General features: G+C 43.7%; 1 protein-coding gene across 1 annotated transcript; it reads left to right on the plus strand.

Annotated features, from left to right (window-relative positions):
- Positions 1–42373: 42373 nt before the first annotated feature.
- Positions 42374–107202, plus strand: LOC310815269 (zinc finger protein GLI2-like). The gene is made up of 14 exons (XM_083685005.1): positions 42374–42477; positions 51648–51767; positions 71717–71822; positions 77880–78082; positions 80057–80230; positions 86681–86882; positions 87259–87448; positions 88242–88352; positions 89351–89491; positions 93981–94130; positions 94875–95039; positions 95847–96128; positions 103276–103609; positions 103893–107202. The coding sequence occupies exons 2-14, from the start codon at positions 51656–51658 to the stop codon at positions 106175–106177; spliced, it is 4455 nt and encodes a 1484-aa protein (XP_083541131.1). The 5' UTR covers positions 42374–42477; positions 51648–51655; the 3' UTR covers positions 106178–107202.
- Positions 107203–122501: the final 15299 nt, after the last annotated feature.

Raw genomic sequence — 122501 nt, forward strand, 5'->3', positions numbered from 1 at the left:
TCGTATGGTATCCTACGTAAAGCAATGTCCCCGAATTTATAAAGATACATTTTTACTAATCCCCCCTGCAGGCAACATCAATAAGCTGGAAGCAACAAATGGAATATTCCTTTGCTAAGAGGTAGATTGGGGGTGGGGGAGGGCATATAATCAAGACTTGCAACCTGAACGTTGCAGGTCGAGTCGGCTTTGTGGCAATTTTGACAAAAGTGCTTTTAGTGTTTTTGTTTTCCTAAATCTTGTTGCTAATGCTAATGTTTGCTCATACCTTAACCTGACAATGTACCATACCTAACTAACTAACTAACCCTAACCACTCAAAGATAATGCCTAACCCTAACCCTAAGCCTTAAATTACTTTACATCTTTACATATTCTGAAACATTATACACATAAACATTTTTCCCGATACTTTACGTACAATATCGTACAAATTATAATGACATCACGTTGTACTTTTAGTTTGGTTGAGATTACTTTTCTGATAAAAGTTAGTGTAGGAAATTAGTCAATAACCATTTACATTAGCCATATAAGAACGTTTCTGTGGGGCACCAATTATTAAGTCCCTCTTAGTTTGTAGTTGAAAGAATAAACTGATCTGTTATCTAAAATCAAGTCGTTAGAGAACAACGCTTACTTTCTCACAGAATCCTCTGAATGAGGGGCACAAGACCTAAAAGCAATAGACATATTTACATAATTTATGCATTTTCAAGGCTTTTAAAACTCCCTTTGCTATGCAAGTTAGTGACCTTACCAACCCTTCTTACAATGGGCCACACAAACATTATTAATTAGGTCTCAGGTCCCAGAGTCCCAGCCTTCCACTTACAGCACAGAGGAGACGAGATCCTTAAAACATGAGGCTTGGGAATGAGCATAGTGGACATACAGTATTCATCCATCATAGTCAAGGGTACTAGACTGGTCCATGCCATGGATTGTATCCATGGAGAGATGTGTTCTAGAAATGCTTAATGTCTGTGTTTGGGTCATTCATGCTTAAATGTGCCAGGTTGACTAGAACAGCTGTCAGTGTTCCTTTAGGTTACTAGAAGTGTTGTGGGTGAGGGACTGGTGGTGGCAGGTAAAACATGTTCACAGACTGGTGCAGAAGACTAGTGTGCCCTGGAAGATACAGCAAACACTGACTATACACCAAACCACTGCTCTTGACACCAACCAACTACTGTGGCCTGGTTCCCTTTCTCTAGCTAGCCATTCATCACAGTGACCACTCTTAAGTTCAAGGACAACTGGTCCCATGGAATATTCCCTTTTAAAGATCGATCGACCAAGACTCTCAAATGGAGAGGCACAAGACCTATAGATATTTGCACAATTGTAAACCAGTAGTCAATTGTCATGATGCTTTCAAGAGAGAAAACTAAATCGATCTAAACATAATGTCACAAGTCTCCTACCCTTGGAGAGAGTTTACCCCATCTATTTCAACACTGATTTTTTCATTTAGACTACACATCAGGGAATCTGAGTTCTCAAGGCAGCTTAGTGTGTAGCTGTATCTAAAGTTCAAAATAGGGTTACAATAGATTATTGTAACCCCACAGGATTTCAGTCTCCCAAACTCCTAAACTGAAAGACTATGCAAATCACTGTGTCTACAAATGTACATCTCCAGATGAAAGGAGATGTCTGCCTTTGGCAGAGACTTTTTGAACTCATATCATTCATTCCATTTAAATCCAAAAGTGGATTTTTACATTGGTGATCCGAACATTCTTCATTGTGTGACAGGTGAAATATTTCTCAAGGGAGAGGAACAGAGGAGTCAAAGGCAGCCTATCTTGTTTGAATCCTGTGGAGACAAAGGCTATTGAAAAGCTGACAAGCTTGTGCATGGAAGGCCCAGCGTGTTGAGCGGAGCAGTTGTATGTGATTGAAAAGGAGACAAACGAGAATAAAAGGATGTGTATTCCTGCACTACTGTAATCTGGGCTTTTAAAAGCCATCTCCAGTCAGGCTGTGTAGTTTCTCTCACAGGGAGACAGAGAGCATGGACAGGGAGTCTTTGAAACCACCTCATTTCAGCCATGGTGGCTGACCTCAAGTATCTGATAGCCTCCTTATACACAAAGCCCTTTATCACAGCGCTGAATAAAGAAAAGCTGCTCTAACTCTACAACTTGGCTTGTTTTTCTATAAAAACCTACACCCATTTACACTTCAATCCTTTTACACTTAAAGATAATAGTTTAATTTTCCTATTTGTTCTGGTAAATCAGCATTCTTGTCAAGTTACCATTTAATACTTGGCTTCAATAGTCCTCCATAAAAGCACAAATTATTTTAGTGATTTCCAAGCTGGTCCCCTGCAGTCCTTTTAGCGTAATCTGTATTAACATGCAGGTGCCACAGCTGACCAGCTTGACCTCAAACTAATTTAGTGACCATTAACGATCATATGAGCGAGGACTGTCATGACGGGCAAGATGAGGGGCAAGGAGGAGAGGGGTGAGGTAGATGATCTATGTCCGATATTAAAATATAATTTACATTTACATTTGTAAATATTGCATATAATAAAATTGCTTTTGTCAGGCTTCAGTGTCCAGTTGAATTCCTTTCCTTTTGCTTTGAGAGTTTATATAACTCATTCCTACTGGTCATAGGTATGCCAAACCTTCTCTCAGACTGATTCACTGTAAATCCTCCATATTTTGTCAAGTTCACAGAGCATGTTTTTATTTTTTTGTCACCAAATTTGTACAGTCAATTATCTTGACACTGTTGACTTTGGGATTTTTCCTGATCCCTTCAAGTTCTTTATAGTTTGTTCAGTGGTGAGGTCAAGAAGGTCACAACCCCAACATTCCAAACATGCAACCAACCATTTAATGGATACATAATTACCCTGGCACTAAGACGTTAGGCCTCAGCTTAACCCCTGGCCCAAAACCATTACAAACTGGACGTCCACCAACACCAGGCTCAAGTTCTACAGCCTCATACACAAACCCACTTCTGTGACTGGTCAAAGGAGCCAATGTTGGATTCAGTCTACCAGAAATGTAGGACTCTGGAGCTCTGAATATATACAGTATGAGGGCTCTACTTGCTGTGTTTAGGTCCAAGCTGACTCAGAGGAGGAATTATTTGTACTCTTGGCAGACAAAACACATGATGAAAGGAATACCACACTAAAGGGCTGCCAAACCATAGGCATGCTGACTATGAAGCAGACGACTCTCTCCCCACTTCCTCAGCAATTATCTCGATATTGGGATGATTTACAAAACATTAACAAAGTATTCTACACATTGTAATGGCTTTGAAGTTTGTGTCCCGACTGAACACTTATGCAAATACTTCTCTGGCTAGAGTGCAGAAGCATCTGTTGCTGTCATGGGCGGGAGCTGGGGAGAGCTGATCTACCACTTCTAAGCTCTCTCTCTTGAGCTCCTGGGCATTTCTGCATATGAGCAATATTGTTGACTGTCTCACTCAGACACATCAATGGACAGAAGGCCGTTTACTGTGCTCCTTCCCATGGGAACCTACTCACGCCTTATCTTCTGACTGATTACAATATCAATACATTTAGGCAGAAAGTTGTGTCAGGGTTACCATAGAAAATTAGCAGGCAGAATTGAAGTTCCATTATCGTCAGCGTTTTCAAATAAAAGTGTGGCATTAGCATGAACTTATCTTGCTACCGTTCTGAGAAGCAACAATATTCTATGCATGAGAAAAAGAAAAAGGTACAAAGACAAAACATTTTTGCAGGTGGCCAATTACAGTAATGTCTCCCAAGGCTACATACAGATACAGCTCATGTAGTCGGAACATAAACATAAAACATGAAATGTACGTACTCTCGTCTAAACCATTTAATATTCCATGTGACTTCCCACAAAAAGTAATCATGCTGTATACAATATGTGTTTGCTCAATTACAAATTTTAAAAATGTACAACGACAATGATGATGACCAATCTGAAGGGAAGTATAATTGACATGAATCTTTCAGATAATGCAGTGATTAGCAACAAGTTAAAGGTAAATGAAAAGTGTTTGTAGAAAAAGAGAATCTCCTAATTGACTATTTAGTCTGTTAGTATGAATCAATAAACCACAAACAAGAGTTCAAATGTAGAAAGAGAGAAACAATCCTAAGTGTTCTAAAACTATATTGAGCCTGCACATGATGGTGATTGCTTCACTTTAATGTGGGCAAAGAAACATGGAAGAAAGTTAAAATGGAAGCAATTAATCGATAGTGCATCTCTCTTATGGGCCCCTAAACCACTGATGATACATCTGGACATTTATCAGTGGGTCGTTGGACATTCATGCATGCACATAATTGTTGACCCCTGAAGCTACATAAAGACATGGGGTAATGCGAAGCTAGAAAACAACCAGTGGTCATTCATTGTCAATGGAAGATGGCGACTTGACGAGACTTTGGGCGATACGATGCTCTGCAACGTCGTTCTGGCTCACGTGACTAGACAAAATAGGATCCAGGTCTATTTTTTAAAAATCGCAGGCACGGTGCTAGGCAATAACCAATCAGAGGACAGAGAAAGGTACGCTTCCTAACGTTTCCTGAATGGTTTACATACATACTTTAGTTCCACTGCATACTTTGGTTCCTACTGTTTCGGTAGAAAGGTGGCAGAATACTAACTGGCTAAAGTTTACCATAGGATATGCCATCTAAGTTTACCATAGGATATGCCATCCTCTGATTGGTTATTACACAACATAAATGCAATCTATAATGATTGGGAATGAACACATCTCGAGGGCCTGTTCAAACTAAGCCTGTTTTAACATGGTCTTTATGGTGTAGACATGCAGCTGCATGCTACAAGTAGTGGAGTAGAAACGGCCACAAGTGATCTACCCATGTCAACCTCGGCAGAGTCTCAAGACAAAATCGCTGTATGTATGTACACAGCTTGAGACCAGGGTTCGATTCCCAGTCTCACCCTTTCTATGCTGTAACCCATCTCTGTGTTTATCCCTCTACATTTCCTGCTGTATAAAAAGTCTGTCAATAAAAACAAGAGCAAAAGGAGGTTAGAGATCCACGTTCCGTGTTAAAATATGTCAGACAACAGTTGTTGCACTCTTCTGTTGCACAGTTGTTGCACGACTCCCAGTGAGCAGCATGCACTAGCTCTTACACTGTTCAAAAGAAGGACCTGGCATGGGAGAAAGAGGGGAATCTTGGGAGTTGTAGGAATTTACTCAAATGGGCAATTTGGAACATCATTCAAAGCAAGATATCCTGACTCAGAGATTGTTTTAAAACAAATGTTTTTGTGAATGTGTCTCCTATTAACTAATGACAACAACAACTAATGACAATAAAAACAACAAATCCACTGGATTACAGGGTAAAATTCCGCTTTAAGAAAAGAAAAAGGTTAACTTGAATGCAACCTCTGTGTATGTTCCCGCCAAACAGGTCCCTAAACATTGAGTAGAGGCATCTATTATGAATCCCATCCCCATTACTGGGAAGGTCTATACAATGTGGCATAGCAAGGGTTAATCACCACTATAACACTAATTGGCAAGACTGCGCTTTTCCCACGACCTTCCTACACATTATTAGCTGTATTGTTCTGTCCACCCAGCATTATCATATACTCCAAACAAAAAGATAAACTGAGCGTGACTACAAACCATTGCACAGTAGACAAGATGCTCTATGCAGCTCACCCAAACCTTCATTGACATTGATAGTAGAAGAAATAACCAAAAAACAGCCTACACAGTGCTCACAAAAACCGTGAACTAAATTCGGATTTATCCTAGAAAAAAATGTAAACAAATATAAGGAAACATCAAATTTCAAATGCAATTCAGGATAATTCATATAAATTGTAATTTGTGAGGGCCCACCTAACCTGGGCATTGATTTAACTCTCCCATAGTTATCACAGACTGGGCAAACAGCTAACAAATATGTAGATTCAAATGCCTGATTCCTTGTCTAATATCATCATCTGACAGAGGACACTGGGAAAGTTCAGTAAGGGTTTGTGCAGGGACCTGGCGTGCAGACTTATATTAAGGGAAAGATACTGTAAACAAATATCAACAACAGCAGTCAATTAGACACACATATGTGTGTCTTGTTGTGGCACAACAACTTGATACAGGACGGACATGGGCCAACTGACCACCTGTTTTCTCTCTATGTCCACTGCATGGTCACCACTCCAAGTCTGCGGCTTAGCCAGCTCTTTATCCAACCAGCCCCTATCCAAAGTAAGTCAACAATTGAGTTAACAGAGCTTTCTAAGAGGCATCTCTCACTTTCTCTCTGGTTTAGAGAGGCAGAAAGAGAAGAAGAGTAGAATTGACAAAGCTTGAAAATGTGAACAAAAAAGCATCTGTGAGGAGCAATAAAACAAAGTGCGCATGCATGTCGTTCCTGCATGGCACACCCCCCTTAGCCACGGCAACTGAAAAGCATGCATAGCTAACGCCTGGGATTGTGTGGAGCCCTTTGTCTGGCATACAGGCTCTGCGAGAGACCTTGATTACAGAGTTTGGCATCATACCCAATCCATTTTTTGCAAATGGGCCGTTGTACATCACTGACATGCATAATACGAAATGTATTCTCAGGCCTCACCAGTTAAATTAATTTTAAACACTTTACCCTAGCAAAACAATGGCTACCGGCCATGCCTATTATCTGCCGATTTATTACAAAAAATTGGCAGGCCATGGCGGTGACAGTTTGGTGAGAGTGAGAAAGTGGGGGACTTGGCAGGGCCGGTCGGGCAGAGACAGAGCAGATGCCTTTAAAGCTCACTTCTTTCAACATCATCCTCTTGCTCTTTATGGTTTTGACAAAAGAAAGGCTTAGCACAAAACTATTTTTTATTCAAAATAATTTATCCTTGAACAGATTTGTATGATAAATCAAAAATGATGATCTAAGTGTGTATTTTTCCATGTATGTGCATGACAATAAGTGAACCATAGTCATTCTAGTTGTTGCATGTGATAAACGTTTCATCCATTGATATCTTTTGACCGAAGACATTCAGATAAGAACCCCATTTCTTTGTGAGAACAATATACTGACAGAATCCAAACCATATCTCCTAAGATTAAGCAATAATGTGATCTATTCCATGGCCAAATTACTGTACACTCTACATAGTGTAGACATACAGAGGGATGTAGTAGTGTAGTAAAGCTAGTGAGAATGGGAAGAGACTCTACTACTAAGTGCTGTTTTACTGAACCGTAGATTCAGACTCTCCTTGTGGCCATCACAGGGAGCAACAGAGCAAAGAGCTCTGCAAAAAGGCCGTCTGAGGACACTGACCACAAACAACCTCTAAGCACTTTAAGCTTAGTTGAGGATATCAGTAAGAATCATCCAGGAAATAACACCCAGACCTACAATCACACCCACACACACACCCACACACACGTGCGTGCACCAGCACACACGCACACACACACACACACACACACACACACACACACACACACACACACACACTGACAGACACGCACACAAGCGGACACACACACACAGCCACGCAGGCATGCACACATGCACATACTGTAGACACACACACACACACACACACACACACACACACACACACACACATACACACACACACACACACACACACACACACACAATAGCAATAAAGGGTTATCTGGAGGTTATCTGAATGAACTAGCACACTAAAGGGGCTATAGAATGCTGTGAGAGGGCATTGCATGACCAGAGCATATTCCTGGGAGCAGAATAATGCAGCCTGCTGATTGTGTGGGCTCTTTAGGTCATCCTTTTAATGCACTCCTTGCAGCACGGAGAACAGTTGCCCAACAAACACACGTCATTGGAGTGGCCCCCCGCTGTCTTCCCATCACCATCAGCAGTGAACCTGCTCACTCAAGCAGTAAACCCCCAATCTCATCCCTTTGACCCTTTATGGACAATAAACAGCATCTAATGACAGGCACATGCATTCACAGCACATTGGCCCGGGCTGAAATTCAAAAGTAGTGAAGTTTGTGCCAAATTACATGGCCGTAACATTTTTTGACAGCTTTGCCTTTTGGAGATTTCTGACACTGCTCTGTGGCACGCTCACACAAAAGGTCATGCGTAAGTCGCGCGGCCGCGTAGGGAAAACAAAATTGCTTCTCGGCGGACATGGCACCCTGCAGAGCGCAACATGTTGCCTCATCCTCAGCAGGCTTTAGCAAAATTATAACACATCCTCCCGAGCGGAGAGGAGCGCGGCGTGTTTACTGCTCTTCCTTTGCCACGCCATCTGTGCCCCCTTCGCCCCTTCGCCCAATTGTGCAAAAAAATGTCAATATCGTTTTGAATTCCTTTATGGCCTCCTTCCTCTCCCCTGAAAGAGATGCGGTGGAGTCGATTGTGGGGTGCAAACAGAGCGCTGAGCCCTGCACACTGACAGCAGTCCTTTATTAATGATGGGTCCCCCGCCCTGCTTTCAATAGGTGGGCTGTGACAACAATGGCTGTTGTCGGGGCGTTGGGAGGAATAGCAGGTTCTTTTGAAAAGGCTGACCTGCTGACAGGTGCTGGAGAAAAGACGGGTAGGGTGTCGGTGCCCCTGCGCCCTCACAGGTGTGGGGAATTAGCGGCTGAGAACACCTGTGGTGTCTTCTTCACGCTACTGATTCCACTGTATTGCTTTTCACAAGGACCTGCGCACGGAAACAGATCCAGATAGCAACACAGGCCAGTCTTTGACCACACACTGTTGACAGTCCGGTTATGTTATGCCTGTGACTCAATAAAGACAAATTCCATAAGGGTGGTTTGATTCTGATGGGTGCAAAATGCCAATGGGAAAGCTCGCAATGAACAGCAGATTCTGTGGAAAAAACAATGAAATGACAACCAGTGACGATGGAGGGGGATCCCATTGTGCCTTATGTCAGTTTATCAATGCAGAACTAACACCCTAACACAATCACACAGTCCATGAAGTGAAAGACGATGAGTAAATAATTGTTTTTTTGGTCTCTCTAAATCCTTTCAGTCACATACATATGTATCTTCTGACCTAGAAAACCACACAATGGCAACTTTTGCCTCTTAAGTCTGGGTTAGGACAATGACGGCATTCATGGCCCCCCAGTTTGAGTGGCAGGATGATGTCGTCATTGAACCCTGTTATTATCAACCTGGTGTGCTCCTTAATCACAACCCATTAAGGCCGGCCATACAACACACTCATTCTTCTCTCTGTGGTCCCATGGAGCCACAAGCAGCACACTGAGACTCCTGTCCTCCTCTGATCCCTGGTTTAGAGGCTAACACTAAGGTTGATCACATATGACAACTGGACGTACAACTGAACCGCATTACCATCATAGTGGAATACAAACATGGAAGCACAAGCTAATCATACTGTACTGTTACTGTACAGTCCCAGTCAGCAGAACCAGGACCATCAGGCCTACTGTAATATACCCTCCACATAAAGAGAGTAGGAATGCTGGAGGTGTCTCAGAGTAAATTGCAGAGAGAGTCTGCTGGGAATTTCCACAGACACAGGCAGGTTCCATGGAGCCAGGATTTCAGATTATCATAATTGGAGACAAAGGGAAAATGTTGGCAGGCTGGAATCAGTCCCAATGTGATATCATGGCCCCTGACTGCATGAACAATAGCCATCATGTTCTGTGTGTATACTGCTCTTTTCAGTTGTCAAGAGAACACATATGGAAATCCCAAAAGAAAGCATAGACCTGCCACAAATGTCCACCGAGAGTGTCCGCTTTGTTTCACGACTGTCAACTTCTCTCTTTTTCACACATCATCCTTTTTCTGAAATGAAATTATTTCCGGACATTGATGTACATGCGTAAGGCAGAACGGGAGGGATGAGAGGGGAGAGATTTTGACTTGCTTCTTGATACTTTACTCAACTGGAGGTTATGAACCAAACGATAGCACAAGGATGCAATAGCAAGGCAAAACATATCAGATTTTTTTTAGGGCAAGATCTCACAAACACATGTTCAAGCTGGGAGGAAACCAGGGGATTTGAGGAACCATCTGTTGGCCAAAGCTTTTGGGAAGCACACTAAGATGGACTTAGGATATTATTCTCTGCAGGTGGGAATAGCCGGGGTTTCATGGGTCCTTCTGTGGGGAGCAGTTGGGAGGAAAAGGGAGGTAAACGGACGGCTTAGGAAACCAAGGGCAGTAAAGATGCTTAATTGCTGAGCCTCTGTTTAATCTCATTTTCATTCATATCTAGGCATTAGGTGGAAAGAAGTCAATGAAAAACAAATCAGGGAATTGTATATCACAGCTCATGACTAGAACTGGGGAATCAATGTTTTAATTCAGCTTTCAACTTCTTTAATCTTTGTGTAAGATTAATGTCACCAGAGGTCAATATTTTTAGTTACATGAGAATTTGCTCCACAAATAAAATGCAGGATAATCCAAAATATGTCACATTGAATAATTTAATATCTGAAGACGCTCTCTCCAGGGGTTTAATATGGGGGACAGCATGGGACTGAGTTCCACCCCTTCAAGGTGGAAAACAGAAGACAGCGGGAAAATTGGTAATTTCCTGTTAGCAATGACCATGGGAAAGTCATAAGGGTCCATCACCCTAGAAATGCAAATTCAAGCTTTGATTCTGTCACAGTTGAACAAAACCAAGAGCACAAACTCTGAAACACTCACTTGACTACTGCTATTTCCTATGTACTTTGAGAGCTAAGGAGAGCTAATGCGCTTTACAGACTCACAGTGACCCAGAGATCATGTAGTAGTGAGAGCTGTTGGCCAATGAGATTTACTTACTCCTCAGACCCAGACGTCTTGTCTAGGCTTAGGGTAATTTACTCATTGCTTACTTATTTGTTTGTTCAGCTTGTGTAGCGGGCCTGAAGCTAAGGGCTTTCACTTAGAGCAGGAATACAGTTGCTCCTCCAGTACCTGGAACAGCCTTTACCTGGAGCTGAGTTTAGAATTCAACCTGCTCCTCAGCCTGCCGTGTCCTCATGGCTGCTCCGTGTGACAGCATCCAGTAACACATGGCACAGGGATCACTGGCAGATAAATTATCACTGTCATAGAAGAACCACCTGGTTCTCCCTTACAATATCTATGAACAATCTGTAGGGAAAGGCATGACAAAACGTTCCTAGAGAAAGGCATTAAACCTTCTACGCAAATACTGTATCCTTCTCAAAGAGGTTTACCCTAAAAATCGACTAACTCATAATGGAAAGAATCTGATTAATATCCATCTAATTGTTCATGATTATTAGAGTGTATTATCGAATATGTTAAGGAGAGTTCCTCGTTTATTCAGGGTACCAGTACAGTAGTCATAATTATCCAGCTCATACTGGTTCCTCGGGGGCAGTTCTGCCTCCTCCTCCTTCTCCTCCTCCTCCTCGTCCCTCATGGTAATAAGCGATTTAAGTTGAGGAAAACAAATCTTTGGGGAACAGATTGCTGCATGGTTGTTGACCTGTCAAAGCATACAGAAATGTGCCACAGGATTGAAATACTAAATCGGTATTAGAGGCTTTTGTGGGGCCTGCAGCGACTTGCCTGCACGCATGCCTTTATCTCACCAAAGAGAGGGGGGACGAGAGGGTGCTTTGAACCCCCTCAGCTCTTATCCCTCCTCTCATCAGCTCTATCAGAATAGTATGTCAATAGACCTCTATATTCAATACTACTTACATTCTAACATTCTGAATATTTGATCAAATGTGTCAATATATTAGAAACTATATATTTTGATTATCTAATGGTAGATATGACCTAATATACTGTATGAAGCATAAATAAAGCCATTTCATTGAGAAATCTATTTCAGAAGACACATAAACAGAAAAATCCTCTTTACGGGTCCAAAACACCATTATTTCCCCCCCCCCCTAATAAATGTACCCAATGATATAACTAAACACATTACCTTTTTACAAAACAACAAACATTAACACAAATGTGTGATCTCTTCAACTCACATTAACAATCTTACTAAGACCCTAGATCATGCCTGCACAATGTGTGGGAGCTAATATACTTACAGTGTGTTTGTTTGTTAATGTGTTTGTTTATCTAGATTATCTGTTCTTCTTAATTTAATGATTATATGTACTGTAGATCCTTTCCTCTCTTATTGTCTCTCATCTCAGAGGTACAGTAAGATAGTTCTGAGTTATGAGAGACTGTTTTGGGTAATAATCACAAGGCTGGTCTGTGAAGCAAGCACGTTAGAGCCGGCTGTGGAAAAAACACACTGAGGATTAATTAAATAGATGCGCCCCAACAGCGAATCAGTACAAAGACGCATCTTATCAGATTAATAGCTGCTACATTAAGCCATTAAAATCTTATCACATAGTAATCATCTATCAGGTCTTGGAATTCATTGATGTCCCATAAAGACAGCTAAATCCTGATTAGCAGTCTTTGGCTGCGGAAGATAAGGTGGAATTCTGGAGGACAGCTCAAACCAAGCAGTAAATGAGAATAACCGACTGATCTGCTCAGTTGTTTCCACTGCACATATCAGAATTAGGCATGTAATGGCTTTGGCTACTGTACGTAGCAGATCATTCATAGAATACATTCAAATGGACCAAGCCTTGAACACAATGGGATATATACTGTAACAGGCCTACTACAGTACGTAGAAAATCTGCTATTTCAAAATGATGGTTTATCTCTTTTAGGTTTTAAGAAATCTTCTGTTTGAGCGTGGACAAGGGCACAATAGACAATAAAGTGACATAGGTACAGAGGTGGATCATGGCATGTGAAAATGATTTGTGATTCAATAAGGTCACTAGAGAATGGGGGATGTGTCACAATACCAACCACTCCCAGTTCATTGTATTTTTGTTGAATCGAAATCTCAGTGATCCCATAAATCCTCTCAATTATTTTCCTACTGTAGAATTTAGACATTCTGGTCTTTTCGTACCCAAACTAAATAAATTCTCAAATCTGTGAAAATTAGGAATAGGTTTATAGTACATTCACAGTACATAGGAATAGGTTTACAAGCTACAGCTTAATCGGAGTCATTGGACCATCCAGATGTTCAGGCGGGTTCAGGATATTCTCTTCATAATTACACCTGCTGACAGCTCACAATGTAAATAGCACAAGGCATGCTCTCCAACATAACATACATCTATCAACTTCCGATAGAGGCCTTTGTCGCTGGTATGTGTTTCATCTGTAAATCAGTTGCATTCTAACAATGATGTAGTAGTAATATCTAACGATGGAGTAGTAATATCTCTCTGAAGTAAATGCTACCTCAGAGCCTTGAGCTCACAGAGCACTTTTGTCACTTGAGCATGCAGTTGTGGACAGCAGACACAGAAATACAGTTACATCACTAGGGGTGGAGGTGGGGACCAGAACACAAAACACACCTTACAGTCATAGCATCACTGATGTAGCATTGTGTTACCACCAGCAGGGCTTCTCTTTGATGTCAGATTGCTTTCACAGTCCAGAGAGCACATAACAAAAATACTCCACTGTACAGCTTTACACCATGTACAGTTCAACTGTAGAGAGCTTTGTTCACTTTGAAAGCCTCAGTGGAATACAATTGAACACTTTGTGATGGAATGATTGATACAAAGTAATTTAATCGTGTGGACTATCTGGTGCTTTTAACTCTATCTTAGGAGAGGTGGCTTTGGTGGAACAGTAAACAATAAAAGGCTCTGTAGATAGCCCAGAGGTTGATTTTCCCCTGTAACGACAGGATACCAGATCCCTGGCCTTACACTGTGTTTTGATGCCAGGACAATCTCGCTTCCCTCAAGCCATTTGTAAAGTTAGAAAAAGAAACAATCATAAAATGTAAACTTTGTCTAGGATGTTCCCTCACTACTTTATTCCATTCCATCAACAAAAAAAAAATGAATCCATGAAAAGAACATCTAATTTGCAGCAATGAAAGCAGACTAAAAATGTTGTTATCAATCAGGGAACCGAAATAATGTGTATGGGTTTACATTTGTTACCACAAAGTGGCCCACATCTTTAAACTTTAATAGCAGCATCTGAAGCCCCACTGATCACTATTAACCTGTTTCCTACTCCCCCTTACAATAGCCTTACTCTCATGTTCTCGTACTAAACCATGTCCTAACATGATCATAACCCAGTTCACTAAAAGCGGCATTCTCAAAGATTTGGTCTCTGTGACATTTAAAACAGTAACTTTCCCTCCTTCTTCTCTTACTCTTAATCCTTTACTCAAACTATTATCCTATGGGCCACCTCAGACAGGTTTTCCATATCAAGATATCTGATAGGAGGGTCAACACCGTCCTATGAAGGGGAACAGAGAGCGGATGTTTATTTTCATAGGATTGCCTCTTTTACTCTGGGGGCTCCTTTGACATTTGAGAGAGGAGACCAGCATTAAATATTGAACAGCTCTTTAGTTGTTTACACTCCAGCCTTGTCATTGTGCTTAGGCATCCCTGGCGTCCTCTAGTTCCTTCCTAAACGCATGTTACCACAATACCACAGCATCTCCTCTGTCTAGACGAGAGTATGAGTACCACAGTATCTCCTCTGTCTAGACTAGAGTATAGTACAGTACCACATCATCTCCTCTGTCTAGACTAGAGTATAGTATAGTATCACAGCATCTCCTCTGTCTCGACTAGAGTATAATACAGAAGAGTACATCTTACATCTGCTCTGTGAATCTGCATGTTAGCACAGGGCCTTCCTTTATGAGAGAGTACATGCAGGGCTGTTGAGGACATTACCCTTATTGCTCCCCCTGTAGTGCACTCATCTCCCAGGGAGGGATGCACACACTATAGCTCATCCTTTCTATCTCTCACTACACACCACCTTCCAGTGGAAATAAATCAGTTAATGTCAAATATAAAGCGTGTCTTTCTTCCTTCCTTTTCTTACTGAGAAAACATCTCTGAGAGTCTTCACTTACTGTGTACTGAGATTGAGCTAGTCAACCTAAGAGCTTACTTAAGTCATTACACCATTTGGTTGTATGTTATTGACACCACTGAGACGTAGGCCTACTTAACACACAGATTCCGGCCTACCACACACCAGGGTTAAATTATAAATGCCAGGCTGAGTGTGCCAGGCCATCTCTCGGTTGTGAAAGTGTCTGAGGGTGTGTGGTGTGCACATACACACACACAAATGCGCACGTACGCACGCACACACACACATGCACACACACACACACACACACGCACGCACGCACGCACACACACACACACACACACACACACACACACACACACACACACAGACACACACACACCCACAGCATGCCAGGGATCGTGAGGGCGACGGTGTCTGTGTCAGGTTAGTGGGACTCCAGTCACTCAGCTAATCAGCTTTATTAGTGCCACTAAAACCAATCTGTGCGGATCAGACACACCAGCTGTCTGCACGGCAGGCTGATTATTACAGGACTTCATTTCATGGACCAAAAGGCGGGAATTATGATTGAATTGAAGAGTCATCATGTACAGTATCTCTGTGACAGTGACAGATATGACTCAGCTGATCAAGAACATGCTGGATTCACGCTGCGGTAGGAATGCCCTCTCAGGATAGTCATCATATTCACTCGTAACAATTTGAGTATCTCTGACAGTCATGAAGTACACATTAATGACAGTGGCTTTATAAGCCGATGAAGGCTTAAACAATTCATTAGCTGATTAAATCAATTAAGTAGACGATTGATAGAAAAGTGGAACCAACCAGAGTCGAACCACTGACTGCTAGAGACATGTGATTATGATTAGACATTGATAGAAGAACAACAAGATTAGATCACTGAATAGGGTGATTCTCACATGAATCAATGGCTTAATATACAATTAGTGACTTCAGGGAATTGCTACAGTACATTTCCACATTACTGGCAAAGTGAAGCTAAGTGCTGTTTATTTTAAGAAGAGGCAAAGTTTGATGATACGCTTGGCACAGACAGAACAAATCAACCTCTGATGTCACAGCCATAGGAGAGAGAAAGATTACACTCTACTGCCTGTGTCAGTCAGCCACAACATCTCCATGGATACACACACCTCTTATGAAGCACAAGGCTAGATTAGGAGAAAATAAACACTAACTGGCATGGCCTGCCAAACACCCCAAGGTGTTTTGTGTAAATTAATCTTTCAGTCATGTGTTGAGACTGTCTCAACCTGTATGGTTAGCTTCCAATATCTTAATGGGCTTGTGTAAGCCTTGAGCAACAAGAGAACTGTTCAAAATACCCCTGTCCTCATCAATGTCTTTAAAAACTAGATGCATCCATACACATCCCTATTGCAAAAATACCCCAGAAACATCACCACGTCCCTTAACTCTCTATGTGTGAACACATGCTTATGATTCAAATCCTGACCGCAGGGGCAGGAGTTCAAGTGGGGTTCAGACCTCATCTTACCACATGTTTCAGTACCATGAAAGTCATGCTGCCCTCATCAAAAGTCCTCACCATCATCAAAACCAATGTGGCTCCGAACTTGTGATCTCAAACTTGTGGAAGAAATGCCCTTCTTCTTCTTCTTCTTCCATTTGTTCAAAGCTGTGGTCAATTTCCGGTTGTTGGTGTGTGTGGGCACAGGGGAGACCACGGCCGCAGAGTACATACAGAGAGTAGGAGCAGTGATATATGGGATCAACCAGATCCAATTTGTCTTCAAGAGAGCAGCTCTCCTATCCAACTTTTACAGATCCAGAAGGAAACAGCTGGACTCTATTAGCGTTGCCCTCAAATGCTTTTGTGGTTCACAACACAGAGATAACACAACGCAGGATTATTTGCACATTCATGGAAGAACAATTACATTATTTCATACTCAGATCTCTTTTGATACACATTAAGTAGAGTATCCATGTTTGAGTAACCATGACTATATTCATACTGTACATTCCAAGTATGACAGATTCCTGTTGGAGAGTGATGAGCACTCTTGATGTAAAAAAGTCTACCCAATTCCAGAATATTTTACCAAAAAGGATTTTTTTTACCTTTTTAGGGGGTTAGGTTCTTGACAGGATCAATAAACATATTGTATCCTAATGTACATGTTTCACATTGTTCTAATAATCCTGCAAGATTTGAGAGAGTGGGTGAGACAAAATTGATTGGCTATGACTTACTGTACAGTAACAGCAGGGAGCTTACTGCAAACACCCTCGTTGACCACCCTCTGAGTGACTGTACCATTCCATGTCCTGATGGAGTGAAGGCACAATGTAGTATGTTGACACTTGATTATCCAGTTTCCACCATTACAACAAGTCTGGCCGACTATTTCAAATCCCCTTGCCTGGACAGAGCTCTGCTGGAGTCACTGCTCTGCTGGAGTCACTGTTCAGCCACATCACTGAGGGTGGGTTACTTTCAAACATTAACCAAGACACATGTAACCAAAGTGCCCACTGTACTAAATGCATGTCAGCAGAGCGGTCTTCTCATGTCATTAAAGTTACATTGCTCCCATTTCTAAGAGGTTTCCATACAGGTAGATTGGGTTGGGTTTTTGTCTTTCTTATAAACATGTTCAAAATGGCCACATGGCTTTTCCACAGGGCTGAACTACCAACAGCAGAGGTCAGCTGAGGCCCACATCCATATTTCCTTATAAATTACTGATGGACAAACAAAAGAGAAGGCTCCTAACAGCAATTGGCAACCCTTTCTCCATTGTCTCACAATAGGATCTGTAGATAAGCTCCTGGTTTCTCTACACATGCCACACTTGTGAATTTGAGAGGGCGTTTCATTAGTGCCCCTGTGTTGTGACCACTTCCAGTGTCCCTCCGTGCTTCTTGGTGCTGGCTGGGAGGAGGGAGGCAGAAGGCCCCTGCCTGGTTAATCACAGCCAGGCCCTGGGACTCTGGCAGCAGACGCTCCTCACCACTAATCCCTGGGAGGATCTTAACTGTATCTGCTATAGCAGCTCCTACGGCCCAATCTCTACCACAGACGGTGGCTGTGATTAAAACCTCGCCTTTAAGGGGGAAAACGTTTCATTTGCCTAATAAAAGCTGGATAAGTATCCTTGTTGACTCGCTAATAACTTAGCTCCCCTCTGAATTCCTTCATGTTAAAGGCGATTTCAAGTGCGGAGGTGTTCATTTGCGGATCAGTAGAACTGTTTCCTGTGTGACTCTGAAAGTCTTATGGGGGATCTTTGTCATAACCACCCTCTCTGCCACAGGGAAACACAACCATTATCCCTCACTACTAAACAATCAAGAGAAAAAACTATAAACACTATGGTGCTTCATTCCAAATGTCAAAACAATACAATACTCAATATTAAACAACCTAAAAATGATTTAAAAAAAGCCTCATGGACTAGTTTGCAAATCATAAATAAAAGAAAAAAAACTTAAAGATGCCTTTCTCTGTAGCCTAATCTTATGTCAATCCAAACAAAAAACATGTTGGCTACAGTGCAATTGACCCAGCTTCCCACCTGACCGAAACAGTTGAGTACTGAGAACTGTATGTTTACCTTTCTTGTGTTACCATACCACAACAAAAAGTATACAATACATGATAATGTATCTTCATGCAACACAGAATATTTCAAGATAAAAACAAAACATGATTCATTGTAGAAGTCTATTTGTAAGGCTTATCCTGTCAATCTGTAACATCAAATATAAACAGATTGGCCAGTAATACCACATAAATAAATACAAAGTAATTGTAACCTACAAATAGTGTAGGTTTTTGTACACAGCAGCTTAAACATATAATTAAAAAACGAAGGGCATTTATGCATGACAATAACCTACTTTTTTTTATTTCCTACACTAATATCTATTTTAGTATTAGCTTAACACTAGGGGCGCATACGCAAGTGGAGACCTTATGCACCTGGGTTGTTTGTGTTGTTTGTTTGTGTTTGTTTGTATCAAAGTTTGTGTGTTCTACAAACCCATCAATGCTCACACTTGGTCATTATGTTGCAGCATATGTTCGCCAAGTTTGTGGCAATAAAATGGGCCCTGATGCTCATCTGGGATCTTGTCAGCATGTTTGGAATAACGCTGAATATTATCTTATCTTACAGTTTACAATTCACAACACAACTGATGTTGCGTGGCTTAGGAACAGATTTATGCTTCACTGAACTGTAACATTTCCAGAGGATTATGCCTTAATCAGTGTTTACTTGGTTGACAATGAGGCTGCAATACACTGAAAATGCTGGTGTTTTGTGCCTGTAGATCTGCCAGTCTAGACTTTGGTAGTGCTTTAATGGGATTCCTACAGATTTACTATTCTTAAGCTTGCGGGCAGAATAGGTGCAGATACATGGGTAGCTTAGCACACAATAACCCCACTACATACCTTCTGCCTAGTGTGCCACAAAAAGCACTGCTATACTATTGTTTACATGTCACGCCCTCCTGGAATTGGAACTGTCCCCTCAAAGAACATAGCATGACATAGTACTATGACAGTATGACGTTGAGAGTGACTCATAGTACCTGGTGATATTGAAATCTCAATGTGTCAAGTGCAATAGGTTGTGAAACCACGCAAACTGAACACTGACATGAACACATGTTCAAAACATAGGGATGAATCAACACCTCTGCCATGGTCTCTCTTCAATCTCCACCAAGACCGCAGGACACCTACAGCCCTGTAGTGTAGCTAAAACTTGCATGACCCTCATATGATGTCGCTCGCTAACAACATTAAGCAACCACATTCAACAAAGACTTGATCTCTTGGTGATCTAATTGAGCACCATCTAATTCCTAGTCAGTAATTTAAAATGATCCATGGGGTGAGTGGTGGTAAAAACCTCCCCTGTGTACCTTTCTGAAGTGCAAAGCCTGGTTAAGTAGGGTTGGGGCCCAGGCGTGCTGCCCAGCTATGGCCTGTCCGGTTTAAGAGGTGCTGGATGACAGGCAGTAATGAGAGGAATGCCTGCAGCTGGCAGTGGGGAAGGACCTCGGCCGCCTCCGTAAACCTGGAGACCAGAGGGCTCTCCACAAGGGTGGGCCCCCAGCCCCCCAGTCCCCCAGTCCCCCGGGCATCCACATGGCCTGCTCACACCCACTCTGTTTACAGTCTAGGTTTATAACATCCACGGCCAAATACTCCACATTCTTATCTCACCCATTCATATCCTGAGTTGGAGAGAGCTAAGTGCATCTGCATTTATACATCACCTCATCTTTTTTTCACCCTCAGACACATGTTTCCCTTTTAAAGTCACATTGGGGAAGCACATTTGTACTTTAGCATCAACATTTTGACAAGCCAGTCTGTGAATCTTGTCGATCCTCCTGGGAGGTTCTGTAAGAACATTTCAGACGTTAGCCAATTCCAGTCGTTTTCGGGAGGTTATGAGTTGGCTCAGTAAAAGGAGCAGAAGGAGCAGGGGGAGAGGAAAGGGCATAAAAAATGAATTAAGACACATAAAATCAAATGCAAACAGTGGGGATATCAGGGGAGTACCCAGGGTCAAGGGCAGGTCAGAGGAAGACTCTGCGTCTAGAACAGATAGAATCTCTGGAATCTCAGATCCCTTATCCTTCTCAGCACCAACTCCTAAATACATCAGCAACAACATATGTCTTACAGATGCCCTGGACAGCATCACCCCCCCCCCCCACACACACACACACACACACACCAAATATCAGGAGGAGATGGGCTCAAACTGCCATGGTGAGTGCTCAGCAAACACACAAACAGCGGCACATGAGAGGCCGGGGGCTGAGGGGTCAAGCAGAGCTAGAGTGGGCTGGAGAGGGGCCAGAGATGGCCTGATAACCCTCTGCTCTACTCTGGGGGAGGCTGCCGTTACAGCCAGATCTCCTTTTGATACGGCTCGCTGCCCAGGTCACTACTATCAGGTTAATATAGAGTGAGGTCTTTGCGCATTGTCAGAAGTTACTTACTAGCGTGCACTACTCTCAGGTTACTCGCTGCTGTGTCCTGTTTGGTTTCCACTCACCTCGCCCCTCCATCCCAAAGCCCTTAGCCTTGGACATGGACTTGAGCCTGCCAGGCAGCAACACAAAGGCTGGGTGGAATGGAGCAGTGCACTGGCAGCAGTAGCTCTAGCACAGTGGCTCTGCTGTGAGGCCAGCTCCTGTCCAGTCAGGCTCTAGGTATATGAAAGAACAAAGTGCTTCCCTTGTTCCTGTAAAGGTATACTGTACTTTTCATTCTGTAGTGTTGCTTTTCAAACAGACCTCTTTTACAGACCTCTAAATACACTGAACTTTAGATGCAAGCACTTAAGCTCAAACACTTAATGTATTGTTTGCGTGTTTTTGTTCATTAAAGGCATATCAACTGCTAAATATGTAAAGACAGTATAAAGCATTAGTAGACAACATTGTTGTGCTTTTCTAACAGACAAAAATGTGTGCTAAGTGTGTCCAGTTTTCACAACATCATGAAAATAATTACAAATTCAAAGTCTTACATCGCCTTTGAATTTGGACCTTTCTGAAGAGGCTGTTGATCTGTAGAGTGCTAACTTCTCATTCCATGTAACCCTGCACTACAAACTCACATATTCCGCCAGTGATATCAGACAACTTTGTAAAAAACTGTTGTAGAACCAAACCTCTGTGGCATCTTGAGAATGGGTAGCTTATTTATGCAACACAGGCAGGGCCAGACTTTTATGACATGTCAGAGCTGTGTTATAAACACGGGGGTGCCTCTTGTCATCAAGTGCATCCGTCTGAGAAAAGGCTCGCCCACCGCCTGCCATGAACTTCAAAGAGGGCCAGAGAAGGGCCATGTGAGTGGGATTCATCATCACCGCCATGTGGGAAGAGAGGAAAACAAAAGGAAACCTGCTGACCTCTCCCTCCTCTACCCCCTCCACAGCCAATGGAGATAGTGAGCAGGGCAGACTCTGAGATAGAGCAAATAGCATGTCTCCATAATTTACAGAGCGCCTCTTGACATTAATTTTCTCTTTGTAACTCTTTGCCTGCACCAGAGATGTCTGAGTTACATCAACCAGTGAATATCAGTGATAAAAGACAAGAATTTACACGCCTCACGGTGTATAACCTTTTTCAACTCCAGTCTCATTTCCTTAGATATTGCAGTAGGAATTCCAGACCTGTCGTCAAATGATCTTGAAACAAAGTGCTTTGGTAATACAACTGAATATGGTATATATAGTAACGACCAACAGTGGCTTTGCAATATCAGTTTAATGAAAGCTGGTTAAGATGTCAGTAGGGTTATAAGGAAATGCCTTGATCTACTGAGTCTGTGTAGAATTATGTGAAGAAAAACATTGTCTGGGGAGAAGATTTGAGCCAGAGAGCTGTGTTGCTTTTGCAGACATCCAGGTGGATGATATGATGTTGCTCTCCCTCTTACACAAACATGTGCAGTCCACTTTATTGGATGACATTTCAGAGGAGATGCTGGAATGTAGAAAGAGGCCATCATTTAAAGTTCAGCCGCACCCAGTCCTACAGAATAAGACAAACACTGTGCAGGTCAGACATGCATAATATTTCTGCTTTTTGCAGACATTAATGTGTTCTCTATCAGTCGACCCGGTTTGACCCCTCACTATAGGACACGCACTCTTGTGTACGTTTTGATGAAGACCCCTATTCAATAGTTAACTCAGGCTAACAAGAGAAGGTCTGTAGCTGGTCTTTGAGCTTGCAATTCTTTTGAATTGTTGAACCCTTGCCAGCTCGGTGATAATTCCTCAGGTTATTATTATAACTTGCTAGGTCCCGTGTATAGGCTAAGGCTAGCACTTTGACAGTGAACTAAGTGACTCATTTAATAGAGCTAGCACAAAATAGCAACACTACCAGTTGGTCTCAGACAAATGGCACACTAGCTATCTTCCACCATTTAGTGTAGCTTCATTGCTTTGGTGTGTGGCTGAGTTTTTTCTCTCCATGGAGAATTTACTCAGTAATTGACCCTGCTACCGCTCTAGTGCATGTGCATGTCCTTAATAACCAACGTGTCTCTGTTTTCTCCCACAGGAAACATGGCTCTGGTTTCGACTAGATGCAGAAGACACCACACCAAGTAGGCGACCCATCTGGACTGCCTGAATGGATGTGGTTGTGTCTTGTGGAAGCAAGACTCAAGACACAGTCTGCCCACCGTGCTTGGGTTTACTCCACACACGGACCGCCTTACTCAACACCTCTGCCTGCTGGGTACGGAAGTGCTCGAACAGAGGGTCAGGTACGTGGAGGCCTCAGTGCTGCGGAGCTCCTTGAGTCTCCGCAGCCCTCCCATGGAGATCACCCCCCGGCTCATCCTTCATCACCGGTCCCGCTTTGAGCCCCAGCTCAGCAAAGATGCATATGGAGTTGAATGAGGAGGACAACAGCAGCAAGGTAAGCAAGCTATCTGGCAACACAGAGTTCTCAGATGGGGATGCAGATGATGGCCATGAACCTCCCTTCTACCCAACCTGCTTCCTCATGAAGGATGAGGTCCCCTCCAAGCCAGACACGTCCTTCATGGATGTAGTCCGCAGAGCCTCTTCTGGTCTCAAAATTTAGCTCCCCGGAACCCTGTCACCACCCAAGAAGACCAGGCTTGATGGGATAACCCTGAAGGGCAATCTCCAATTTGCGCTACAGCCTGTGCCTCGTCAAGGTATCTTAGAAGCAGCCCTTCTCAGCCATGGCACCGAGTCTTTACGACGCCCATGAAGATGAGAAGGCTGGGTTGCCCAACCTGCCTCTGATGGACGCCTCACTGACCATGTATCTCAATCCAAAGGCTAGCTCTTCTGCTGCTCCCAGGGGTGTGGATTGGTTTGGTTTTTACACCTACGACCGCATTTACCACTGTCCGGCACAGGCAGCGTGTGAGGTGAACACAGTCCAGTGGGGATCCTGTCAGTCTAGCTGGCAGAGTTGGCATAATGTTGCCTTGTCCGAGGACATGGAAACAGGCATTAATGCAGACAAATTGATGGAGCTCCGCCACATCGCAGACCACGTGACCCGCACCATCAAGACCACGGCCCAGTCCATGGGGGGGTGATGGGCCTGTCTGTGGTGGGCCAGAGGGCCCTCTGGCTGGACAAGTCAATGATTACAGACCAGAACGGCGTGACATAGTTGATTGCCCACAGTCGGTACTTTGTGGTTCTGAAGAAAGAGGGGATGCACGCCCCATACTGGACTTACGGTGCCTTAACAGCAACCTGCGGACCTATTGGTATCGCATGCAAGCAAGGCCCTGTTGAAGTCCACTCATCTGGGCACCTATTTCACAGTGGTTGACCTCAAAGATGTATGTATTTCCACATCGAGGTTCATCAAGCACACAGGTTTCTTAGATTTGCCCACTTGGTATAGTATTTTACCAGTACCGGACTCTGCCATGAGCCGTGAAATCAGGGCCCTCTCCTTCTTACAGGACTGCTCGATAAGGGCAAAGCCTTCTCTAAGGTGAAGACCAATCTGGCTGCCATCCTGGCATGCCACATAGGCTTTGGTAGAACAACCGCGAGAGCGCACCCCCTCGTATGTCATTTCATGAAGGGAGCGCAACGTCATCATCCGGTTGTAAGACAACGTGTTCCCTCTTAGGATCTGTCTTTGGTTCTTTAAGGGCTGGTGAATGCTCCAAACCACTTCAGATTGTTGATGCAAAGATGCTGTCTTATAAGAATGCAGTGTTACTCGCCCTGGCCATGGCCAAGCGTGTGAGTGAGCCCCTATGAAAACCTACGTGCACTCAGTTTCCCCCTGGCGACACTAAGGTTATGTTACGCCCTAATGCAGCGTTTGTACCCAAGGTTATCTCCATGGTATATGCTGCAGTACTGCTCCCTTTCCATTCCCTGCCCTTTTCCTCCCCGGAACAGGACGTATGAACAACCCTCTGTCCTGTGTCTACACAGTGCCTCAACCATTCGATTGTGTGGTCCGTTGTTGAGGTTTACAATTCTAGGGGATTGCAGGGGGATCCGGGCACACATCCTGGGCCCTGTTCAAGGTTGTCTGTTTTGAAAATATGTGCTGCTGCCAGCTGGGCTTCTCCTCATACCTTTCAAAGGTTCTACAGCCTGTACATGATATGTACATGTCAGATGGACCGTGGCTTTATAAGACAGCATCTAATAGTCTAAAGAGGTTAGAAAGCGGTCACAAGTGAGCGCCTGAAGAACCAGACACAGGGCCCATGAGGGAACACTTTGTTTGACGACTGGACAAAGACGCTCCCTTCATAGAACGACTGAGGAGGGGGTGTGCCCCAGTAGTGATCCCACTACTATAGCCAGGTAGACTTTCACCATGGAGAAGGCTTTGCCCTTATCGAGCAGGTCCTGTAAGAAGGAGAGGATCGCAGAGAGAGGGCTCTGAATAGGCACAATCTTCTGGCTGTTTAGAGCTTGATGATGTTTATGTGGGCCCTGCGAAATGGACCCGACCACACACTGTTACCGAGTGCCCATTGTGTAATGACCCCCATCCCTGAAGTGACGCATCTGTCGTCACAACCCTTCACTTGAGGACTCTCCCCATGGGGGAGCCCCTGAGCAGGGGGGACAGGTCTCTCCACCACTCCAGTGCTGCCAAACATTGTGTGAGACGAGCACTCATCGTTGCCTGTGGTGAGGTGGATCCAAATTTGAGTGATGACACCTAGAGCTGGAAGTATTGCATATGGAGGAGGCCCCACTGGACTACCACAATCGATGAAGCCATTAAACCCAAGAGCCTCAGACATGTGTGGTGCAAAACCCACACGTGGGTTATAAAGTGTCATATTGTACCAACAGGCCTCTGTTGGGGCGACTAGTGTTAACACCTCTGGCCCGTGCACCAGGCAAAAATGTATTGCAGGAAAAGGTGCCAACCTGTCCCAACCAGGACTTATTGAGCATAAGGGAACCTGTGCAGTGCTGCCTGTTAAAGGTGAGGTGGTTGTGTACACTGAGGGTCCGCATCCCAGCCGGGGATGTCTGTCAGGTATTGGAGACTCCGTGAGCCCAGAGAGTCTCTGACGCAAGGGCGCTCATGGGCCTGCGTCAGGGCACAAGGCGGGTTTCTGACTACACTATCAAGTTCCACACACTGCAGCAGTCACTCACCGCATGGAACCTATTCAGATTATCATCGCCAATAACCACACGGAAACCCTAAGTTTTTAATTTGTTCAACTCCCTGTTACAGCCTCTCATTCTGGGATATCCCTGGCTCGCCAAGCATAACCCCCACATAGAATGGTCCACTGGGGAGGTTCGAGGGTGGGGCAAGGTATACTCACCTTCATGCTTTCCTTCCGTTCCGGTTTCTATGTCTCCTCAATCTTCAGCCTCTGTATCTCTAGTGCTTCCTGGGTCTCATGTTTCCTCACGTCCCCTGCTTTCTTTGGATTCCAATTTCCCGGACCTCTCTAGTGTTCCCTCCTGTTACCTCAACCTCAAAGAGGTATTCAACAAGACCCGTGCTACCTCTCTGCCTCCTCACTGGTCCTATGACTGCGGCATTGACCTGCTCCCAGGATCTTCTCCTCCCAGAGGGCATCTCTATTCCTTATCGGCCCTGGAGAGAGAGGCTATGAAGTACATTGACTCTTCCCTAGCTGCTGGTATCATTCATCCTTCCTCTTCTCCTGCTGGGGCTGGTTTCTTCTTTGTTGAAAAAAAGGATAAGATGCTTCATCCCTGCATAGACTACCTAGGTCTGAATGATATCAGGCAACATTTCTGTTGGCCGTCAATGGAGGGAGAGGTTGGAGAGTATGTGGGTGCCTGTACTGTGTGCACCTGGAACAAGGTTTCCCGACGCCCGTCCCATGGTCTCCCGCGCCTGCTCCCTGTGCCTCATCGCCCCTAGTCTGACATTTCTCTGGACTTCGTCACGGGGTTACCCCCCTCGGAAGGTGGTGGAAAGATTTTCAAAAATGGTGCATTTTATCCCTCTGCCTAAATTGCCATCTGCCAAGGAGACGGCGGAGGCAATGTTATTTCATGTTTTCCGAATACATGGATTCCCTAGGGATGTGGTGTCAGACTGAGGGCCACAGATCATCTCCCAGTTTTGGAGGGCCTTCTGTTTCCCTCCTTGGTGCCACTGTCAGCCTCTCTTCTGGGTACCAACCCCAGTCCAACGCCAGAGCAAGTGGCTCAATCAGAAACTAGAGACCTGTCTGCGGTGCCTAGTGTCCCAGAACCCAGCCACCTGGAGCAGGCATCTCATCTGTGTGGAGTATGCTCACAACCCCTTGCAGGACTCTGCTTCCGGCCTGGAGGCACAGGTCAGCGTCCCATCTGCTCAGATATTCATTCGCCGGTGTCGCCGCATCTGGAGCCAGGCCCGGCAGGTACTCCTCAGGACCTCGGCCCGGTACAAATCCGCTCCTACTTACCAGCCTGGTCAGAGGGTCTGGCTATCCACCAGAGACCTTCCCCTGCGGGATGAATCCCTTCCCAGTGTCTAAGGTGATTAACCCTTTGGCTGTGCGGCTGCGACTCCCCAGGTCCCTGAGAGTTCACCCCACCTTCCATGTGGCCAGGGTCAAGCCAGCTAAGCAGAGCTCCCTAGTTCCCATCTCCAGGCCCCCCCCCCCTTTATTTCTGCGCTTGTATTTCTGACATTCCCTGTTGCCTTCTCCCTGACGGATTGTATACCTACTATTCTGATTGCTTACCTATGTACCGAACCCTGCCTTGCCTACCCCTTACTGGATTATCTGTTTTACCTATTGACTGCATCCCCGTGTATCAAACCTTTTCTGGAAGTAAAGACTGTTCTTTTGGATTTTAAGTTTTGATCTCTGAGTCGTGTATTTGAGTCCTCTGCCTGCATAATGTATTCATTACAATGTTGAACAAGTAAGGGCTCAAGTTGTCTGAGAACTATGAACACCAAACTAGCCAACCTTCCTGTGAACGATGTGAATATTTCCTGCATGAGGCAAGGAAAAAAAATGCTTCAAAGCCACCTAAGGGCTTAAATGACTACATGAGGGACCTAGCAAGTTATAAACATATAACTTGAGGAATTATCACCTGGCTAGCAAGAGTTCAAACAATTCTGTGGAATTGCAGGCACCAAGCTAACTATCGACCTTCTTGTGTTAGCATGCTAACTCAGATAGAAGCAGCTTAGCACGAGGTGAAAACTGAATTCTTCAATATTCTTCTTTTTGAATGTCGAGCTGAAACCGTAGGGACAACCTCATGCCCCGGGAGAGTCTTAGGATTCTCATTGGTTTACAGACAGCTTAACTAGCCAATGGCATACTTATTTTTTAGATAGAAAGGAATCCTCTCCGATTACGGATAATATCTGATAATAATCAGATGATACTTGTATCCGTAAAATGCCCAAAATCCGTAACGAGTTAAGTTTTTTTCTGACTATTCAGCACACCCCTAGTGGAAAGGACAAAATGGGAGTAATTGCAGTGGCCTTTATTGGGCTACCTGCTTGCAAACGTCTCAGGCTTGTACCAGGCATGATTGAATAGGGGTCTTCAGTGAATAGGTATAGAGTGCATGTCCCATAGTGAGGGGTCGAACCAAGTTGACTGAAAGAGAACCAGAGGTTACCAGAGGTGAGACAGGGGTGAGGGAGATGAGCAATGATTAGTTAGGCTGTTTTATCTGTCCTCTGGTCTCAGAGGCCTACTCCATGGGACTGGAGCTGCCAGAGGACAAAAGGGGAGCTGCATACGGGATGTCCCTCCGCTCTCACCTTTCCCTTCACTCCCCTCCTTCCCTTCTCACATTCCTCCTCCAGCCATTTCACAGCGTTAACAAAGGGAGGCGCCGCCATTGATCTTGCAAGGCCACAAATGGTGCCAAGTAAACAAAGGCTGATTGAAATATCAGCAGCTGAGAGAAGAACGGGCACCCGTGGTAGAGTGTGCGTGTGTGCGTGTGTGTGTGTGTGTGGAGAAGGCTTCTCAAGAGCTGCTCATTTGCGAACGTCATGATACAGTACACTAAGGCAAAGTATATGACACAAAATTCCTTCCTCCAATATATTCATATGCGTTACAATACAATACACGGAGCCAGACAGAGAGAGAGAGAGAGAGAGAGAGAGAGAGAGAGAGAATGAAAGATAGAGGGAAGGAGTAGGGATAGAGAGAGAGAGAGTGGGCGAGTGCCGGGGGCCAGTGTGTTAATAGGTTCTGACAGGCCACGCTGCCAGGCCATTGTGACAGACACCGATGAGCACAGTGTGATGGGTGTCTGAGCATCAGCCACAGCCTTACGGGAGGTCACAACTCTGCTGGCTCTTACTGCCACAGTCCCACTCCCACTCCACTGTGCTGATGATACTATAGCTGGGTCGCCTGTGCCCCACCCCCTGCCCTACATACCTCTCCACACGTACACAACGTATACATGAGGGGGGTGAGATCTGTGGGATCTACTCATCCTAATCATAGGCCACTGATTTATCACAACCTAACATCAATATCATCAACTTTAACAACCTACAGTGGTATTAGGTACTACTACCTAGTACATAGTATCTCCTTCAAGAACCATTTGCTGGTGATTCAAAAATATCTTTCCCCCCTCTCTCTCTCCCTCTCTCTTTCTCTCTCTCACTATTCATCATACTCTTTCTCTCACTCGGATGGGAAACAACAGTGGTTTCTACCTTATTCCCTGGTCAGTGATAAATGTGTGTGTGATACATGATATTTTGCCTGTCCTGACCTTTATCTGTCCTGGCTAGTATTCGAGCTGGAGTGAAGGCTGTCCCCTTGCCTCCTCATCTGGCACAATGTTGAGGTCACGGAGTCATTGAGCCTGTGAGTGTGTGGAGAATAAATCAGGCTGTTGGACAGGGCAGGTTTGGGGCCCTGATGGGCACGTCCAGGAGAGGGGACCCATATGAGAGGAGAGGTCAGAGGTTAGACACTCTCATGTCGGGGAACACTTCACAAAGAGGCCCAGAGTGCAGCGTGTAATCGCCTGGGTGGGGAGGCCGGGGCTGTAATTTATACACCTGTCACAAGTAAGTATGGGGGCTCTGGGGTCATAGAGCAATTTGTTTAGTCATAGGGGTCTCAAAAACATCACTCTGGAGGTGCACAACGATCCCTATTTATGTCAGATGGGTACTCCTGGTACACAGGTACCTGGGGGAGACACAGATCATTATGCATTGAAGCCTATTACTAACAAGAGAAACTGTAATGGTCCTTTCAGGGCTAAGAGAGAAAAACGCAATTCTCGGAACAATAATGTGGTTCGGTTTCAACCATGATGACCCAAGAGGTTAATTATCAAGTCTCTTTCAGTCCCTCTCTTTCTCTCTCTCTTTAACACACACACACACACACACACACACACAAACACACAAACACACACATATTGAAAAAGGACTGGTCAATGATGAAATTTTTGGTGTACAGGACACTGTATGTCCAAATGCATAGAACGGTATATATATATATAGAATAAAATTCATTTGATTTATATCGAGTTACATTACAGGGAGCAAGGACCATAAACTGAGCATGATTAAATCCACATCGATGTATAACTTAAAATCTCATAAACAATCATTTTTAGACCAGAACACAGAAGACCTCAAGTTCAATGTCTTCTGGTTGGCAAAGTGGAGCTTAGGCTAATGGCATCCAATGGCTCATTAGTGCTCTCTAGTGTCAGTTTCTATTGGCTCAAAACAACTATGGCTTAATACAGGGGTGTCAAAGACATGGCTCGCGGGCCAGAACCGGGCTGTTGGGTGGTCCAATCAGGCCTGCAAACGATTTTTTTAATGGACAGATCAGCTTTGAAATTGGAAGATAACAATTAAGTTCTATCAGAAAGCATTGCTTGCATAATGTCTAATTTTTTAATTTCATTTTTGAATCTCTACCACCCCTCCGATTGAAAAAAAGTTAGACTCCTACTTATAGCAATTAATTGTACTTGGTAAGGTACATGTAATATACAAAATGCATGTAATGAACTTATACTCACCAAGCTTTATTAGGAACACTACTAATACTGGGTAGGGCCTCCCTTTGCTCTCAAAACAGTCTCAATTCTTCGTGGCATTGATTCCACAAGATGGTGGAAACATTCCTTTGAGATTCTGGTCCATGATCACATGATTGCATCACGTAATTCCTGCAGATTTTTCAGGTGCACTTTCAAGCTGTGAATCCCCTGTTCTACCACATCCCAAAGGTGTTCTATTGGATTCTGATCTGGTGACTGGGAAGGCCACTGAAGAACACTGAACTCATTGTCATGTTCATGAAACCAGTTTGAGACGACTTTTGCTTTGTGACATGGTGCATTATCATGCTGGAAGTAGCCATTAGAAGATGGGTAAATTGTGGTCATGAAGGGATGCACATGGTTAGCAACTATACTCAAATAGGCTGTGGCATTTAAGGGATGATTGATTGGTATTAACGGGCCCAAAGTGTGCCAAGAAAACATTCCCCACATTATTACACCACCTCCACCATGAGAAGGTGTACAGGTGTTCCTAATAAAGTGTTCTGTGAGTGTATAAACATATTGGTTAATTCATTATTTATTCTATTTTTAGTTCCAACCTTTAGATGCCCACAGATTAACCCATCTTTGGCCCGCAACCAAAACGAGTTTGACAGCCCTGGCTTAATACAACCATAACCACCTAATATTACTGATGAATATACCGAAACAATCCTGTTTCAATCCAAAAATCAAAAGGTATTCCTTTGAAAACCTCAAGGTGGTTAAAGTTTCAAAATGTCCTTGTGATAGCGTCTTCGCTGGTGGTCAAGAACATAAACTATAAAAAATAGGCTAGCTGATGGAGGGCCTCAAACCAAAACCAATGCTTTTGTTAACTTAGCCTCCACAAGAGAAAAATCAATAACGTACAGAACAACCACTCTCAGGATTCAACAGAATTCAAGGTTTTTCAAAGTGCTTGAAATGTACCAATTCTAGTTTGCTGTCATGTTCTAATAGAGTGCTTGATAAGTTGTTGTTTTTTATCTCTTTTTCTTACGATGTTGCATCAACTGTGTTGCATGAACATGTCTCCCTCTGCAGTATAAAATATGCAATAACACTCATACTGAGATGTAAAGGCACAGTTTCCATCATTAGTTCTATGGCAAAACAGTTACAGCAAAAAGTTCTTGTAAACCTTTATTTTACAGCCCTTTTTAAATAAGAACATTAAACAGCTGTAGCCAAATGTCTTCTTATAGGACAGGTTCCTGGGAGACAGTGTGTCTGTGGAGGGAAGTCAGGGGGTTAACTCTGCACCAAAAGGATTCCTGGACTCCCTAAGCCTCTCAAGACCTGCATCACTCTCACAATGAGCAGCGGAAGATGTCCCACTGCTGTGTGGAAGGCCTTTCCCCACAGCAAAGGACAATGAGCCAGACCTGTCTTTATCATTGGGGTCTAATCCCTTTTCTCTCCCCTGTTCCCTAGCAGTGCCTCGCACCATTCAGGGCCTGGCCCTCCGAGCCGGCGCCCACCATGCGCTAACTTCACACAATGGTGCTAACAACGACACAGAATTTCCCATCCTAAAACAACCTCTGTCAAATGCTGCGGTTCAAGTTCTGCCTGCCCAACAAACTAGCTGCTTATTGATGTTGGAGAGAGAGGCCTTACTCAATGCGGGGAAACCTTTAATTGCATAATTAAGACACAATGAGGCATTTATTGCTTTTCGGAATGTTCTCCCTTTGCAGGACAAATGAACACTCATTGAATGAATGGTGAGCAGGCAGGCAGCAGGCTTAAGCCTGGAGGAGAAAAGGGAGGAGGAAACACAGTGGCTCTCGACAGGCTAGCGATTTGGTGTGGGTTTATGGAGCAGGATGAGGACTGTCTAAGCCTGTGGTGATGTGACTGGAGCACCACGAGACCCTCACCTACCACTTGACATTCATCTACATGCTGATCACTTGAGTGTGACTTTCTCTTTCGTCTGCCCAGTGTGGCATCCCACAGTCAGTCACCACAACAACACTGAGATGCATTGTTGGGTTGTCACCCGTTTTCAGAGAGAAAACACACGGATGCAGTGGACTGAGACAAGTGCTCCAACATGCTGTAAAAGCACATGGGAATGAACAGCCCTGCAGCATCATGAAAGAAACAGTAAGACAGAAAAAAACGCCAAAGGAGTACCAACCAAGGGTGTTCAACCACTAGAAATCCAAGTTGAAATGTCTGGTGGTTACAGACACATCATATTTGATCCTAGAAGTAAAAAATCATAGACAATGTAGAGTGGTCTCCTACCCAAAGGCTTTACTAGTCGACCGCAAACCTAAATTACAGACATTAACTGACAAAACCATGCCCAATGACAAACCCGCAGGATTTGAAAATGCCCAGGGTGTGCTTTTCAATACCGTCATAGCATTTTCGCTCCATAATCTATTAAACTGCCAAATTAAGAGCTGTGTGTCCATGCATAATGTGCAGCGGCGGTCATTCCACCAGCATATGTCGCTTATGAGCAAATTAGGCATCAATCATCCTATAATTGTATCTTCATATCCTACCGTTAGCAAATCAATATATAGAACATTGAACTTATTGCCATCTTCATGAAACCAGTTTGAGACAACTTTTGCTTTGTGACATGGTGCATTATCATGCTGGAAGTAGCCATTAGAAGATGGGTAAATTGTGGCCATGAAGGGACGCACATGGTCAGCAACAATACTTAAAAAAGGCTGTGGCATTCAAACAATGATTGATTGGTGTTAATGGACCCAAAGTGTGCCAATAAGACATTCCACGCACCATTACACCACCTCCACCAGCTTGAACTGTTGACACAAGTCAGGTTGGGTCTATGGATTCATGCTGTTGGCGCCAAATTCTGACCCTACCATCTGTGTGCCTCAGCAGAAATCAAGATTCATCAGACCAGGCTACATTTTTCCAGTCTTCAACTGTCCAGTTTTGGTGAGCCTCAGCTGCAGCCTCAGCTTTCTGTTCTTGGCTGACAGAAGTGGAACCTGACGTGGCCTTCTACTGTTGTAGCCCATCTGCCTCAAGGTTCGATGCATTGTGATACTTTTCTGCTCACCACAATTGTACAGAGTGGTTATCTGAGTTACCGTAGCCTTTCTGTCAGCTCAACCAGTCTGGCCATTCTCAGTTGACCTCTCTCATCAACAAGGCGTGTCCGTCCGCAGAACTGCCGCTCACTGGACGTTTTTTCTTTATTGTACCATTCTGAGTAAACTCTAGAGTTTCTCAGTTTCTCTGTTGTGCGTGAAAATCCCAGGAGATCAGCAGTTTTAGAAATACTCAAACAATCATGCCACGGTCAAAATCACTGCGATCACACATTTTAATTTGGTTGATGTGAACATTACCTGAAGCTGCTGGCCCGTATCTGCAGGATTTTCTGCATTGCACTGCTGCCACACGATTGGCTGATTAGATAATTGCATGAATGAGAAGGTGTACAGGTGTTCCTAATAAAGTGTATATAAATATTTGGTTAAATATGTGGTTACTGAAACATTCACAGCTGTGTTTTAGTTTATTTTCCTTGAGTATGGGAGTTTTGAAATGTGTGTAGTGGGTCCGGACAACACCGGCTCCTCTCCTCCTGTCAGTGAAATAGTATGTGTGGGGATATTGGTAGTGCACATGCTCAAAATGTACTCTCCGTTGAGAGTCAGAATTTATCATTTTGAATTGCATTACTAAATATTATGATTATTATTTGATTGCATGCTTTCTGTTTACCACTTGCTATGTGACTACTTTTGCCAGTTCAATTTGCACGCAGCAGACCCCACAGGAAAGCAATAGGAGAGTTGCAGCAAACAATGTATCAATAAGTTCCAACCAGAAGTGCAAAAAAAAGCAGAAAAGTGCAATGTGAACAATATATACAGGTAGTGCAGTATAAGCAGTGAATGAGCAGTATAAGTAGTGCAATATAAGCAGTATATGTATTAACAGTAACATTATAAGCAGAATAAATATAGAATGCAGTATGAACAGTATAAGCAGTATATGAGCTGTATAAGTAGTGCAGTATAAGCAGTATATGTAATAACAGTAACATTATAAGTAAATAAGCAGAATAAATATGGAATGCAGTATGAACAGTATAAACAAATATGTACAGTATGTACAGATATGTGCAGTGTATTAACAGTAGCATTATAAGATTAGTAAAAAAATAAGGGTTAGTGCATTATGAACAGTATAGACAGATATGTACAGAAGAACAGTAGTATGCAGTATAAGAGCAGTGTGTATAAGTGAAGATACAGAGTAAGAGTAAGAGTAGTACAATTGTCCGGGGGGGGGGTAGGGGTTAGTTGGTAGGTTGGTAGGTATGTTACCTAGGTGCAGAGTTGGAGTTCAGTAGGGTGACAGCCGTGGAATTATTACAATCTGAACATTAACTACAGCTATGTAACTCCATACTTGTGAGGTTGTGTGGTGTAGGACCCAGGTGCAGCGAGGAGACCAGACGAGGGACTGCAGTTGAAAGGCAAAGGCCACTTTACTAGAAATAATCCACAGGGTTGGCAGGAACAAACTTTAGAGAATAGGTCTCAACCTAAGAAACCAGGACGCTAGAGAATCTTTTTCAAAGACAAGACTTAGAGGATCATTAGAGAACTAATCTCTGATGAGAGTGAAGCTACCACACTGAGTACAAAAAACACATAACTTAAATAGAACAGTTTTAATTAAACAGTAAGGTGCACCTTTGTGCCTATCAGTTCATGAGGCGGTCTCTGCCGCCCCCTAGTGTCCAATTGGAACCATGACAATACTGGGTTTGGACCATGGGAACGAAGGAGACACAGAGTCAATGATCAGACTGGACTCGAGTTCCAAAGAGACACCCGACCTATGAAGTTATCAGTGACCACAGTTTTGCTAGTAAGCTAGCACTTTGTTTGGACAGTCTTTCCAACCCGTATTAGCCTGTAATTCAAAGGCATTAAAATCTGGGTCTCCAGTTAACTTGACCTATCGCTCCCTCATTCTTCTGGTCAATAGCTAGCACAGGGAGTGGACCCATAACGTTACACTGGTGCTTAGAAGTGGGATTAGTCAAGCCTCTGTCCCCCCATAAAGCTTTGATTTCTCTTGCTTTATATAAATTCAAGATTTCTGTGAGTGCAGTGTGTGTGATAAAAAAATTAAAAATAAATCATTTAGTAGTCAGCTGACGCTGTGATGATGACACCCGGAAGTCTGTGTTTGTTGTGAGTCTGAGCGGGAGCTACTCGTCGGTCTCTTCTACCCTTCTGGCCATCAGTAAATCACCTTACACCTGCCTCCCTTCGCAATCTGATTTCATATGTAAGTCATCACTTGCCTACAGAATCAACCATGATCTGGAACCTTCACTGCATGAGTAAATGTTTCGATCAGCTCTCCGCTGTTGGCGGTGCAGTGTTGTGGGGCAATGCACTGCTTGGCCAGGTAGGCATGCAGAGGCAGGGTACTCCTTGCAGACGTCTCCTCAATAATTCACTCTCTCTGGTGTGTTCAGTCCGCGAGCTAGCAAATACAACAGTTACCAAAATCTTTCTAGCTAGTTATTTGCCCTTAGAGCTGTTTGTTTTTCTGCTATGCTGCCAAGCTCAACTGCGTACACTCCGAAAGCTATTAGATGTGAGCTCTGCAAAATGTTTTTAATAGTCACAGTTGAAGAGGATTACATCAAGATTTTTGTTTGCAACAAATGCACCCTGACTGCTGAAAAAGTAATCGACCTTCATGCTCAGATAAAAACCCCTTCAAATCCCAATGCACTTCTACAAAAACACAAAAAAATACAATGCATTTTTTACACCACCATCCTAATCGGTGTAGCTGGGCCTGGTCCTCAACCTTCTGAGCTTTTCTCCTGGACTCTTCCAGTCCAAGACCACCTCACCAGTGAAGCTGTGAACTCCTCCCTCCTCCACACACAGCAGACAGCAGAAAGTGGGCAGGCGCCCGGGGGGGGCAAACCCACCTTCAGCTTCGGTTCCAGTCACCGATGTTGGAGCTATCTAATCGGTTCAATGCACTGGCATACACCCAGTCTGTCCCTCCTTGCCCCCCCACCACCCAGCCTGCCCAGCATTGGAGAACCTACAAAAAGTTGGCCTGAAGCTCCAACCGGAGAAGTGCAACTTTATGTAGAAAGAGGACTCCTTCCTTGGGCAGAGAGTAAACCAGGCAGGGATCATCACCAAGCAGGACAAATTTGCAGCTGTCAGGGATTGGTCCACTTCCACCAATGTTCACCTTCCTAGGGTTACCCTCCTCTCCACCGTAGCCACCCCTTTGTACCACGTGTTGCGGAAGGATACTCGCTATGAGTGGTGGCCAGCCCAGGAGACTGCATTTCACACCCTGAAACAGGCTTTATGCTGGGACCCTGTGTTGATTGCACCAGACCCAACCAGACCGTTCATCCTTGATATGAACACCAACAATAAAGGCCTCTGTGCGGTGCTGTCACCACAAAGAGAGCAAGTTGTTGCATATTACAGTCCTACCTGTGATAAACCAGAATAAAACTATTGTGTGACCCGCCGAGAGCTGTTGGAGGTGGTTTATGCCCCTGACCAATTCAATCACCTACTGTGTGGTCTCCCATTTACTTTCCGCACCGACCATGTTCCCTTTAAGTGGCTCCTGTTCTTCAGAGAGCTGGAAGGACAGGAAGGCTGGGCTGGGCTGGGGGATCCAGACCTGAGGATGGTTGTGGGTTGGCTGGACGAAGGATCCAGACCACCCTGGAAAGAAGAAGTGCGAGGTCCACTACCATCAGAGGTCTATGGTCTCAGTGGCCAGAATTAGAGCTCCAATAGTCTTGAAGAGGTGCTGGCAGGAGCCTGTTGGCAAGTAGTGATACCCAAGGAGCTCATTGAGAAGGTGTTGGAGGCACATCTTGGACCCCCAGGCATCGGTCACTTTGAGGTAACAAAGACCTTGAGATGGTTGCATGGGATGTTCTACTGGGACCAGCAGCAGGCGATAAGACTACTGCTGTCACTGTGATATCTGTACAGCTCGAAAAGGGCCTCCGTTCATTTTCTATGGAAGGCACGCGAGCCGATGTGCAGTGCATGACGGGATCGTGCAGGAGCAAAGTAGGCTGGGCTGCGTGATGAAAATTGTTGAATCTGGCTGAATATTATTTAAATTAGTGTGAACTCCTCTGTGCAAAGACCAATCAGGTGATGGCTTCAGTCTAGTTGTCATCTGACCGGAGATCCGTTCGAAAAATATTGGTTCCGCTCACCCAAGTTACTACTTGACAAAATGGAGAATACAGAAAAGTTGATGGTACTGTAGTTGTCTCGGCTTATCCCGAACTATACGATGAATCTTTGCCAGTGATCCATCAACGTAGAATGGACAGAATAGCATGGATCTTCTATTTACATAGCTATTTACACAGCTATTGTCCCTCCAAAAATCTAAAACTGACCTGGTAGATATTTCATTTGTTATCAATAAGTATTTACAAATGAAACTTGAGATAAAATATGATCTGACATGTGTGCGCCTGCCATATTATTTTAAATACATTACTATTGTACTGATGTAAACCAGGAGAATGTATGCTGAATATTCCTTGCTGCTTCTGTCCCTCATAGGGGGCTGGGTTGGTGGGGCTGGTTGGTGGAGCTGGTTGGTGGAGCTGTCTGTCCCTCAGAGTGGCAGCTCGTACTGGCCCAGTGCCAGCAGACACACTCAGAGGAACAGACTACCCTATGGGATGTGTCTATGGAAACATAGGGCTTGGCAGGCTGCTCAATACATGACAGCAGCAGTGGACATATTGTTGTCATACTCCTGAGGATTGTGGTTTACTTCCTTGCCTACCGCAATGCCCTGATCCTGAGGTTTCATTCACCTTGTTCAGCACTAGACACAACATCATTGTGTTTAAGGAGAAGGGAAGCCAGATTAGCACTCTTGTGTGTCTCCTAACTTGAGATGTGCTTGGATAACTCATTTTCAATGTTAAACTCCCATTAAGATTAACACACCTATAACTACTAGGGAATCCACACAGCGTCTCTACATTCCATACGAAACATACATACTCTGTAAAAACTATACTCTTATTTCTTTCCAAATAAGGGCAGAACTAAATTAACTTGACTGCAGCAGTTGTGAGCAGTGTGTTCCCTGTCTCCTTGAACCATCTCCATAAATATATACATTTAGCAGCTTTCACTCCTCCATATCCTGTTTTCACAGTGATGTAATTCCATCCATACCACCCTTATGAAGCAACACTACAATATCAGATTGTACTGTGGGTCTGCACTGTGCATTAATCTAGCACTGGCATTTAGGTCAATAGTGTGGCTCTCTCAAAACAAACATGGCTGAGACTTGAGTCTAAATCAATTACTAAGGAAAACTTGAGGTAATGAGGGGTTAAGTAAAAGGGGGGCATTATTCATGCAGTCAGCATATCTGATTTTATACACACTTGCCAGGGGGAGGCACAGGGAGAACAGCGGATATTAAAGGTTAAAGGTCATTTAGCATGTGTTCAGGGGATAGAGTTACTGAAGACTAGGCTACACAAAGACAGTCATCTACAGAGCTGAAACTGTGCAAAATACAGATGTGAATTAGGCAGTATTATTCTATGGTTACAAATAGGACCCATGGGCAAATCTGTGTTTTAAGAACTAATATCAATATTGTCTTAGTAAATGTAATCTACAATATGTAACTGTTAAAAAGGTCTGCCTTTGAAATACGTCACTATGTCAGATTAACTTTGCAACTCTATGAATTTACGAAACACAGTATCCTTTTACTGTGATCTGTGAACGTTTTTTATACCACTAGGTGGAGACATTTACAAAGGGATACTGTACCTGGTTTTCAGACTGCACGCACTTGTACTTGCCTGAGACATCAATTCAACATTGCAGCCTGCTAATAGAATGACTTTCATATGTAAAACATATTGAATGCAAGTAATATTTTTGAAATACAAATCTAACTGGGCAGCTTTTCTGCTGTGAGTCCAAAGACAGAGACATACACTCACCCTCTGTACCTCACAAAAAAAGGTCTGTGTAAATCATTGGATTCAAGTTAAATTGGATAAAGATTTATCTCACTACAATTTGAATTTATATTTCTGGATTGGATTAACATTACTTCAGTATGGCAAGATAGTTGGATATTAATGATGAAGTATTCTGTGAGAATCTAATGAAACAATAATATCTTATTTTAGTGCATGCTCAATCTTACTTTGCACTTCTACTGCCATTATGTGAAGGCTATCATATGATATGGATCAAACTGATCACATTAATATTATATACACTTCATAAAAAATAAAAAAAAATAAAAAAATCTCATTCAGTTATGGTTCTGCAATTAAAATCCACAGCTGCAGACATGTATGGTTGTGTGGGCTCTATCTCAGTACAGGAGGTGGTGGTGTTGTTTTAAGAATGTGTGAGATAATTTGGAAAAATCTCACAACCATGAACTCACAATGAGTATGTCTTGGTTTGAGTGTGTAACCACATCCAGACACTGACACCCCTCTGCCTCCACCGAGGGAAGGGCCAGTGGTTTCTTTTTTAAAAGGTAATATTTTGAGTGGGGCAGTCCCACTCTCATATTTTTCATCAGATAGAGACAGGAAAGTAAGTAGGAGAGGGCATGGCATGGGCCAGATTCGAATCTATGCCGACATGGGCATATGTTTGCACTGTATTTTATAACAACAAGACGCAAACACAATCATTACCTCGATACATTTGTCGTTGTCCATGCAAGTCGGTTATTCCTCCACTAGATGGTATCATTGTGTATGAAATTGCACCAACTGTATTCAATCGCTCACATTTTTCCTGCAATTGTATTAGGTTGTTACAGCTCATAAATCTTCAGTATTTCCCAAAACATAAATTCTACAATATCCAAAGGCTGAGATGTGAAGTGCTTAGATAACACTGGCAGACTCACTGTTCCTCTGATGCCTCAAAGTCACTGCTCTTTATTATGGACCTGGGGTGATCTTTCCTAATGGTCCAGAAGTAGAGGGGAAGCACACAATACCTGGAGATTGAGGAAAGTGCATAAATGTTGTCATACAAATATTCAGTAACCATTAAGATTTGATCCATTGAATTAGGAAAAGAAATCTGTATTAAACATCTAATTGCAATGAAATGGGAGTGGTGTCAATCCATGAAATATGTCTGCAACATTGTGTTTATTCAATTGATATGTTGTTAAACAAAAACACAAGCAACTAAGACAGGGGTTTTGTCATTTAGAAATAATCTAAATAACATTGGACACACACAACACCACTTCATGTTGCTGATGGATAAGATTTGCCAAATGTGAAAAGATTAATTAAAGATATAACAGCATAGACGTGTTGCGCACGCACATATTATGTGGAAAGTAACAGTGGGTAATTAACTGTTTATTACACATTATCTAGGCTTAAATATCATTTTTGTTTCCAAATGGCAACTATGTAAATTATTTTATATTGTAATTGTAATTAATGGTAGACCTACTGAAAATGAATACATGCTCAATCAACTACATTTTATTTTCTCCACTCCAAAATCAAGATGGTTAGAGGGTCGTTGCTTTTAAAGTAATAGTAAATTCAAATGCTTTAAAGTAAATTTTATATAATAAAGACATTTCTTAATTTTATTTTGACCTATAAAATAACCTAGGCCTACAAATCTACCTCATCAGGATAATCGATTGTAGCCTAATCTCGAATGTAGCCAACTAAAATGTATCGGCCTATATAATGTCATCAAACTTGTTCGCTTGTTTGGAGACAATTCCTTTAACCAAATCCTGATAACTTCAACATGATTGTAACTTTACCTAACTCTTCATGCTCACAGTTGGTTTAGCTAGCCCGGCCCATCTGGTACAGCAAATGGCTCCACTCACCAGGGCAGGGAGGTAGAGGGGAGTAAGAGACAGAGGGGGAGAGAAAGAGGGGGACCGGATTGAAAACAGATCAGCCTCGAGTCTCAATAGGCTACCACACGTCTGTAGAAACAGCGTTAAATTAAACTGGGTTTTTGACTCGACCCCAATGCTACCACTTGAAAAGTTTGCAGATCTGCAATGCTTTCTTTGAAGGGAAGTGTAGATTTTTAAAAAAAGTTTTCATTAGCTTCTCTATGATGGATTGCAGAAATTGAACAGACGCAGAAACTCTGCTGAACTTTATGAATGATCCCCGAGAGTGGAAGAAGAACTTACTGTAGTGTTTTAAAGTGTTTCTTTGCCTAGACCTTAGATGGATTTCCTTAATACGTTGGAAGGGATTTGTTATTTCTTACTTTTTGACCGAGAAAGTTCGATTTAACGGCAATCTTCTATCGCGTTGAGAATCGCAGATATTGGACAAACTCAATTGAGAGTTCGTGAGTTGGTCACAGAACACCACTGACTGACACTCATCACCAGTGAGGTAGGTACATTGAACATGCATGTGATGTCAATAACAGCACACTATTAGAAATCATTTTTTTAGAGGTGGGACTATTATTTATAGTAATCTATTTTAAATATTTACTTTAGATGTTATAACAGAATGTAGCAATTCATTGTTTTGAAATAAATGTGTAGTATTGACATAAATAAAGTTAAACAAGGTGCAATTTAAAACAATTGTCAATTGCACCTATAACTGTTCCCTTGGAATTCCTTGAATATTTCCATTATGTGCGCTCTCAATTGACTTGACATTGGCTTTTCAAATATTTTGACACATTTAAGATGCGCTCTAATTGGTGCTAAACTTTATTTCGTATCATACAATTGCTCTCTTGATGTTTATACAAAGCATATATCATGGGCTTTATCAGATCAGATGATGCGCTATTGGCATGTTTATTGATATTAGAAAAGTAGATTTCATTGATTAAATAGTTTATTGTGGCTAAATGTTTGCCACTATCCTGCAAATGAGTAGAAGAAATTTATTTTAAAGCCATGTATTAACACCAATCATAATCAGTGGAGTTATACTGTAGGCCTACTTTGGGTATACTTATACACTCAATAGTACACACTTATAATGTTAATTACATTATTATTTCTCATTTGAGTTCTCTTGAATGAAAGCTGCCCTCCTATATTGAACAGACATGTATGGAATGAGATGAAAGTTAACTTGCTACTATCAGAAACTTGCTGTCAGTTTGACAGCCATATCACCTCACACTTTTATCTGAAACTGAATACAATTTGTTTCCCAATTGTGTTGTTTTTAAAATTCCAAACATGAGGCATAAGCCGAGGCATTTACCAATACTTTTATCTTCTCTTCATTGTTAATTAGCTTGTGGTGAATGTTTATAGAGAGATAAGCATTCCTCTGAAATACACTGTACTGAGATGTGCACAATTAAGAACATGATAAAAAGGAGCAAAGAAACATTTAAATGTGACCACTCTTATCCCCCAAATCCAAAACAGAGTTGGTGTGTTTTTTTTTTGTTTTTTTTACGTGAATGGCCGGTTGTGTTCATTTGCATTAGAAAAAAGTTTTAGTGCATTTTCCATTGTGCAAAATGAAGAGTTCCAGCAGTCAGGGAGCAGAGAGTGAAAAGATGTAAAGAAATGATGGGCCTTTCAGATTATTCAAGCAGGCTGGGGTTCCGATCATCAACCTCTGAGACCTGTGATGGGAATGTCATCTCACCAAGCGCCATTCTGCAGCCATTTTCACACGTCCCGCTCCAGTCGCCCTTTATTGATTTAGCTTTTTCTTCTCTAGAGATCTGTGGAAAATTGAAGGAACCAAATACTGAAAAATGGGGGCTTTTTCTAAGTGCTTGAAAAACTGCGATGCCAGTGGAGTCTGGCATGCAGGAAGGAGCTGAACAGGAGAAATGTAAATGAAAGTGAGTAAAACTGCCCCCTGAGACTACTCAAAAGTCTTGTATCTCACAAACAAGAACACTGGACCAATTAAGATATCTGGCATAGAAAGTGGTTCTTGTGGGTTTGTCCTGAGAGAAGAAATACCTCCAGCTCAGAGTGACAGCTTGGCTGACACCATATGCCATATAATCAAGGCTATATGTTCATTGTCCAATCAGACTAAGTTTTACTTTAGATACATTTAAACATAAAAAAAAACACATTTCCAGTGGTTAGTTTGAGGTTGTTTTTTTTTAAATTAGCCTTTATTGCCAGAATTAACAAGGTGTTCATGACTGATACTGTAGATAACTCAGCACAAATCTTGCTGTCGAATGACACCATGTCTATTTGCCTATTTGAAAGGAAATTGCGGATAGATATGAATATGATTCTCCCATTTTAGTGGAATTTTTATTAAAATCATTATACATATTTTCTTTGGGTTGATATTCATCGTGGTTATTTAAGATACTGTCAGACACTTTAGCCATATGGCCAAATACTGTTCTCCATAGTCCTACTGGATTTTTTTATCAGATGTCCAAGCCTTACAATCAAACCGAACCGCATTGCAACCCTCCTCTCCCTCTCTCTCAGAGACCTGTAACTGCTGCCATCCCCACCAGAGCACTGATGTTGTTGTTTGCTCAGAGAGCCACCTCACCATAGCAGGTCCCCCCTGGAGGCTGTGTCTGCGCCTATCAGGGCTCTATCCACATATGCGGCATGAACTGTAACTGTCTCTGTAGTAGATGCCACTATATCCACTCTCAACCCACACCTCTCTGATGACAGGTACAGTCTTTATGGATTATGTTAGGCACTGATTGTTGATTTGGTGTGTTTCCAGGTTAGCTTGTAATCTTTTGCAAACATGATTGGATTTCTGTGTATCCTGTATGGATCCAGTGTTTTAAATACCACTTCAACATCAAACTACAGTGTGAATGTACAGTTCATCATGTGTTTATAGTGTACAGTGTGTCCTGTGCTCAGGAGTCTGAAGATAGGTTGTTGAGGAGAGAGAAGTATGACAGGACAATGGCAGCTGGTCGTAGATTATTCAGTGGTTTTGTCAGGGTGTGTAAACGTTGTCCTCCCCAAATTTCTAGGAAAAACTTTGGCGAGAGATTTGAACTGTGTGTTAATCCTCTGATTTTTCACCGTCATGAAAAGGGTATTACTCACCCCTCCAGCTTGCCTGTGTCTAGTGTCTGGCTTGGCTGGGAAAAAGGCACTAATGTTATATTCATCATCACCACCTCTGCCTCCGCTCAAAACAACCTTTTTTGGAGATTTTTAGCTACAAATTAGCATCATTTTATTCTGCATTGCACAACTGCACTGTAATCAGTTGAAGTATACAGTATTTATACACTAGAGCACTGTTTCAGTGAACACACTTGAACATGACTTCAGTTATTCATATTTTGTTTTATTAAAAAAAAGACAATATAGATCTTGTATTATAGGACAAGTGTCTTGCATCATAAGTAATTCTAAGCAAGACACACTTGCTCTTAAGAGAGATTTACAGGCTTTAAGTTTATTTCACTTCCTTACCTAACATAAACATTAGGTGCTATCTAAGATCTCTGTAGGAGCAGTCACAGATGTCAACACTCACACACAGTGTCAAACACAACTCAGTCTTCACTTTGAACCGTTACACTGCCTCTCTATCATCTCTGCTTTTCTTGCTCTCTTTCTCTCTCTCTCTCTCTCTCTCTCTCTCACACACACACACACACACACACACACACACACACACACACACACACACCTGTGCACACACACATAAATATGAATTATGCTCTGCAGATTCTCACTGGTGAAATATAGTGTACTGTATGTAGTGGTCAACTTATTGTATTACTCTGTACCAGATAGTGCCGCTTCTTAATTTAAGGATGGATCACAGATGATAGAAGTAACCACATTGGACAGAGAAGACCAGCTATAACGCACATTTCACATGATGAAAACAGAGGTTCATTTCATGCAAGGACATCACACACACTACGAGACATTAGAAATCAAAGGTCCAGGGGCCACTAGGGGCCTGTGCTGCTGCTCTCCTTAGCATAAAATATGGTGTGTAGTGTGTACCCATAGTTCCAGTGGCTTGGCTTTGATTCATCAGTTAATTAATTCCTGAAGGGACGCTATAACCCGATGATCCTTTCTGACTCTTTTGACAGCTACTGGGAGTGAGTGTATGATATCAGTAGTAGAAATATCTCATGCAGTAAAAAGAAGTGTACGCAAGCACCAACCGTTTTTTTTATATTATTAGTGACTAGTGCCAGTGAACCAGTGAACTTTGGCACAGTGTTTTTCTACAAAGAAACGCTCTCATAATTTAGCTATTAAGGCAGCTAACACAAGATTTGGTAACTCGTTCAACAGCGTTCAACAGCCACAAAGAAAGCAACCGAAAGCTTGTCTGTAGAGGTATGTTCTTCATTAGATCCATAACACCAGTGATGAAACTGAAAAGCATTGAAACTCGGCCAAGCCACAAATTCCTAACTGACAGACCGGAGGACGAGCCTTCTTACATGTGGTATTCAAGCAGCCATGTGTTATCCTTTAGCAATCAATCCCTCTCCTCCCCACCAGCACTCCCACAATCAGGCTCGGGGTCAGGACCTGGTTGAGGCCCTGTGGAGGCCTGCCACTCCCTGTGGAAGAGAAGGACTGTCAGAGGCAGTGCGGTCTTCATCCTGGGGACCATCGTGCCTCCTAACGCTGCAGCAGAGCCTTGTTGGACTTTTCACCATGTCAGAGCCCATTAGTACTGCCTTTCAGGTGAGCCCTGCTCTGCTGCTGTTTGACAGCTGTGGCTGCTGGAGCAGAGAATGGTTTACAGCCAGGCCCCACGGCCGTTTGAAGAAATCTCTCCGGCTGGTGTGTTTCCCCATGGCTGCCGCTTCCTCTAAGCAGGAGCTTGATGAAGAGGTTAATGTAGGGCTAAACGGGGAGATCATGGTGCTGATAATGTTGATGTTTGCTCACCCATTTAGACCCTCAACTGTCAAATACTGTATGACATGCAACATACGTCAGACAGTAAAGCAGCATAAAGATGGTCTTAGGAACTCACAGAACAAATCACATACCGGAGTAAGATGGTCTCAACCAAAGGCATCTGTGTGGATGAGTCAAACCCTAGGAAAAAAAGTGTACAGTAAAGATGTTGATGAGGGGTGATGTAGCACCCCTCATCTGAATTGGTGACAGTTATTCAAATGTATGGCTGAAAAGTTACCGGAACGTGTAGTGCTTATTTGATTAATTATCAGTTGCTTCTTATAGCTTTGCATTTATTTGAAGGCAGTCCACGGATTTGACAGTATTATTTGAAGAAAAAAAAAGTTGGCCAAAAGTTTCAGTCTGGGTTGTAGTCTCCTCTTTGTACCCTATTACCACCACGTTTTTAGTGATAACAACCTTTCAATTTTCCTTCACGAGATGAATCAGTGTCACCTTGAAACTCCTAACAACAGACCTCTATGGCAAGACGCATCATCCACCCAAGTTTCGCAAAATTGGGCCAATTAGTGCAATTCTGTAAATGCAGCATCTGTATGGCATGACACATCATTCACACAAGTTTCAAAATTGTCCCAGTGGTTTTAGCGATAAAGCTACATACGAACGGATAGAGACCGAGTGTTTCGATGTTTTAACACCATTTGGCCTCTGGATCATGGTGTTGATACCCAGCAGTCACTGCCCACTCTACACTGTCTGGGTGATGAAGGGTGTAGTCCTCGTGATAGCAGTCATGTTCCGTGTTTAGAGAAGAGCTTCCCTCCCTGTCTCCTAATCCAATTTGGCATATAAGAGGCAATCATTCTGCAAGCTGAGTCAGAAGGACAGGATAAGTTCTCCAGTAGGGGATTTCTCCTGTGAACTTCAGTTTGGGCTGGAAGCTGCACATCTGTTAGGCATTGGCAGAACCTGAGGAGATAACCCACCGGATATTACACTTACAGGCAGCGGGTGTGATCTGAACCACAGGCCTCCTTTTGCCTCTCCGCCCCTGTCCAACACCCCAGACCCCCTTCTGTCACAAACTGGCCCTCAGCAACACTCTGACATTTCTATAGTTCTTCCATGTTGTCATAGAGGCTCTCAACCACAGTGTATACACTATTCTAATGACTGAACCACTTTGTCATGCTAGTGCAAGATAAGATCAGACCAAACATAATGGATTGCATTTGAACTGCACTACAAGTCATCTCTCATCTCTCAAAGCTGCATTTGTGTTTATTTTAAACTAGTGTCTGCTTTTTATAGGTTTACTATTTTTCAAAAGAGAATACATGTAGGCCTAACCATAAATTCCAGAAAGTGCCTTCAGTCCAAGGCAAAGAGGCTGAGTGGAGGAACTGACTGTGGTTTTACTATAGTGCACTGTGACCTTTCAGAGTTCAGTCAGACTCATTTGTTTGGCTGACAGGTGGTGGTGTAATAATTCAGGGTGATGGTTTGTGGGATGCTGTAAGTAATACTCTGTGATGAGCCAAACTGCACACGGGTACGCAGAGTGCACCTGGAACACAGATACATTAATTTCCCTGACACAGGGAATACCCCCTCACTGCAGGCCTTTTGAATTCTAGGTCTCAGGGCCTTTTCACAAGAATAATACATACATGTCAGAATAACTCTGAGATACACCCAGGTATCCTTGTTGCTCATTAAACATGTGATACCAGAGAGCGGTGTGTGTATAGTCAAAGTCTGTACAATTACAACATGTGTGATCTCATGCTATTAGCTGATGAAGCATTTCTACTCATACTGTAGAATGAATAGCTAATGAATAGAGTACTAATGGCAATAAAGTCTACATTGGTCTCACAACAGTGGTTAAATCTTATGCAGTAGGTAAGTCCAGCTATGTTTGATGACTGAATTAATTCTGACATTCTCATACACAGGAAACAGACTGGACACTGGGTTAATTGACTCACTGTTAAATGAATCACTCACTGGTTCTCTTACCCAGGTGGTTTTCCATCCTCAAATTAAACAGTATTGACCAGAAGTATTTGATGATGATTCATAAGTGCAGTAGGTCAACCTGTCCCTGAGTAATGGGCTAAATTCGTAGACAGCATGTATAAAGGCCACTGACACGCAAGTCAGTGACGCAATACATGGCTGACGTTCAGTGTATGAGGAGCCATTTTGTTAGATAATACCATGTTTTGTTAACCTATTGTAACATTCCAGATGTATGTTGATATATTATTTGTTTATTGGCATACAATTACATCACATTTATACCATAGATAAGTAATAAGTAATATACAAAAAATTATTTGTAAAAGATGCAAAGGGTTAACAGTGTGAGAGCAGTAATCCATCTTTCTGTGAAATCATTATTTTGTATCTAGGTCTAGAGGGGTGGGGTTGCAGACACAGGGGGCATACGTACCTGTACAAAATAGCAATAGCTAAGAGTGAAAAAAGAACCAGGGGTAGTCTGTTGGTCTTCAAACAAGAAAGCTCTTTGATATCTGTTTGCATTCCTCTCAGTGCTCCTGAAAGCAGAGCTGTTGAACAGTAGTGGGGAGACGTCAGTGAAAGGATGAGGTGCTAAAACAAACATGAATTGATTTCAACACTAAGACTGGACTGAATAGGAAAGTGGTTTCAGGAGTTGTTGTTCTCATAAATAACTTTTCTGTAAGCCTTGCATTGTTAGTTATCATGCTTAAATTAGTCATTGTGTGACCCCTTAAAGGTAATGACAGTCGACAATGGGAAGTAACAGCTCATTATACCCAGCCGGCTCAACCTACAGTATTTTGGTGCTCTAAGCTAGAAAAATGTTGGGGCCCCCCACCACACCTGCTAGACTGTCTCTCACAGTGACATCACAGCAATAAAGACAGCAGACAAAACTGCCTGTCAGGCCTTGCCCTGCCCTGTTCAAGTGGCAGTAAACTGGTGTAACCATTTCCAAAGTCCCAGTCAGGCCTATTTGACTGGTTCACTCTAGGGTTTGTGGCTCAGTCCGTGAAAATGAAATCTCAGTCCGTGAAAATGAAATAGGCTCTCAAGAATGCTACTAACACATTTGTGTAAAGAATAGCATCTTGAATAGACAGCTCCTTCAGCTGCAATCAGGTCTGCACAGGTTTGTCAGATAATTTTATTTCATTATTTAGCATTGGTGAGCACAATAATATCAATGCCTGTCAAAGATTTAGCTTCTCACCATTGAGTGAAATAGAAATACATAGGAAGAGGTGGGAGACTTGAGAGTCCAGGGCTGTAACAGCCTTGGTGGCCACAGGAGCAGCGTGATCCCTGTCATTTGTTTACTTTGGTTGGCATCTGTCAGTTTGGTGTCTGACACCTGTAGTGTCCCATTAGACTCTGGGTCACACACACATCCAGGCTGGACTGGGCTGGGCTAGACTGGGCTGGGCTAGGCTGGGCAGGCCAGGAATCCTTTTTTCCTCGAGCATGTTGTGAAAGGGAGGGCTTCAGTCTTGGAAAAAATGTATAGAATATATGTGCTCATATTTCACAATTGAACAAGATGGTCAGTCTCACAGCATCATATTGCATAGCATTCAGTGCCTAAAAACCTTGGAACAAATAATACAAAAGTTACCTTGGACCACTGAAACAAAGGCACCATCAAAGTTCATATTCATATTCATAGTTCATCATATTGTATACTCTAGGCTACATCATCCCGAGAGTTTGAGTGTTTTTAGAATGCCTTTGAAGATAAGGTTGTATTATTCTTACCAAGCCACACAATCAGTTCAAATACTGATGATAAAAAGGTCAACAGTCAAATAAACTTTGATGACATGCAATGCTAAGCCCCCCTGCTAGAGAGCAAACCAAACCATGAATCATGGGTCTCCGGGAAGAAAGGAGACCAGGATGAGGCTTCCTTTCAGGACAAAACTTCAACATGTTTGCTCTACAACAAGGATAATCTTGTAGGTTCAACAAAGATAAACAAACTAGGAGCTGCCAAGTCATCCTCCATTTAGACGGCTGTTTGAGCACATTGATGGAGCGCTAGTGAGCGCCACAGGGCAGGCTGGGCCGGGCTCCATTGATGCCATGCTGCTTCTCATAGTTTAGGATACCCTCAGCTCAGACTGAAGTGACAGCAATGTTTTTAATTGTAGGGAAAAACATGCATATAGTTGTTTTCTACAGATCAAAGCCAGACCGAAGGTGTTGTTATGAGAATGTAAGTAATTGGTCTCACTATGAGCTCTTCAGAAGACATTTATTTGTATAATCTTTTATTTTGTTCATTGTCCTTCCGTCTCTTTGATAGCATGATCTTTATTTAAATTCACACAATATTAATGAAGATAATTAATACCTGATAAACTCCCTGCTGTTCTCAGAGGGTGCCTTTATGCATTGCCTTTGTTTCTGATGAGAGCGCAAACTTCAGTGATGAGTATCAGGAACAGGTATGGAGATGATCACCTGGTCAGACCTCTTTCATAGATTTCATGCAATTACTGTACAGATCCTCTCAAATTCTTTAGGGATCGAGGAACAAAGCTCCTCATGCACTGGCATATCAGAACATCTCTGTTTTTTAGCTGGATTTTTTTAGAGGATCTAAACATGCATTCAGTATGTGGTATTATGAACAACACCGCTTCAACATTAACACTTTCTCTCATATCCTCTTTCTCTCAGAGTCCCTGATGTCCACCATGGAGACTTCTTCACTGACTGCTACCGAGAAAAAAGACAAAATGGATGGGAACGGCTTCATTGACGTCCCTAAAAAACCCTCCCCTTCAGCAGTGATGAGAGGTACTGTACACTGCCATGATCTTTCAGAGCCAAAAACAATCCCTCCCTAATTCCAAGTTTTTCTTTAAGGAAACATTCGCAATCGCAATAGCCACCGTCTAACAGAGAAGGATAGGGCAAGAGGGGTAAGAACATGCACATGAAATATACATTTCAAAGATAAAATGCTGTCTTGGGAGAAGATGCTCCTGGCTCTATTCCACCCTGATAAGGCTACCCAGAAGCACCTGCAGTCAGAGGTGACTTACAGTAGAGCACTGATATGAATGGTAATGTAGCTGGCTCTAAAAGAGCATCATTAATACTGAGCAGGTATCTCACAACACCTCTGTGACAGGGAACCTTCACATAAAGACAGAAACCTGGATCCATTTGGCTACATAATTGCTGCTAAATGGTTAATATGAAGAGAAGGGCAGGGGCAGGTAAAATGGGTGTTTGTGTTGGAATTAATGAAGAGTAGCACCGTTCTTCTTTCACAGCCCCCCTGATAGACAGAGAGAGATATAATGCATGTTTTAAAGATGTCAGTGAATGCATGATGAAAGCCTGCTATAATGACGTTGAAAGACCTTGTTCTTACCTCCAGAGTATAAAAGTAATAAATTACTAAAAATGGCTGGTAGGGTGGTGGACGACATGGTCCTTCAGAGATTGACAAAGATGCAGATTGAAGGCTACCTTTGAAATGCTAATACAACTTGTGATTTAGTGACATTTTTACTGTTTAATGAAGGGCTTGGTGGCCTGCCATGATAAAGAAATATCCATTAATTGTTAAAGAAAGAACAAAGATGAAAATAGGGCATTTTTGCCTGAACACTGATATCATGCCAGAAAAATAGTCAACTTAAGTCATTTTCATACTCTTGTGAAATGTGCAGTAGTCCCTTTGGCGGAACAAGAACTGTATGATTTTTTTTTTTATTATAGAGAGGCATTTTGAATGGAGAAAGAGTAAAAGTAACTGTTTTTTTTAGATGTAATTCTGTGATGTCGGAGCTCTCTATCTGTTAGGGATTCTCATTACATTTTCTTTTTTTAACCAAGGTTTATTGTTTTTGCATTTTCAGAGAGATTAACATGTTAACATACTGTACACACATGGCAATTAAAGCCTCGCTACATTTTCTACATCACTTTTACTACTACATTACAAGTGGTCTTACCAGAGGTCGCTGCAGCTTACTGGATCCAGAATTCTTTCTCTCATTTACTCAAGACTGAATCATAGAACATTACTGTAACAGCATGACTAAAGTTAATTAGTTAATTTGACCAATTAAAATATTTGGCTGTCAACAAGCAATTTTGGCACAAGCAATTTTAAGTATATTTGTGCTGGTACTAATAACTACCATATTTTGACTTTTACATGGCATTTAAGTGTGTCCATAGCTTAGGAGAGACACAGACAGAATGCATGTTTTAAAGATGTCAGTGAATGCATGATGAAAGCCTGCTATAATGAGATTGAAAGACCTTGTTCTTACCTCCAGAGTATAAAAGTAATAAATTACTAAAAATGGCTGGTAGGGTGGTGGACGACATGCTCCTTCAGAGATTGACAAAGATGCAGATTGAAGGCTACCTTTGAAATGCTAATACAACTTGTGATTTTGTGACATTTTTACTATTTAATGAAGGGCTTGGTGGCCTGCCATGATAAAGAAATGGTGATTAATTGTTGATGAGAAAATATTTTTTGACATACACTGTAAAAATAACAAAACATGCATGCACTGTAGAACATGTACTAAATCTGAACAAATTTATAGTGTTGTAATCCTTTACTTCAGACTTCACCAATATTAGTTAATTGATGTCAAGTTTCACGACTGGTCATTTTATTTCTAGCTTTTTTTTTATTTATCTACAATTACTGAAATCATCTTAGTGGCACTGAACTTTTTAATATGGTTTTAATAAGAAGCCTGCACAATGGATTTTTTTGTTGTGGAGGAATATGTTTCAGACCTGAGCCTTGGTTAATGAAGAAAACATTTGATCGTCTGTGGACTTGAAATCATAATCTCTTAATGTGATCAGCCCTCTAATTTAATCTTACTCAATGGAACCAATTCACACACACACCCGCACACACACACACACACACACACACACACACACACACACACACACACACACACACACATGCTCTGGTCATATGTTTGAATATTCTCTGTGGTGAAGGCCTTCATTTGGCCAATCGTCTTCTGTGGATAAACCCTCTGAGAGGAGCTTTAAAGAAGGTTGATTCAACTTTCAAAGGGGGCCTGGGGGGGCCTGGAGAGTAGCTCTGATTACCAGGCATGGGGCCCCCCTGTGCCACCTCCTGCCTTCCGCTGTCCTACGCCATCGCTGTGCTGAGGCTGAGGGTGAGGCTGAGGCTGAGGCTGCCTGCTAGCCCAGAGGCAGGGCTGGGTTCCTGGTCTGGGTGCTCTGAGTGAGTACCCCTGGCTGTATAGCTGGAAAACATTACATGATGCTGGGCGTTCCTCTACATGGGCAGAACAGCAGTCTGCGTGTTCGGTGCCCAACACTGCCCAGGGAAGCAGCTGGTCTTTGATAAAGAGAATAAATCAGGAAGAATAGCCCGGTCAGAACGTTGTGCAGCAGATTAACGTGATCTTGTGAACAATGAATGCAAGTGAATTCTAGTTCATATTAATATCCTTTATTTAAATCCTGGTATTACATGCAACATAGAGAGAGAGCTTGGGAATGCTGTAATGAGGAGAGTAAAAAGCTAATTAGGTAGTCATTTCAAAATGACCACCCGGTAATGTCAATCTAAATTACTATTTCACATTTTGGAAAGACTTCCCAGATGAATAAAGGTTGAATAAAAAAATTTTAAAAAAGATTTGATATAATCATCCTTATGGCTTTCTTATCTGACTTGTTTTACATATTATCATTTTCATTATCATTACCATCATTACCACCAATTAGTATTCAAGAGTACAACTGTAATATCGTAGTTTTGAACCTGCATCCCCTCTCCATAACTCCTCTGTCCTATCACTTAAGGATAAAGTGTCACCATATTGTAATCTAAATAAGCGCCATGCACTCTCAGTCCCTGCACCAGCCCAGTCCTGTGTTGTCCAATAGCATGTGAGAGAACTGGCTTATTGTGTACCGCGCTAGTGCTAAAACCTCAGCTGTCTGCCACCATGCCAAGACAGAGCAATTACTTATCACAGTAATATGCATTATTATTCCTGTTGCCAGACACAGATAAGTGAATATGCAGTATGAGAGGAGGGAAAAGAGACAAGGTCCTTGAGCTTAAAGGGATTGTTCAGCCTATTTTTCATGTTTAGGTGAAATATCATCTTACCCTGAATATGACTCCTCATAGGCCATTAGTGATCGCTTCTCCGGTTCTCACTTTGCTACTGCAGCACAGGCTAACAGTTAGCAGCACCCTCTCAAATAGACAGGATTCTGATGGACCTTAAGTTAGCATCTTTTAAATTGCATGATAAAATCTCCTCAGATAAACTTCAAACAAAGCCTATTTGCGAGTGACGCTTGAAAGGATTTTTTTTATGTACATTTTATTGAAAATCAAACAATTACAGTCTCTGTAATCGATTTGCTCAGAACTGGAACTATTTCCTCTTCATAGACACACACAGTCTCTTTGTTTTGGTTTGGGTTTCACCAGCCAAACCCTCGTTAGACAGGCTCTCAACCGTGGAGTGATTACTAGCTGTGAACAAAAAGTTGCCGTGTCAGTATGTGTTCCCTTGTCAGATAGTGTTCCCCCTCTATTAATTGTGGTTTTACAAGGTATTTAAGGCAAGGCTGATAAACGCGGGTATAACATGATTGACAATCTTTACTGAAGTAGTAATTCATCATAATTGCAAGAGTAATAAAACATTAGCGTTCATGGTATCATCAATATCATAATAATTAGTCATCATGAAACTGTTTTGAAGGACCAAGTGTCATAAGTGTAAGCCACTATCATTGTTATTTTACAATAATTTTCATTATATTACTCTTAAAAACATTTTTGTCATATTGGGAACACTATCTGACCAGGGAACACTATCTGACGTGGAAGCTTTCACTACTGACCTATGAGGACAACTCAGGGTAAGATGATATTTCACCGAAACATGAAAACCATCCCTTCAAAAGCACATTCCCAAGCACAATCCGTGGAAAAGTAGACAATTCTAATATACTGCCCCTGTTCCAGCACTTTATTGTCAGTGTGTAGTTTACTACGGGCTGCAGAATTCTTGTCACTTAAGTCATGCCCACCTCTGAGAGCAGGCGCCAACGCTATTACAGCCGGCTTGTTTTATATTCCTGTCCCACCTTATTTATTCACAACAATTTCCTCTCTATCAAAGGACACGGCTAATGCAGAGTTTTAATATGTTATTTACACATAAAAACAAGCTATTTACAGCTCTGTATGTGTGCAGAGGGGAAAATGAATGGGCCACCGCTCCCCTCCGATCTGTTATATCAGAGTTTAACAATCTGGATTGCTAATAGAACCATTTATCATGGAGCGGTCATTTATTTTATGTTAGCAGCCCAGGTCCTGTTCCCAAAGGTCTATGGAAATGGGGTGCATATAATGAACTCAAGTAAGAGTCACTTTGTTTAAAAGTGAAAACACTACTCGAGTCAATTAAAATGGGCCCAGGTGCTGGGCTCTGTCTGGTCCTTTTGATGATCCTCTCGCTGTGTGTAGCACCCTGCTCCCGGCTCTGTTTTTATGTTGCTGGAGGTGATGGAAATGGCCTTATAAAACTCTGGCCCGTGACTTCTGGACGGCAGCCCGTGTTGTTTATTGAGACATGGCTTCAGCGCTTACTGCTGGATCTGGACACAACTGCCCTCGCCATCCACAGGGCTCTGGCTCCCATTAATGAATTTAAATGAGCGCCTGTATTTCCTCTGACAGCACGCATCTGTCTGGTTAGAGAGGCCGGGTAGACTGGAAGGCTTTATGCATTCTCATGGACTTTTATGATTTCGAATCCACCCATAATTTGGAGAACATTTAGAGAAATCAGATATTGTGGAAATTGTACTGAGGTTTTCAAAAATTACGCTGCATATGATTCAGATTCTATAACACTTATCGATGTATGTAGAGAAACAATATTTTGTTCGTTAGATATACAGAATAATACACATTTAGATTTTTTTTTTTTACCAGCAAGATAAGCTGTACAGTTTCTAACTGTATGTGATTCCACATGTTTTTGGATATTGCTGAAATAGAGATCTGTAACAGACGTTTAAAAACTGAAAAAACGGCTTGGTTTTTCAAAGGATTAAGCTATTGTATGCCTTTCTGTTGTCTCTGCCTACTGTATGTCTGTAAACTAGGCCAGTCGAGTGGGTGTTGGTAATGATTTGATTAACTGGCTTTGGTGGCTCATGACATATCTTGCTGAGAGTGAGTTTGTCATATGAGAGGGAGATTGATGCGGGAGCGTCTCTGCTCCCCCCCTGCCTGTTTCTGCTGAGTCGGGCCGGCCCGTAGGGAAGATGTCAAGTAGTAAACACCTCCCAGTCTGGCCCCTGGACCTGGGCCGGGCCGAAACAGGCTCAGTATGCCTTCTGGACCTGGGGCCGGGCCTAAACAGGTTCAGTCTGCCCCCTGGACCTGGGGCTAGGCCTAAACAGGCTCAATCTGGCCCCTGGACCTGGGGCTAGGCCTAAACTAGCTCTGCGTCCCTCAGCGCCAGGGAGGCAGAGCGGGTGGGAGAAACCAGGGAGACAACAATGGGATAGGCCTGCTCCCTTGTACCGAGGAGGACTAATACTAATCCCAAGGTTTTTTCTTTGAGTCATAAACATAGGTAATATACAATGACAACCATAGCTATCTGTGTTTGGCTAAACATGGTTGCTATTGAAGTGGCTGGAGGCAATGTGAAGGTGGAGCGTTCACCAGGTGCTCGTTATAGACGATGGGAAGATTATTTAGATTGTGAGGAACCCCAGGTCCTGGACAATGGCTACCCTGGTAGGAGATGGATGGAGAGGAGCCTGGCTGTGTAAATAGTGTTTTAAGAGAGGTGTGTTAGCGATAAGGACAGTTTCTTTATCACCTCTGTGAAGTCTGGGCTGCGACAGTGAGTAATTGATGGAAGCTGGATGCGCAGCCCTGCCGCAGTCTACGAGCTGCATAGGGAGCACTCGGGGGGTCAGGCCGCTGGCAGAGAAAAATGCGCCCCAAAAAGCTCTGCGTCCACCTCCTATTCCAAAAGGACGGCCACTAATCTTCCTGAGAAGGGAATTTCTTTTCTTTTTTTTTTCTCCTCTGTCTAAATGAGGCCCTTCCCAAGGAGGGTTCACAGGCCTTGTGAGAAGCGGGAGGAGAAAGGAGGCCCCTGACATTGGGAAGGCTAATGCTTCCTTCCACACGGACATGTTTCTCTCATTCAGAACAGCCTCGTTGGTTACTTACAGTACGGACACTGATCTAGTATGATACCATAACTGTCATCATCAACACTTGGATTACAAAATGTGATGGGGGGGGGGGGGGGGGGACATAAAGTGATGATTTTAATGACTTTAAAGAATTGCCAATTTCCTAAATAAAATGTAGTTGGCTTATTATTGCAGAACACCAGACTTCAGCACAGCCATCACTTATGCATTTGAGGAATTACATGCTCCACATTACAAAAGCATACTTTTTCCATAGTGCCCAGGATTGGAGACCTCAGTGGATTATATTAGCACTATTAACCAGTGTTCCATTCAAGTCATTTGTAGCACTATATGCTGCTCTCTATGGTTGTGGCTGCTGCAAGTACTTCCATCTCTCCCACATGGAAACACTCTTGTACTGACGGCGCAAACAGAATCATTGTGGTAATGGGATTTCTGCACACATACATTTCTGTGGCTCTTTGTAAACATTTAGCTTGATGGCTTTCCAAGATGCCCTCTTCCTTTTATCTTGAATTTCGCTTGGGGGACTGGCTAGCCAGGAGAGCCTTTAAGATTAGATATACTAAGTGAAAGCAGAGTGTTTTCTCATTTTTTTGTCCATTTATAGGCAGGCAGTTGATTGCCTGATAAAAATAAACTTTTTTCAAAGGTTTTTTCTCTCTTTGCAATAACTGTTTTTTTTGTGCCTGAACCTAGTCATTAAAGGGACCTCAACTTAAAAAATCGACTTTAAAATTAATGGCCCAGATACTCAAGATACCAGAGAGACACTTATGTAATTTTGTCTTCCTCAAAATTTGTCACAAGGGTAAAAAAAAAAAAAGCTCTATGCATTTTTAAAGCAAAAGGAAGGGCAGAAGGAAAGGCAGAGCCACTGCAGTTGTATTTAAAGTATCTAGATTGATGATTCATACATAAGGATGTTTGTTATGGAGAGCAACATTTTTCTTCCTATCACCCAGGAGGATCAAAAAGCATGTTTTTTACACTTTGGTGCATTTTATTCCCTGTGTAGAGCACAAAGTACGTAATAGTGAGCTTTGGGCAATGTCTGAAGACATAAATCTCTCAAAGCCATTAGAGTTTGCATGCACTGAGCCCAAAAACAACATGCTACATTCCTGGAGATTTACAAGTGTTGGGAGAGAGGTTGGGAGCGATATATGGATGCTTTAGGGGATTAAGCCAAACTCCCCCACCTCCTTTTTTCTCATTCAAGAAGCAGCATGCCATTCCCAGCATGTTCCCATTTATCCCTGCCTGCAAATTACTCCTCGCCTAGCATCTTTGGGATTTGAGCAGGTCCCCCCTCCTCCAGACTCAGCCCTCTGCAACACAGACCCAGGGCAGGGTGCTTTCCTCAGCTGGGGAAAGAGAAGAACTTAGGTTTAGAACATAGGAACATGGCACCACCCAGGCTATGAGCCCCAGTGATCTCCAGCCAGTGCTGTGAGTCAGAGGTCCTGCCCAGCCCAGAATGTTAGTTCACTGTCTGACAGTGCAGCCACAGAGCTGTGGATTACCCCAATAATAATAAACAGATCGGGGGGAGGAGAGCGTGAGGGGAGTGAGTGTGGACTGGGAGAGCGCTGTACCTCCTTGTGTAAACAGGTCAGGGCGTGGGGAACCGGGAAGGACCGCGGCGTCTAGCCTCAGACCAGACTGACCAAAGTTTTCTTGCGGCCCTCAGACACATCTGCCTTCCGCGGAATGAAAACACCACATGTTTAACGATCAACCCCGGTCATAAACTGAGGGTCACTTCACCGTGACTATGTGTCCATGTCAGAATGAAAACGGCAGAGATAGACCAAATACATCTTCAAGTGTTAAAGTCATAACCACCAAGTACAATCCTGGGTAAGTGACTGTCCTGTATGTGCAGTATTCACTCTTGTGCTATACAGATATACTAAACTTATACAGTGTGAGTGTATACAAGTATATATACGTTTCTTATGTTCTGATAACACAAAAGACAGACTTGTCGCCAGGCTGCAGTGTAGGCTGTAACACTCCAGCTCTAATACCCATCCTCAGCAAGCACTGCCTTGACATAACTGTCAGTCAGAGTTGACAGAGTTGACGCTCAGCCTCTCTCCACTGTCTCAAACTGGGAGCCATAGTGCTCTTCCTCTCCCCTGAGCAGTGGTCAACTGGACAGCAGACCTACTAGATTTGATTTGATTTGATCATGTGCTACTGACCTGTGTATCCAGCCAGAAAAGAACAGATCAAGAATTATTGAGCATTACAAATCACTGTGGCTTCAGCAGGGTGTGTTGAGGATCTTTCGCGTGCGTGCGTGCGTGCGTGCGTGCGTGCGTGCGTGCGTGCGTAAACAGTGCTCATTTGCATGGTAAGGGCATGATAAACCGTTCAAGTCCAGCACTAGGACACCAGATTCAATGAACTATGAAGGCCTTGATTAGTTGAATCAGGTTTGTTAGTGCTAGGCTAGAATATGCTGCCCATGGGTCCCCAAGGAATGGAGATGAGAAACTCTGGACAAGAGGACAGCCTTGGGTGAGGCCTGGGTCATGGGAGACAGGATCAGAGTGAGAGGTTCAGTGTTTGGTTTGTGATGTAGTATTGTTTTCTTCCTCTATTCTTCTTCTATCCTCAGTGGTGTGCTGACATTAGAGAGGATGGGCTGTAGCCAGGTATCGCTGGGCTCCAGGTGGAGTTTCCATCAGTCATTCATGCCTCTCCTTGCTGGAGGAGACTCCCAGGCACAGCTGTGCCACAGAAACAAAAGCAAACTCAAACCCTCCCTCATCATGCCTGGTCGTAGTGCTTTCAGTCTGACACCACCATGTGTGTGTAGATCCATCCATACTTCCACGGACACTACATACCAGAGGTCTGACAAGCATCAGGGGAGGAAGTTGCCCATTCTGACGAAATATTTATTAGTATATTTCCCTTTAAACCCAGAGACGCAATTCACAAACAATTCACAAACTCAGAGACTAAAGAAAATTATGAATAAGAGAACCCTACACATATCTGACCTTCACACTCAGGGTCTGAGGTTGAGGTAAAAAAATAGGTACCGTACTCTTGCCTTGATCATTATAAATAGGTTGCAGGCTGATTTAAATCAGTTTTTTTCTTGATCTAAAAAGCAATGAACAAATCGGAATGCTTCATTTAAGCAGTAATACTGGCACAAAGAGTTGATGAGGAAATATTTCCCATACCCAGCATGGGTCCGTTTCTAATTTCATCTCACAAAAGAAAGAAAGGGCGGAGGGCAAGACATGAGAAAGCTGTGGGCTGTGGGCTGAGGCAGAGACACAGGAGGCAGGGTGGGTGGGTGAGGAACGGGGGGTTTAGTTTGGATCAACAATGAGACCCCACATCTATTCAATCCCCCTGCTTTAGTTGTCCATCATAATGACATGTGATTTGGTTTGGATTTAAGACTGGTTAGCGGTAACACCACTGCTTCCCATGAGTATTTGCCCCATACAGACAGGAAAATGTAGGTTTTATGAGGCCATCTATCTCTGTATTGCCATCAAAATGAAATGGATGAGTTATCACATGGATATTTGATATTTCATGATATTAGGTTTTCTTTTTCCTTTCTCAATTTGTTCATTTGTCAATCAGACTACAGCCCACTTTTTGTTCTTTTCTTTTTGAGACATTATCATAGGGAATAGGTGTTTAAGCAAAAAAACATTGTGTTCACTTCTTTATTTATGTTGAAAAATAACTGTTTCAGAGTGTGAACTTTATATCAGAAAGTTATTTGAAATAAAAGGATTGTTTTGTCACTATGAAGGCAAACATCTTGAGATTAGCAATAATGTCTAGTTATGACTGTTTTAATTTAATACAGAAATCAAAGCACAATTGAGGACAGAAGTACTGCAGTGTAAATGTCTGTTAATTATAAATTGTTACAAATTACCAGGTTGTCACAGATACTAACAGCACAGCCAAAGTGTGAGTCTTACAGTAGGTGTTCCACTTCTCTTACGAGTAACTTGTTTCTGTTAAACCTGACACAGCTACACGTCATCAGTGGCCAATGCCAACTGTTAAACATTATTAAGCCAGTGCAATTCTCTAATTCAACATAAACCGTATTGAGGAATATTTTCCCTCATAAAGACACTGAAGTAAATATCTCCCCATTAGACAGCCTTAATAAAAAAGCTCCTTTGTATGAGTAGCAATCCAGACTTAATCCACATGCTCTCCCCAACTTCAAAGTGACACATTTACAATGATTATGTCATAGCATAGATACAGTACTTTAATAAATTCCAACTTTCTAAAATACTTGTTGTTATGGTAATTCCTTAAGAGCTATAGTCCATAATACTGACAAGAACCCCCCATGCCAGTGTTGGAAGTCAGCCTCCACAATGTAGATTGTTCCCAGTAGGGCTGTGTTATCCACTGAATGTGGATTCAGTGGAACTGACAAAATTGGGTCCAAATAAGGTGATCATTGCCTCTAGTAGAAGACATCTCTTCCCTTCCGGCTTACAAAAGACCCGCCTCTGAATGAGGGCCTTTGTACTTTCACATGGGACCGCCCCATCTCCTCCCCCAGTGCTACTCTTGATCCCCCATCATCAGTCTGCCTAAAACAGGCCCAGGACGGGACAGGATGGGAAGGAACTGCCATTGAGTTGGAAACACAGGCTTGGAGGAAATCAAAACACCCAGTGGCACTTGAGTGAAGTGGCAGGGCTACCCAGGGTACGGCTGGGAGGGGGAAGGCAGGGGGTGAGAAGGGGGTAAATAGTGATTGATCTATTTTCACTAATGACATGGCAGTCATTCAGATTACTTCAACAATGTGTTGAGAATAGGGTAGAGTTAGACCTCTCTTCATTGGCAAGTGTTTTGGCTTTAAAAGCGAAAGAGGCATCTTGTATGGGAGCCAAAAGCCAGCTAGGGAATTAGACAGCTCTGTACGTAACATCTGAGTTTGAGTTTGAATTTATTTCATTCTGGCTTGCATTCAACAGAGACTGAGTTGTTCAGAATATACAATTTACAATTGCACAATAGTTTGAAACACAGTAAGATTAAAATAAAAACAAATCTTACAGTTACAGTGACAAAACACAACTACGCACAAAAATAAGTTCCAGAAGAAACTTTATGGGCTATTTTGGTAGTAGAAAAAGTTTAAAGATTCAAATATTTTGGTTGGATCAGGACCTGAGCTTGTGATGTGAGCGGTACTGGAGTGGAAGAGAAAGCCGACGTTCCACTGTTCTTATTACCTTCTCACACTCTGGTCACATGACGTCTGCTCCGCTCACACTCTGGTCACATGACGTCTGCTCCGCTCACGGTCCACTCACATCGGATTTTTTTTTTAAATGCTGTAGAAAAATTAAATAGAAGCTTTATACAAGAAATCATGAACAACTAATAAACAGATAGTAGGCTATTTCAGCGTTGCGACTTGCGCCCGCCCCTGTCGGTCCTGTGAGGTCCGATGCACTTGAAAGTTTACGCCGCTTCAAATCCCCCTTTGTGCAAAGTTGTGATCACTAATGGTGTCATTTCTACAAACAAAGAATCCATAATCTCTAAAGCCTGCATCACATTTAGGAAAATGAATAACAATAATGTAAATTTAGCCTACATATTGGTTGTAGCCTCAGTTTTAATTTCTCATATTTTCTTTCAAGTCACAATTTAATTAATTGAGTGAATGCTTGTTTTTTTGCCAATAGGCCCGACACATTACAGTGTCCTATGAATTACAGTGCCCTGGAAACATTAATTTCCTACACTGACATGCTCTGAATGACACATGTCTCATCGACGGTAAAACTCTATCATGGCTGACAACCTGTCTGCAATCTTACTAGAAGTAGAGCTGATGATGAGGCCCTGCACAGCTCTGGTCTCCTTTGGCTCAGGCTCTGGCTCTCGCCTCAGAGTCTCTGGTGGGATGTCAGGTTTCACAGCCCTCCCTCTGCCCAACGGGTCCCATGGATCAGGCTCTCATATCACAATCAAGGGGATTCCTCTGTTCAATTAGAGCCTCTGAGCTCATCTCTGCAATTAGTAGTCTCTACCCTGGCTCTGTAATATTACAAGCAGCAGAGTCTGATGACTATCAATGTGGGTCTTAATGGGTAAACCTACACTATTTAAAAAAAAAAATGCAGCTTGTGCCATTAAGCAACCATGCTCAGTGTTAGAAGAAAATGTCTCTTTATTTTCAATTCTCTTCCTATGTTGATTTACATATTTGTATTATTGCTCAAATGTGATCAGGAAATGTTACCACTGGCTCTACAGTACATTTCTTAGCAGGGCAATGGTTCTTAGACTATACTAATTGTTGGTGTAACATGCTTTGTCTTCATGTCCTTGGTTGAGTGTGTACAAACTAATTAGCCACCAAACCAGGCCAGACACAGACTAGAATAGGGTCAGAAAGCATGCACCATCTTGCTCTGTTCATATATCCATTTTCTGTGCTATTAAGCAATTTCATCATGGGTATAATTATGGAATGCATACCTCTTTAAATACATCTCACTGTAAGCGACATTGTCATAGTTTGATGTTTTTGTTAAAGATCCCATATGTGATTGTGAGTCATTGAGATCTATGTTGATCTTCCTCCCTGGGATGAGAGGTTGGAGTCAGGGTTTAATTGTGTACTCGGCTGCCATTGTGTGGGCAGCTTTTTTCCCCAGTAAGCACTTTATCATTACACACAGCACTGTTTGCCTGCTTTTGTGCCCCTGCCATTGGTATTCAGCTGCTGAATTGTGGGGGTCAAAGGTGGCCCATTGGGGATGTGTTGGAGAGAGGTCGCTGGAGAGGGTTGTGGAGTCCCTGCAGTCTTTATGAAGACCTGTCCAGGCCCCTCAACCAGCCCAAGATCAATATTACACTTTGCTGAGGAGACTTATTGCTTATTGTTGCAAGTGTTGACTGGCTTGTCCAACAATGTTTGCTAGCATTTTAGAGGGACTTTGAGTAGTGTGTTAGCAAAGCTCAGCCAGGCAGTGTGTACTTCTCCATCCTACTGACAGTCATAGACAAGCGACTGTTGAGGGGTTACCTCAATGCTCTCGTCCTTCTTGTTCACTGTGGCTTCAGAACATTGCAGTTTAAGCCATGCCTAAGTGTGTTTCTGAGCAGTTCCCTCTCCCTGGCCAGGGTCTGAGAGTGGAGACTTCCTCCTGGCTGAGCTCTGCTCTGCAGCACTGTGTGGCCTGCTGCTTGGGGTAAAGCGGGCTCCCGCAGCGACTGTGAGGGGAAGAAAGGCAGTGGAGTAGTGGGGTCAGGCAGTGATGTATGGTCCAGTCAGGAACACAGCTTCCTGCCATGTCTCCTCAGCGCTGGAGCACCGAGCAGCTCCACACAGCTCCCCTCTGAAGGAACATGCAGTGTACCCATGCTCTCTCTCCACTTTTGAACTGAGAAGAGTTTTACTAGAGACTTTTAAGATTTAAGATTTAAGAATTTTATTTTATTTGTGCAAATAGGAAAACATTTTTTAATTCCTGAATGAAAAGCATCAATGCAATATTTTTTGGACAAAGCATGTATTTACAAAAGGTGTTTTTCAATGTTGTGTTGCTGTATCAATGCTATCATAATAACAGAAAGCTTAAAAATCTGCTTTACAGTCTCTGTAAGCTAAACCAGGCCTAGGGACACAGCTCTTGCCGTCATTGTGTTATTTATGTTCGGAAACACAGAGCGCACAGCTGGCCTGGGATGGAAAATTGAAAGAAAGAAAACAGTGAAGTTATGCTTTTATGAGGAGCAGGACAATTTACAATGGCATACTGGATGTGAGGCATTTCAAGACAAAATTGAGGGCCCCCAAACAGACAGTCAAGGAGAGGGTCTCCAGCTGGGAAGCCCCCCTGCAAAGATGCAGGGATCCAAACGTAGGGGAGGGATCCACACCCTGCAGCTGTTACTCGTTTAGCTTTTATAAGAAAGTCTCTGGCTGAGATGGTTTCTCCGGAGCCTGTTGAGGGACCGCTAAGCTGTGTCAACTGTAACAGTCATGTTGTGTTTCAACGCCACTCTGACTGCAACCCAGTATTGGCTGTAGGGTGATCTAATGGACTTCAATGAGGATTAGAATATCAATTCCCCCTCTGTCTCTCTCCTGACCACACCTCTTTAATGGAGATAGTGCTGGGCCTGGCCATTCTGAAGGACCTGAAACAGCTCTTTGTATGGAGGGCCAGGGTTTGGATAAGCTAAGCCAGAGAGGTCAAAGGACAAGGGAGAAGGACAAGAGCCAGGCCAATAGGCTCATACGCATGCATTCACAGAGCTGAGGTTTAGCCATCTGGATTGAAATAGGAGCTGTCCTGTCACAAACTCTCTGAATGTGGCGACAGACTTTGCCGGGCTGTTTGAAGAGCTTAGTTGAAGTGGAGCAGCCCATTTTGGGAACACTTGGAGCTCTTTTTATACATCTCTGGAAGCCAGTGGGGAGTCTGCTTCATATCACCTCCAGCGGTGAAGTGCCACATCAAACAAACCCAGAGAAAAAGTCAAAACAGCGCTACAGTAGAGTCAGGGGACGATGACATAAATATAGACACACACCTCTGTTTCTAATACAAATACAGTTGGACTTGTGGGATACAGTGGAACTCCATGTCGCAAATACAGTGGGACCAGTGGGCACATTTCACCTGACAGGTCACAGGCAGTTTCCCGTGGAGTCAGATGGGAGGCTTGTAGAGTGCTTACGACAGGGCCGTTAGACTGTTGTTCTATTTCTGTGTGTTAGAGGAATAGGACTCGTGAGCAGGAGAGGAGCGTCAAGAGGCGCAAAGCAGGACGTGCTGGCTATTTCTGCGTGTGAACCATCAATCACTGCTATGGGTGTATACAATGAGGAGGAGGAGAAGAAAAGAATTGCGCACCATTCAAAACAGCCCCAGGCTTTGTTTTGTTTTTTATTGTGCTCCCTTCAATCTTACATCGTTGAGATCCACTCTTATCAAGGAACCTCATCAACCTCACCTAACACGAGCAGTGGGTTGCTCAGAGCTAATGTGTAAAACAGAGTCACTTGTTTTCAGGGGTTATTTTTAGAGGTATAAGCCGATTTTTTTCTCTCTTCTTTGAGATGAACTAGGTCCTTGTTTAATTTACTGATGAGCCATTGGAGTAATTTCCCCATTCAGCTGGTACCCTTCAGCGAAGTGTAATCCCAGCTGCCCCCTAGGAAGGGTGCCAGTGGGGTAATATGAATGTTAGCAGGGGAGCACAGTGACAGCCCCAGTAGCACCAATTTAATTCATTGTATTTTAATTATCACTTTCATTCACCAGGTACACCTCTTCCTTGGGTTTTCTCGACAGCCTACCTTTTATCATTGGCCAGTCTTAAAGATAATAAACTTTTGGTTTAAGGTAATTACTTAATCTCGACAAACCTGTGTGTTAAGCAGTGCTATTAAGCGAGGGGGCAATAAATCAGGACACGGTGAGGTGGGTGATTACTCCACAGTGTAATCACTCTTTGGGACCCTTGCAGTCTTAAGTACCTAAATTACACAAACAGCATGCTAACAACAAGGCGCTTGTCGTGGGGATGCAGCGGAGGCCCGTCAGCCTGCGCCTCGCTCCGTTTGTTAATGCCAGCCACCGCATGCTCACCTTCAGCACCGTGACGCATGGAGGTTATTAGTAGGTGGCCTAAGCCCAGGTGACAAATGCTGATAACCCCCCCCCACACACACACACACAGGCACACACACACACACACACACACACACACACACACGCAGGTGCGCCCACACACACACACACACACATGCACGCACACACACACACACACACACATTACAATGCTACTACACAGGTATAGCAACTTAATTAACAGCATTTTCTACATAAAAGGATGATGATTTGTAGCAGTAGAATCAGGTATCCTCTCTCCATCAGGAAAATGTCTTCGTCTTTAGCAGTGGGCCTGTGCCTGTAGCGACAGGCAACTGAAGGCTCCAGAAGCCAGAAACTGTGTGTCTTCCTGTCATTTCCCAGGATGCAGTGCAGCGTGAGGCCTCATGTGGAGCAGTTGCCATTTCGTTGTGTAGTTGGGACACAAGCCAGCTTATTCTGCTGGAATTTCCTGTCTAAGTCTAATTTCCCGTCATTCTGTAAGTAAGACAGAAAGCTGTTTTAATTTGACAGGCGAGGTCTCGCCTCTCAGGATATCATTACTGCCATTGAGCACTTCCTCCAAGAGGGAGCCTCTAAAGTCCGCTAGGAGATAATATGAATAGGGTTTCTGTTTACCTTTCAATTCATATAAAAGCAATAGGACTGTCAACACCTGATATAAGTTCCATGTGTTTTCACCTGAAGACAGATACAGAAAGGGCATAACTGTGGAAATATCTCTGCATGAAAGACTGAGTCAAATGGAATAAAAAAATGGTAACTTAGGTACCACAACGCTGGAGAGTAAACTCACTCAGACAGATGTATCTCATCCAAATTTCTATCTTAAGTCCTCCAACAAAATGCAGGCAGTGGTACGGTCTAATGAGAGCCCAGTGTTTCTGCATGTGTGGAGGGGGTGACTATGAAAAAGTGAGGGGGCCTGCTGCGGTGTTGCGCCAGATGTGAAAACAAATGTTATCACCCAAAGACTAATAGATGTGAGGGCCTAAGCGGGACATTCCAACACTGCTTGCCCAGGGGGGATTGGGCCCAGTGAATCAGGTAAACGTGCCTCTTGAACTCTCCAGAGCGCTCGCCTTTTGTTCTCCCTGTGGTGTGTGAACAATGGAGCTGTCTGGGTGATAGAACAAGCCTGCTCTGTCAAATCCCCCCAACGGCTGCTGTGGCTGGAACTGTTCTGGCTGGGGCTGAGGCTGGGGCTGGGGCTGTGCTGACTGGTCCAAGACACAGCAGCCATGCCGCCTGCAGCCTTTGAGCTCCCTGGGGGGGGGGGGGGGGAGTAATAACGGACTACAGTAATGTGTACACCACTGAAATTGAAACAGCCGCTTGTGTTTGTAGTGTAATTTCCTTCAGTAATACTAGAGAGCTTCACATAATTTCAATCTTACATATTTTACTGTGGCCCAAAACAGGTCCCTGTTGATTAGGAATAACTTGTCAACAACAAAGCGGTCACCCCACCATGCTTTTGGGTGAACAGCTGAGGGATCGGGCTATGGATGTAAGGACTGACAGTGAATGCTAAAAATTGTTAAAAAAAATGTTTTACAAACAATGGAGAAAAACAAGCTGGCTTCCGGTGGGGTAAGGCAGTTGAACTAAACTCATGAGGCATTTGTAAGTTATATTCTTCAAGAATGAATGGCTGTATATCATTAATGTAAAGGTTCATCCCAGATTTCCCCTTTTATCTCACTTTTCAAAAATATTTTTGGGGAATAGATGACGAGAGAAGAGAATTCCAGTGTTGTCGGGAGCTGATCTTCTCTGTCATGTTTTTGTGACCTAGTTCTGGCTGCCCTTTGTCTTGAGCCCCCCATTATCCCCTCCGATAATGCACCCCAACCATTATTAATGGTGTATTAACTTGGGCTGCCCTGTGAATGGGGCTGTTTGGTTTGCACCCACTCAACCACCCTATGCAGTCACACAGAGGGCTATTATACTGGTGACAACACATCACCACGGAAAATGTCCTCCACGACACCGCTGCAGCATGGAGTAGACAGGGATGTGGACACTTTCTCTACGGAGGGGGGAATGGAGTTAGCTATAGCAATGCTCCGTTGTCCATGTTGTGTTACAAACAGCTGCAGAGCATTATTGTGGTGCTGGTAGATTTTTCAATGTCAGGTGTGCTTTATGGTGTTTTAGATCAATTAAACACAAGCCTGGGGTCGTTTTCCATGACAAACACTTGAACTGGGAAATATGACCTAAGCATGAGTCACATACAGCTTTTGCACAAAAACACAAGCCTGCCGATAGGCTGCTCTACTGGAAACTAAGTCATTTTGCGCGTGGTCACTGAAGAGCTAACTATTCTTTTGAAAGTCCAAAGTGGAGAAATGTCTTGTATTTTCAACACCTGAACACGCAGCATCTCTCCTTAAACTAAATAAAGCTCAGACAGAAAGGAGAGGTCAAAACGTCGGCCATCTTGAGACAAAGCACATATACCCTGAAATAAGCCCTCTTAAGTCAGGCTCTGTGGCATTGTGCAGACCTACTGGAGTGGGGCCATTTCCTGGCCGCAGGGACGGGCCTGTCCATCATGTTGTCAGGCACAGAGTGAGAGCAATGGCCTTGGAATGCTGACTCACACAGGTCCTCTCCGCTGGGCCCTGGAGGCCCTCCTGTGCATGGCAGGTACAGATAATGATCCGTGGGCCTGACCCCTCTGCTCCCTGCTCCCAGGTCACCCCTGACTCCCGCTGCTGCACATGATGCCCAAAGAATTTTAATATAGTCCAGAGATCAGCTGGCCCTCCTCTTTTCTCCTTCCAGCCGAAAAAAATGTCACACAAGTTTACAATTAAAGGGTCTAACTGGAAGGGATGGAAATGTTCCCAGTTCGTAACAAGCACTTTGAGAAACAGTGGGAGAGAGAGAGTTAATGTTCTTCATGGAACATATCCAGAAGAAAAAGGCAGAGTAACAAGAACAAATAAAAACATCTAATGAGAAACAAAACTCTATAAAAAAAACTTTAAGACCCCAAAAGATCTATTTATGTAGCAGTAAAAGAGGCTTCAAACATCAGCTGTGGTTTCTTGTTATCACAACAAAAATGAAGAGCTGTTGTTTTTCATAAGATATCCAGTGTCCAAAAAGATTTTATGATCGGAAAACACTAATTTTGATCCTTTGTTGTTACAAATAAAAACTACCACAAAAATGACAGTACTTGTAAAAGCTTCCAATTACTAAGCAGCAGAGGCACCTTTGATAGATAAACCTGTATTGTGTTTCATTCAGCCCTGACACTGATTGCCTAAAATCCATAATAATTGTGCAATCATTTTGTGGCATTTCTGGAATTAGAGTGTGCCATTGTTTGTTTACATGTGTGCATGGGAGTGATTGAATGAGTGTCTGAAAGGCTTGGCAGTGCTGTTCTGTGCTGTCTACAGTGCTGCTAGTCGTCCTGAGGCGGGAGGGGCTGTTTGGACGGGAAGAAGGCTAGAAGAAGAAGGGTTTTCCCAATGCTGCCAGCTCCAGTTTGCGTTGGGGCTGCAGTTTTCCTTCATACAGTCCATCATCTCGCCTAGTTCAAAGACTGTCTAGCTGCAGGTCTTTGTCAAAAGCCCAGTTGGATATCTTTTATGTTCAAGATGTAGGATTTCTTAGGATGACTTTGATTATTTATTTATTCCACTTCTCTTGTGTGATAGTGCCAATATTTTACACGAAACTGCTCAGCGTGCTCTGAAATTCATGTTGCTTTATTGTAGCCCTTTTGCCTTTGAAATTTATTTTTGAAAGCCTAGCTTTTTTTAAAAGTCTTATTTTTTCCTCTCTTCCTCTTCTCTTCTCTCTATTCTGCAGCCCCTCACCATATATTCCCGACGTTCCACACGCCCATCCCGATTGACATGCGTCACCACGAGGGGCGATACCACTACGAGCCTCACGCTCTACATGCCATGCATGGGTAAGTCTTCCAGCTTATATTTACACATACACTTCCTGTTTAAATTGGTCAATGATAGATACTGTATCCATTATAAAGACTGATCAACTGTCTTTATGTGTTGGTCCAACAAATGGCTTACAACCTAAGTATTATTCTAAATATAACAGCACACTCCACGGTGATGGTGAGAGTTGATTCTATTTTCACGCTTTATCCATCATTTCCAACTTGAGTAGATGATACTCCTATGTGTGTCTTTCAAACATTCTGCACAGCAGGAGTGAAAGCTTCAGGTGTAAACCAGGATTTCACATTCAAATTGTTGGCTGAACAACAGTGGCTTCTAACTTGTAAGACCACAGACTCACGCTAACACTCCACAGCATTTGGAGGGCAACCTTCCAGGGCGTACGATCATGAGAGGGAAAGTGTTGGCCAGCTTAATATTAAAGACAGATGAAACATATTCTTTAAAAGAGAAAATGAATAGCCAATGTCAGTTACAGAGAATGTTAACATATCCCCTCACATCTCTAGTGCCTGGTGTTTTATTATGTGGGACAGCTTTGCTTTTTGGCTTGTATTGAACCAGAGGCCTGTGGCCAATAGACATCCTCTTTCCATTAGTACTCTGCAGCGCTGGATCCATCACACATTACATACAGTACATACAACCTACATCAGCCCTTTATATTCATTAATGTGTTATAGTGAAGCTAATCTGTCGCCCCCAGCTAACACAATAATTAAACTCTCACAGCACAAAGGTCACTGATGCAGTGCGGCTCAACAGTAGTTAACTGTGTGGGTCATTGGATAATTAGCCTGGTCACTGGGATTGTCATGTACATGACACACTTTAAAAAAAACTAAATTGAACAAGAATGTTTGTAGAGTTTTCTGTGCCAAAGTTACCTTTATCTAAAGAACGATAGTAAAAAAATAAAAAAAATAAAGTATATAAAATTCTGGAAACAGTGCTCTAACATTTAAATTCACAGATTTGATGGTGATACATACTGTGTGCCTAGCAGAAGCAGGGCTATTCATCACAGGAGCAGGGAAGCAGGGGGAGAACAAACCTGTCTCTGTACTCGGCTACCTTGATTAATGTGATTTGATCTTGACAGTGGACCCCTAATTCATCAAGACCTTGATCTAACTGTCGTTTCCTCTGCCTGTGCCAAATTCATCTAATTACAGGAACATTGCCCGGCAAATTAAGTGTGGTGTCATTTGTCGGGAGCCGCTGCACTTTATTATACACTCGTGGCGTCGTGTCAGAGGTCCCCTCCTTGATTGTCTAACATGACATCTCCATACAGTCCCCTTTATCATTGTTTGCATATAACATAATGAGGGTGCTGGTTATTTTGTCAAAGCTGTCATAAAAGCGGCACTGGGAAGCTGGGTTTTTTCCGACTGTGTGGAGGACAGCTTTTTTTTACCCGTAGCGAATGACAGCAGTCCTGAGCTGCAGCGCTTCCTCCTCAGACAGAGCACACTGGGGATAGCCCCCTCTGTCTTCACGTCTCTGAACAGGAGGAGACTCAGTGGGCTTGGAGCTATCAGCCACCCACACTGGCTGTGACACTGGCTATACCTGCTCTTCACACTGCACTGTGACCAATCAGGGCTTTAGGACCTTCGGTAGCTTCATCTGAAGTTTTACTCGGGAAGACTTTGTTAGATAGGCCTACTAGCATAACTAGCATGCAGCCAATTTCCAGCCAATGACGATTCAGAGAGAATAATGAGGTTATGATTATAACAGCATTATTCTCACAGAGATGAATTTGCCCCTATTAATATGAACATTAAAAACAAATGTATCTCCACATTGTAGCCTGAAAAAGTGGAAGTTCCATGTCTTACTTATAAAAACAGTTTCTACGGTTATACAGAATCTGGCAGCTGTTGTGTGCAATTAGATGATGTTTGAACAATTTACAGTACAGATATTCCTACTGTACAGGGTGGCCGGTCGGAGCATAGTGTGGTGGTGGATCCACATGCTGAGCAGACTAGAGTAAAAAAAGAACTGTTGTCCATCGCCTCAGAAATGCCTATATTGTCATTAAGTTACAGTTTCAAACCCCATCATCCAGTGAACTGTTTGTTTGTATGTAGGTCATTTCTTTCTCTCTTTGCATAGGGAGGAGTGCAAACATATTGCCTGTTAAATTTGAGCCCAAGCCATCCATATCATGTTGCAGGCCCATAAACCTACAGCAGGAGTTTATTCTAGCGCTGTAGCGGATGATGTGATTTATCTAAATCAGAGCTCTACCCCAGAGGTACAGACGAGACTGTGTCACACGGTAATTCATCTCTAGTGTCGCAAACCAGCCCTGCGCAGGGACATGCCAGACAGATACACACACACACACACACACACACACACACACACACACACACACACACACACACACACACGCACGCACCCACACACACACACGCCAAATATGATATGAGATCTGAAGGCTATGAGAGGATGATGTTGGTATGGCCCCTCAGTGAGGCAGCAGCTCCTGTTCAGTTCAGTTCAGTTCAGTTCTGTTCTGTTCTGTTCTGTTCTGTTCTGTTCTGTTCTGTTCTGTTCTGTTCTGTTCTGTTCTGTTCTGTTCTGTTCTGTTCCGTTTTGTTCTTGGTTGTGGGAGCCTCCTTCTCAGCAGGGTGGCTGAGGTGAGAATCCCACTGCCTCCCTGGTCTCACACTTGCATGGCGCCAAACACCGCTACGCTCCGTGGACTGGCATTGCGCATTTGAAACCCTGCATAGTAATGAAAACCATTCCACAGGCAGGACTTTAAAATTTGAATATTACATTACTTATTTAGGTGCTAAGCATCATGGGCTGTTTTAGGTGTACTCTTCTTCATGGATGGGGTTTGTTTGAGCAAAGCATTTTGCGGACTTTTTCAAGTCTGTGATCTTGTTATGGGACTGATATGCAGGTGATTCAGAGTGTTTCCTCGTAGTGCATAAACATTTCAAGTTCTATTTAGAAGGCTTATTTGTGATTATGAAGAGAAGCCAGAGTGAAAGTACTGTATACTCAGATAGGACAATTTCCAGGCTGTTCCATGTTGAGGCCTTATCAGTATGTATACATGTAAGATGTAGAGGTAATAGTGGTGGAAGAATTAATAATGCAGAGAATTTTTCTCAGATCAATATCTCCTTTATAAATCAAACAAAAGGTTTGTTTCACTTCTGATGCAATCGCGCTATAGCACTACAATAGAATAAGATCATTGTTTTCTCTGTTGAGTCATTGCACATACAATATTTAGTGTAGTTTAGTGTTGATCCAACCATGAATTATGTTTCTATGGATGTATTGTAGTTTAACCACTGTGATATCCACATATAGCCACAATGGGGTGATAACGGGGTGAGTTTCGCAATAACAATGGATCTTCGAGTTTCACAAACCAGTTCACGAACAACTTAGCTAACATGCAATGTAGTTTGGCGAGTGTTTCCGAAACCACCTTGTAACTCACACATTTGTGAAGTTCATCTTGAAGTGGATAGGAATATGTATCGATCAATGCCTAATTGAGAGGCCAGACAAGCTGCTCTCAGATCAGCTTTCACCACTGAAATTCTGACCTTCGTATAAGAGGTTAATACAGAAGACTGACATTGGACCAGTTCTTATAATAAACGTTTGTCTATGTCGACATTGAGGCGTGCACTTTGACAGGCACGTGTGCAACAATCTCAAAGCAATTTCAATGCATGCATTTGTTTAAAAAATTTAAAGAAATGCTATCACAGAGTGGACTATCATAATCATGTTGATGAAGATTTGCTTTTGTTACAGTTCACGATTCAAAATGTGGGCATACACAAAGCGCTTTATACAAAATGTTGACTTTATGCTGTGCTGTAAAAAGAAGCTGCATTTTTCTCAATATGCCCCACAATAATTGAAAATATTCACAGATGTCCATGTTTATGTAAAAACATTTAAGAGTTATTTTTAATGTGTAACACTTTTTGTTTTGCTTGCCAAGACCTGCTTCTTGGAATCTGCAATATTTAAACTTGTTAGTTCTATGTTTGTGGTGTATTGTCGATGTGTAAAGTGAAGCTGGAGGGCAAATTTCGCCTAACGCAGCTCTCATAATTTCACAAAAGAATTGAAGTACTACGTGAGCTATGAAGGCTTTCGTGAAACATGCCTAAACTGCAGAGGGTTTATAACAGTGACTTCAAGAAGTGACTTCAACATTGACTGATCTACTGTGTTAACAGAATAGTCAATATTTATTGTGTCAAACAATAGCGTTTTTCCTAAATGATGCAACTGTTGTAAGTCAGTGCACTCTCCCAACCTGTAGCCTCATGGTTGTCTAACAGGAAGGCGGCTAGAGAGATGAATAGTCTGTGGTCAGAGGCTGAGGAGGGTGGACTCGACTATAAACTAGGTAGACTGATAAGAGTATTTAGGTGCCAGTCCGTATTATCAGGAGTACATAAGTTGCTGTGTAATCTGTGAGGTGTACTTCAGCCTCACTGGGATGTCTGTTTCCTCTCAGGCTCCAAACAGAGAGCCCTTTATGGTCATCCATATGCTAGGTCTCAAGGCAGAAAGTTGACCCTGGCACAAACCTTGTAATCCGGAGGCATTTACTTGAAATGGAGTGGACTTGGGTCACGCACAGACTGATCCCCAGAGACAGTGGGGATAAATGAGAGATTGAGGTCAACCTGGATGGGTAATGCTGGATCTCAGACCCACCTCTCACACCCACAGCCACACTGGCCAACTGTCTGCTAACAGATTTTCATTCCAAACAAATCTCACTTCACTTCACAAGCCATAAGGCTACTTACTGTAAGTATTATTGCAATTTTCATAACAGATTTTCTAAGGATACATCGGTTGATTATCTTATCATTCATTCATATGAAGTCCGCTCTTGATGATTAGAGTGTGCTGATAAATGTACAAGGTTTATTTCTGGGTCACAGGGAAAATATTATGATTAGGAGCATGTCTAGGTCTGCTCTTTTTTAGGATGTAGTGTTGTTGCTATCGTACTTTTAGACTCCAGTCTGGGTAAATGATAGGCTGTCTGGTACAGTAGATGTCTGGAGAGTCTGGTGAAGGTGTCTGAAGTGCTGAATGAAAGCAAGTTGTAGGAAACTGACTGTCTCCTGTTGTCAGTCTGTTCAGCTACCACTGAGGCACACCTCTCATTGACATGCCATATAGGTTCCTCTCCAGGTCAGACCTCATATCACACACTGGCTGGGCATCTTCAAAGAGTCTGCCGTGTCTGGGGCAAACGAACAATGTCAGGAACTTGTTCAAACTGGCTACAGTGTCAGCCAAACTCTCATGTGGAGGATTGAGCCTTTTGGCTGCCAAATACCCTAACAATCTAACCCTGCTATGACCCTGGAGGAACTTTGGAGGTTGTGTTACAGTCTATTTTTCTGTGGATGAGGTAACTTGAGGTAAACGAGTGAGACACCAGGTAATGCCTCAGGGATATGTAATCTCATTACATGGTTGCGTGCCATCGGATGGGTCCGCCCACCCTGTCTGTACGACTGGATGACCCCGTCTCACCAGAGACCTCGCAACTCATATCCAGTCACAACTCATATCCAGATCAAAGCTTGATAGACTTAGGAATGGTATTAGACATTGTCTCATTTTCATCACAGTCTACGTATACAGAGAAAAGGAGACATCATCATATCAGGTTCACTGATTAATTACTTCAGGCTCAGACCTGATTCACTTGCCTGCAGAGTTTACACTAGAGTCTCAGATATGTGTGTGTGCGAACCAGTGCTCTGTTTTGCATGGCACAGTGGTTCAGCAGAGAGAACTGTACCTTTCGAGGTTCGAGACAGGGTAAGTCCAGTAAGGGACCCTTTTTGTTTTATTTGTTGTCTTCCTTTTCAGTCTTATCTGCCACAGTGTTTTAAGTATTGTAACTAAAGAACATTACTTGTAGGTCGTGTTAATAAGTGAATGTTCTCTTCTCCTCCACCCCCCCCCCCCCCACCCTCTCTCTCTCTCTCTCTCTTTCTCTCTCCGTCCTCCAGGCCTATAGGACTAGCAGGCAGCCCAGTCATTTCAGACATCTCCCTGATCCGTCTGTCCCCCCACGCTGCCGGCACAGGGGAGTCACCCTTCAGCCCCCCACACCCCTATGTCAACCCCCACATGGAACACTACCTGCGGACCATGCACAGCAGCCCCACCCTCTCCATGATCTCAGCCGCACGAGGACTCAGCCCTGCAGACTGTGAGTTACTGCACATAAACCACTCACTGCATTGACATCCTCTACCCACCATACACTTGCATATTGACCTTGCATATTAATCTTAAGAAATAGGAACTGTATAATTGATGAAGGATTTAATTCTTGATGGAGAATTGTATTATAGGACTCGAGTCATTATCGAAAGGGATGCAGTGTAATCGTTTTCAAGGTGGTCTGGGCATTTGAGGTAGTGAATGTCAGTAAACAGTCACAGCCTAGCAGAGAGTAGTAGCATGTCTGTGAGTGTGAGCATACAGATTAGGTTAGACACATACAAACTACACCAATGTGTGAATTGGCCTAACATGCCATAGATTGCACTGTGGGACACTTTGACCTCTGGTCCCAGGTGTTTGGTACTCTGAGGGGTTCTTGGAAAGCCACGGAAATTGATAAAAGAAAAGCAAGCCAACAGAATTCCCCAAATCCACCCAGACGTGATGACAAGTCTTTCTTCAGAGCTGAATTACAATAACAGGTTGAGGCGAGCAGCCAGAATGGGAAATAAATCACCTTTTACAGTCTGTCAACAGTAATGTGCCTGTGCCTTTAAAGTTAAATAAGCAGTGTGCTGGAGATCTTGCAGTGATAAAGCTATGTGAAAGAGAAAAGATGGAGGCTATTTTAGGTTAAGGGAATGCAAATAGGTAGAGGAGAAGGCCTTGGGTTTCATTCAGTAGAGATAGGCTATTTCGTTTTATGGTGACCAGGTGACCCTTTTCAAAAGCAACCGCTAGAGCTGGACATTTAAGACTTGGATAGTGTTCTTTTCTCAATGTGATTGGATACATGAAAGTAAAACAAATTACTTATTCATTATCGCTGGCCAGCACACAGTGACATTACAACAGCGTTGTACTGTAACGATGTAACCGAGGCAGACAGAGGATCGGCTGCTGTTTCTTCTTGCTGTTTCTGTTCTACATTAAATTAACATTACATTAGCATTGAGAGAGGGCTCCTCTGGGTCTGCTCTGCTGTGTTATACCTCATTCACATTCTCCCCCCAAAAATTCTATTGAGTTGAATTTGATTAAAAAAAGAGTTGTTTTACAGGGACAGCTCTGGCCGTTATCTGCTTCTATAGGTATGCTCCTCATTTTAGCCAATACAAAATGACTCCATCTAAGTGGTTATGTGATCCTTAGGAGAGACAGAGGGAGAGGGAGAGGGAGAGAGAGAGAGAGAGAGAGAGAGAGAGACAGTGAGAGAGAGAGAGATAGCGATGGAGAGAGAGAGAAGGTCTGTGTTCTGCTATGAAGTCAGCACAAGCAGATGCCTGTTCTTTTTAACAGCAGTGCAGCCTAATTGTGTCTGAGAGATCACTTACACTGGGAGAGGTGACTCGGCAGAGGGGAAACAGGTTGTTCCTCTGCACCCCGACCTTAAACAGAGCAGACATTTCCTCTCCCAAATCCCTACAGGGGCAGATAGAGCGTTAGGCGCCCCGGGACAGACTGCCATACAACGGCAAGCCATGTAAAACAAATGGATATCTCACTCTTATTGCTACTGACACTTTTAAAAGCAGTTTACAGGGTGCAGATGTTAACACCGTAGCACCACTATTACTGTAGGACACAGGGCCCGTCCACTCTGGAAACTCCATCTATGTTTTCAGAGAGAGAGAGGGAGAAAGAGAAAGAGAGAGAGGAGAGAGAGAGAGAGAAGGAGAGAGCATGGCATCTCCACTACTTTGTTTATGAGGCAGAGGAAATGCAGGAATGCGGAGGCCCCTCTCTCCCTGCCTTTATCTCCAGGAGCACTGACACACCCCACTGCACATCACTGGCCTCCTCTCTCCCGTTCCTCTTGTCCACATCAATGTCTCTGTAGGACAGTGTCGTCACGTAGCCGCGCGGCCTTTCAGAAGTGTCTGCGGCATGTGGAGAGACTGACTAGAATGTCCTCCCTTCACTCATTCTCACTCCTGCCTCCTTCCTCCCCCCGCAGTGGCTCATGAACACTTGAAAGAGCGTGGCCTGTTCGGGCTGCCTCCGCCCCCTCCCGGAGCCAGTCCTGCCGAGTACTACCACCTGATGGCCAGCCATCGCAACCCCTACGGAGACCTGCTCATGCAGGGGGCTGGAGCCGCCCACCTGCCTGAATACATCACCCCCGTGGACGGTGAGTGACTGTAGGACAACTAGAGAGAGGGTCAAGCAGGCAATTTGCTTCCACCAAAAAGCACTGTGCAAAGCACTAAAACCATGTGCAAAGACCACTTTGTTAATTCGGTGTCACCGCAAAGTGCATCTGTCCCAGCCAACACAAACTTTGCATCAATGTAGGCGGGGCAGTAAATGGGAGATTTTGTAGGACATGCCAAGGGGAGTTGGAATACTTAAACACCTATGATGTTCCACGTTCAAGTGTTACCAATAGGCGAAAGTAGATGCTTATTTGATCATAACGGCAGCAGTTGTCGCCTGTCGTTATCCCCACCCGGTCATTGCAGGAGACCTTCCCTCCGCCAACTGAAACTTTGCTGAACAACATAACCAACTTAGCGGTCACGCCCAATAAAACTTAGTGTAGCGCAGCGCTCTTTAGTGGGAGCAAATTGGGGCCCTATATCTGGAATGACTCCTCCTATGTGGATTATATACAGTGGGGGAAATAATTATTTGATCCCCTGCTGATTTTGTTAGTTTGCCCGATTACAAAGAAATGAGTGGTCTATAATTTTGGTACTTTTATTTTAACAAATAGAGACAGAATATCAACAAAGAAGTCCAGAAAAAACACATTATATAAAGTTATAAATTAATTTGCATTCGATCGAAGGAAATAAGTATTTGATCCCCAAGCAAAACATGACTTAGTACATGGTGGAGAAACCCTTGCTGGCAAGCACAGAAGTCAGATGTTTCTTATAGTTGGTCACCAGGTTTGCACACATCTCAGGAGGGATTTTGGTCCACTCCTCTTTACAGATCCTCTCCAAATCCTGAAGGTTTCAAGGCTTTTGCTTGGCAACTCGAAGCTTCAGCTCCCTCCACAAATTTTCGATAGGATTAAGGTCTGGAGACTAGCTAGGCCACTCCATGACCTTAGTGTGCTTCTTCTTGAGCCACTCCTTTGTAACCTTGGCCGTATGTTTTGGGTCATTGTCATGCTGGAAGACCCATCCACGACCCATCCTCAGTGCTCTGGCTGAGGGAAGGAGGTTCTCGTCCAAGATCTTATGGTACATGGCCCCGTCCATTGGCCCCTCAATGCAGTGAAGTCGTCCTATACCCTTAGCAGAGAAACAACCCCAAAGCATAATGTTTCCACCTCCGTGTTTGACGGTGGGGATGGTGTTCTTGGGATTGTAGCATTCAGCATTTCTCTCCCTCCAAACACGAAGAGTCGAATATATGCCAAAGAGTTAAATTTTGGTCTTATCTGACCACATCACCTTCTCCCAAGCCTTCTCTGAATCATTTAGGTGTTCATTGGCAAACTTCAGATGGGCCTGTACATGTGCCTTCTTGAGCAGGGGGACCTTGCGGGCACTGCAGGATTTCAATCCGTTACGGTGTAGTGTGTTACCAATGGTTTTCTTGGTGACTGTGGTCCCAGCTGCCTTGAGATCATTACCAAGCTCCTCCCGTGTAGTTCTGGGCTGATCCCTCACCCTTCTCATGATCATCCTTACCCCACGAGGCAAGATCTTGCATGGAGCTCCAGGCCGAGGGCGATTGATGGTTATTTTGTATTTCTTCCATTTTCTAATAATTGCACCAACAGTTGTCTCCTTCTCACCAAGCTTCTTGCTGATGGTCTTGTAGCCCATTCCAGCCTTGTGCAGGTCTACAACTCTTACCCTGATGTCCTTTGAATGTTCTTTAGTCTTGCCCATGGTGGTGGAGAGGTTGGAATGGAAGAGATTGATTCTATTGATAGGTGTCTTTTATACCCATAACAAGCAGAGATTAGGAGTACTTTTCCTAAAGTGACAGGACTAATCTGTGTGCCTCATGGGCATATAACCGGTCTGTATGAGCCAGAATTCTTGCTGGTTTGTAGGGGATCAAATACTTATTTCCTTCGATCAAATGCAAATTAATTTATAACTTTATATAATGTGTTTTTCTGGACTTCTTTGTTGATATTCTGTCTCTATTTGTTAAGCTAAAAGTACCATAAAAATTATAGACCGCTCATTTCTTTGTAATCGGGCAAACTAACAAAATCAGCAGGGGATCAAATAATTATTTCCCCCACTGTATGTTATATGATGTTTGTTTAAAGTGAGCATTCTGTTGCATCATTGCATTGACTGTAGTTTTCAGTGGAGGGGTGTGTAACTTACGGATTGTTTTGAGATGACCCCAGGTGAATGATGAAACTGAGATCAGCGCTAGCTAAATATAAAAGGGATGGATACATGTTTTATTTAAAACAAACTCAAACGGAAGTATCCTCAGGTAACAGCAGTATGTGCAGTATTTATTTCTCAAGTCTTTGCCAGGACATTTCTATAAACAACAAGAGTGATTGTACTAAGATGACATTTGGTGTAAGAGATTATTCTTTGAGCGTAGACATTAGTTCAGAGGTATGCTTAATGTAATGAATGCCTATATTCATCCTCCACCTCCTCTCTCCTTAAAAGGGCAGCTAGGGAGAGAGGGATTATGGAGGGAGGGATTGTGTTACGATGAATACCAGGGCTGAAGCATCATCTATCAGGGTCTGTGTTTTTCATGAATTGCCATTGACACCTACTGTACCTGCATGAAACCACCCATATTTGCATTCAGTGTCCTTATATCACTGACAGTTTCAGAAACTGACATTTACTGAAGCAAGGACACTTCTTAGCATGCAGTCAGTTTCACTTGAATTTATATGAAAAAAAAACAACGGTGTATTATTTTGTTCTGTAGTGGATAGTATCCCCCTATCACTGGATGACATTTACGGTGACAGGAGTTAAGGACACTGATATAGAGGCAGGCGATGGAGATAATGGTGGATTGATTCTCACTCTGTAATCAGACATGGAGGGACATCCCCGCAATCCATCATGGTGTGAGGCTCACAGGCAAGCCTCTACTCAACAGGAAGGTGTTACTAGCCACTGCTTCCTCCACGACGCAGCTGATAAAACGTATCCCACCATGGTTACCCCCAGCAGCTCACACTGTCCTCACAACCCCTAATGAAACAGCCTGAAGGCCCGGGTCACGCACTTATGCTCAGAGGCAATGGAAAGATCACACCAATACCCCTAGAATATATTCAGCGATGGATGATGTTGGTCAGTGTGGGTTAACATTGGGGAAGTCAATGTTCTCATCCAGCTGTGTGTTGTACAGCCTCCATACTGAGGTTGTGAACGAACCGCTGTGTTGTGGTGTCTGAGCCAAGCCTTTAGGGGGGCAGGCAGCCAAAGGCATCCGTCCCTGCAAATAAAACCTGTCATAACTTACTCCCAAACAGTGACAAACACTGGGCAGGCGCTCTGCAGACCCTGCATACTCAGAATTATGTCTCTGAGAAATGTAATTTCTGTGTATTCAAAGGAACAATGGAACTGAAGGTGTAAAAAGATCAGAACCCCTCTAGATCTGAACACTGGTGGGTGTACCCCTGGTTGATACAACCTCTCATCTTGAACACAGTTAAAAACTGCCCAAGAGGATCCAGATAGCACTATTCTCATTCTGGGCCCAGTGGCCAGAGCAGGCTGAGAGAGGCAGGCCCAGTGCCATGGCCACTTAGGGCCAGTGGAGGAGGTGTGTCCAGGTCCACAGCCTAGCCCTGGCTGCTGCTGTTGCTGCTGCTGCTGCTGCTGCTGCTGCTGCTGCTGCTGCTGCTGCTGCTGCCTGCTGACATAAATCACTGGGGGAAACCAGGAGGCGAGGTGAGCGCCAGCCTGGGCTTTTCCATTTCCTCATTTATCAAGAGAAGTGGCACATTAATAAACACATCTCCCCAGAGGTGAGAGAGTAACAGAGAAAAATAAGGCTGCCATTTCTGAATGGCTCGTCCCAGTCACTGAAACACAGCCAATAATGCAATGCAAATACCAGCTTTAAATTTGCCTCAGCTTTACCCGGAAGACCTTGAGTTAGTAACTAGTTAACTACCTAAATTAGACATACTGTACTCATCCTCCCAAGCCCCTCCCCATCCCATGCTCAATGTCTTTACCAGCTCATGGGAAATTTATTTTAAGATATATCCACGGAGGGTTGGCAATCTATTTGACAAATATGTGTTACGTCATCTGAAGTCCATACTGTATGTCCCAGGACATTTTAGAAAGTTGTACTGGACTACTGACATTGAGCACATTTGTGTTATGGGACAGTTGGAAAGACTATTTAGAAATGACAGCAATCCATCAGCTCCTTGATCCTGGAAGCATCAAAGCAGGAGGATTACCTACTAGCCAGAGTGGGTCTGTGGCAGCAGCCAGTGTTTGAAATGCTGAGGCGAAGGGACGCAGTAAAGCTGCTGTTGTTGGCACCACTTGTGATAGAGCCGTTATGGACGTCCGGTTGCCAGAGCCTTTAGTTATGACTCCAATGGTTCTGATTATAACGTGCCTTACTGCTGCTCTGGCTCCACTGCCACCACAGCTAATGTTTAGCACCTGTTGAGCCCACAGCAACTGGCTGCCTGCCCCTCCTGCTGACACACTCACACCCCAGGCTGTGGCCTAACTCACCCCAGGCTGTGGCCTAACCGAACCCACCCCAGGCTGTGGCCTAACTCCCCCCTTAAACAGCCTAGCTAAACACCAGGTCACACACTCCATTACAAGATAGCATAATATATCTAAGTACGGAATATATATATAAGTACGGAATAAAGTGTAATAGTGAAATTATACAACAATGGGTTCTTCCTTGACATTTTTCACACAAATGGTAGGTCCATGGTACTAAATGATGTGTTACAGTGCTTGTTTTAATGAATTCCAAATACATATATATAGTGTAATGGTGTGGGGAATGTTTTCTTGCCACACTTTGGGCCCGTTAATACCAATCAATCATCGCTTGAATGCCACAGCCTATTTGAGTATTGTTGCTGACCATGTGCATCCCTTCATGGTCACAATTTACCCATCTTCTAATGGCTACTTCCAGCATGATAATGCACCATGTCACAAAGCAAAAGTCATCTCAAACTGGTTTCATGAACATGACAATGAGTTCAGTGTTCTATAGTGGCTTTCCCAGTCACCGGATCAGAATCCAATAGAACACGTTTGGGATGTGATAGAATGGGTTTCACAGCTTGAAAGTGCACCTGAAAAATCTGCAGGAATTTCATGATGCGATCATGTCATCATGGACCAGAATCTCAAAGGGATGTTTCCAACATCTTGTGGAATCAATGCCACGAAGAATTGAGTCTGTATTGAGAGCAAAGGGAGGCCCTATCCCATATTAGTGTAGTGTTCCTAATAAAGTACTCGGTGAGTGTATATTCACAATGTAATTAAACAAAGTACAACCTTGTAATTTTGCAAGATAAAGTGTAAACAAATGTACATTAAAAACAATGAGAGGTATCAAAAACACTCTGCATAAATTACTTTAACTTGAAATCAATTTTCTAAATTGCCCTCATTTAACAAAGTGAAGTACAACACTGACAGTGAGATTTTTATCTGAGTAATTATACCACATCATTTGGGAGGGATTGATTATTCTGTATCTGAATCTAAATGAGGTCACAATGTGAAAGATGCCAAAGCTATCGGACTCTATGTACATTCTCTCATTCAGGAGACATTTGTTTCCCAATTTATTTTAATTCTAGGTCATATACATTCTAAATGTGTGTCACTAGGGCACATTAAAGGAATCTGAGGATTATTGTAGAAGTTTTTTCTATTCATTTCCATCTGCAGAATCCAGCGGATGCTTCCCTCTCCTACTCTGCCCCTGAGAGAGATGGGTTTTTCTTACTGCACAATATCTTCTGCCAGCCACAGTTTTCATCACCTCATACAAATTGTTTACTGTATTAGCTGGGAATCAATCTTGAGCACTTATTGATAGGGCTGTTCTATTTCCAGGGGGTTTGAGTGTCAGAGGGAGGCTGTGTGAGCATCAATCATCCGGTCCCGGCTGGAGCTCTCCGCCAGAACTGTGGCTCTAGAAATAGCACACCGTTGGGCAGGATGGGAAATGACACCATGATGCAGCTCAGAGTGACTCAATAGATTTCTGCTGTATGAAATTATTTTAAAGTTGCAAACATTCATAATCTCAATGGTAAATGGGTCCCCCCCTTAGGGAGAGTTGTTGCTCTGTTAACTTGGCTTGGAATAAGAGGGGGGTGGGGGACGGAAAGCAGGTTACAGGGCATGAATGGATAAACTGATAACAATTAAAGATCATGTGATCAGGGAGACATTGTCTGCACTGATGGTCGAGGCTCCGAATGTTGCATAGGAAGGACGCCACCTGTTGTCAGACAACGGGAGGTGGAGGTACAATACGCCCAGCTAAGAGGAGAAGCATTATCTGAATTAGTTTGAAAGAAAGTGTTTGTGTGTGTGTGTGTGTGTGTGTGTGTGTGTGTGTGTGTGTGTGTGTGTGTGTGTGTGTTTGTGCTCCACAGTGTCCCAGTTCTCCAGTCCCAGACTGACTCCTAGGCTGAACAGAAAGAGAGCCCTGTCCATCTCGCCCCTCTCAGACGCCAGTATCGACCTGCAGACTATGATCCGTACGTCACCCAACTCCCTGGTGGCCTACATCAACAACTCCCGCTCCAGCTCAGCAGCCAGCAGCTCCTACGGTCACCTCTCTGTTGGAGGCATCAGGTACAGTCGGAATAACTGCTATAGCCTTAGCAAAGATATGATACTGGTCAATAACACACAGTAAACTCCATTAACTCACCAACTGCCACAGAATTCCGGAACACTCACCACCTAGAGTGCCAAGTGTTTTATGTGGTATTTACCTAGCAACAATACTTTGCTACAAAATTAAGCATCATAATGTATGCATTTATGGGGAATAAAGTCACCCTTGGCACTAAATGAGTTAAAGTAAAAAAAGAAAAAGAAAAAAAAAGAAAAGAAAAGAAACAGATCTTTACTCTACACACATCACTGATGGGGACATGTTGGGTTGAAAGGGTAGTTTGTTTTGTACGGTCAGTGACATGTCTCTCATGTTATTCTCTCCTTGCAGCCCGTCTTTCACCTTTCCCCACCACATCAACCCTATGGCCTACCAGCATATCCTGTCCCAGCAGAGGGGTCTGAGCGCGTTCGGCCACACCCCTCCTCTCATCCAGCCCTCACCCACCTTCTCCAGCCGCCAGCCTGCCCTGGGCCTCTCTGCCCTGCCCCCCTCCACCCACAACGACTCCCACGCTAAGGTGAGGCCTGCCCACTAGACTTCTGGGAAGGGATTGTGTGGGATGAACTCATAAAACAACAAACAACAAACTGTACCATTTCCCTCTGTGTGTTTGTGCTCACAGTAGATGGTTTCCAGTGGTTTAGATACATGTTGGGTTTGATACAGTACCGTTCCTCATTCCATTCCATGCATATATAAAGCCCATCCTCTGATTTCTACCTCCACCAGGCTCCCCTGATGGTTTCAACTTTTAACATTACTGTCCCCTTCCTTCATCCATTGTATACATCATTTGGGGTTTGTGGTGTGTCTGTCAGGGCATTCATTATCATACCATTCACTGAATTGACCCACTGAAGGTAAACTTGTGCATGAGTGATAGCATTGGGGACATAAAACCTCATTCCCACAACCCACACAATCCCAACACACCATTCTGTCTCCATCCACAATACACACAGAGACACAGTGAGAAGCTGTGTCGTCCTCTGCTAATCAGGAACACATTTCAGTGGTTTAGTGCAATCAGAGTCAGCATGACTACTTTAACCCACCACCACATACTGTCTCAGTCAGCACATTGCCAGCCAGTGAGGTGGGCCTCCTCCCTACTCCCTAGTGTCTCCCAGAGTCACCTGAGGTTTATACTGTAGTCCTGAGCACACTCTCCACCCATTCTTCAGAGAAACCATAAATTGTTAAGTCTCTGTGGTGGGTCACCTCTGAAATATGGCTCTGACTGTCAGACTCGGAGCAGTGACACGGTCCTTGTTTTAACTCCTCTTCTCCTTTCTTCTTCTCCACTCCAGAACCCAAGCGGGGATTCAGCCGTCAGTAGCACAGTGAATCCCATGATCAGCAAGAGGTCAAAGGTGAAGACAGAGGTGGATGGGCCGAGGCCTGTGTCTCCCTGCTCACCGGTAAGGCTTTGATAAGGTCATAAGAAGAGAAAGATTAATCCTTTGCGACTGACAAAAAAACCCAAAAAACTACAACTTCCTATGTATGTATCCTCTTATCCACAAAGAGTAATTTTTCCCCAAATACCGGGTCCTGATCAATGGCATGACATACACCCCAGGGAGCCGTGCAGTCCCCTGACCCCCTTCTCAGCAACGGCTGAAAGAAAAACTCCATGTGATAAGAGCTTTGCATCCATTCGTTTGTTCCTTCCTTCCCTGGCCACTGTAAACTGTGCCAGAGCACTTCATTTTAATGAAATATTGGCCGGCCGTTATTGTCATCTGAGGGCTTTTTTCCCCCCTTTCTCTCTTCCTGCCTCATTCTCTGTCTTTTGACAAATTTGCGGCTCCTCTCCGATTCAGAGGCAGGTTTGGGCTTGATGCATGGGGATGGCGGTGCGTGCAGTCGTCTTGGGGCCAGTAGAATTGATGAAGATAGCGCATGGGGCAGAGATAAACATGCTGCAGTCAGCACGTTGGGGGTGTGGAGGCAAGGCACTGCAAGGCGCAGGAAAGCAGGGGACAGGCTGCACATCAAAACAGCCCACAGGCCCGCAGCCTGAGAACAGGCTCAGACGCGTCACATGTGAATCCCTCCCTCCCTACCCAGGAAGAAGAACTACCTCTGTCTTTGTACATCGACACTAATAATGCTGTTTCTCCAGCCAAGTCAATCTGCTCTATTCAGACCAGGCTTGTATAAAATGCCAGAGCTTTTAAAAGGGCACATCCTTGTCCACTCCCACATAGAGGGATTTTAAAATGTTAAAGCCAATAAGAATACCTAGGTGGAGGTGTAGAAAAACAGTGTAATGTCAACAGCAGCAATATACTACTGTATGCTGTGACAGAAGCAATAGTCTTATTTGTTTTTGTTTTTTTAAATCAATATCCTTTGCTTTGTTGAGTAGAGTTCTGCTTGAGTGCAACTGATGTGTGCTCTCTTCCCCACACAGGACCATCTGGGTGGGATGCTGGACCTGAAGGAGGACTTGGACAAAGATGAATGCAAGCAGGAGCCTGAGGTGGTGTACGAGACAAACTGCCACTGGGAGGGCTGCTACAAGGAGTATGACACCCAGGACCAGCTGGTCCATGTAAGGAGGGGGCCGGGGACAGGGACTGTCACATGCAATGACAGGGGGGAGGGAGGGGGGAGGTTACCCGACATGTACCTGCTGTGTCAGGCTCTGGTGTGTACTGGAATCCTCTGATCTTGCTCCCAGTTTTGCTATTTAGAGCAGTAGTAGGAGCCACTGTACAGTTGTTTCAAGCTATACATACCAGCAAATAGGTCTGGTAGGCCTGGAAACAACGAATCAAGCTTTTAAGAAGTTCGAGAAGGGAGAACATTTGGGGATGTGGGGTTTAAAATGAAATGGAGGAATCAGGAGGCTCAGAGTCCCTCCCGAAAGGCAACATGCCCAGACGGTTAGCTGAGAACATTTTTATGGGAGGCTTCTCTCTGGCCTGAGAGACAGTCCAGTACAGTATATACTGTAAGGCGCTGAGAGACTACCTGTACAGTACAGTATATACTGTAAGGACATGAGAGACTATCTGTACAGTACAGTACATACTGTAAGGCCATGATTCTGTCTAGCCATAGAGGCAGGACAGCATTGTAAAGACATGCTGTTCATATAATGACACATACTGTAGCAATTCATTGATATTCAAATCTGTCAATTTAAAACAGCAACATCGGACTAGAGTTGTGCAGCTCATGAGTCTGTAGTGGGGGGAGGCCTGCCAGTGCAGCTCCGTCAGACTAAGTCCTATTGACCTGTAGTCTGCATGAGCTCCCTGACCTCTGACTCCTGAGGCCCAACATAAAGCCGTCCTGCCGTAATTTGCCGATATTGGGCTAAAGGCTTTGCTATTCATCGTTGCTGTTGATGTTGTCATTCTTATTGACTAATATTCAATGTGTAGCTGAATATATCATGGTCTTTTTAATGTACAGTAGGACACCGAGACATTGATCTGTTAATTGTCTAAAATCTTCTTGCACATGATCGTTGTGAGAAATTCAGTGATTATAAATAATATATAATGTTTATGATAGCATACAGTAGGATACAGCTCTGGTTTGTCTTCTGGGAGAACACAAGACAGCTGTTATTTTGAACTGAGGCGTGTGACAGTGTCGGAACCAAGCTTTATTTCCCAAATCTACTCCTACTCTATATTCCTTCAGACAAATCCACCGCTGTCTCTTTTGAATTAATTCATTGATAACCATTCCTGTCATTGAACTAACTACGTTATGCCAAGTTCAAACTTCAGAAAGTAGCACAAACTAATCTTGTACACCCTGATAAGTCTACAGATCACTTAATTCAAATGAAATGTCCAACTTGCATCAAAGTGATCATTTCAGGCAGCTACTGTATATGGCTTAATGACACTTGAGTTACACGCTTTGTTCCTTGCGCAACACAAACTAGTTCTACTCGGACAGCTGTCTAGTCGTCATACTGGGCCAACACCGCAACATACTTAGGTTAACTTGAGTCCTTATCTTCGTTGTGGGATAAATTGTTGCCAGGTCGGTGGTTTATACTCAAGCCACTACTGAAACATCTATCCTGAGGAAGTTTCGAAAATGTAGCTGCCAACATGCTAGTGACTTAGCAAGAGGCCCATAGAGTCTTGGTGCTGTAGAGTGGGGCATTCCAGGCTGTCAGTGAAGCAGAGAGAGGGAGAGAGGGCATTAACAAGTGCTCAGTGGTTGGGGGCCACTGTCACACAGGCAGCTTAGACTATGGCCTCTATTATGTACCCTCATTGTTTCATTCGGTCACAAGGGCTCATTTGGGTTGGATTTTCACTAAATTACACAGACCTCTGAATGTTTGGTGCTCTCAGAGATCCCTCCTAATGATAGGCTGGGATATTTTAGGTTAAAAACAGATAAGTACTTGTTCTCTTTCAGTCGACTCAGTTCAACATCTCACTATAGGATATGCACTCCTGCCTTCCCTATTCGTGAAAAACACCTATTCAATCACACCTGGAACAGACTGGGAGCACTTTGCATTGCTGACCCCACCCCAGCCCATTGCGCGCCCATTTCATTCTTTACGCTCTTCACTCGCTTATTCGCAAGCCCGTCTGCAGTAGTCCGACAGAACCTAGCTACCTAACCCTAACCCTAACCCTTACCTGTTGCAATGGAAAGTTAACAGCCTTCCTCGGGCATTATTCTTCGATCAATGTTGAGCTTCCTGGGCCACCCCCACCCATGAAGACGTCTAGGCTGGATGGTCTCCCCTCAGCGGGTGAAGCCCCATCCGTGCGTGTGTGCATGCCTATCTTCCCAGACTGCTTAACCCTGGTGCAGTCCACGTGGGATAAGCCCCTCACCTCCACCATTATCAGGCCTGGCTACAGTCACCTGGATTTGGCTGATGCAGAGTCAGTAGACTGGAACTTCCTCCCTCCTGTGGAGGCCTCCTTGGCTGAGTACCTCAATCTCTCCTCCTCCATGATGACTGCACTGAAGCCTAAGTGTGACGCGCATCAATGCTACAGCCCTCCTCTCTGTCTATCTGGCAGAGCAGGCTAAGGAGCTGTTTGACTCCCTGGCTGATGAGTCCACGGTCAAGCGTAATAAATTGATGGAGCTCCACCTTCTTGCTGACCACGCAACCAGGACCCTCAAGTGTTCCGCTGAGGCTACTGGCAGAGTGATGGGGCTTGCTGTTGTTTGCCAGAGTGCTCTCTGGCTTGAGAAAGCTAAATAGTTGGAGAAGGAGAGGAAGTGCATCTTTGAGAGACCCATCGACCTCAACTCAGTTTGGCGCAGGTCATGGTCGACATGCAGACCAGGGTTGAATCCAGGAAGAAGGAGGTCTATCACACGGCTCTGCCTCTCAAGTCCCTGATACCTTATATGCCTCGCACGGCTTATATGCTTTTGGCCTTGTGGTGTTTCGCCCAGTCACGAGAGTCTCGTACTGGACTCGTTTGGATCCTTCTCTGCATCGGCACAGACGCGTGCTTGTCTCCGCAGTGTGCCTGACAGCATTACAGTGTTGGAGAGACAGACTCTATGCACGGCCCATATCAACATTCTCAAGCTCTTGATTTACTGTTGCAACGAAGCCCCCTAGCGGGGGAATGGTGACTCCATCCGGATGTCATCCAGGAGATTTGAAGATGTTACAGCAGGGTAGATCTTTACGCATCTCAGAAAAATGCGCATTGCCGTCTGTTCTTTGCGATAACAGATTGCAGCGCTGACTTGGCCGTGGACATGTTGGTTCACACACTCCTTTACGCTTTCCCTCCTGTCAGCCTCATTTCTCCCACTTTGGACAGAATGAGGACTTCTCCTGATTGCCCTGCACTGGCCCGGGAGACCTTGGCGAGCGGAGATAGCACAGCTTCTTTATGCACAACCTTGGCACCTCCTATTACGCAGGGATTTGCTATCCACCGGCCAGAGATGTGGGAGACATCTCACCAGATTGAAGAGGTGGTTCGTAGAATTAAATTAGTGCACAAAGCCTAATGCCCTTTATAGGCTGGACTGGGGTGGGGTCAGCCATTCAAAGTGCTCCCGATCTGTTCCAGGTGTGATTAAATGGGGTTTCAGCGAATAGGGAATGCAGGAGTGCATATCCCATAGTGAGTGTGTGGAATAAGGTAATAATAAAAAAAGAGCCTCAGCTGCTGCTTTGAAACCTGAGCAGTTGGTTACTTGTTCATGGCCTGATATCCGTAGGGTATTTTTTATAGCATTTATAGCAATTGGGTAATTAAGTGATCTCAGGAAACAGTGGTGTATTTGTAATCTCAACATGTATCCGCTGAGTGGTACTGTGCACTTCAACACAGCAGCTCTAATGAGAGAATGCTTTCAATTTCACAATACTTGGTCAAGCCCATCCACCCTTGGCTACGCCAGAGGGATACCACATCAATCTTGGATAAGAGTTTGAAATGTGTAAGAATGCAATTCCGGAAAATTAAGGTGTTCCATCTAGACATATACAAACAGAGCGGACCCAAGGATTTGCCTGAGAATTGATTTGAGTTTTCTAACCAGAGAATCCCTCTCATGAGGAACTCATCTGTCAAACACAGCAGACCCATGCCACAAACCACAAATTGAGCCCACCAAAAACACAATCATGTCCTTTTCTTCATGTCTGACAAACGGAAAGTATTTTTACTTTGATTGACGACATTACTCATGGATGCTTTGTTACTCTGTTCCAACCTGAGACTAAACAGGCCCCTATTAGAGTGGGAATGTCTCCCACTTTCAGAGTTTTAATGTTCTTTAAGCATGATGCAATCACAGTGAAAAAAAACAACAACACACAATGGCTACGTAACAAAGACAATTTAATCAACAACCTCAGAGACTTGTGTGTGATGACCTCAGAGACTTGAACCTGTATTCTTCCAGGCAGCAGGTATCCAGATAGGGACTTACTCTGTGTGTGTGTGTGTGTGTGTGTGTGTGTGTGTGTGTGTGTGTGTGTGTGTGTGTGTGTGTGTGTGTGTGTGTGTGTGTGTGTGTGTGTGTGTGTGTGTGTGTGTGTGTGTGTGTGTGTGTGTGTGTGTCTGCAGCACATCAATAATGACCACATCCATGGGGAGAAGAAAGAGTTTGTGTGCCGCTGGGAGGAGTGCTCGCGGGAGCAGAGGCCCTTCAAGGCCCAGTACATGCTGGTGGTTCACATGCGCAGGCACACTGGGGAGAAGCCACACAAGTGCACTGTGAGTAACGGATCGCCACACTCAGGGCTCCATGGAGCATTCGTCTCTCTTAACACTCAATACTGTACACGCACTCACACACACATACGTATCCCCCACGGGAAAGGGAATATGACTTATTTTTCTCTATTACTCTAAACATAAACATTCATCTGGTGGTGGTGAGCTTTTTGTCTCGCACGGTATTGAATTGTGTACATGGATAGATACATGGATGTAGAAGCTATGGCTGCACTCAATGTGTCTTGCTACTAGTATCAGTCTAGTTAAAGGCAGAACATTTTTTTTTTCTTATGAGGATATGATTTTTTTAAATTATTATTAAAACAATTTTTAAATATATGAAAGGCTCTCATTGGTTGGTTTTGAGTGTCAGCTTTGACTTTATAGTTACAAGTCGAGTCATGGGTCCTTATTAACACCTATGGCTTCTACTGTACAATGAATCCCTCAGGGAAAACACAAGTATTTCCTCTCTTCAAGCTGTAATACACACATACAGAGTATTCCTAAATGTATTATCCCTTAATTATATAGTAGATCATCTTTACAGAGCTATATCAGCTTTACAATGATTAGTAAAATCATAAGGAAATGATGAGTATTACCTGCTAAAGTGAAAAAGCTGTTACTCTTAGGAATATGTCTTCATATACTGTAGAGGTAAGATGTTGGAAACATTGTTACAGATCCCCTGTCTGACTGCTTGTTGTTTTGGTGTGTGTTGTTTTTTCTCTCTTGCAGTTTGAGGGTTGCTCAAAGGCCTATTCCCGTCTAGAGAATCTCAAGACCCACCTGAGGTCTCATACGGGAGAGAAGCCTTATGTGTGTGATCATGAGGGATGCAACAAAGCCTTCTCCAATGCCTCAGACCGTGCCAAGCACCAGAACCGTACCCACTCCAACGAGGTACTGGCTTTCACAATCCCTCATACTGCACCAACACTGCACTGCAGCTCTCTGCTGCCAAGACTTCAGACAGACTCACTTATAGACTCCATTAGAAATTCTCTCAGACATCCTTGAAGGCAAAATATTACTATCTTTTGTGACTTAAGCACCAAGGCCAAAATATTGTGGTGTCAATAAACTAAAAACAGTCAAATGCGTCTGGAATTTGCCATTGGCTGACTCTGTGCCAAATGTAACAAGATTAGAGAGGGTTTTTTTTCATCACGCGAGGTGATTGTTCTTGGACGCCCATCCTTGTCCCATTAACCAGGGCTGTGTACTGTGTGTGTGTGTGCGTGTATGCGTGTGTGTGTGTGTGTGTATGTGTGTGTGTGTGTGTGTGAGTAAGTAAATAATGAGGTGCGGAACTAATGAGCACAGCAGCCCACAATGCATTAGTGAGAATCAAGCGCATCCCCATGGAGAGGGACCACCTGCAGATCATGAATACAAAATTAAACCTGGAACCATTTCAAGCCTCAGCCCATCCATCAGGAGAATGAGAAAAGGTGTGGGGGATCACAACATCCCATAGTTCCAACAGTAACTCTAACTTTATTACTGGGGCCCATGATTCATAGTGATATTGTAGAGGCAATCAGCATGTCACTTGTTTACATACAAATTTATACCTCTAATTGCATGTTTACAACAACAGCAAGTCGCTGCTAATCTGAGTAAGTAGGAGGGAATGCAACTCTAATTCCAAATCATCCATTTCAATGTTACAACATAATATAAAAAGACCGGTATTTATCTCCACAGAAACCCTACGTGTGTAAGATCCCTGGCTGTACCAAGCGCTACACAGACCCCAGCTCTCTCAGGAAGCATGTGAAAACCGTCCACGGACCTGACGCTCACGTAACTAAGAAGCAGCGCAGTGACCTGCCCCCGAGACCACAGGCCCCCAAAGAGAATGGAGAGAACGAGGCCAACTCCAAACAGAGCAGCCGCAGGATGGAGGACAGGATGGAGGCCAACAGCCCCTCCAGAGGCATGGAAGACTACCTCCAGGTCAAGTCTATAAAGACAGAGCACTCTGTGGTAAGATGGTTTGGCTGTGTCGTTGTGTATCAATTAGCCAACATCACCTTGAGTAGGAGAAATGTCATGGAAAAATAAAAATTTCAGGAAACACTGATAGTTTGCTGTATGGTTATGGGTGCTATCCGATGCATGATTTGGTTGTATTTCAAATGAATACTACAGTAACTGTACATTAATTCTGATTCACAATCTGAGTCCATACTAACAATAGCATGCAAATCTTAGCTACAGTAAAAAGCCTTGTCTCTGTCCCTTCCTGTAACACTCTCTGCTTGCTGCTTGAATGTATTGATTTCTCTTTCCTTCAAACCTTCCTTAAGGACAGACATTACTAAGGTGAGCACAGCTTAAATCATCAAACAACCTTTCATAATTAACACCTCTCCATATCATCATGTACTGCATGATCAAGTATAGCCAGGGAACACTAGGTTTTTATCAGAATTTAAGTATACATTTACAGTATATTATGGTTTTAGAGTTAATACAAAATGTTTGGTGTCAATCAGGCATATCATATTTTTCTGTACATGTGTAATGGGGGACTCTGTTATGGACGTTCTCAAATATTTTGACACGCATGAGCCACTCTATTACTCTGAGCACCACTGCCTACCCAAACCTCCCCTGAGGACCCCCCCCCCACACACACCCCCACCCCCTCTCCTCCTCCCTCTCTAGCCCTTCAGTTCAACTCCACAGTGGCGGGGAGATCTAACAGAAATCTCTGCCTGACTATGATAAAAGCCATTAATGGATTAATATTCAAACCGTGGGACTGTTTTTGTGTGCTGAACAAATAGTGCCAATGATCAAGCTGTGATCAAAACAGCTTTTTAGGTCTCTTTGGAGCAGAATATATTTGTGTCACTGGCAGGCTTGGGAGATGGTTCTGATTCAAAGAGACAGCTCACCTTATTTGTCAGTTGTTTCCCTTGTAAATTCACCAGACACATACATACATGATTAATTAGAACGTTGTGGTGACAAGTCATACATTGTCAGCCACTTAACCTGGCTTACTTTGACAATCACTGGGGAATCTTGACCAAACTGAGATGAAAATGGAAAAGAATTAGCAATACACATGAAAATGTGTGGTTGACAACTGTGGAGGTTAGTCTGCTGTTCACCTATGACAATTCTCAGGGGTGGCATTAAAGAGGGAGTAGGACCTAACAACAACAGATTACTAGCCCAGTCTGTTGGAATGTTCTCCAGCATGCTTTTCATTTTGCACATGTTTTATTCACAGACTGACTAAGAGAGCTATAATCTGTACAGTAGCTTCCCAACACATATTTTTTACAATTATGTTGGGGAGTAAAAGACTGCATGATTTACATCTGCGTGTTAGCACTGTTCTACTTTCTCCCAGTTAAATTCCGATATGGCTGGAGTACTTAGGCAGAGGACACAAAAGAACGACTCGGAGACGACTTAAATCCAATAGAATAGTCTTTACATTAAATAAAGGTATGGTACACAGATAGGCAGTCAACGGGTCGGCAGATAATCCAGGAAGGGGGTAGGCAAAGCAGGGTTCAGTACACAGGTAGGCAGTTCAAAAAGGCAGGCAGATAATCCAATAAGGGGAAGGCAAAAAGGCAAAGTCAAAAACACACTGGGAGATTAAAAAAACAAAACAGGAATACTTATCACAAGGAAATGCTGGGACATATGACACGAAGGTACAAAGACGAACTGGCACAGAGACAGGGGAACACACAGACTAAATACACAGGGAAGGATGATGAGGAACAGGTGAAGCCAATCAGGGCGGGGTAGACAATCACACAGGCGGGAAACACACAAGGGCAGGTGGTGAAGTGTCTGAAACGAGAGACAAGATGAGGAACACAAAAATAAACAGGATGCTGACCTCTTCCGGGAGTTTCACCGAACCCATCCTGACCTGCCTGGGATGTCAGGTGCCGTCCCTGGGGGGGGCAAGGGTGGGGGGGGGGGTACTGGAACATTTCGTCCTGTTTCTTAGTTTATGTTTGTCTTTGTTTCATGTTATTCATTTATTGTCCACAATGTCCCTGGTGGGGACCCAAGACCTCTCCTCAGGCCCGTACTCCTCCCAATCTACTAGGTACTGCTGGCCATACTCCCGACGGCGAACAGCCATGAGTCGCTTAACCGTGTACACTGGCCCTCCATCGATGAACCGGGGGATGGGGGGGCCTGGAGGTGGAGGTCCTTCACCGGCTTGACCCTGGTCACATGGAAGGTGGGGTGAACCCTCAGGGATCTGGGAAGCTGCAGTCGCACCGCCACAGGATTAATCACCTTGGACACAGGGAAGGGACCCACAAACCGGGGAGCCAGCTTACGGGATTCAACCCAACAGCTCCCTGTTTCCCTCATCGTAGTTCTTCTCTGCAGGGGAGAGTTTCCAGGAAAGCAAGGCGCAAGGATGAAGCTTATTGTCCACTTGAAACCGCTGGGAGAGGCATCCACTTTCACAACAAACTGCCGACAGGGATACAGAAGAGTGAGGACAGGCACCGAGGTAAAGCACTCCCTTAGTCTCTGGAAACCCTGATCCGCCTGGAGAGACCACTGAAACTTGACAGAAGGGGAGGTGAGGGCATGCGGGTGGCAACCGTGCTAAAGTTCTGGATAAAACGTCTGTAGAAGTTTGCAAACCGCCGAAACCTCTGAACCAATTTACGGCTTGTGGGCCATTCAGCAACTGCACTGACCTTAGCAGGATCCATTCGGATGTTCTCCTCCGAGATGATGAACCCCAGGAATGTAACTGTGGAGGCATGGAACTCACATTTCTCTGCTTTGACGAAGAGCTGGTTATCGAGGAGATGGTAAACCTGGTGGACATGCTGAACATGCGTCTTCTCGTCAGGGGAGAAGATGAGGATATCATGCAGCTAAACAAAGACAAACCGATTGAGCCGATTGTCCCAGAGAACATCATTCACCAAGGCCTGGAACACAGCTGGAGCATTAGTGAGACCAAAGGGCATTACGAGATACTCGTAGTGACCACTGGGAGTGTTGAAGGCTGTTTTCCACTCCCTTATCCTTACCAAATGATAATCATTTCTCAAATCAAGCTTAGTAAAAATATTTGCACCTTACAAGAGTTAAAATGTTGATTAGATAAGAGGAAGAGGGTACCTGTTCTTAATGGTTATGTCGTTCAGACCACAGTAGTCGATGCAGGGATGAAGCGTCTTATCCTTCTTGCCGACGGAAAAGATGCCAACCACAGCAGAAGAAGAGGATGGGCGAATGATACCGACAGCAAGGGATGAGTCAATGTAATGCTTGATGGCATCCCTCTCAGGAGCCGACAAGGAGTAGAGACGCCCCCTGGGAGGTGAAGTTCCGGGGAGCAAGTCTATAGAGCAGTCCTAGGACCAATGAGGAGGCAGAGAGGTAGCACGGGTCTTATTGAATACCTCTTTGAGGTCGAGGTAACAGGAGGGAACACTAAAAAGATCCGGAAAGTCAGAGTCCGATGAAACCAAGGGGCGCGAGGGAACAGGAGGCCTAGTAGGCACTGGAGACTCTGAAGGCGCAGGGGGTACAGAGACCAGAAGTCGAGGAGACAGTGAAGCAGGGACAGATGGAAAGCAGGAGCGTGATCATCGCTCACCCCAACTCGTACCCTCCCCAGTGACCCAATTAAAGTGAGGGTTATGCTTGGAGAGACAGGGATAGCCCAGGATGAGAGACTGTAAAGGAGAGTTGAACAGGTAGAAGCTCAGGAATTCAGTGTGGTTATTGACGATGATTAGTTGAAGAGGTTGAGTGCGGTGAGTGACTCTGCATAACAGAAGACCATCTATCCATCATTGGCTTCTATTGGCTTGGGCAGGGGAACAATGTTTAGTCCAAGTCTCTTGGTTAACCTCCAGTCAATAAAACTCCAGAGTCTACAAACGCAGGAAGATGGAGAGTCTGAGTAGGAGTGATTAGTCATGCAGGAGTGAGAATACGATAAGTATTAGCAGAGAAAGTGGTTTGGCTCACCAGCGCCCTCTCCTGCACTGATGAGCCTTGCCTTTTTACTGGACACCTTGACGTGAAATGCCCCAGCTGAGCACAGCAGATGCATCTGCCCTCCCGTATTCGATGCTGGTGCTCCTCGGGAGTGAGCCTGGCTCTCCAACTGCATGGGCTCCTCCGAAGTAGTAGGTAACGTTGGTGAGTTGGCCATCGGCAGGATCCGTTGGGGAAAACGCCACGACAAAGAGTGATCGGCAGTGGACTGGCCCCTCAGGACGGGTGGAGGAACCGCAACCCTGGATCTCTCTCTCTCTCTCTCTCTCTCTCCTGGAGACGATTGTCAATCCTTATGGCCAACGTGAAAAGAGAATCCAGGTCAGGGAAGCTCGAGAGGAGCCAACTGGTCCTTGATGGAGTCGGAACGCCCATGGAGAAAAGCGTCAAACTGCGAGGATGGATTTCAGCCGCAGCTGCCAGAGAGTGGAACTATAACGTAGTCCGAAATCCGCCTCTTGCCCTGACACAGGCTCATGAGTGCTCTTGCTGCATCTCGACCGGCTGTTGTGTGGTCGAAAATTTTGCAAAGAGTGTTAGTGAAAACCTCCGGGGAATTGCAGACAGGAGAATCCCTAGCCCATTCGGTCGTAGCCCAGGCCTCCACTCTGCCGGTGAGGTGGGTGATGGCTTGTTCTGACTGGAGCTACACCTGTAGCAAGTGGAGCCCACACTGAACCAAGAATGCCCGACAGTTACAGAGTCCCCGGAGAACTGCTTGGGTCTGGAGAGGTGAGGAGCCGGTGCCGGTGGTGTGGGCAGGAGAGGCGGAGCTGGAGCTGGAGGTGGAATAGGAGCGGGATCACGGGTCGGAACTGGCATCGGGTCTTGAGGAGAAGTGACGAGGCTCTCGAGGCGCGCGACCAGCTGCTGGATCTGGCCAGCCAGTTGGCTAACCTGACCACTGATGAAAGCCTGGAAGCCCTCGTGGCGATCTGTCAGATCACTCACCCCCTGGCAGACAGAGGTGGGGAGCTCGTCATGGTGACGAATCCGATTCCCCTGGGATTGAAGCGCAGAGCGCACCGAGTTTGAGCCGGCTGAGCCCATGGTTTGGCCAGTTCATACTGTAATGGCTGGAGTACTTAGGCAGAGGACTCAAAAGAACGACTTGGAGACAAAACTTAAATCCAATAGAATAGTCTTTACTTTAAATAAAGGTACACAGGTAGGCAGTCAACGGGTAGGCAGATAATCCAGGAAGCTGGTAGGCAAAGCAGGGTTCAGTACACAGGTAGGCAGGCAGATAATCCGATAAGGGGAAGGCAAAAAGGCAAAGGCAAAAACACACTCGGAGATCAAAAAAACAGGAAAACTTATCACTAGGATGTACTGACACAGAGACAGGGGAACACACAGACTAAATACACAGGGAAGGATGATGAGGAACAGGTGAAGCCAATCAGGGTGGGGTAGACAATCACACAGGCGGGAAGGGCAGGTGGTGAAGTGTCGGAAACGAGAGACACGGTGAGGAACACAAAAATAAACAGGAAACAATAAATGAATAACATGAAACAAAGACAAACATGAACTAACAGGACGAGACGTTACAGAAATGTTTTATATAACGTCTTTTGGAAACATATATTGTACATTCGAACTTATAAGTAATGCATATGGCATATCAAATTCATGGTACATTCTAGTCATGTCTGACATATACGCATTGCAATTTGTAGACACACAGAACATTTATAATTATAATTGTGTAATAAACATATGCAATACATAAGGTCTCCCACATGAAAAAGATTTGTGAAAATGCAATAAGATTCCTACATGTTGTATATGGAACTTGTAAGCAGGGATGGCTATAGCTTTTCAGAGATTAAGATTTTGCCAAGCAAGTGAGATTTTGGTCTTGTCATTGCACAATAAGTCATAATTGAACTATCCCAAAGTTATGTAGGTGTACATTTATGGGCGATAACAATTATATAATAGATCATAGACAGTTGGGGCAGTTTGGGGTGTTCTGGGGTAGGAAGATTTCACCTTTTCTGACTTCTGCACCCTTGCACCCCTCCTCCCCGACTATGTTTATACCCCAGATGTTTTCGGGTCCATATCTTGCCTATTTAGGAGTTTACCACCCTAGTCTTAGTGAAGCTTGCACCTCTATTTTGTTTGGTGTCAAAAAATAATGATTAGGTATTCTTGAGTGTAAGGGCACAACGTTAGAAACCCATATATGCAACATTAACATATTCAAATCAAGTTGTTCTCGAAATAGTATGAACAGTTTTTGCCATGAGAAGTGGAAGATGTTTTTAAGAAGCTTACAATGGTCAGTTTGTGTTGATAAAAGATATGCTAATGCCTTCTAGATGGGTTGAATTTATTTTTTTATATAATTTCTGTTGAATTCAGTTCCACTTCCTTTAATTCCATTTTAGTTACAATTATATATTTAGTAAACTGTCTTAACTCAAATTAGAATTGGAATTCATGAAATGAATTAGAGCTAGTTCTAAAATTCTGAATTGATCCGTCTGATCTGAAAACAACATTATGCTCTGAATAGTTGTCTGGTGGTATCAAACACAGTGGGGTAAGTATGAGTAGCTATAGTATGTCCCAAAAAATATGAAATGCGTCAAAGCTCCAATCCAAAACAAAATTAAAAAATACTATGAAATCCATATGATAAGTATCATATGTTTACTAGTTCCCTTTGTCAAAACATAGATATTTCTTGTAATGTTTATAGAAAAAAAGGCTACAAAGCCTATACAGGAAGTAATTCCCTTTGTCTGAATATACACTTTTCTTACAATATTTAGAGATTATTCATTTACAGCATATAAATCACCCGTATATGTAATAGGGTTAGGGTTAGCACCCCTACATCTCTATGCATATATGTAATATGTCATACATTATTACAAAATTAAAGTGACCACATTCATGTGTGTCAGAATGTATGAAGTCATATAAGGGACACATATGTATACAAATTGAGTATTCACATATTAAGTCAAACATGTACAAATGTATAATGTTAGCCATAAGAATCTTATGGAATTTTTATAAATCTTTTATGGGTTGGTTCTGTGCCGTTTTAGACTGTGTATAAACAAGGCCATGTTTTCTCTCTTCCTCGCCCTAGATGTATCAGTCCAGCCCTGGTGGTCAGTCGTCATGTAGCAGCGAGCCGTCACCACTTGGCAGTGCCACCAACAATGACAGTGGAGTAGAGATGGCCATGCACAGCGGGGGCAGCCTGGGGGACCTGTCGGCCCTGGAGGATCCGCCTGCAGTGGACTCCTCAGGGTCCCCCGGCACCGTGGCCGTCAGCTTCCACCTGCGCAAACACCTGAGCACCAGCCACAGACTTGAACACCTAAAGAAGGAGACGCTGATGACCGTGAGGGACTCCTGCTTCTGGGCCAACTTAGCACCTCCAGGCCAGAGCATCAGGCTGCCACCCATACCAGCAAGCGGTGAGTCCAGAGTCACTTTACTTTCATAAAACAGCACTGCATTTAATCATACTTTCAATCTTGGTACGATATTATTATTTTCTAATAATATCTTTATTGTAGTTTTATCTTTTTAACATACAGGCACAACACATATGACACCATACAAGGACTTTGTATGATATTATTTGATAGTATAAAACATATAGTGTGTAGTATATTAAATTAAACAGTAAATGTGTCAATGAAGCATTCAGTACAAAGGGGTATTCTCTGGTCTAATATGAATTCTCCTGTGCCTCAGGGTCCCTTCTGGAGAGTTCAAATATCAGTGGGCATACTGCATTGTTCCCCAGTCCAGGCCTGGGTGAGCAGTGCCCCATTAAGATGATGGTGTTGAGCCAGTGGGGTGATCGTAGAGACAGCACCACCAGCACGGCCAGCTCTGCCTACACCCTCAGCCGCCGGTCCTCAGGCATCTCCCCCTGCTACTCCAGCCGCCGCTCCAGCCAGGCCTCCCAGCTCAACAGCCGCCACAACAACAACATCAGCTCAGCCGACTCCTACGACCCTATCTCCACCGATCTGTCACGGCGCTCCAGCGAAGCCAGCCAGTGTGGTGATGCTGGAGGAGGGGGACTGCTCAGCCTCACCCCTGCCCAGCACTACCGCCTCAAGGCCAGATACGCTGCCGCCACCGGGGGTGCGCCGCCCACGCCACTGCCAAACATGGAGCGCATGAGTCTCAAGACCCGCATGGCCCTCTACGGGGACTCCCAGGAGTCACCCAGCTACTCCTGTAACGCTCCGTCCCTGCCCAGACGCTGCAGTGACACAGGCTACCCTGCCCGCAGTATGATGCCCCACGAGGTGCCCTCCAGTATTCCCCGTCGGGCCAGTGACCCTGTGAGGAGGCCGGCCCTGGATCCCCTGTGCCTGGCCCAGGTGCAGCGCTACAACAGCCTGGGCAGCATGCACCCCCAGCCCCCCTCTGCAGCTGGGCCCCGCCACCCAGCCCTGCAGGGCTGCCCGCGCTCAGAAGGTAACCTCCAGCGCTACACCTATGGACCTCGGCCACCCAGCATCTCTGAGAACGTGGCCATGGAGAACATGGCCTCCAACATGAGCAGTCACAAAACTGAAGACCACACGGTGCTGCCTGACAATGTAGAGCAGTATTTTACCTATCACAATGGAGAGACAGCCCAAGATGCAAACTGTTCAACGTACAACCGGCAAGCACAAGGTTTCCTTGAAAACATGAACCCCCAGCAACAGCAGTATTGCCACCAGCGAAGGATGGCTGTTGTGGATGCCAACATGAACCCATCGGTACAGGCTTTGCCTCCTTGTAACATGAGCCCGGGCCAGAAGCAGCCCTTTCCCACCTCGCCCAGGATGAGCAAGAGCAACATGCCCGTCCAGTGGAACGAGGTCAGTTCAGGGACTGTTGAAGCCCCTCTAATACAAACCAAGCAGCAGTTTGTCAGAGGGAACCTTGGTGTGGTCCAACAAAAACAGAACTTTGGCTCTTTCCCAAATCTGAACCAACAAATTGCACAAATGAGTCAGAACCTAGCACATGCTGCACAGCAGAGACACATGCAGCAAAACACAGGCATCAGGATGAACTGTGTCCAGAAACAGAGACTTCAGCAGCCCAGTAACCTCATTGAACCAATGAGGCTAGAGTATGGGTTCAACCAGGTCCATAGTTCTGATGCTAATGGTAACGCCCATCAGCGATCCTCCTGCAGTAACATTACAGGGGGCAATGTGAGTATGTTGAGTGCCAACAGCAAAATCCAGACCGTGCAGACTGTAGACATGCAGGATAACAGGCTGAGAACACAGCCTGAAACCAATCAAACATCACAACTCACATATGAGGACAGCAGTGGAAATTCTTCACAAACAATCTCAAATCAACAGAACTATAGTATGGCATCGCAGTATCCCATTCAAAATGGAAATCAAGTCTTTATGCAGCCCAGGCCACCCACAGACCCCAGGTCTGTAAGCAGACATCATTCTGGGACAACTACAATGCAGAGACCTGGACCTCCTCAGTCAAACTTCAACCTAAGCTTCAGCAACTCAGAGGCAATAGCCAAAACATCTCAGAATATGGGCCATCATTGTAATCGTGGCAACATGGAGGACAATGCCATGCTCTACACAGGACAGATTCATGTGTTTGAATCCAACAGTAAATTAAACTTGCAAATGTCTCCAATGGTGGATGTTCCCCGGTGTATCACAGACAGCACTGAGAGCACCATGGCCTCCCCAGGGGCAGGTACCAACCAGGTGACCAGCAGCGGTGACTCCTCTCACACAGCAGAGCAGCCCCAGATAGACTTTGACACCATGCTGGACGACGGAGACCACTCCAGCCTCATGTCAGGAACCCTCAGCCCCAGCATTCTCCAGAGTCTCTCCCAGACCTCCTCCCGGCTCACCACCCCACGCAACTCAGTCACACTGCCCTCTGTGCCAGCCGGGGTCGGCAACATGGCCATCGGAGACATGAGCTCCCTGCTGTCAGCTCTGGCGGAGGAGAGCAAGTTCCTTAACTTGATGTCATAGGCACACGTGTTTAACGGTGTGAGCCGGAAGAGGAGAGGGGAAGTAACTGTGTTGCAGAGGTGTTGAAGACCTGACCATTAGATTCATTGCTCAACACTTGACCACTGACCTGAACATAAAGAACATTTTACATTTTAAAGAACTCGTCACAGTTCATGCCAAAACACCTCTATGTTTTTTGTGTTTACTTCCTATTAATTATACTGTACAGTATTATTTGTCAAGGATTCAAGATGGCAATTTCCTATCTATTGAAAAGCCATATTTTGCCTAAGATGAGTAGATAACAAATTAAATGAAACCACAGCACAATTGTTTTCTAATGTTGTACATGAGATTGTGTGTAGAGTTCTGCAGTAAAACAAATGTACCAAGTGCCTGGCTAAGCCGAAGCATATGCATGAGCATATGACATAACTCATAATAAAACGCAGCAATGTTGAATGATATAGCACCTATTTGGAATGTTCTATCATTATTTAGTTATTTAAATACATACACCGCAAATTCTGTTGTGAATTACTGAAAAATTATGTGAATTACTTGATCTAAAGGATTTGATTATTCAAAACTCATTCATCTGTGCAGGATTTTTTTTTCTGTCAATGAGACTGCCAAAATGTATTGGAGAAAATGAATTCAATGTTAGACTCAGAAATCGTTTTAATCTATTTAGTCATGTCAGGTTTACTTTCAGTGTCTTCTGTGAGCCATTGTCTTATGTGTCTGTTACTTTAAGTTAGACTATTGAGATTAACAGTGACATTTCAGTGTCAGGCCTTGGTGACATGCGTTGTGACTGGAATTAGAGATCTATTTCAAAGGGATATGCAAATACTTGATACATATTCTTGGTAAATGAGATTTCCATTACTCGCAATGATGGATTAGGAGGAGTCAAAAATGAATTCTCTTTTTCAGTGAAAAGGGTAGAGGAACAGCCCTAATGCCATGGATTCTAAGATACCATGGTAGGAATTACAGCTGTCTCTTTTGTACACTACAATGCAACTTTGTTGTGCTGGATATGCATAGCCTATACCTTTTGTACATTTTTATGAAATACAATAATGTTGTTGTTGTTTTTTACTAAAGTGCTGTGTTGTGAGTCATTTGAAAGCATGTGGGTTTTATCTTGGAAGATCTGAAAATCAATGTTACTTTTCTTTAGCTCTCCAATGCAACCATAATTAACTGAAGTGACCAAAAAAGCGTCCTATCTCATCAACGTTTATCAGGATTTCAAATGCATTGGATGATGTGCTTGTTGATCCCTGCACATATGTAAGTGAATATTCTACCATTTTTTGTTCTTGTTCACTCAGGCCATCCACTTACAGTATTCCTTAATTCCCATTGACATGCAAATGTACCATCCCATTCCATGGTGCACTGAATGCAGACTGCAGAGCATTCATCAGAGCTGGACTGTTCTTTTCCAGTCCTCCTTTAATCTTATATAGATTAGTATATGAGTGTTGATTGCTTAAATAATGCAGGAGCAAATTTTATTCTTTGAAGCCACATGCTATCCCCTTGCCGACAATACATTTTTGTCGAATCATGTAGGACATTTAAAAGACACCAGGTGTCTTTCAAGGTAATTATATGGCTTTGAAATAGTTTCCTCTGACCCCATCGTACCCTACTTATGATATTGGCATGGACACAAAGTTAATTATTTCCAAAAAACAGATGAAAAACGCTAGACACATAGAGAGTAGTTGCTAAAGTTAGTCTGCATGTTCTCCAAAATTAACAGTGGCAGATTTGCCCAAAGGAAAAGGCTGCTAAGACCACATAAAACACACTGGTTGAATGGAGAGAGGTCCAGGGACAAGGCGCTGAGTGTTAGCAGGAGGAACACATGGTTTTATTCTGACAGTTAATTCAACTGAGGATACGTTTGATCTGAAGTTTTTGATTGCTTTTGCCACTGGAATTCCTTATTCTCTCAGAGAAGGGAAGGGGAGAAAATAGCCTTAGGATACACAATCTTACCAGACACAGAACGAGAGATTAAAGTGAGAATCGCAACACCTAAATGTATTGGTAGTGCTAATTTAATGAGAAATATTTAGGTATTTACTGACTTCCACTGTAATAAATGTATATTAGAAGTGGAAAATAAATGCAAACAGGCAGTCCATTAAAAAGTCATAGACTGAATTCCAGTTCAACAGAATTCAACAGAAATCATGTCTATAAAACTGCATTGTTCATTGTCAGATTCAAACACTGCAATGCTGTTACAATACTGTAGATTATGTCTGCATAATACATTTGAACAGAATGGGAGGGTTTTGATTTACAATCCCAGGTTAATTATGGTCTCTCAGGAAATTGTCAACAAACAAACAAACAACAGACTGAATAAAATGAAATATGATATCTAATATAAGAGCTGGAGTCCATAGTCCGTAGTAGTGTCAAATACAGCTCTGAGAAAGCAGTCTCACCCTCAGATCTCCCTCAGATGGGCGAAGAGACAGACACCGACTGCCCCCTTCCTCTGAGTCTTTCACATCTGTCAGCCTGACATTTCCCATCACCCCCTGTGACACATAGAGGCCCTGCCCAGTCTCCGCTCAGACCTTCAGTCTAGAGAATCTATCTACAGCTTCATTAAACAGGTGGGCCCCCAGATGTTAAACAGCACAAGCCTTTTCAAAAATTGTTCAAGGAGTTAGGAAACTATTTGGCACCTCTATGTTTCATTTACATACTGTACATAACCTTTACTCAGTCCACAGATGACATGTAGTGTTATTAGTGGAGATAATATACATGTATAACTATGTCTCATCACATGGCCAACGCATGGGCAACTGGAGCAGGACAAGTCTGTTGTGAATTAACAGGGCTTAGAGGAATGCGTTTTACAGCATGTCCTGCATTCTTTAGGTCCCCTGGGAGGCTGATTTATAGGAACTCTTTATGAGTGACGAGGTTTTCATGGCTCAGACACCCTCCAGACAGCTGCCCACAGTCACAGAGGTGGAGACAGGCGGACACACAGCCCAGGCAGCTGCTGACCAACACAGCCCTATGGCAGGAAACACTGCGGTCCGCCGCTGACCACTGGACCTGTGGATTTGGACCAAATAATATGAAAACTTAAATACATTTCCATTAGGTGCCAAACAAAGAAAACATGAACATAACCAGGATAAAATGTGGGCTTTTCAAGAATAACAAATGCTGAAAGGTGTGCTATAATTGTAATACATATTTTTTTTAAAAGCAGATGAGGTTTTAAAAGGCTATTTGACATGGGCCATAAACCAAGCCTCACATGAATGAAACGACATCCACAGGCGGATGAATGCAAGCTAACGGAGATGGTCAGCATCGTCAGCGACACGTGACACACGAGAACCTGTGGGACTCTATTGTAGGCTGCTGAGCCATTGGCCCAGGAGAGGCCAGCACTAATGGTGCATTAATGCAGTGCAGCTGTCCTGCTGAACAGGCGCTTGACTGATTGGGTGAGCAACGAGAGCAAGGCAGAGAGCTGTGAGCACATGCTGGACAATCAATCAATTAACCAAGCAGGCAGCCCCAGGCAGGCAGGCAGGCCCTCCTAATTAACACACAGGGCTGTATTTTAACAGCGTAAAAACAGTCTAACGCCTCATCCTAATATACTCCGCCGCGTGCGCCAACGTGCTGCGTGATACGGAGGCTATCCTGATCCAATCCATCGGTCAGATGGTACAGCAAGACAACGGCAAAACAAACTACAATGGATGGAACTACCGGCGCGAGTGTGTGATATAGAGACAAGAGCGTCTGTTAACGCGCTTGACAGCCTAGACGCACGCAGAGCCTTTTGATGGACGTGGCTGATTAGGACACACTGATTATAGTGGGAGAGATCTGTTTTCACCTCGACACTCGCGTATGCCGCGAGCAATTAGGATGTGGTGTTAATGCAAGCGCAGGCACTGGTGGTGACGCTGCCAGAAATATTATTGCTATTTTTAAGGCTAGAATTTTTCAGCGCAACTGATGACACTTGGCCTGCTCATTGTCATGAACACGCCTCTATTCATTATAATTTTATTTCACCTGTTACCACCGACACCAATTGCTGATACGCCTGCGTTCGGACCTGTGTCCGTTTTGCCCTGGCTGAAAATAAAGCCCATAGATTGAATAGGGGTTAAGTGCTCTCACTGTAACCACCCATGGCTGAGCAGTGGACAAAACCAACCAGGCCTAGACAATTGAGTAGTTAATAATACCAACCAGGCATAGGCTATTGAGTAGTAAACAATACCAGCTAGGCCTAGACTATTGAGTAGTTAACAATACCAACAACTCTAGGCTACTGAGTAGTTAACAATACCAACCAGGCCTAGGCTATTAGTAGTTAACAATACCGATTGATTAGTCTGCGAGTCATTACAAACAGTTATTGCTGCTAGGCCACAGTATGATTATAATTAGAATACTATGATTATCATTAGAATAGTGTATCTGCTCAGGAGTACTGAAGGTGTGACTTATACAGTACAATAAATGATTATGTATCTTTTCCTCCATTAGTAATGAGTTTTTTTTATCGTCATTGTGGTCAGAGAGAGGAAAACCGTCATGTACACTGGTTGATATGATGGTATAGAGCATCTGGTCATTCAAAGAACAACAAGTGCACATGGTTTCCAATGTGATGGATGGAAAACTCAGATGTGTGCCTGATGGTGCTGGTACAGTAAGCATCCTTGGGTTCATCCTGTCACTCAAATGAAATGTGTTTTGTCATAGAGAGCGACACCCTATCCTTCCTGTCCTCCACCAGTATATCTCATTTTGCTGCTGCTTATAAAAAACACTACATTACATCATTAAAGCCACAGCATGGCATTAATACATATGAGACATGCTAACAAGGCCAAATCTTCCCCACCAAATGGCCCCGCAGCCCTAGCTTTCACCAGCAATGTCAGCCTTGATGGATCATGCTCCAAAACCCTTGATAGGTCATTTATTTGCATTAAAATAATATCATGTACATTTTCTCTGAATTCTGCCTGCCTCTTTCCACTGAAAGACAAAATTAATTGATGAATCAATTTGAATCCCCCAGTCAAAACACTGAGCACCACTATCGCAGGGACTGCCCAGATATCAAATGTGCTGTTCCAACTGAGTAGCCATGGACAATCCCATTTCAGACAAAATCATTCCCCAATAAAGGCCCAGGCACTGGCTAGAGTATGCGGGCAAAGCCATCGTGTCTCTCTCTCTCTCTCTCTCTCTCTCTCTCTCTCTCTCTCTCTCTCTCTCTCTCTCTCTCTCTCTCTCTCTCCTCATCTGAGTGCATGTGCAGGCAACTTTAAGCCTGCTCTGAGAGCCCCTGACACCACTTTAGAGAGGAGTGCTTTGGTATTGTGCTATATCTAATTAATGGCGGAGAGGAGATGAAGAGGCACTTCAAGTGTGCTGGGTCTCATGCAGCTTTATGCAAATGCTCTTCACGCTGGAAGTTAAATGAGCGAGAGCGGCGGTTGGCCACCCCTCCAGGAGGTACAGCCCCGGTGAGAGAGGAGAGACCCTCAGATCTCCGGCTGATCACTAACAGACATGTGTAGGCCCCTCCGTAGGGGGACGGGGGGGGGAGAGGATCTGCTGGAGGTGACTGAGGCACTTGGTACGCCACCGATGTGCTGACGAGGGGACACAGGATGAAAGCCTCCTCTGAAGGTATACTGTGCTGCAAGAGAAATTGGACTGGGGAGGTGCTCTGAATCTTCATCAGAGCTGGTTTGGTGAACTGTCACAGCACAATCTCAGCATCTACCATAGGCATTTGAAAAACATATATTTGAAAAACTAAAAAAAACTTAAGTGCTTAGAAATTGGGAGTACTATGTCTTGGACTCTCTGTGATAACACACGAGAGACTCTGCTTTGAATCACTTTGTATTGTGTTATTGCAAGAAGTAATTGTAAGCCAAGTCAATTAGGATCTGCAACTATTGACATGCATGTGATTTGACAGCATTAAGAACAGTCCAAACGAAAGAGCAATCAGAACTAGATGGTGATACTGTGTACTACTTGTATGTCAGAGCCTGGTTCCAGAGAGAGGTTTAGCCTTTAGCAGTGAGGTGCTCTGAGGACCCTGGAGGTAGTTTGTAAGAAGTATTAATAACTCATGGTTATGTCCTACTGACTTTTGCACCTCTCATTACAATTGGACCACCACACAGCCAATAGGAGAGGGGGGCTGGTAACACCGTGGATGTCAAGGGCCATGTGTCGGTACCTGGTGAATATTAACAATCCTTCCTGCATAATCTCACTCTGCTAAAAGGTCAGGGAGTGTTAAAGAAACCCACCAGCTAAGCCGGTGAGAGCCTTGCTCACTTCAAAGCTGCTCTAACTCATGTGCAACATAGTGTTAGAGAGGGAAAATGACAAGTTAGCAGAAATATGATGTATATTTATGTGTATGCAAATATATGGGGAATTGCAACCAACATTCTGAATGGGATGACCATCAAATCAGATACAGGTATGAAAGACATGATCCTAAATGCAACCAAGATTCCCTCTGTGACTACAGCATCAATTAGTAGACACCTGGGGCTCATTTTCTTATTAGATAATCCAATTTCTACCAAACATTTGCAAGCAACATGCCCCCTCAGGAGGACGCACTAATAGGCCTAAACTTAAACCTGCTTTTCGACCAGACTAACACCAACCCCAGACTACAAGCATAGTGTGCGCAAGCTTTGCAAAAATAACTAAGGTTTACATTCTAATCAAGTCTGCCATCACCATTATCCATGTGCAACGGGTGGCATCTGTGTCGAGTAATGTGGGACTGATTTTAGCCTTTCATCATAGTTGGAGAAAATCCTGTACATAGTTCGCAACTATTTAATTGAATACAAATTATAATCCAAGATCATGATTTCCATTTGATTTAATGATTTCCGTGTGCCACAGACACAGCGTTTCCCACCATCTGCAATTGAAAGTGACCTTACACAGATGACACCGCATCTTAACATACTCCTTTGGGTGTGTTAATGTGCTGCAAGCTACAGAGGCAGTCCTGATACGATCCGTCAGATGTCACAGCAGTGGATGGAACTACGCGCCGCGCGCCTCTAAAATAGAGGCAGAGCGTCCATTAACAAGCTTGACAGCCGAGACCCAAGCAGAGCCTTTTGACGGACGCGGCTGATTAGGACACATAAACTGATTATAGTGGGAGAGGTCTGTTTTCCACCTCAACGCCTGCACACGCCACGGGCAATAAGGATGCAGTGTTAGCTGTTCCTCAGCTAAATTTGGGAAGCTTTTTGGTTGCAAGTGAATAGAATTTTGTATGCAGACATGACAGCCCCTATCTATCCAGAGAGACTACAGGCCTCCTCATCCAGTCCAGTGTGTCTACCTCTGCCTCAACAGGCTCAGCAGGCTGAGCTGAGGCCCATCAGTATCCTGCATGGTCCCACAGCAATGCCACAACAAAGGCCGCTCACCTGGGAACCACCACTTTACACTGGGGTCTGTCAAAGCACTGACGGAGTGGAGGCTCTTTCCACAGCACAGATTTAATGCACTGGTGTTGGGGAACCAATTCATCATAAAGGACACTAAGTCCCAGCATATAGGGGTGGACAGGAGGTATCAAAGTATGGAGGTATACTCTGAGTTTGTGTACAAAAAGTGAATTGTTATCAACACTTTTTTATTTTTATTTCAGATTCAAACAAGGCTAAGTTGAAACGGTTTTCAGAAATGTTATGCCATGTGAAGTTAACACCTTTCCAACAAATATCAGTGTTGGGATTCATAGAAATGTATGCTTGAATTTCCAATGTAGTTGAAGGCTTATCCAATCATTTGCGAGGCCATCAGTGTCATGAACTAATATAGCATACATATTCATGATGTGTTACTATGCAAAATAGCATCTGTTTTTCAATAACATACCATCTGTTTTAGGGACTTCACAATATTAACCGTTTATCAAGAAACACCACATAATATGGTGTTGGAAAACAATTGTGATACTCATTATCTTCAGTATTTTATGCAAATCGAGGTGTCACTTGAAGGACTCAAAGTGATCAATACATTGTAGAGTTGATGTAGAGTTTTGTGCTAATCTCTGAAAACAGTCATTTATCAATGAGTCTGAAATAAGCAATATATTATTGGGTACATAATGTATACGATATTAAGGTCAGAGACATTGTGTCTAATGCTCTTCATAGTACAAGGCCTACACACTATACATCCAGAATTCTGATTGGGGGAGAGAAGAACTTTCTTACCTGTTACTACAATATCAGTGCTCATCACTATCCAGCCAGGGGACAAACAAACTATCAGGGGCATTAGCCCTGGTCTTGTCTGCCTGTGGTACATTATTACCCACACACACTGGACCACTAGACATCTCCATGCATACAGTACGTCCCAGGGAGGCTAATACAACACTGGACAAACCCTTTTAGTTAAATGCTGAACTTGTTACAGCCAAATCCTTGCTTTTAGCGCTTGAAAGGTGTTCAACAATTTAAGATTGGAAAACATTCTCCACATCCCTTGACATGCAGGATAGTCCAACGCAGAGAAGGGACAGTCAAAGAGTCACCACAGCAGTTGATGATGCCCCAAGATTAGCTGTTTGGCTCAGTTGACCAGGCAGCCTTTAATGAAAGTTCCAGGCTGAGATAGTGAGGATCACAGAGGTTACGTGTCAACAGCCCAAAAGAGAGCCTACCAGGAGAGCAAAAAGCAACAGCCTGTACAGTACACACATGACACAGACTAACACTCTGCTATGGTGGAAGATTCAAAACGATGCCCCCTAAACTGTGAATGAAGAGCTTGTAAAGTGCTCTCCATAAGTATTGGAAAGAGGAAGCATTTTGTCTTCTTTTATATATACAGTGGGGGAAATAATTATTTGATCCCCTGCTGATTTTGTTAGTTTGCCCGATTACAAAGACATGAGCGGTCTATAATTTTTATGGTACTTTTATTTTAACAAATAGAGACAGAGTATCAACAAAGAAGTCCAGAAAAAACACATTACGCATATAACCGCTCATACAGACCGGTTATATGCCCATGAGGCACACAGATTACTCCTGTCACTTTAAGAAAGTACTTCTAATCTCTGCTTGTTATGGGTATAAAAGACACCTGTCAATAGAATCAATCTCTTCCATTCCAACCTCTCCACCACCATGGGCAAGACCAAAGAACATTCAAAGGACATCAGGGTAAGAGTTGTAGACCTGCACAAGGCTGGAATGGGCTACAAGACCATCAGCAAGAAGCTTGGTGAGAAGGAGACTGTTGGTGCAATTATTAGAAAATGGAAGAAATACAAAATAACCATCAATCGCCCTCGGCCTGGAGCTCCATGCAAGATCTTGCCTCATGGGGTAAGGATGATCATGAGAAGGGTGAGGGATCAGCCCAGAACTACATGGGAGGAGCTTGGTAATGATCTCAAGGCAGCTGGGACCACAGTCACCAAGAAAACCATTGGTAACACACTACACCGTAACGGATTGAAATCCTGCAGTGCCCGCAAGGTCCCCCTGCTCAAGAAGGCACATGTACAGGCCCATCTGAAGTTTGCCAATGAACACCTAAATGATTCAGAGAAGGCTTGGGAGAAGGTGATGTGGTCAGATGAGACCAAAATTGAACTCTTTGGCATAAATTCGACTCTTTGTGTTTGGAGGGAGAGAAATGCTGAATGCTACAATCCCAAGAACACCATCCCCACCGTCAAACACGGAGGTGGAAACATTATGCTTTGGGGTTGTTTCTCTGCTAAGGGTACAGGACGACTTCACTGCATTGAGGGGCCAATGGACGGGGCCATGTACCGTAAGATCTTGGACGAGAACCTCCTTCCCTCAGCCAGAGCACTGAGGATGGGTCGTGGATGGGTCTTCCAGCATGACAATGACCCAAAACATACGGCCAAGGCAACAAAGGAGTGGCTCAAGAAGAAGCACACTAAGGTCATGGAGTGGCCAAGCTAGTCTCCAGACCTTAATCCTATAGAAAATTTGTGGAGGGAGCTGAAGCTTCGAGTTGCCAAGCAAAAGCCTTGAAACCTTCAGGATTTGGAGAGGATCTGTAAAGAGGAGTGGACCAAAATCCCTCCTGAGATGTGTGCAAACCTGGTGACCAACTACAAGAAACGTCTGACTTCTGTGCTTGCCAACAAGGGTTTCTCCACCAAGTACTAAGTCATGTTTTGCTTGGGGATCAAATACTTATTTCCTTCGATCAAATGCAAATTAATTTATAACTTTATATAATATGTTTTTGATATTCTGTGTCTATTTGTTAAAATAAAAGTACCATAAAAATGATAGACCGCTCATTTCTTTGTAATCGGGCAAACTAACAAAATCAGCAGGGGATCAAATAATTATTTCCCCCACTGTATATACTCTAACAGTTTGGATTTGAAATCAAACAATTACGATGGGGTAAAAGTAGAGATTCTCAGCTTTAATTCTTTATTTTCCCCTAATTCAGGGCTCTAAAAGTATTGGAAAAAGTCATATAATGTCCAAATAAAGTATTCATGTTTAGTATTGGTCGACAATCCTTTGCAGGCAATAACTGCCTGAAGTCTGCAATCCATTGACCCCACCAGATGCTGGGTATATTCTCTGGTGATGCTCTGCCAGGCCTGTACTGCAGCCATCTTCAGTTGTTTGTTTTGAGGTATTTTTGCCTAAAATCTCATCATCAGGAAATGAAATGCATGTTCAATTGGATTTTAATGCTTTGGGGTCATTGTCTTACTGTATGATGAAGTGCCATCCAATGAATTTCGAGGCATTAGCTTGCACGCAAGCAGACAAGATGTTTTTGTACACTTCAGAATACATTCTGATGCTGCTATCAGCAGTAACATAATCAATTAAGAGAAGTTAGCCAGTTCTCGTGGCGGCTATACATGCCCAAATCATAGCACCTCCTCCACCATGTTTCACAGATGAGGTGGTAAGCTGTAAATCCTGGTCAGATCATTTTTTCTCCAAACTTTCCTCTTGCAATCACTCTGGTACATGATAATTTTCGTCTTATCTGTCCACAAGACCATTTTCCAGACCTCTGCAGGTTTTTTAGGTACTTTTTTTATCAAACTGTAACCTGAAGATCCTTTTTAAGGATAACTAGTGGTTTGCCCCTTGCAGTGTAGCCTCTGTAGTTCGGCTGGTGATGTATCCTGCAGATGGTATCCTGACACATTCACACCTACCTCCTCACACCTACATCCTGATCTGTGGGATAGTTTTAGGTTTTATCTTAATTATGGTGAGCATTCTTCAGTCATTCACTGTAGAAGTCTTCCTTGGCCTACCAGCCCATGCGATGGCTGAGCTCACCAGTGCTTTCTTTCTTTTTTAATGATGTTACAAACTGTTGATTTTGGTTAGTCTAAGGTTTTAGCTATGTTTCTGATAGATTTGTATGATATTTTAGCCTCATAATGGCTTGCTTGACTTTCATTGACGTCTCTTTAGTCCTCATGTTGACAGACACCAATAGCAGACTCCAAAGGCAATTGCAAAGCCTCGAATCAATACCAGACATTGACAGTTCTCTTATGCCTGCACAAATGATGTGACGGAACACACCTGACTAACCAGAAACACCTGTCAAGCCAATTTTACTATATTTTTAGTGCCCTGAAATAGGGGGGAATAAGTATAAAAAGGGTTGAAATTTGTGAAACCAATCTGAAAAAATAAAACATTGAATTAAAGCTCAGAATCTCTACTTTAACCTCATAGTAATTGTTAACAAAATGCTTCCTCTTTCCAATATTTACGGAGGGCACTGTATATTATGGTGCGTCAGGCAGCTTTTGCAAACTCCAGAGTTCCAGAGTAGGAAATAATGATATCGAACGAACCTCCAAGTTGGAGTTCCAAGTGGGAAACTCTAGCCAGTATGATGATAACCGAGTTTACAAGTTGTGACTTATATCCACTGCAACCTTTCACCTTTTCTTCAGAAAACAGACACTGGTTTCAACAGTAAATGGTAACAGTGTGAACAGTATTAATCTTTCTCTACAATTTTAACATACTGTATCAAAATACAATCACACATGTATGTATAATGTAAGTTTCTGGTCTGTTAACATCCATTATGGATTGCAAACTAAATCACATTGGTTGAAGAGTTGTGACTTCATCAACTGGGAGTTACAAGTTCCAGAGAACAAATCAACATACCACTAGTCTAACTCACAACTCCACCCACAATGACTGACCAATGAAATGCATGAATTAAGTGACACTGCTGTACTTGATAAATAGACATTGTACATGATGAGACCTGATTTAACTTGACAGTCAGGTGAATACAATTAGAGGATATGAAACAAGTACACTTTAAAATACATTATATTAAATAGAACATGGTTACTGCCACTACTCAAGGAGGCAAAAGTAGTGAGTAATCAACCTGGGAGCAATATTAACATATTAACATGCTCACCTAAAATGGTTGATACATATGAATGGCAATGAACATGTGCACTTATTCAATACCATAAAGATAATCCAAAGCATGAGTAGATGTTCATTATGTTAAACAATACATTTTAAAATGGCGATGAGGCCAGGCTATGGCTGCCTCGTCACAGATAGCAAGGGGGATTGAGAGAGGGAGAGAGGGAGTGTGTTAAAACTCAGCTAAAGGATCTATCCGAGTCAGGAAGTCAGAGTCACAGTGGCAGCTGAGGGAGGTCAGACACACCACCTTGCTGTTCACAGGGCCTCCAGGTCTGTCTTCTCTGGAGCTTTGGAAGGCCCTCATTAAAACCCCATCGCCGGCTTCAGGTTCAGCTACCCCTCTCTCTTTGCCCCCCTGTCCTCTCCTCCTCACCAAGTCCTCCTCTCGGGGAGAGACACTATTACACCACACGCCTTCACTCCTGTAATTCACTAGTCCATATTTCATCCAAGGTGGAGTTATCATTCATTTGCTATTGTAGGTAAATTACTGCAAGAAATAAGAGACACCAACCATATCACAGTCAGCAGACAATTGTGAGCCAGATCTGGTCTTGTGGTGGCACATATGGCTCATATGGCATATATGGCTCAGTGCCACAAACGACAAGTAGGGTCTAAATTTGCTGTTGGCCAGCTCTGGGATGTCAAATCTGGCCCTGATACCTTACTGTCATTACTGGGCCACCTTTGGTCCAAATGTGGAGGACGGTTGAGAGTTTTTGCTCATGGGCCTGCTCTGGTACAAGGAATGCAGTCCTGATACATTCCTGTAGTTACTGGGCCATATTTGTGGATGTGGCCTAGTTACCACTTGGAATTATGGCCCAAAAATGGGCCAGATCTGGTTTCCAAAACTGCTACACAAAGACCAAGCCTGGGCCAGAATCTTGATGTGGCCCAGGTAGAACTTTGTTCCCTGGGCCAAAAGTGGACCAGCTCTGGTTGCCATACCTAAGCCCAATTCTCACCATGAAAATGACAAAACATAGCCAACATGTGGATGTGGCCCACTTATCACATGGAATTATAGCCCAGAAATGGGCCAGATACGATTACAACATCTAAGCCTTAAGTAGGCAGGCCTGGTCCATATCTGGACTGTTTATCAGGTGATAACTGGACCACATCCACATACTGGCCAAGGTTTGGCCTTTTCATGGCAAAGATCAGGCTCAGGTATGACGGCCACAGCTGGACCACTTCTGGCCCAGGCAATAAAGTAGTACCTGGGCCACAACCACATGCCTGCCAAGTTCTGGCCTTTTCATGGCAAAAATAAGTCTCAGGAATGGCAGCCAGAGCCAGCACCCTTCTGGCCCGGGGAACAAAGAAGAACCTGGGACACATCCGAATGCCAGTAGAAGACAGACGTGGGTATGATCTAGGCTGCCATTTATCTGCTGACTGACATCTGCAATGCTTTGAAAAACTTCATGAAGTTGATAGACATGAGTAATAGGATTTGTCCAATATTGTAAATTCAGATTAAAATGATCACAGTACATGATTTAGTTGTCAATTCTGACAGTTTTTAGGCTCTCTCAGCATTGTAAAATGGATCGTAACATCCGATATGCAGACGACCTTCATCTGCCAAACAGGGCTACATCATTTTCTTTTTAGTGCCTTGAGAAAGTAAGATAACAAAGGTTTTACTGTTGTTAAACTTGGGAATGCAGCTGAGACACAGAATATCTTAACCATGAAGCTGTCAAGAGAATCTTTCCAGAACATATCTACTTAGCTCACAACGCAAACCTCCACAAAACTCTGAAGCATTCACTCAGAGGGCAAACACTAAAACAGTGGGCCCAGCCCTCTTTGATCTCCGCAGCACAAAAGGTCAACAATGAAATGGTGGTTTGGTTTGAACATAAATAATATATATTTGTACATCTTCACAAAGAAAGCCGGTTTGAAGATTGTATTCCGTTGTGGTCAGAGAGAGAAGACAAGCTCTCCTTGAGGGAAGTTAATCTCAACCCGGCATTTCAAATCAAAAATGTAAGGCCCCGAGAACAAAGGAGGCCTGTACTGGCTATGTGGGATGAGTGGATGTTTGTGTCTGGGATCTATTTTTTCCAGTAGCAAAGACTTCACTGGGAATTAACACCTCTGTGGCCAATGAAAACAGAAATATGTTTCGAAGAACAACAACATGTATGAACCAAATCATCTTATTTCTGATAAAGACTTAACATGAGCACATAGAACGTATAAAAACATATTTACTGACTGATGCAATAGTGATTTAACAGTAACTTAAGTGTGTCAAATTCTAAGTGAAAAGGCTCCAAAACATGATCATTTTCCTTTTATTAAAACCACAGCAATTCTCAGTTCATAAATCACAGTGGTTTTTAACAAGCTGTTTTAATAGGCGGGAAATGCAACATAATTTTCCACAGCAATTAAGAGGTCCTGATGCAGGGTAACTTGCTACACCAGGCCTGTATGGCTCCTTCTAGCCTTGCTGGAAGGACTTCACAGGGCATTGTTGCATGCTTTGGCTGTGAAAGCACAAGTTAAGTTGGGCAGGACAAACTGAGGTAATGTTTTAGAGTGCAGCTCTCCGTTCCTCTGACAGTAGACCACATCCGCTCTCTAATGAATGCCTTTCCCTTGCTCAGATTATCAGTCATTATCAGTATTCATTATACCAAAGACCGGACAGTGTATATATATATGACAAGATACTCATGTGAGCTCATTTTCAATGGGAATCGTTGTCCGCCAACACGGGAGGAAAGGCTAATGAATATTGATTGCATTCATGATCGGGAGGCAGTCAGTGAGCACCAAGGCGAGAGCAGAGTCTCTCTCTGATTATACCACTTTGGTTGTTGAATACTTGATTGTGATTGGTCGACAGGGTGTTGATTATGAAAGGCATAATCAACGATCATTAAGCAATAACACACAAGAGGGTGTGCTATATCGTGGATATTAGAACGGCTGTAATGGGGTCATAGCTGTTGACCATCACAGCCGTTCCGATATCTTAGGTATAGCACACCCTTGAGTGTGTTATTGCTTTTATACAATCGGTTGACACCGAGAACAACAATTTTGACAACACGCAATGGTGCTAGTGGGGTTTATTCATTATATATTGTATTGGTTTAGGACCAGATCTGCCCTCCGCCTATAAAAGTAGTTAATTAAACTATTACCATAGTTCGGGAAGCAGGTGTATTGATAGTTCTAGAACGACATGGCAACCCAGTAAACAAATCTACCTGGCTGACTTATAAAAGCTAGCTAGCCAGTTTGTTTTTTGAGGAGTGGAGCATGACAGGATGACAAAAACAACCATGAATGATCCATTATCAGAATCCTGCCATTGGTCTAGCAACATTTTCATTATTGAGAAACACGTTTTAAAAAAGCTGAGTGTTTATGGCGTATGTATACATTTTGCAAGTCAAAGTGATGAGGTAGCCGCGCTGATATCGTGAATATCGGAACGGCTGGAATCCTTCTAGGCCAATCACAATGCTTCTCGGCTGCGCCTCGGGTCATTTTACACCTCCACGGCGTTGATTATTTTCCTATAACCACACATCGTCGTTGATTATCCCTTACGTAATAACCTCACATAAAGCCTAGACAACATCTAATCTCTAGCTATGAAAAATAGGCTCCTCTCTCTTCCCCTCGTCTGGTCTGCATTAGAACCCATTTATGCAAATCAGAGCCCTGCCTGTCACCAGCTAATCATTACAAGGATGATAGATGATGTTTATTTTCTGATGATGGAACGCAACCCCCTGGCTGATGAT

Source organism: Argentina silus, assembly GCF_951799395.1.
Source record: "Argentina silus genome assembly, chromosome: 14".
Taxonomy (NCBI): Eukaryota; Metazoa; Chordata; class Actinopteri; order Argentiniformes; family Argentinidae; genus Argentina; species Argentina silus.

Excerpts from the sequence above, each read along its gene's own strand:
- LOC310815269 (XM_083685005.1), top strand. The coding sequence starts at position 51,656 with ATGTCCACCATGGAGACTTCTTCACTGACTGCTACCGAGAAAAAAGAC. Across the intron at positions 80,231-86,680 it reads ATACATCACCCCCGTGGACG|TGTCCCAGTTCTCCAGTCCC; the intron begins GTGAGTGACTGT and ends TGTGCTCCACAG. Across the intron at positions 86,883-87,258 it reads CTCTCTGTTGGAGGCATCAG|CCCGTCTTTCACCTTTCCCC; the intron begins GTACAGTCGGAA and ends CTCTCCTTGCAG.